Source organism: Diospyros lotus, chromosome 15 (genome assembly GCF_014633365.1).
Source record: "Diospyros lotus cultivar Yz01 chromosome 15, ASM1463336v1, whole genome shotgun sequence".
NCBI lineage: Eukaryota > Viridiplantae > Streptophyta > Magnoliopsida > Ericales > Ebenaceae > Diospyros > Diospyros lotus.
This window is the reverse complement of record NC_068352.1, coordinates 28,714,668-28,834,654: the sequence shown is the minus strand read 5'-3', so window position 1 is coordinate 28,834,654 and position 119,987 is coordinate 28,714,668. Positions and strand designations below refer to the sequence as shown.

General features: G+C 35.2%; 10 protein-coding genes across 17 annotated transcripts; 8 read left to right on the top strand and 2 right to left on the bottom strand.

Annotated features, from left to right (window-relative positions):
* The first annotated feature begins 8,458 nt into the window (after nt 1-8,458).
* LOC127792565 (chromatin remodeling protein EBS-like) lies at nt 8,459-15,156 on the top strand. Of its 2 annotated transcripts, XM_052323096.1 has the most exons (6): nt 8,459-8,775; nt 8,854-9,196; nt 9,526-9,594; nt 11,158-11,296; nt 13,929-13,983; nt 14,638-15,156. In XM_052323096.1, the coding sequence occupies exons 1-5, from the start codon at nt 8,703-8,705 to the stop codon at nt 13,953-13,955; spliced, it is 651 nt and encodes a 216-aa protein (XP_052179056.1). In that variant the 5' UTR covers nt 8,459-8,702; the 3' UTR covers nt 13,956-13,983; nt 14,638-15,156. The 2 variants fall into 2 exon arrangements, with proteins under 2 accessions (XP_052179056.1, XP_052179055.1); XM_052323095.1 differs by lacking the exon at nt 14,638-15,156 and having other exon boundaries at nt 13,929-14,294.
* An 808-nt stretch (nt 15,157-15,964) lies between these two features.
* Nucleotides 15,965-25,456, top strand: LOC127792562 (serine/threonine protein phosphatase 2A 59 kDa regulatory subunit B' gamma isoform). Its single transcript, XM_052323092.1, has 3 exons — nt 15,965-16,327; nt 16,469-17,773; nt 24,759-25,456. The coding sequence occupies exons 2-3, from the start codon at nt 16,547-16,549 to the stop codon at nt 25,146-25,148; spliced, it is 1,617 nt and encodes a 538-aa protein (XP_052179052.1). The 5' UTR covers nt 15,965-16,327; nt 16,469-16,546; the 3' UTR covers nt 25,149-25,456.
* A 374-nt stretch (nt 25,457-25,830) lies between these two features.
* LOC127792566 (uncharacterized) lies at nt 25,831-28,180 on the bottom strand. 3 transcript variants are annotated; one of them, XM_052323099.1, is made up of 3 exons: nt 27,967-28,180; nt 27,028-27,301; nt 25,831-26,573 (listed from the first exon to the last, which is right to left on the bottom strand). In XM_052323099.1, exon 3 carries the CDS (start codon nt 26,558-26,560, stop codon nt 26,126-26,128), a length of 435 nt encoding a protein of 144 aa, XP_052179059.1. In that variant the 5' UTR covers nt 26,561-26,573; nt 27,028-27,301; nt 27,967-28,180; the 3' UTR covers nt 25,831-26,125. The 3 variants fall into 3 exon arrangements, with proteins under 3 accessions (XP_052179059.1, XP_052179058.1, XP_052179057.1); XM_052323098.1 differs by lacking the exon at nt 27,028-27,301 and having other exon boundaries at nt 25,831-26,567; XM_052323097.1 differs by lacking the exon at nt 27,028-27,301 and having other exon boundaries at nt 27,967-28,179.
* Nucleotides 28,181-28,309: 129 nt separating this feature from the next.
* On the top strand, nt 28,310-37,709 carry LOC127792561 (uncharacterized). 2 transcript variants are annotated; one of them, XM_052323090.1, is made up of 18 exons: nt 28,311-28,574; nt 28,910-29,027; nt 29,118-29,305; nt 29,405-29,512; nt 30,392-30,456; nt 31,729-31,834; nt 33,318-33,401; nt 34,046-34,192; nt 34,302-34,430; nt 35,542-35,609; nt 35,804-35,837; nt 35,922-36,006; nt 36,225-36,292; nt 36,367-36,480; nt 36,584-36,619; nt 36,723-36,809; nt 37,075-37,166; nt 37,310-37,709. In XM_052323090.1, exons 1-18 carry the CDS (start codon nt 28,437-28,439, stop codon nt 37,485-37,487), a joined length of 1,845 nt encoding a protein of 614 aa, XP_052179050.1. In that variant the 5' UTR covers nt 28,311-28,436; the 3' UTR covers nt 37,488-37,709. The 2 variants fall into 2 exon arrangements, with proteins under 2 accessions (XP_052179051.1, XP_052179050.1); XM_052323091.1 differs by lacking the exon at nt 36,584-36,619 and having other exon boundaries at nt 28,310-28,574.
* A 553-nt stretch (nt 37,710-38,262) lies between these two features.
* Nucleotides 38,263-42,284, bottom strand: LOC127792563 (uncharacterized). The gene is made up of 5 exons (XM_052323094.1): nt 41,800-42,284; nt 40,435-40,556; nt 38,970-39,061; nt 38,764-38,850; nt 38,263-38,633 (listed from the first exon to the last, which is right to left on the bottom strand). Exons 1-5 carry the CDS (start codon nt 42,156-42,158, stop codon nt 38,526-38,528), a joined length of 768 nt encoding a protein of 255 aa, XP_052179054.1. The 5' UTR covers nt 42,159-42,284; the 3' UTR covers nt 38,263-38,525.
* A 24,535-nt stretch (nt 42,285-66,819) lies between these two features.
* On the top strand, nt 66,820-68,477 carry LOC127791852 (lysM domain receptor-like kinase 3). Its single transcript, XM_052321988.1, has 2 exons — nt 66,820-67,675; nt 68,360-68,477. Exons 1-2 carry the CDS (start codon nt 67,033-67,035, stop codon nt 68,362-68,364), a joined length of 648 nt encoding a protein of 215 aa, XP_052177948.1. The 5' UTR covers nt 66,820-67,032; the 3' UTR covers nt 68,365-68,477.
* Nucleotides 68,478-68,576: 99 nt separating this feature from the next.
* LOC127791853 (lysM domain receptor-like kinase 3) lies at nt 68,577-78,331 on the top strand. The gene is made up of 12 exons (XM_052321990.1): nt 68,577-69,542; nt 70,507-70,540; nt 70,658-70,662; nt 70,789-70,959; nt 71,625-71,803; nt 73,004-73,093; nt 74,976-75,069; nt 75,156-75,307; nt 75,392-75,483; nt 77,392-77,530; nt 77,661-77,759; nt 77,894-78,331. Exons 1-12 carry the CDS (start codon nt 68,930-68,932, stop codon nt 78,056-78,058), a joined length of 1,833 nt encoding a protein of 610 aa, XP_052177950.1. The 5' UTR covers nt 68,577-68,929; the 3' UTR covers nt 78,059-78,331.
* A 1,005-nt stretch (nt 78,332-79,336) lies between these two features.
* On the top strand, nt 79,337-85,748 carry LOC127791851 (ribonuclease 3-like protein 3). 2 transcript variants are annotated; one of them, XM_052321986.1, is made up of 4 exons: nt 79,337-79,500; nt 80,537-80,955; nt 84,289-84,435; nt 85,197-85,748. In XM_052321986.1, the coding sequence occupies exons 1-4, from the start codon at nt 79,425-79,427 to the stop codon at nt 85,476-85,478; spliced, it is 924 nt and encodes a 307-aa protein (XP_052177946.1). In that variant the 5' UTR covers nt 79,337-79,424; the 3' UTR covers nt 85,479-85,748. The 2 variants fall into 2 exon arrangements, with proteins under 2 accessions (XP_052177946.1, XP_052177947.1); XM_052321987.1 differs by lacking the exon at nt 79,337-79,500 and adding an exon at nt 79,518-79,635.
* A 6,238-nt stretch (nt 85,749-91,986) lies between these two features.
* On the top strand, nt 91,987-96,792 carry LOC127792567 (uncharacterized). The gene is made up of 3 exons (XM_052323100.1): nt 91,987-92,363; nt 94,487-95,785; nt 96,297-96,792. The coding sequence occupies exons 1-3, from the start codon at nt 92,181-92,183 to the stop codon at nt 96,522-96,524; spliced, it is 1,710 nt and encodes a 569-aa protein (XP_052179060.1). The 5' UTR covers nt 91,987-92,180; the 3' UTR covers nt 96,525-96,792.
* A 1,713-nt stretch (nt 96,793-98,505) lies between these two features.
* On the top strand, nt 98,506-118,727 carry LOC127792120 (CSC1-like protein At3g21620). 3 transcript variants are annotated; one of them, XM_052322484.1, is made up of 13 exons: nt 98,506-98,969; nt 99,801-99,877; nt 100,071-100,414; nt 101,515-101,661; nt 109,658-109,793; nt 110,955-111,056; nt 112,578-112,697; nt 112,823-112,903; nt 113,712-114,052; nt 115,658-115,903; nt 116,964-117,288; nt 117,444-117,677; nt 118,066-118,727. In XM_052322484.1, exons 3-13 carry the CDS (start codon nt 100,101-100,103, stop codon nt 118,321-118,323), a joined length of 2,304 nt encoding a protein of 767 aa, XP_052178444.1. In that variant the 5' UTR covers nt 98,506-98,969; nt 99,801-99,877; nt 100,071-100,100; the 3' UTR covers nt 118,324-118,727. The 3 variants fall into 3 exon arrangements, with proteins under 3 accessions (XP_052178444.1, XP_052178443.1, XP_052178445.1); XM_052322483.1 differs by lacking the exon at nt 99,801-99,877; XM_052322485.1 differs by lacking the exons at nt 99,801-99,877; nt 100,071-100,414 and having other exon boundaries at nt 98,507-98,969.
* Nucleotides 118,728-119,987: the final 1,260 nt, after the last annotated feature.

Below are 119,987 nucleotides of genomic sequence, written 5' to 3'. Positions count from 1 at the left end.
TTTTAGTGTTTTTAATAAATTTTTAATTTTTAATAATAATAATAATTAATATTTATTTAAAATGAATTATTATGTTGCCACGTCACAGAATTTGAAAACGTAGGGAGTTATTATTGCAGTTGATAGGGCTGTTGTAGTTGAAATAGGGACGTGAAAGAAGAAGATGTGATGATTTGAACAAGTCTTTGACAGGTTCTTGACTAATGCATGCTTGCTTACATTGTCAAAGATGGCCCCAGGAATCCAAGAAAAGGTAGGGCCTTTTATATTAGCCTAAAGGGCCGCCCTTCATGGTGAAAGGTTAACAAACATAATGGTTGTGGAAGCTTAGACTGAAAGTGCATTAGATTAACTATGGGGGCTTGACTTTACTGCACTGCCACTCTTTTTAATTGGTCCCCTCTGCATCATCTCATTCAATCCTATTCATTGAGGTGGTGGTGTTAACAAATCAGTGTAATCGTCTCTCGCATGACACGTCCTTTCACATTTAACCTGTAGTTATCTCAGACAATGTTAATTTATTTGACGTAAATTAAATTCAGGAATGGGAAAATTGGTTTAGGATTTATCTTATTTGATTCAATAAGTTTTTTTTGTTAATTATTAATTATTTAATGTAATTTTTTTTCTTTTATTTAAACTTAAGATCGATTGTAAATAGGAATTTATAGACAGAGAGTTCGGACTCTAAAAATAGTAGGGGTGTGCAAAATTTTTGTTTAGTCAAAATAATCGAATCGAACTGAACCAACTGAAATTGTCGATTCAATTTGGTTTTTGATAAAGTTTAATTTTAATTTTTGGTAATTTTGGTTTAGCTTGGTTTTTGTGTTGTAAAAATTAAAATAACCGAATCAATCAAAATTTCAAAACTATGTCGTTTTTAACTCATATTGTCACATTGAAGAAGAAATGAAGAACTAATCTTTCCACTTCGTCTTCAGTAGTCATTTTTGTTCCTATCTCTTGTGAACCTAAATGGAAGAATTGAGTCTCCCATTGATCGTTGCCATTTTGATCGATCACGACCTTTTCTTTTTGTTTTGATCAATAACCCACAAGTTATAACCAACCCACCTTTCCCTTTCTTTGACTATTAACTCTTGACTCACCTACCTTTCTCCTTCCTCTTTGCCTCAAGGGACCCTCAACCGACCCACTCTTCCTCTCCTCTTTGCCACACCCACAAATGTGAGTTTTAAAGTTTGTAATTCTTTGTAATGTTAATTTTTAATGATTCAAATTAGAGTTTTCACTTTTCAATTGTTCAATTTTTCGGTTTGTTTAGTTTTTTTTTTTTTATTAGTTTGATGTTTTTAGGTTTTTATTTTTATTTTTTCAATCAATTCTTTTTTTTTTTTGTATTTGTTTGATTTTTTTGATTTTTAAATTTATTTAATTAGTTTAGTTTGATTTTTTGTAAACTTCAATTTATTAGATTTTAGCATTTTGTTCAATGGATGGTAAAGGGAAAGGACTAAGGGAGGGCACAAAAGAAAATAAAAACAAAAATAAAATATTTTTTTTATGGGTGAAATGGAAATTTTGAGAATATATTTTTGTTGTTTCTAAGTTACTTTTCTTTTATAAAAAAAGTTTTTAAATTTTCTAAAGACAAAACCATTAATCAAATGTAATTACGTGTTTGTTTCTGAAAAACATAAAAAAAATATACAAACTAAAAATAGAAGTCCTAATTTCTTTTCTGTGAGCGGTATTTCTCCAAATTTTTATAGAAAACTATAGTATAGTGTAAATTAAATTATTAGTTCTTAAGTATTGTAAATTATTTAAAAATAAAATATATTTATTACACTTTAATTATTGCCCTTAAAATAATGTGAAAAGTACAGAAGGTGCAATCCTTGCATCCCAGGGGGCAGTGCCTTTTCTAACATTATGCACTTAATGCGACGACATTAAGGTGTGTCCTAGTCATCATTCATCGCCACAAGTCAGCTTCGCTCCACCGATTCTTCTTCGAAAAGGATGTCTACATTTGGTTTGTTGTCCTACTAGCTACCTTTGCCTTCTAAAACCACCATTATTATTATTATTATTATGTCAGGCTATAATTGCCAAAAGGGCACCCTTATGTGTCTTAATTCAAAATTTCTATTGTTGATGTATATTAATATTAGTGATTGATAACGATATAACACCATATTTTAAACTCTCGTATTTCAATATCTTACTTCATATCTTGTCGAATCGAATTAGATTGGGACATCTTGAACTTGATCCCCATAAACTAAAAGTGTTATGGACAACAGGGCAATATGAGTTTTTCGGTCTTCAAACCCTAATATTTTGCCCCATAATTCATCCCATGAGATTCTGGGTACCCCAAACCTAATTTCCCAAAAATGAAAATATGATCAAGTTAATTGTGTTTCAATATTTCTTACTTCAAAAGTCATTGCAATATAACATAGTTAGATATTCAATAATTTATAAAAAAAAAAAAAACTTAAGCAAATGTTAACTTTTAAGCACTCATAAGTCCAAAGTACTAGCATGATAGCATCAAATTAAAACAAAGTAAAAGCATAACATTATTACGCATTCAATATTCATCAAAAGTTCTATATTTATATATTTTTTATGTTTAATAGAATAAATAATATATTTATCTATATAAATTAGATTTGATCTATTATGCGACCTTAACGTAACACCATCATGTTAAGGCAACAGTCGAGGGGAGGGGAGAGATCCAATTACCCCACCCCTCATTTCGTCCACCCCTTATTGTTGCCTTGATATGATACTGCCACTTCAACGTTAGATATTCCATATATAAAGGTGAGATTGGGCTAGACAAGAATACTAGATTTGATCTAACTTTGAACCAAACAATTTTTGACTTTAATTTGAGGCTAATTTAGTCCATGTAGGTTGAAGTAATTTGCAAACACTAATTAGTAACATTATAATCAAATCTCTAACAAAACTGAAGTTTTTGTAATCAATGGTGAAGCTAGAACCTATGCTCAATTGAAACAAATTTTTAATTTTTCCTAGTTTAATATTATACATTTAATTAGAAATTACTTGAAAATTTGAATATTTTTTTATTATCTTAATTATCACATTGTTGAATTACTTTAACTTCTTTTCTCTTCTTTTTCAATTAGCCCACATTATATAGATTTAATATGACAAGTTTGGAGAAAGAAATAAATTATATGCTATTATTATTAAAATACAACAATAAATTTGTAATTGTGAGAGATTCTTCAAGTTTTGAGAGACTCTAGATCCTCGAGAGATTACAAGACAAATAATAATTTGGGGTATGGGGTGTATTTTGCATAATCTCTTTGATCTTTAAGTTAGTCTCAGTCGAAAGATAGAAAAATATTCAAATTATTTGTGTAGAAGTTTTTGCATAGCTCAATCGGAACAATGACTTTCTATTTATAAAGATTGAATGCTGACAAATGGAATAACAATTCCATCTTTCAGAATTGTTCATTTTAAATTTTTAGGTGAAGAATTTAGGGGTAAGCCATAATCTGAAAGGTCTCTTAGATACTGTATCTCTAAGGGAAGGTCTTCCAAGAGTATCCAATAAAAGCTTGCTAGAGGGTCTTTCGGGACTGCTCCATTGAAAAGGTATCAAAGCCCTTTTCATTGAGCTTCTTTCTTTTAGACCTATCTTAAATTTGGACCCAATTATTTGGATGCATCGCATACCTATATATAGCTTTTAAAAAAGTTAAAAGCTGATAAATAGAAACAATTTTGAAAAATAAAATAAATTTCATAATAAATATTACAAAATATTTAGTTAAGAAATATTTTGAAAATATTACAAAATATTGAATGGTATATTAAGTTAAATGTTATATTTTATTTTTGAAGTCTTATATGAAATTAAATGTTGAATTGGGTGTCATTTAATTTATTTTATGGAGTTAGATGTTAAGTAACCTAACTTAGAGTGTTGCATTACGTTGATTGTTGATTTTTTTTAAAAATGCTTTTTAAGAATTTTTTTTGAATGATATATATAAATATATATGCATATTTTTTAAAATTTTATATTCAAAAATTAAAAATAAGAAAATATGTGTTGACGTTCAATTTTTGCTGATCGTGATTCGTTAGGCCCGTACTGAATGAATAAGTCCAAGATACAAAGATGAAGAACCAAATGGAAAGAATGCAAAGAGGTTTTAATATTGTTTGGCTAGAACGATACTTACTCTACGATTGTACTCTGATTATTCTTGTTATTTTTTCTCATTGTATTTTTTACCCTTATTTATCATGAGGGGCCTTTACAATTTGCATAAGATATAAAAATATAAAGATAATACAATAGGGGACAAACAATCCTTATCATCTGCATAAAATTAAGAGTGAGATCCCCATTATGAAGAATATGGCTCGCCTGTGATGAAGTGAGTCGGTCCCATGCCCCCGGCTATCCAATAGCTTTGTTGACTATGCGAGCTGAAGGATTTAGACTAGCGAGCTAAAAGCATTGTTAGAAACTCGTTGGATATTTTGCTGGGAGCTCGTTGGAAATCTTGCTGGGAGCTTGCTAGGAGTTCGTTTGGTTCTGCGATATGAGCTCAGATTTCAGCGATATGTGAGTTTGCTCTGAAGAACTCGCTCAGTTCTTTCAGATTTTAGGCGATTGGGTAGACCTAGGTCTTAATCTATAAGAAGTGGTGTGAAAAATACATATAATAATATATATATATATATATTGGACCAATAAAAATAAATCTAATTTGGTTTAGTTTTGAGTCTCATCTAACTCAGTCTAGTTAAATTGAATGAATATTTTTATATTTTTAATTTTTTTAAACAATCTCTTAAAATAACCCGCTTTGCGTGGCTATTCTTAATATTTTTTTAAAAAAAATTGTCACTTAGAAATGACTTTTATTCTATGACTTCAAATTCAAGGTGGATTTTAATCTGAATTTAAAATCATAAAAAAATTTATACTTTCATATTGGTTTATTTATTTGTAATTTATAATTTATAATTCTATGATTTTTAATTCTAGACTTTATTTTAATTCAATTGTATTAAATTATTCATATACTTAATTGACGGTAGTGTATTTTATATGCATAAAAAAACGAAAATATTATTTGGACATTTAAGAATGAGATGTGATGTGACATTACAATATTGTTATATTGTACACTTGTATTAATTTCACATATTATATAATATATTTATTATTATCAAGATACAATAATAAATTTATTTATAATAAAAAATTGTCTCAAAGTGTAGTCTCTAAAAGACTTGTAGAGAAATAAATCGGTTAGGGCGTTGATAACCTCTTAAATAGAACTTCTATTGTTTAAGTCAGTTTTTGAATGGGAGTGTAAAATACAGAAAGATTAGGATACATAAAAATAGAAACGAAAAATGAATATAATATGAAAAAGAAAGATGTAAATGTCATTTAAAAAAAAAAAAAACTGAAAACGCTTAAATAAAAAATGTCTTTTTATAAATATAATTTTTAATATATAAAATTATAAAAATAGTTATTCAACTTAAATATAAACATAAATTTCATAAAACATTCAAACAAATTTTGAAAATAAATTATAAAAAAATTTAAAATTTTTGAGGTAAAGATGGAAAACATTTAATCTTTATTCATGGATGGAAATACGTTTTTAAATCGTAAATGCGTGTTTGATATTTTTACAATATTATGAAATGGCCACAAAAAGTTTGTGAAATTACAAAAATAGCTTGTAAATATTTCCTAGTGTTTTAGAAATGGAAATATTTTGGAACCATTGAAACGGATCCATTGAGAAATTTCCATGCATCACAGCATAAAGTAAGAAAAAATTATTGTCTTTACTAGAAGAAGAGTATTATATTAATAGGGAGATGAGAGTGACAGGTGAAGAGAGAGCCACAATGATCGACAAGCATTTCAGACTCTCTTATAAATTTATAGGCAAAAATATTAGAGGCATAATTGACTTTGTTCTTCATTGTCTTGCATGAATAGTGTCTGAAGATTAGGTCTCTTAAGGTTTGTAGTTTCCCAAAAATATCTTTCACACAATTGAGAAATAAGCTTTTGGGTTTGGGTGGTTTATAAAAGTCCTTAAATAATAGCAAACGAATAATGTGTATATTTTTTAGAGGGTTTCTTGAAGGTTTTGAGAAAATCTCTTTAGTGAAGTCCTGATAAAGTCTCTCAAAGACCTTAAGATAGGTTATCGGGTAAGGTTACTTGATTATTTTTTAGTATTAGTCATTTGGTCTTGATCAGTTGGTTGTTGTTTCTCAGGTTTTTCAGTCATTCAACGACTTCATACACTCATGGCTTGTTTATGTGAATTTTTTCTTCTAATAGATTTTTGAGCATATTTCTTTGAATTTGGTCTCATTTTCTTGGACCAACAATATTAATATAATAGTGTCGCACCAAATATTATTCATTAAGTGTGAAAAGTAACATTTTTGTTAAAAAAGTAATTTAAAACTTGTTGGTAAGTTATTATAATTATCCTAAATATAATCGAACTCACGTAAGCGAAACTGACAGAAGGATAAACTACGAGGACTTAGTGAGCAATTAAAACGACTCAATAAACTTGGCTCCGATCAAGTAGATGACACCTTTCCAGAAAAATCCATCCTAAAACGTCCGGGGTCCGTAAATATTCCTTATAGCCGTTAAGAACCGGTCGGGTGGGCCCCACTCACCCGTAAAAGAGATTTGTCGGCTCGCCGACGGCCTTGATGCTGCTGGTCCATCGTCCTTCCTGCTCCTGCTCGCATCCAAACAAAACTCCCCTGTCCGTCCTCTCATCTCTCTCCCTGTAAGGCCGTGTTTGGAGCGCGGAAGAACGGCGACAAAGACTGCTGCTAGTTTTCGTCATTTAAGAACTATTATGATTATATCTAATTGAGATGATTGAATTAATTATTTTTTTTAATTAAAAAAGTAAAAAATAGAATATTTTTGCTTATTTAGTGGAAAAAAACAAATGTAAAGGCCTGTTTGATTAGTCATATTTTTCATGAAAAATAGTAAATTCTAGTTTTGGTATTGTTTGATTAGCCATATTTTCTAGGTAATTCCAATTCTCACTTTTACTCACGCCCAATTCTTAATTTTGGTGGAAAATCAATTCTTATGGGGGGTTTGGAAAAGAAATTTCAAGAAAGAAGAAAAAAAAGAAGAAAAACAAAAGCACGAAGGAGAAGCCACAATTAGTGAAAATCGGCCATTGGCAGTTGCAACGGCCATCGACAATGGGCAATGAAGATGGCATCAACGATGATGGCCGCTGCAACTTGCGATGGGGGAGGTAGGGAAAAGAAATAGGTTTGAGAGAGAGAGAAAGATGGGTAACTTACCACAAAAGATTTGAAAATGAGTTGGTCTTTCCATGAAGGCACCTCATTGGAGTTGAAAATCCGGTCAACAGATGCCTCATCTTCTTCCTCTGACGCTTTCTTATTCTCTAGGTCCTGATGGGAGAAGGCAATGATGGTGACGATGCTTTCTCCAGCGATGGCGGTAATGGGATAAGGCAGGGCAGTATGGTCTCGTGCTGCTAGATCTCTCAATTCTCTAGCGATGACAGCAATGGAGAATGGTAGGGCCAAGAACTAGATTTGGGAGACAGGGTGAGAGAGAGAGATAAGAGAAGGCATGGAGAAGATAAGGTGACTTTGGGGAGAAAATTACATAAAAAGTAAAATTTAATCAAATACTTTTAATTGATAATTTTTATGTAAATAAATTATAGGTAATTAAATTGTCTAGAACTTATTTTCTTTCTACGTAATTGCTTTGCTTGCAATTAAACAGATCTTAAAATACAAAGGTTGCGACCAAAATGATTCCATTTTTTATTTTATTTTGTGGGACTCAAATTGGGCAATCTTAAATGTCCAATAAGGACCAAAGAAAAGCACCCAAAGTCCCATCCACTAAAGAAAAGCTACTGTTTGATGGAAACACTTCAAAACTCTCATCAGATGGAAAAGGAGAAAGGTTGAAAAATACTATTGATATATTGATAACATCTATTATATGATATATTGATAACATTTATTTTATATAAAATTAACTGAATATGCGACTTAATAAACAAAATTAATAGAGGTTTCTTTCTTTTATTAACAACAACTTTATATATAATAATAATTTAGTAAATAATCGATTCAAAATAAGTGTCTCGTGCACAAAACCTAATGTCGATCGATGGGCCACATGTCTATGTAGCTCGATACAATTTAATTAGATGGCCCGTCATAATTTTAAATTTGGTGATACATGACATTAAATAACAAATAAAATAAAAATAAATAATACAGTCTTTTCAGCATAAAAATATGGAGATGGCTTTTCAACACGGTGAAATTCCCAAAATCACCCTGTCTTCCTTTATTTATCCACCTTTCCTTTTTATATTTTCTTTGCAAAAACGAAAAGGGTAAAATCAATATATTTTCCTTCCAAACGCGGCCTAACACTCACTCTTCCCAGTCCCTTCTTCCGATAGACTAGGGTTCGAGCTCGTCCGTTCTCCGAACAGCCATTTCAGCTCAAAATCGGCTTCAATCCAGCAAGAATCTCCTCTTTTTTTGTGTCTCTCTCCCACTCTCACCATCTTTCTCTCTCTATAAATATATTATATACACATATATATATCTGGAACCATAGCATTGAAGCTCAGTCGTTGATGGCGAAGACCAAACCAGGCAAGAAAGACTTGGACTCCTACTCCATCAAAGGAACCAACAAAGTTGTCCGTCGTAAGTACTCCTGCATTCTCTCTCTCTGAAATTAGTCTCCGTTTTGGTTTTGATTTGTTTTTGTTTTCAATTGCGTAGCTGGAGACTGTGTGTTGATGCGGCCGTCGGACTCCGACAAGCCGCCGTACGTGGCGCGGGTGGAGAAGATCGAGGCAGATCACCGGAACAACGTGAAGGTTCGGGTGCGGTGGTACTACCGCCCCGAGGAGTCGATCGGAGGCCGGAGGCAGTTCCACGGAGCCAAGGAATTGTTTCTGTCCGACCACTACGATGTGCAGAGTGCTCACACCATAGAAGGGAAGTGCACTGTTCACTCCTTCAAGAACTATACTAAGCTTGAGAATGTCGGCGCTGAGGATTACTTTTGCCGGTTCGAGTACAAGGCCGCTACTGGAGGGTTCACTCCAGACCGCGTGGCTGTGTGAGTTCCATTAGTTTCTTCTAGAAACTAGGATCTTCCGGGGATAAGAAAATGAAATCACAAAGATGAGAAAAACGAATACATTGTCTTAATTTGATTGGGTTAGAAAATGGATACGTATGTGCCGCGTAATGTCTTTTTGCTTGGTTTATGGGGGAAAAAAAAAAGACAGGAAAGTAGTTGTACGACTTATGTTACGTGTACAAAAAATTTATGTTTTCCTTTGCCCTTATCAATCCTCGCTTTTAACATGTGTCCCTGCACTGTATGTAATTGCTTTTTTCTAGTCTATTAACGTTTTTCCTTCTGTCATTTGAATTCATTTGAAGGTATTGCAAGTGTGAGATGCCTTATAATCCAGATGACCTAATGGTGCAATGTGAGGGATGTAAGGATTGGTATGTTTTATTCACCTTTGTGTTCGAATATTTGTACCTGTGTTTTGTTAAAGTTGATGATGGTTTGAAAGAATAGTCCAATGGGATTCCATGGAACCATAATTTGGTTATGACTTATAGATTTAGTTTCGTTAGGCATAGATATCATTTTATGTTTACCATTTCACTACACACAGGCTTTCTAGGTGAATAATACAGCTTTAATAAGTTTATTTATTGGGTTCTTAAGTGTTATGCTTGCCTTTTTTGGGATAATCAGTATGGACATTGATTAGCTTTTCATTTTGGATTTGTCCGGGGAAGAAAATGTAAGGAAAAGGAAAAGGAAAAGGAAAAGAAATGTAAAGTAAAATGAGAAAATCATACTAACTTTGTTTGGTTAGATTGGGAAATTGAAACTAAATGAATAGACATTCACTTACAAGTCCAGTTTTTGTTGTTTATCTATCAGAAAAAAAATGAATAGGCATGAGTAAATTTATTACCCTATTCTCATTCTACATTAGCTACTTTGTGCTGGCATGCATGTATTCTATCTGTGATTTTTTACATATTTGTTGCTTGCTTTCCTATGACTATTTTAATATTATGGATTGCTTTTTAGATTTTGTTTTATTTGCTGGCTTTCACTAGCATAACAATGCCTTAGAGGAGCTAAAGAAAAATTTACATGCTAATCTGCAAGTCTTCACAATCTTGTTTTAAGCCATGGAGTATATATTGGCTCAACTTCTGTGTCCCAAAGTGTCTTTTTGGCTTATCTTTTTCTCCTCTTTTTTTTTTTTTTTTTGGGGGGGGGGGGGGGGGGGGGGGGGTGGGGGGGGTGTGTGTGTGATGTTTTGTTACAGAGCTATTCTGAGGATATTTGTATTTCTCCATTGCGTTTGCCTATACCTCACCTTTCTAGATATAGTTTCCCATGTTGGGGATCATGGTCTTTTATTTTTCATCTCGCTTTTTCCTGGATTTTACCCTTATCAAGTTTAGGTCACTGGTATTTTGATTCTAGCCCAAGGGTCAAATTTGTCTTGGAAAGCACTGATATCTATGTTCTAATTTATAAGATTCACATTTGTCAAACCAAAGGCATTATGAAGATAAACTCTTCAACTGGCCTTTGTGTTCAAACATTTTCTGTTTAAGAAGATAAAAGTCTGGAAATATGTTATTTCCTGTGTAAAGTTGAAACCATAGATGCGAACTCTTTGGCTGATATCTGTACAAGGAGGTAGGAATCTGAAATATTTCGTCTTTCTTGTGTTCTCTAAAAATGTTGATGTGAACCTTTCACTGGTGTTTGAGTTGAAATTCCCTTTTGTAGGTAGTTATATGGAATGTGTTGTTTGCCTTACTGACTTATTACTTGTTTTCACATGATGAGAAATATTACATGTATGCATTTTACTTTTTGTAATGCGGAGTAGCTCTTATTAATTTATTGGTTATTATTTGGGCATTGAGCCTTAGTGATATCCATCTTCAGTCTGTTTGCATGTGTACCCATGCATGATAATAACCATTACTGGATAAATTTTCCTTAATTCATATATTGATATCTTGCAGGTTTCATCCTTCTTGTATGGGTATGACTATTGAAGAAGCAAAGAAATTGGATCACTTTTTGTGTTCTGAGTGTTCTTCTGATGATGATGCGAAAAGATCATTAAACTCATTTCCAGTGTCACCATCTATTGAGTCTAAGGTGAGATTGTTTCTAGTGCTAGTTTAGGATGACAACATTTTTTATTTATTGTCATTCTGTAATATAATGTAGATAGCTATGCCTCATTGGCAAATGCAACATGGTTTCTCTGTTTGTTCTATAATGAACATTTCAATCTGGTATGTCATAAGATGAATAAAGTATTTCAGGTGTTAACATTGGATGAATACTTTTCAACGAGCTTGTGTTTGGTCAAGGATTATGTTGCCCATGTAGGCATGTCTTTTCCAAGACAGTTCCCAGTAGGGTTCACAAAAAAAAAAAAAAAAAAAAAAGCTCTTACTGATTTAGACATTTCAGATGCTGCCTTGTTATATATTCCCTTGTCATATTTATATTTCTTACACTTTTCTTCATATCAAGTTTTATTTTTCTTCCACAATGTTCCAAACACGGTTTTTATCTACTCATCCTTGGCTTTGCTGCTCCCAGTATTTGTTTTCTGTTGAATATTTCTCATTGTATATGTCATGCAGTGTGAGGAAGTCATGGCTTGACAGTTTTATTTTATTTTTGTGTAAATTGACGTAAGCACATGGAGCCAAAAAGTTAAAATAAAATTAATATGATACTCAAGTTCTTTATGGATGTTGATATGTATAAGGCGTCTTATTGCTGGCATGTCAGCAAACAATTGTTACTTTTTTTTTTTGGGGGTAGTTTTTCTGAATACAGGTTTCTTTTTTTACCTTGGGAAACATGGGTTTCCATTCAATAACATAGTCAGTGATTCTTTAACTCTATTGGGTAGGTAGTGTGTCTACTTTATTGTGTTTGCTAATATTCATGAAAGCTTAGCAATGACACTGCTGATTTCTGTCTTTTTGGGAGCTCATTAAAAAATAAATAAATAAGAAGGGAGAGCTTTCAAACTGAACTCTCTGTTACAGAACTCCTGTGACTGGCTGTTCTATTAGAAAATTGATTTGTTTTCTTTTTCTTTTTTTGCTTGCACACTATTTGTGGCTAGAGGACTAGAATTCATGTAGCCGACTCCAATTAGCTGGTTTAAGGCTTGTGATTGTCATTGTTGTCGCTTATGAAATGATTCATTATCTATTTCACAACTTTTCTCAATATTTTAAGAAGCAGCTCATAGGTTTTATATAAAGTTAGAAATAGATGACATTGAGGTGGTCATGTGGAGGGTTTGGGAATTAAGGGACTTTTGGTAAGATATACTGCATGCTTAAGACCATTTGAAAAGGCACTAATCATTCTGAGAAGGGGCAATAAGTAAGCCATATGATGATTGATTTTTCCAACAACATATCTACTATGTGGGGTCAATTGCAAGAATTCTAGCTTGTTCGTCATTTCCATCTATGACTTTATCTTTTGTAAGACTTATAACTCATATAATACCTACGTGTTTCCCATAAAAATTTACCTAGTACTCCTCTACTTTGTTTGCTAGATATTTGTTCCATTTCATCCCATCTCTTTACAGGAGTCTCTATTGGTCTTTTTCTTACATGACCAAACTATCTTAATCACGTGTCACATTTTATCTTCAATAGGAGTTGCTTCAATGTAGTTTTCTTTTCAAGAAAAATTCCATTGTGCCTTAAATGTTTTTCCACTGGTTTTGCATCAACTTTGCAAGCATACCAAGATAATAGAAGTTTTAAAGCCACTTTAGTCTTTTAGAGGTTTTAGGTTAAGTAGTATTGAGAGGGAATGCATTTCTAACTTAGAAATCTAGGATGTATGACATAAAGCAACAACCAAGCGAAAACTTGGAGTGATCATTCCCCATTATGGACTGATCATTCATAAGGAGGAATTGGAGGGAAAAACACATTCTTTAGGTTAGAAGCCAGTATGTATTTATATGATTGGTCTTGTGGTTTTTGTTGGGAGAAGACTGAAGGTGATGTGGATGAGATGCTTTTGAGTTCTCTTGCTCTAGCGTGCAATAATTGGTAAAGGAAAGATGAGGATATGCGTGTTGTCTAGATAACAAACATCATTCATTCTGTCGGTGAGTTGGATCTTTCTGGTCCTATCAATAATAATATGTAGAACAAAGTCTATGTTGGCCAGTAATCACATAATATCATTCTGAAGTACATCAAGTTATATTGTGCAGCCACCACACCAAAAAAACATATAATACTAATTGAACAGAGAAAAGTTCATAACATTTTTATTAGTCATTAGTTGTACTTCTTGCACCTTCAGTCCCTGAAAAGGTTTTGTTCTTACTCTTCTTTAGTGGTCCAATATTATCATCTCTTCTTTACCACACAATACCTTAGAGGTTCTGGTGCATGATTGTGCAATGCCTATCAGTTTTAATTTTTTCATTATTCTTGTTGAGGTGATTTTTGGGTTTCTTTATTTGTTATTACTGAATGCTGCTTTCAGGCAATTTGATACAAAATTTTGAGCATTTTTTCTATGTTTGGAACTAGGATTTATGATTTGTGGTTGGAAAAGAAAATGAAAGAAATAATATCCTTATATACATGTTAAAATATGTGAATAAGGAGTGCCATTTTTTTATTTTTCTTGAAATCTGGTTAATCGTTGATGGACCCATTTTCAATCTGTTTTTACTGATCGATCTGCTTTTCTAATGGTGGCTTTTCTTTAATTTCAATTCTAGGTGGAGCCGAAGCGCAGGAAGAGATGACTGATTGATTATAATACATGTCATGGAGGTACTCATTTTCTTGCGCATTAGCTGCAGTATGTGTTGTGGAATTGTACAGTGCAGAGGAGATACTGTGCTTGATCAAACCCGAGGCTTTCTTAATTTACTGTGTTGAACCTCATTATCTACAACTGTTTATTATGTTTGGGTTTGGGAGGCAACTTTGTGATCTGTCATGTCTCCATGTGACTGCTATTTATGCTCAAAAGACTGAAAATGCTAAAGTCAGGAAAGAAACATGGCAGTGACTCATTGAACTCCAAGCCATTAGAACACATCAGACTAAACTATTTAGAGTCAAATTTACATCTGTTGTGATATGCTGCTTATTGCTGGTATTTTCGTGCATATAAATCGCCCTCTTTCCCCTTCTCTCCCAACCGTCAATTGCCTGCCCTCCCCCCCCCCCCCCCTCTCTCTTTTGAGAGGAAATGAAAGGGGGGTAGATCAAAACTTTGATGTGATCTAGGGACTTCTGCATGTTAATCACGGGGGAGTGACAAGATACTGATGCAGGTTGCAGCCTGCTACCCCCCTTCTTCTACTTGTTAATTAGCCACCTTATCTGTTATTCAGCGAGGTTTTATCAGTTTTCTTGGTGTCTACAAGGTTTATAAGTTGAACCAATTGCTGATTTTATGAAATTGCTCTGCTTGGTTAGTTTCTGCTGGCGAACCTGTTTATCTGCTGGCATCGATGAATTCACATTGGCTCACTTTCTGAGCTGTGCCCAAATTGAATCAGATCTATATTTCAGATGTTGTGCTCTCTCTCTCTCTCTCTCTCTCTCTGTAATGTTCTATGATTCCTCTTGTTTTCGACTTTGCTGTAAACACAAATTCTAAGTTATGCAAATTTTGGCACAAAACAACCCGTATTACAACCAAGCAGATGAAGAAAACAACAAAGCCAAACCAGCCTGTGTGTGTACTTGTGTTTGTATCATTGATTATTAGCATATTGTTTTAATGGAGTTGCCTGCGTTGAAAGGGTCAGCAACACAAGGAGGGCTCCTCGGAATCAAGAAATTTCTTCAGTTGACATAAGTAGGGTTTGTAGAGTTGTTGGTGTAGCTAAGAATTTGCAAGTTTTATTAACTAATCTTGGTTTGTTTAATTATTTCTCTTATACATTCAAGAGAGGAAACGTGTAAATGAAAGGTGGAATTTTTCCTGTGGTAGTTTTGGTTTTTGTCATTTCAAAAATAAATTAATCCGTTATGTCTTAATATATATATTTTTTGAATAAATTGGCCGTGCATCTCTTAAACTTTGGCTCTTTGATTCGAATATTACTTTAATTTCAACGTTCACTTGAATCAATTCTTAATTTTTTTAAAATCCGTTACGATACCTTCTCAAATGGGTGAAAGTTTAAGAATTGTTCTGAGTAATAATTCAGAGGGCAACCAAGTCAAGTGACTAAAGTTTTAAGTTTATAGTGTTTGATTTATTTATTTTTTTGAATTGTTTTTAGGGTTACTGACTGACTGTGTCTACACCCGAGTATTAAAAAAACAAATCGAATAGATTAACCGCTGTGGGGATGGAGTTTTCATCACGTTGCTCATTCCATTTAGCGATTAGCGATTAGTGAAAAAATAAATTTTAATTGAAACCATCACAAATTGTCATATATTTGACAAAATAAATTTATAAAGAAAAGCCGAAACTTTAGACAACAAATTAAAAAAGAATTAAAATTATAAATTAGGCAAAAGAGCGGCCAGATTGAATTTTGAATGTCGACAATTCATTTGTTGAATTTTGGAAAATTTTATGATATAATAGTAATAATAATAAGAAAATATTTATCTATAATTCATAATGTTTGATAAATAAAAATTATTAATCTACATTTAGAACTAATATTTTTTAACCAAAATAAAACATAATATTTTACACACACACATATATATATATGATATTGTTAAAACATTTAATATTGTTTTTTTTCCTTTTTTCATAAAATAGGCCACTTTTTGTTCTTTCCGTTCACCCTGTCAACGACGTTCAAAATATCGGAAAAAGTCTCTCTCTCTCTCTCTCTCTCATCGTAGAATTGAGAGAGAGAAAGTAATATTAGGGTTTCAATTTCAGTTTTCCAGTCGAATCCCTGAGCTCTATTTCCGAGGGCGTGGTTTCTTCTTCTTCTTCCGCAGATCTTCAATCGTGGCATCAATGCAAGTTCTCTTGTCGCTCTTCACTTTCTTCATCCCTCGGTCTACCTCACCAATTCTAATTCGCAATCACCCGATTCTAAGGTCGGTCGCTCCCTTAATTCCAACTTCGCATTAGAACCCCTGTTGCGAATACAATACCAGCGCTCGATGCTGTGATTTTTGGCCCCAGGTACAAACTCTTGTGATTAGGGCTTTTCTCCCCTCTTCCTTTTTATTTATTTTTCATTTTCTCCTGTTGTATACTCGTGTTTATATTTTATGTCTTTCATCTCCCAATCTTGAAAATGTATGTGTTTTGAAACATTTCAAGGTGAATTTTTGGTGGTGGTGGTGGTGGTGGTTTTTTAGAAGGAATTGTACCTGGGCCTAGAGTTAGGGTTTTGTGGATATGATTAAGCAGATTTTGGGTAAGCTTCCGCGGAAGCCTTCATCGAAATCGGCGCACGGTGATACGAACACTGATGGAACTATGAATTCCTCCAACTTGAGCTCGAAAAGCAATTCAACTTCTGGGAAAGGTTCAAACTTGGGTTCTGGTGCTACTCGATCTAGTAATGGGACATATGCTGCACAGCCATTGGGTGCTCTTAAATCGAATCAAGGGAAGAAATCTGGTCCCTTGGCTGCCCAAGTGGGTCCAGTGACAAGCTCTGGGACGTATGAAGCCTTGCCAAGTTTTCGCGACGTGCCGAATTCGGAGAAAGTTAGTCTTTTCCTTAGAAAGTTGAGAATGTGTTCTGTTGTATTTGATTTCAGTGATCCATCCAAGAATCTGAAAGAGAAGGATATAAAGCGGCAGACATTGCTTGAGCTTGTTGACTATATGTCCTCTGCACCTTCCAAGTTCAATGAGGTCACCATGCAGGAAATGACAAAAATGGTAGCTTCCAACATATTCAGAACTTTGCCATCTTCTAATCATGAAAACAAGTTGCCTGATATTTATGACGCGGAAGAGGAGGAACCGGCAATGGATCCATCATGGCCTCATCTCCAGATTGTGTACGAATTTCTACTTAGATTTGTGGCTTCCTCGGAGACAGATGCCAAACTTGCCAAAAGATACATAGACCACTCATTTGTACTGAGATTGCTAGACTTGTTTGACTCCGAGGATCAAAGGGAGAGGGAGTACTTGAAGACAATCCTTCACCGCATTTATGGGAAGTTTATGGTGCATCGACCATTCATTAGGAAAGCCATCAACAATATCTTCTATCATTTTATCTTTGAGACAGAGAGGCACAATGGGATAGCGGAATTACTTGAGATCTTGGGCAGTATAATTAATGGGTTTGCCCTGCCTTTAAAGGAAGAGCACAAACTTTTCCTTGTCCGTGCTTTGATTCCACTTCACAAGCCCAAGTGTGTTGCCATGTACCACCAGCAGCTCTCATATTGCATCACGCAGTTTGTGGAAAAAGACTTCAAGCTATCTGACACAGTAATTCGGGGTCTATTGAAGTATTGGCCTATTACTAATAGTTCAAAGGAGGTGATGTTCCTTGGTGAGCTAGAGGAAGTTCTAGAAGCCACCCAGGCTGCAGAATTTCAGCGCTGCATGGTTCCTCTTTTCCGTCAAATTGGACGATGCCTCAATAGCTCACATTTCCAGGTATTGCATTGGGATTATTGACCCTTGGAGAATGCTTTCTGAATTTGCATTTTTAATTGTCGTTGTTCTCTTTTGAGGGTAAGCCTGGGTAGTACTGGTATGGTTGCTCCTTTGTGATTGGAAGATTCACAAGTTTCAATTGTAGAAATAGCCTCTATGAAAAAGGGTAAGATTGCATATAAAGAAGATTTTCCTCTTGGCTCTTACAAAGCGGAGAGTAGGGATGGCAATTTAACCCAAATCTATTAGGGCCCTACCCTGCACTTTGACCAGGTTCAGCAGAGGGATTGGGGATTCCTTGACTTAGTTTAACCAAGGGATGTTGTGGGGATTGTATTTATATACCCTGCCCTGCCTATTTAATATTTAAATCAATTTGTCTTAAATATATGTGAATATATATAAATATATACGTAACCATTGAAGCCAGGGTTGTGGTACCACCCTTGGTATTGCTAATTGGGATGAACACCCCAATTTTTGGATTGAAATGACCCAGATTGGTCTGGGTCACAAACTGGATTGCCCTTTTTCATCATGATTTCGGAGAGGTTTTAGGCTTTTAGCATGATTGGTCATAGAAGATTCTCTTTTTTTGTCAATATGAAATCATATTTGCATAGATTGGACAGAGGCAAGCCAATCAGTGGTGTCTGGAGGTCTGTTGGACATGTCACGAGCTGTGAGTTACTGCATGTGAAGCTCATGCACCAGCATCATCGTTGCACGTGCAGGCATGTGGATCTTACCTCTGACAACTTGCTTTAACCAATGGTGCTGCTGGAGGCAGGCGGGCAGTCCTAACCCCGATACCCAATTACCTATAGCCCATTTTCAATTTTAGGCCCATTACTTAAACCCAACCCAAACCTACCCAACCCAACCCAATTCAATTGAACCCAACCCACTTGAAGAATATGTTTGCCATGTAAACAGAGAGCCAGATAACAATTTTTCTCTCTATCACTGTGAGAAAAAAGTGATGCAGCTTCCATTTTAGAAATATATTAATCCAAAATTTGCAGCTTTACAAAAATGATATGAATTGATCAACAAGAGGTGCTCATAATTAAGAAACAGAAACCAAATCCAGCTGCTTCATTAATATGTACACTTTTACACAAACATCTTCAATAATTTGAACTCCAACATGCTCCTTTTAAGATGGAAATACCAAAATCTGCCATATGTGCTTTGCCTGATATAACAGCAGAAAGAATGTGCACGCTAGAAACCCAAAAAGGGAAAAAAAAAAAAAAAAAAACTCTGCTCATGGTGAGCAAAGAACAAATTATTGTGATGATTTATTACTTTTGTTTATTATTCTTGTAATCTGAGAGCAATATTTTATGTACTATTTTTATAATTTGAGACCAAGTTTTGTTTATTATTGTTGCAAAGTTGCATTATAAATTGTAAACCTAATTCCCTCTTCAATCACTCACTATTCAACCCTCAAGAAAGACAAAATTCCCTCACACGTAAAAGATGAACACCAGAACAAGAATAAAAGAATAGAAACAAGATCACACACTCACAAAGGGACACTGGGATTTATCGTGGTTCGGAACTCCTTAAAGGAGAACCTATGTCCAGATTGTATGGGGCTTTCTTTCACTATCTTGAATAAGAAAACAATTACACCTGTACCGCAGTCACAGCTCTACGAATTGAGCTATCCTCGCGGAGATTACAAAGTATTTTGACTTTTCTCTCTAGCAGTACAAAATCGCTCAAGATACATAATGAAAGACATCATAAGAAAGAAACTCCCTCGGTCCTCTATTTATATAAACCATAGGGGCGAGAATTACATTGTAACTTCCTAACTAACCCAACTGGTAGTTACCGTTATATTAACAGCTTTTAAGACAACCCTTGTAAAGCTCCTTTCTCAACCTCTTTCTTATATCCGAATCTTAAGTCTAATCTCTAGGCAAAACTTTAACATAAATTGTTTTGTTTATTATTGTTCGAGTGATGGAGTGGGTTCAGGATCCCTGTTCCCTGTTGGGTGAGTGCTGGGTGGGGTATAGAGTTTTAGATTTATACCCCGCTGAAGCACAGTGCGGGGCATGGGAGTATTGCGGTTGGGGACGGTGAGAGACCTGGCCTCACCCTGCCTGTTACCATTCCTAGTGGGTGCCTCATGTCCCAGGGACACCCTTATTGTTATTGTCTCTTTTCTTTCCCTGTTATTGATAGATATAATATATCTTGTTAAATATTACTCTGCTTTAGGTGTATACATCATCTTTGACAATGTTAACTTGTTCATCTTTTATGTCCTGTCTGCCAAACTTTCTTTCAATATGGTATCCATCCTTTTTTGGCCTTTTTTTCCCCCTATGTGTCTTGGATGCGTTATTCATACTGGAAGTGGAACTACTATTCTTTCACTGTTTTCTTTAAACTTTCATATGGTATACCTCAATTTGTATGAGCTATAGATTTTGGTTATATGGTTTTTCTAAGAATTTTGGATATATGATCTTTGGATGACCCCTAATGATTCAGAGGGATGCCATTAAACAAGGAATTTATGAATAGGCAACCATGTTTAGTTTTCAAGTCGAGCAGTCCATATTAATGGTTTTTATCTTGTATATTGTGGTGTGGTTTAATGGTGCTTGTGCTACTTATCACAATAAAATGTTTAGGGGAATAAATCCATTTTGGAAACTTAGCTGGTATTTCAATTATTTTTTCTTTTTTTTTTTTGCCAATTTGTCCTTCCAAAAAAGGTAAAGGACATTTACCTTATGAGTCTTTAATTCAAATATAAACCTACATATTACATGCTCTGTAGATTTTGTTGAACTAACGTTTCAGTAGGTTTAGCATACTAGATAAACATATTTTGGCAGCATGATAACTGCATTTCATGTGCATCTCCTGGTTACTAATTGACAATTTTTCCAACACATTCATTTTGGGCCTTGAATATGATTTGTTGTGCTTGGATTTTTTTGACTAATATGCCTTGTAGATCTCATATTACCATTATTATTGTCTTTGCAATGCATTTTCCATGCACGATTGTCACAAAAGTTATTAGCAACTGATATGTTGAGTTGTTTTAATTGGAAATCTCTTGGACTGACATTGTGGTTTTAAGCTGGGAGTCTCTCATCTTGGTGAAAGAAGTCTGATGTGCTAATTAATACCATGTAGTAGGATGAGTTTTAGACAATACTTCTATTCTTGTTATGGGCTTTTATGAGCTCCTCGCCATTACCCTGAATTGGGTTCCATACTGGAAGAAATCTGGTACAACATATGAATGTTTAGTTTTGGTTTAGATACCTGCTATTGTTGGCTGTACTGGATGGTACCACATTGGTACTGATGTACCACCAGTACACCAATACCACTGAAAGTAGGAGAGGTGAGAGAGGGAGCCTATGTTCTCCGGGTTTGATGCAGAGACACGTCTCTGCATCTACATCCCAGAAACAGAACTTGGGGAGCTGTGTTGGAAGCAGCTGTTGCAAGATTACAGGTACTCAATTTAACAGTTTGCAGAAATGGGAATTGATGTTTACCTTTGTGATTCAAATGAACTAGAGTAAGTTTCCATAATTGGTAGTCCTGTGGCTCCTTGGTCCCATACCTGTTGCATACTATCAATATTCTGATTTTTTTTTTTTTTTGTAGCATTATTTTGATTTTTAATCCTGTATTTCCTCCAAGGACATTGATAGGCATTTTTATTTTGGAGAATCTTTTGAACCATTAAGCTCACCTTGTTGCCTCTATCCTAAATTCTAGCTTGCTATTTATATGATGTTGATTTGGTGGTATTATACTGTCATTATATTGTTATGTTGAATTATTTGTTTAAGATATAATTTTGACAATGCTGATAGTTTTATATACTTTTATAATGTCATGATGTATAAAAATTTGAATATAATTGTACATTTTATATAATATAAATTGTCAATTTATTAGATTGATAATCAAAAGAGCATCTTGTATCATCCGATATTGATATTACCGTACAAGTGACGCATCCAGTACCTTATCTGGTATGGTATTGATAGCTATGCTCATGCCTCAAATTTCTATTAGTAGAAAGGGAAAAAATAAAGATATAAATGTTTTGTCAAAGAGAAAAAACAGTAGATGATGGAAAAGATATCTGGAAGTGTTTTGTCATATTTTAGGTCCATTTCATGATAGAACTTCCTCGACTTATCTCCCCAAGAGAACAAAAAATAAGTAATAATTTGTAAGGCTCAGTCTTGCCCCACCATATCTGAACTCAACCCCGTGCGACCTCCTATTGAATAACGAAGAGCAAGCAATAAGTGATTCTGTGAACAGACAGTGTTCTAAAAGGCGTTAGGCGCCAGACCAGGGCCTAGGCGGAGACTAGGAAAACTGCTGTTTTCAGCATATAAACCTGCATTATTTTGTAACATTTGTTGCTTCCTTGCATTATTTTGTGCTTTCATCTAATAGTAAATCACACACAAATTAAATTATTGTATTAACAATAATTTAACCCATATACTGTATTTTTCTTGACTTTTCTTTCCCACAAATTTCTCCCAAGTTTCCTAGCTGTTGCCCATTCAACATGTGCTTTTTGACCACTGCTGTGGTTTACTTTGGTGTTTGGTCTCTCTCCCCCCCCCCCCCCCCCCCTTCCTAAATTTCTCTCATCTTCCAGACGAGTTCCATACTTCCATCTACTTCAGAATTTTTTCTCCCTATGCAACCTCCTATTGAATAAAGGTGAACAATGGGTAAAATGAAGAGTGAGCATAAGTGATTCTGTGAACAGAAATTTTTGGATCTCTGATCAACATAAGAACATTGTTGCAGTTGGATCATGTGTCATCATTTGCCAAGTTGATACTCTTGATACTTTCTCATAGTAATGGACTTACTTTTTCATGTAAGAATACATGCAGAGCACCAAAGAGAGTTATTCATGTTCATCCTCAAATGTTATTTGTCCCCCTTAACATGTGTGAATGTGTACAAATGTTACAGGCATATATAACCATGGAATACACATATTATATTTTTACATGACAGATTTGGTATAGATATATCATATAAATATCTCATCATCCTTATGTTGGTAGTCTTTGTCTTCTTATCATTTTGAATATGTTGGTCTCTCTTGACATGGTGAAATATATGTGAATGTCATAGGTTTTGCTATGGAAATATACATTCATTGTGTTCTGTGTATGCATGATGGATAATACATACATACATATATATATATATACCATTTTATGATTATAAAAATCATATAATGCATCTTCATCAAAGAAAGGACATGCATAAAGCCATCACTGGTTATGGCACAGTGATGTGGCATCAATTGGAATGATGTAGGTATGGAGTTGGTTGCTGCAAATAGGGAAGGGATAATATTACTTTTCTTCCTAGCATCTCCAAAATGAATTCCATATTGGTGCCATTTATGAAAAACCATTATTAGTAGATCTTTTTTGATAAATATTAGTAACTAATCAGGTTTGGATTTGATATGTTGGATCTTTTGAACACACAATTGTCTTGTTCAAGCCTCTAAACCCGTTTCAATAGGACCAAGGCAGTCTGCAGACCCAGCAGTTGAGCTTATTTTGAAAACCCTTGCTTTGTTTATTACATATGTACTCCAATATGGTGCTATATATTTTGACAATTGTGACCTAATATAGCACCTTCTCAAAGTATATAGGTAATGGCAAATCATCCAACAAAAAAACAAATCATAATGTAGTCCTTACAGGTGTCAATCCTATGTGGCAAAAAAACAAAGTGGAAATAATGTAGTCCTTACAGGCAAAAAACTGAAGTCTCAGCATCTTGGAAAGCTCTCCTATTTCTTTTCTGTGAAATGCACCACTAGACATGGATCTTTGATAACTTGGCAGGCAGCTGCTGCTTCAAGAGTGTAAGAAACTAGACAGTGAGGTTGGCATGATTTGTTACACTCTAGAATAGAGAACATAAGATCTCTGTGTTCCCTGCACATAAAACACCAGTCGTATAGAACTTGCCTATGCCTTTTTAGATTATCAATAGTGAAAATGGCTCAAAGAGAAAAGGCAACCCTAGGAGGAACACTGTTTTCTCACATTGCTTCTGAAGTAGACTGTACAGTTAACTAAGAAAAGAATGAATGATAAAGGTCTCCCTCGTGTTGGGTTCCATACCCATCTGGTCAACTTGCTGATTTGTAAAATAGCTTTGGATGTTAATAAAGCCGGTACCAAGTTATTTTCTTGTGAAATTTAGCAGTACCATGCATGGGATGACTACTATTACCCTTGCCACTTCAACTGAGGCCATATCAGACCACTCTTGACTGTTATGTATTGATGGCATAAGAGTAGTTGGCTGCTTTCTCCTCTTGCAGCATAAATGAGATTCTTCTTTTGAAGAGCTTTATTTCATTTGGTTTCATATGAAAATCACCTAATGTGCTTTATTATTATTATTTCTGTGAATTTATTTTTGTATGTGAATTTTGATTAAGGTGATAGATCATTAAGAAAGTGGCCCTGTTTGTATTCAGTTAGTTAAATTGTAGAACATTCAAACTATTATGCTTTTGCAGTACGCATTAAATTTGTTGATGGGAGATGACTTGCTTTTATGATGGGATACTAGAATAGAGGTAAAACTGTGATTTGTGTGACATACTAAATAAGGTGGCCTAAGTAGAAGGCTTTTGATGATTGATTTATATAATTGGCATGGGAGAGAGTCCAACCCGAAGCAATTCAAAGTAATGGACCTGCAAACCTGAATTGAAGCCTCGGTTCTGCATTGCTGTGTATATACCCTGACTATGATAGATTCTACTCTGTTTCCTATAACAAAAGCTATTTGAAATAAAGATCGCACAAATTCAATTAAATCCTTGGGTTTTTGTTGTTCTTCCGTATTTGTTCCAACTATGATTTTTCATATGTTGTTATCCTTAAAATTAGTTTATTTTGTCATTTGGTAGGTGGCTGAGCGGGCGCTGTTTCTCTGGAACAATGATCACATTAGGAATCTGATCACGCAGAATCGTAAAGTGATATTACCCATAATTTTCCCAGCATTAGAAAGAAATATGCGAAGTCATTGGAACCAAGCTGTGCAAAGTCTAACACTAAATGTGAGGAAGATATTTTCAGATGCTGATCAAGCCCTTTTTGATGAATGCCTGTTTAAATTTCAAGAAGATGAAGCTAAGGAGAAGGTGGCTCTAGAGAAGCGGGAATTAACCTGGAAGCGCTTGGAAGACCTGGCTGCTTCAAAGGCTGTAAGCAATGAGGCTGTGCTCGTCTCTAAATTCAACTCTTCTGTTGTCATTGCTAGCAGCACAAGTCCCCGTACTACTGTGGGTAGTTGAGACCTGCCAGAAATGCAAATTCCAGCTATTCCTCTTGGTGCCTATCCGCAAAACCATGGCCATAGTTTAGGGATCAACCAATACCCCAAATGAAGTTTAGGGATTGGTACGCCACTTCTCTACTGTTTATTAACTATAAGATTGCAAGTTAATTGTGAAGTTAGGACTCTGTGCATATCGAGGTGGGTTCATTTACCATTTTCCTCTTGGGGTTTCTGGTTTATTCCTGTTTCTCTTGTTTAGCCATGGAGGTGCAAGTGTGTGTATCATATAAGGAATCTGTTTTATAGAGTTAGCATTTTGCCGGATTTCTTGCCTGATATTATTTGTTTATTATTATTATTGTTATTTTTCCCTGGGGGTGGGTGGGTAATGAAGCAGAGACTGCTTCCTTCTTCTTCTAATATTTGCCATTTCCTTGCATTTATTTTTCATTGTTTTGTTACAATAAGCTAAACCTAATCCTTTTAGAGGCCATGATAAATGGATTCGGTGGTGGTGCTTAGAGTTGAGAAATTGGTGCGTCAAGCAAACTGTTTGCAGCCAAGTTACATGCAAAGAACACAATTGAAGAGCTTTACATGGCCATTCTCCTTATAGAGCTGATTTTCATGACTCAATTTGAACATATTCCTATGTTAAAAAACCATTATGATTGAACCATTATCACATTATCGTAGCTAACGTATGAAGTAAAATCTTCGTTAAATTGAACATTTTCTGAGGTAATATCATCACATCACCTACCCCATTCTTGTTTGGGAAAGTTTTCATGTTACTACAAAACGAATGAAAAAAAAGAAGGGGGAAACGAGCACATGGGATTGACAGTATGACAGAGGAGAGTATAAATCGTCCATTGACGCGCCATACCATTTCTATAAGAATCTCAAGCCACAAGCTTAAAGCACAAGCATTTTAGGATCAAAGTGGCAAGAAGAATATAACGCATCAACAACATCAACATAAAGCATTCGCTAGTCATCATCGCTATATGCGCGGAAACTGTAACGTTCCTGATAGAAGCCATTGAAGAAGAGGTCAGCCTCGAACCATTTGGGGTACCGAACAAGGTCGCCCGCAACAAACCGCATGAAGCGCTCACTCCCTTCGGGCACAACCCTCACCTCCCCTTCTTCGATGTAAACTAACTGGTCCACATGCCAATCCCACGGCAACTTGCACTTGCCGGTTTTCCATATCGACCATCGTGCAACCCCCAGCTCGGCTAGTCGCTCCGGTGATACTCTCCTCTCCACCCTCACACTGTACAGTTCCTCCAAGGGTTTCTCCATCTTCATTGCCTTTATACCATGGCACATTCCACCTCTTCTATATGACTTTTTACAATCTTTGCTTCTATTTTTGGTTGCAAAAGAACTAAACGTTGGAGCCATTATTAGACTTGCCATGACTGGTCTGTTGCTGCACCATTACACAAACATTACTTGCTTAGATTGGACTCTTAAAGAAATCAACGGTGTCAAATATAGAATCGATCATTTAGACGAACAGTTTCTATTAACGTTATTAGATTTCTCCCATTCAGGTTTGTATAAGGGTGCGTTTGATTGGAGGGTGGAAAGTGGAATGAAATTTCAATTCTCACCCCATCCCTGGGAATTCTAATTTCATGATTTCAAGAAAAATCTCCACTTTTTTAACTAAAATGGAATTCGAATTCCATGAAAAAAAAAAAGTTGTTTGATAGAATTTTCTGGAATTTGGGTGGAAAATGAATTCCACCCTCATTTTCCACCCCTGTCAAACGCACCCTAACATTTTTCATCGAAATCAGTATTACTTCTTTATGACAGTAAAATGAAATAAAAAGTAAGAAACATTAGGAATAATGCTAAACTGAAAAAGGTAAAACTACCTAACTGCTAGCTCTTGCAAGTCATTTTTCTGCAAGGTTAACTTTTATGCAGACAGACAGCACACAAGCTTCAGCCGAATTCATTCTTCAGGGTCCATGCAGCAGCCATCTCAAGAGCAGATATTAATAGCTTGCCTAGCAATGGACCCTCATTCCATGATGGACTAAAAGCAAGAACTTTTCCTTAAAAACTTGTCACAGTTACCCCAACCGACGGTTGGTCTAGTGGTAAAAGACCACGGTAGTCTCCTCTCCAACCATAGTTCATACCTCTCTGGGGAAAAATCGATAGACAAATTTTGGAGTGCTTACTTAGTACGCATGCCCAGCGAGTTTACACAGTACACACTTAAGGGTAGTAAAAATGAGTTCTTATCAATAGTGAAAAAAAATAAACGTCGCGCAGTTTAATTCTAGGAAGAACCATGCATAGTTCCTCAAACCCAAATTAGTATTCAATTGGATAATGGGTGTGTGCAGATCTACTTGGACCCAACTAAACGGTCCCTCCCCTCCAGTCAACATGCAGAACTATATGCTGGGCAAGATTACCCCAGAATAATGGGTGTGTGCAGATCTTCTGGCCATGCCATTAGTTTTCCCATTGAAGGATAGCCACTTGAAGTATCACCATTTCATTCCAGGAAAACACATAGATTTTGCTGAATACATCCAGAATTTCAAGCATGTTTCAAACTCAAGTTGGTAATGAGAGTAGGTCCCCTCACAGATTTGCTTCAATACCACTATTTAACTTACCTTATTTTACTTTCCCCCCTCCTTTTCAATGGCCGAGGACACCCTAAGTCGACAACCATTAATTACTTTTGAACAAAAGAAAATGGATTCTCAAAGAGACTTCATCCAATATCCCACAAATTCAAATAAAAAAAAAAAAAAATATCCCACAAATAGGAGTTCGAGGAAAAGAAAACTCACCGATGGTTGGCTACAAATACAGCACAAGAATACTCGAACAGTGAGTAAGAAGTGCGTCCCTGGTGTTTCTTGCTTGGATTCTTTTGATGGCTTCACTGTGCCAAACCCAGAAAGAAAACTCTGAGAAATGTTCTAAAACCCTAAGAAAGAGACAGGTTTATCATCACTCTATCCAGATTGAACAACAGAAAATGGCAAATCAACAGGGTTTTTTCTTCATCCCTGTATATATCTTTCGGCGAAATAACAAAATGGCCCCTACTATTTTGTGTAATTACCAAAGTACCTCAAAGTTCCATCTTTTTCCCACTAATTGCCCTTGAAAAATAAGGATAAGGACATCAAAAAACGTGTCCAAGACCTGAACTCATGTTTCCGTTCTCCAACAGCATCGCTTATCATAAGACGAGAAATATCAGAGGTTGTTTCGTGTAGGAATTGCCCAGAAAGAACCCACTTTATGCAGAATCATGGCTGTGATTCAGCTTCATCTCCAACAACACCCACCATTTAACAATGGCATTTCTCATTGCCCTTATGTATGTCCACCAACTGGCAGAGGAAGGAACTTTTCCTTCCAATTGCAGGCCCTTCCTTCCAGAACCCAGGTACCCATTTCTTGGAAGACCCCCCTTTTTACATATTTTATATGTTCAAACATGAATATGAATGTGTATTTATACCGTGTGTTAGAAGAAACAGGGGCTCAAAACAATGAATATTGTATTCATTTGTATGAAGTATGTGGCTTTCTTAGGGAGTTATTTATAGAGAGTTGTATACAAGAAATAAAGATATGCCTAAGATATAATCAACAATTGCACTAAAAACTTGCAGTTTTAATATGAAGCCATAAATCTTGCGTGGATTCAAATTTGCAGAGTTGTTTTCAATTGGCTGTAGTTGTTTCATGTTGCTTATAATGCTTAGCTCGTTTTTGTAGAGGATAATGGAGGGTATTTCGGTAAGTGGGGAAGTGGGTGGTGCTGGAGGGGCATACTCATATGATGCTTTGAAGAGGTTGGACAAATTATGGTTGAATATATGCTCTGCTCGGACAGGTAAACATGCCTTAGTTATCTCTTTATGAGATATAGTGGTTTTGTGAGGTTGTAAAACATATTGTGTGAGTTTCTGAATTTATGTTGCAGTTGTTCAAGAACCCCAGAAAGTAGTTTCAAGTCTTCCAGGTTTGTTTAGCCAATCTGATCTGGCTGGTAAAGCGGTAGAAAAGTTTGATGTTATTGTTTGTGGAGGTACCTTAGGTATCTTCATTGCCACGGCTTTGAGTTGCAAAGGTCTTCGAGTGGGCATTGTGGAGAGGAATATACTAAAAGGGGTGTGTGCAATATGGAATCTGTTCTCTAAGATAATTTGAGGAGAATGCATAACTATTAGCTGCACTAAGAGATGAATTATTTTGATTATTAATTATCAGAGGGAGCAAGAATGGAACATATCAAGAAAAGAGCTCTTGGAACTTGTTGAAGTTGGAATTTTAGCAGAGGATGATATTGATCAAGCTATAGCGGCAACATTCAACCCCGTATGTTTCATAACTTTTAAATTGATGAAAAGGCTTTTTAGCTTCCGTGAAGCTAGATCTTGTGTTGACTTATTTTTGCAGCACCAACAACATAGTTTTGCTGGAAATTTGACCAATCCCAACAACATAGTTTTGTAATGCCAATAAATCATCATCAAACCCATGGCATATTGATGTGAAATCCTTCCCCAGATTTCTCTTCCCTGATTTTCTCTTCTCTTCTCTTCCAATTTCTGTAATCTTTCTGCTGTCCTGGATCACATATGCGAGCCTATATTAAAATTGAGTTTCACACAGAATGGCAAGTACGAGCAAAGCATGGTTATTATAGATGCCCATGAAACTTATCTAGAAAGAGGAAAGAAAAATGAAAAACTTATACATGACCATGCAACATTCATGTGTCTTACAAGTATGATGGTAGATGGTTATACATTGCAGAAAAATAGGTTTTCTGCACTATAAACCATTTTATCAAAGTCCATCCAACCCCACCTAGTGGTACTAAGGCATGAAATTATTGTTGTTATTGTAGGGTGTTTTGAGGTTCAAATATCTTCCCCCTCTTTCTCTCTCTCTCTCTCTATATACATATATATATTGAGGACAACCTTCAAGGTAGGAGGAATATGTTGAACCCATCCTTGAACAGTAAACCCCATATAAACAATCAGCTGCAAGTTATTGGGTCTTAATTAAGTCTCAGTGACATATGGCTCATCCCAAGATCTTCTCCCATTCTATAAAAACGGGAGTTCTCCTTGCATGGGGTTCAAATGTCCTTTTCACCAGTAGGAAGCTCTGATCTGCATATGTCTTCCCTTTCCTTGATGATTTATGCTTCTTTATATTTTCTTTTGTTGTTTATGATCTTTCCAGAACAGATGTTCATTTGAAGGCAAGGGAGAGATTTGGGTTGAAGATATTCTCAATCTTGGTGTATCGTGAGTATTTATATAGCCGTTTTCATATTTGTCAAAATATACTGCTGGAGATTATAGAACCTATTCTTTTATGTTTTTTTTTTCTCATAATGTAATGACAGTTCAGGAGCTTTTTCCCCTAATGCATATGAATAATAACTTTACCAACTCCAAATAGGAGACTGCACCAAATATAGGAAAAACATCTTTGCTGCCCTTCATGCTTTCTGCCTACAGGATTTCCCACTTTGCTAAATGTGTTGGTGCATGAATATGTATAAACTTGATTTAATAATGGCATAGAATGTACAGATGATGATTTATAGTAGCAGACATAATTAAACCTCATCATCAAATTGAGACTTTATATTCAGTTATTTTTTGTGCAGAAATGCTAATCGCACAAATTCTATCTTGAATATACTTTTTTATTTTATGTGAATATATAGGAATGAATTATCAAGTTAAATTGGCTATATGTATTTGAAAAAAAAGGGGCTATTTCTACAACTTCAACCCATGGCCTTTCTGTCACAAATGAGCAACCTTATCATTGCTTTTTTTATTGATTAACAGAGCATTTGAATGGGTGCATTATGTCATCACTTGATTTTCCTATTGACTCTGGTGGTTAAGCTATTAGCTAAAGGTATTAGAAGTTGCTTAATGAAATTCTCTTGGGAAACAAAATTTCTGATAATCCAGGGACATACTCTGCAATGCAGACCTAGGCTTTCACTGCTCTTTCAAAAAGTTGCATCCAATTTTATGACCTGATTAGAGCTTTCTACTTCCTGTACTAATAAGCTCTGAATATTCAGCTATTTCATATGGTTGAAACCACATTATATGTAGTGTGGCTGCGGGACCTCTTGCTTCTAGGTGAATGGTTATCCCATGCAGCTGCACTTGGTTATTATTCTTTCTCACAGTAAAGAGTAAACAACAGCGACACCTTACTATTTGTGATGATTCTATACAAATCACCAAAAATTGGTGAGAGTAGCAATAAGAATCAGCTGTCTTCATGATATAGGATAAATTCTTTCTTGAACTTTTTCCATCAAGTGTCCTCTTACTATTTGTGTATTCTAAGGATTTTCTTCATTTGCCATCTGATATACTGTCACATGATGCTCAATGCACTCACCTTTTGTTCTCAATCAGGTTTGACCACAGAGCTTAGTAGCATACAAATAGCAGATGTTCCTCGCCACACCTTTTCTTTTCTCTGCTTTCTATCTTTAGAACTCAATGCGTTTCTTTGATTTTTTCCCTTCTTTGTCATTACAGGCCCGCAAAGCTTATAGAGATTATGAGAAAACGTTTTGATTCCCTCAGTGGAATCATCTTCGAGGATTCCAGTGTTTCTAGCATCTCCATATACAAGGATGCAGCTGTAAGATTGCTAAAGCTGAGGAAGTAGAATTGTGGTGTTTGACTTTTGTTAATTTCCGTGGAAATATATTAGCTCAAGAAAGGTTCCAAAAGATAGCAATTGCGTGAGAAGTTTGGTTTTGGAGATAGAAAATTTTTATTAAAAAAATTATTTCTTTGATTTCTTTTTAAAAAAGAAAAACTATAGATTTCTTTGGAGTAATAAGACCATTCCCATTACAATACTTGTGGAGAAAGAATTATAATAGATGCAAAAGGGGACATACTTTTACCCAATAACAATAGAATGACTGATAAATAAATAAAAAAATTGAGGAAATCATGAAAAAGGAAAGAGACCTTCTATCTAAGTACTCGCCTAAGTTAGTTTACGTTTTTGTAAGTGCAGCTGGATTGCCTCCTTTTCAGTAGAAGAGCTGTTGCTTGTATGCTTCTTGGCCGAGGATACACACTTGTGCGAGTACTAAGTAGGAAACAAAAAATTAAATAAAAAATATAGTGTTGGCTCAGTAATAAGACCATTCCCATTACAATAATATAGAATTAATATCTAAATCTGGTGCCAACATTTTTGAGAAACTGGAAAAAGGGTTGTTCATAAGAACCATGTAGCAAAGATGATTCCCCCATATATAAATGGAATAAGTTGGAAGGATAAAGTAGAAAATATCAAAGAATCTTAAGACTAGTGTTATGGGACTAAGTACCAATTGAAATGTCGAACATGGGTTAAGTGAAGATAAAGCTGATTCTAGGGTAACATCTGAGGAAGACGCTTATAACAATTTAAAGCTGTTAAAACCACATGGATATTATCAATCATCATTCATACCACCATTCTTTAAGTAAAGACACGGGTTCTAATGAGCAGAGATTGAATCCTGTTATTGGTCTGTAACACTTGGTGAAGAACTACCCTCAAGCGAAATGTATTAGGGGTATAAACGAACCAATACGTTTGATGAACAATATGAATGAGCTCAGCTTTAGCTCATTAATGTTCGTTTGTTAGTTAATGGAACAAAATGGACCCAGATTTTGAAGCCCGATTAATAAACGAGCTGAGCTCAAACCTAGTAGACTTGGTTCATTTATTTCATGAACAAGCTCGCTTATATTGAAGAACCAACTCCTTTACATTTTGTTTAATGCTCTTTTATTGTTCGTTATTGTTTGATTAATATAATATATATAAATTTATATTTATATTGTATTATATATTTATATTATATTATATATAATATATATTTTAGCATAAACGAACAATAATGAACTTTAAATAAAAGGTAAATGAGCTTGTTCATGAACATAAACTAATAGAGCTTTAACACCGTTTACAAAGCTCAGCTGGTTTACACCCGTAAATGTACTGAATATGATTTTAAGAGATAAAAGACATTGTAGATGCTGCTCATATTCGTTCAAAAATATTTATTTTACACTCATGTATTATCAAATCCATTTCTTACCCTTTTTTTCTATAGGTTTTGCAACTGGAGGAAGGGAAGATTTTATCATCAAGACTCATTATTGATGCAATGGGAAATTTTTCCCCAGTGGTAAAACAGGTAATATTCTATCTGGTTTTGCATAAGTACTACAGTCATACTTCTCAATCTTGCAATAGATTCTGAGGTTGGATTATATTGCCTCTAGGTGCGAGATGCATGAATAAGATAAATATAATGCTCCTCAATGTTTGGTTAATAATTAATGAAAGACTGGGGAAAGTTTTCTCAGAAACAGTAGTTTCTGATTACATTGTTTAGAACATTGAAAGAGGATGCAGCACTACATTGTATGATATCTCAGTAGAATCATTTAAGAATTAGCTTTGACAGAATGTTAAGAGAAGGCCTTTAACCTACCAAGACATGGCCCGTTTCTACATCTTGAATAAGGAAAATTGTAAAGCTAAGTCTCATATTCTGTTTCACCGTTCATTTTGTCACAATATAGTATAGCTGTAATAGGTAGTGATACATTCCAAGGACCAATATTCCTGCAATGGCTAGAGCTCAGATGTCAAGCCTCAGATCTCAGATTTGGTGGGTGACAGCAGCCAGTCTTTACTGATGATTGCAAGAGAGAGTTTTAATTCTATCTATGCTCCTAGCATCCTGTATAGGCAAGATAATCACTTAGTAGCATTCATTTTACGTAATTTCTGTATGCCTATGGAACTGCTTCTGATGCAATGTGATTTACATAGGTAAGAGGTGGAAGGAAGCCAGATGGTGTTTGCCTTGTTGTTGGCTCTTGTTGTCGTGGATTCACCGATAACTCTATAAGCGATGTCATATTTAGTAGTTCTGCAGTGAAGAAAGTTGGGAACTCACAAGTACAATATTTTTGGGAGGTGATTGATTATCTACTGCAATCTTGTTTCTTTGAAGTATTTGCATAATATTTTTTCCATTTATGGAATATTTTTCTTTGAAGTTGGTCTGTCTCTGAATCTTTTACAGGCCTTCCCTGCTGGCTCAGGTTCTATGGATCGAACAACTTACATGTTTACTTATGTTGATCCTCAACCAGGATGCCCAAAATTGGAAGAATTACTAGAAGACTACTGGGACCTGATGCCTAATTATCAGGTTGTATATTGGTAGTTTAGTCTGCATTTAAAGATGTCATGATTCTACTTGGTCAAAAGTATCTCTGTGAAGTTTCACACCCAAATGAGCTTCTTTTTTTGTTCTTACATTTTTATTTCTGTAACCTATAAAAAAATTGTTTTTCATTACACAATTTTCTGAATATGCTCTCTACTGTTTGTCATTTTTAAAGAACATTCATTCTGGTACTTCATAATTTATTCATGAAATTAAAGTTCAACTATTTCTTTGAAGAAGGAAGCATCAGTATACATGAAAGCCGAGGGAAGTGAATGTTATATAAATATCTGTGTTGGTCAGTGGATTATATTCTCATGGATAAATATGATGTTGAATCTCTCTTTTTAATTGCTCTAATGTTTAGATAGAATTGGCCATTTTGGACCAAACCATTCCCAGCCAAAAATAATATTTGCTAGTAACAAGGGGACTAAAAGTCAGAGGATGCCTAGATGAATGTTTAATGAATCTAAAATTGTAGCACGACATAGGAATATATTGACGATCGAGATTTATACCCAAGCTTAGGCTAAAACTCTGCCAGCCCAGTGGAGTATTGGACAGATACACCGTACACTGCTATCTTACCTGGTTGTTGGTTAGTCCGACCAATAGAAATGTGAGATTCTCTTTGTAATGCTCAGATCAAAGAAGCATTACCTTACTTGACAAAGGCATTGCTACAACAACAACTAAGACTAGATTTTTTTGTTGTGAATTTAGGTGCCTATTTAATCCATTTTCTACTGCAATATACATTAGTAGTTTGGGGCACAAGGCACTATTTAAAATTGTGGCCGTTTGCTATCTTAGCAGTGGATCTCCGTTTTCAGCTGAAATGTAATTCGTAGCTTCAAGTCTGGACTACTATCTTTTGCATATAGAAAAACTTCTCACTGGAATTATTTAAATTTTCTAAAAAACACTTTTACCTTCACTTCATTTCAATCTGTTTTTTCTTCCTGCAACGAGATAATATTGAGCTATTATTACTGCAACTGTATCCAGAATAAGGTCCAATATCACCTCCCCCACCGTGCCGAGTAAATTCACATTGATGTTGAAAGTATGGTGTTCTTAAAATTCACAGGGAGTCCCTCTTGACGATCTGGAGATCTTGAGAGTTATATTTGGAATTTTCCCCACATACCGTAACAGGTAAAATATGCCACTCACAAGCTTCATCGCATGCATTTAGTTGTAAAATTTTGAGGCATGGGTTGGCCGTAGTATATCAATTACACATGCAAGTGTCTCCTTGTACTTAAACCACTTTAACAGAAATTTTAGGCATATATACCCATTTAATATGATTCCTTTCTCTTCTTAATTGGGAGGTTTTGACTTCACAGTCCATTGCCTGCAGCTTTTGATCGTGTTCTTCAGGTGTTCTGCAAACCCTCTTAAAGATTCAGTTATTTGCTCTTATACTAATCATATGTACAAGTCTTATGATGTTTCGCGTTGCAGTTTGGCGATGCTAGTGGCATACAGTCACCAGTATCATTTGGTGGTTTTGGCAGCTTGACTAGACACTTGGGGAGATTGTCAACTGGTATGCTCACTTGCCTTTTATCTTCTACAGTGTTGAATTATGACAAAAATAACACGAATCTGGTGTATTTCCAGAACACTTAAATTCATCTTTGATCTTATTACTTAAATTCATCTTTGATCTTATTGCTTCAAATGATCCTTACTGTATTGCACATATATGGGTTCACTTTCTCATGATTTCATCGTAATTCATCTTCATTTTCGATGGGGGTCAAGGAATACAAGAAGCACTACGAGGAGATTTACTGGACTCTGACAACTTGTCCCTGCTGAATCCCTACATGGTTAGTTTTTCCTGGATATCTAACAATTATGTGGCTTCTCCTATTATCGGCTAATGAAAAAAGCATATTTGCAGCCGAATTTAAGTGCATCATGGTTGTTTCAAAGAGCAATGTCGGCAAAGCAACAACCCGTTGTTGCTCCAGACTTCATCAGTGAACTTCTTTATCTCAATTTCCGGAGTATGCAGGTATGTTTGTATTGCTTTAAAATAGAGCTCCCACTAGAAATGCCGGAAGGCCCTTTTCTGCTGAAATGCTTACGGTTCACCCCTTTTTGTTTCGCTTCACCAGAGGCTGGGTGATCCGGTGCTAAGACCGTTTCTTCAGGTCACTTCCATTTTTAGTTTTTAACCTGTCTTTAAACATTTCCTACAAGAAGAAGTTCACAAGGGAATACAGATTATTTTGTGATCTCTCTTTGCCAATACAGGATGTTATACAGTTTGGGCCTCTTGTGAAGACATTAGGCCTGGTGATGATAACTAAACCTGAAATCATTCCCTCAATATTCAAGCAGGTAAGTGTGTGTAAACGGTGTCTTCTTTCTTTTCCCACAACGTTTCTTCAATGTGTCTTCTTGCTCTGCCAGGCTGTTTTCACAACTTGAACTCGTGACCTTGTTGTTGCTACTGAGACTGGCCCTCTTAGCAGATTTAATTGAGAGCTCGACTAGGAATTATATCTGGCATCTCCTTATGGCAACTGAAAAGCCGAACTAAGAGTCAAAATTGACTAATTCATGTTCTTGTGGGGCGATCATTTATGTTGGTTGCATTTTTCAGGTTGGCATTCCAGTGCTCCTTGACTGGTCAGGACACTTCCTCATGCTGGGTTACTATACATTTCTTTCAACCTTTCTCGACCCTGTAATTAGGTAACAATTTCATCAGCTACATCTCTTTTTCGGTTTTATTCTAAACACAAACGGAAAGGTTCGTTCCATTTACAGTTTCATCAGCATGTTTTCATTAATTTTCCCATTTTCTGGGCTGCTAACAAGTTTGGAAATTTTGGAAGGCCATTGATAGATTCATTTCCACTTGAGATGAAATACAAATGGAAGAGACAACTGGAGGCTTGGAAATATGGTGCTGGTCTAGACTACAAAATGAGTCAGCCAAACATGCCTTTGGCGGAGAGATCAGGAATGCTTGCTGGTTGGAAAACTAGGGCTGAGAGTAAGAGTGTTTCGTGAACTTTCACATTAAGAACTAATTCCAGCTTCTATTGCAATGGTGGCCAGATTCTTCATTTGGTAGCCTTGTGGAGATGAGATCCTTCTTGTCCATGTATCAGAAGCCCGTTAATCATTGCTAGTCCATTTCGCTATTTGAACCTCAAAATAGAGGTGGTTACAAACTTCTACAAGATTTCAGCCCGAGGAGAAAAATATCATTGTAATTATTAAGGATGTCAATTTTTTTTCCCAACCCAACAAGTATCCAACAAATTTGGTCTATTTTAAGAGAGTATAGACTTAAAATTTTGCCTGACAGGAAGGATGTAAACGGGAAAAACATGCCCAAAAGATATAGGGAGGATGGGTACAAAATCCCTAAACCCAAACTTGATCAACATTATAAATCTCTCTCCTCTCCCTCTCTCTCTCTCTCTCTCACGCGCACACACACATTTTTGTTTAACATAATAGAATGGGGATTTTGAATAATATATACAAAACCAAGCTCAAGCAACCTACCCAAACTAATGTTAGTTATTGGCTGCCGATTAAGTCCACACCTACTTTTGCTACCTAAGCCAATGTTAGTTATTTACTACGTCCACACTTACTTTTGTTTGACAGCTCGTAATTGAAATTTAACTTAGTCAAATTAAAAACTAATATTCAACAACCACCCTAATCTAAAACACAATATTTTCAAGTACGATTTGTTACGTAATAAGGGAAAATACGGAAGACAATATATTATTCAATGAATAGAGTATTAGAGATAGGATACGGGTAAATATTGACAGGAAGAAATTAAGATACTCTTTATGCATTGCCATTCCTAACCGTATTGCATAACATTTGGTGCAAGCTCTCAACTGCACAGATCCTTAAAACAACTGGAGAAAGTGGAAGCAATTTATTCACACATCTGTTCACACTTCACACCACAAAAACAAACATTATTTCAATTTTGATTTCCTTTCACTTGAAGCTTTGCAGCAAAACCTATAGATAACTACACCTTTTACACATCCATTCTCATATTTAAAGTTCAAAGCATCAATTGGGTGTCCTTGTGCCCAATATTCTAGAAAGTTCCTTTATCATAGGCTTCTCTTTGATATTCTCCTCTCTTTCCAAATGCCATTTCTTTGACATGTCTTCAGCCTAAAATTAGGAAAAATGGGTTAATTTGCTTTGCGCGCAAACCAAGCAGCTAGCAGAACTAAGCAAAACAAGAAGAAGAAGAACAGAATTCTTCAAACCTATCCTGTTCAGATTTCCAGAAGTGACATACCCAGATTTTTAAGGGGATAAGTTGCTCCCTTAACATCTCAAACTTTGGCTGAACCAGGTCCTTTCCTTTAGTCTTGATGTCATCGCTCTATCAAATATGTAATAGACAGAATCTTTAGTATTGTTGCCACTAAATTGTGACATGAAACAAGAAAACCCATTTATAGAAAAATTTTAAGAGGAAAGGAAATAAAGATCTATACTTACACTGTGCAGCTCGAGTTTGGAGGCTGCCAGTCCAAACATTAAGGCCGCACCACCAAAGACAGCAGCAGTAGCAACAGCAAATGCCTTTGCAACTATGTTTACAAGAAAAGAACACCAGTTATAGGATGCTCTAACTCGATCAGATTCAGAGCAATAACTCGTATGCTTTTCATAAAATTCAATTCATTGAATTGGGTTCATCCACTGATAAATTGGAACTTCGAAAGTAACCTACAAATAAAATTTTCCTTCACCAACTTCTTCCTTATCATTATCAGTCAAACAAGAGGTGATGCTTAACAGGGTGTGAAATCTGCAACTAGCTGCAAAAAGTTGGAAAATCACGTCCTCCCAAAATGATAGTCTATGGCTCTATTTTTGGATAGCTTGGTAATATAAATGTCTATATTAGGAAGTTTTGTCTTTTCCTTCATAACATTCAGTAACATGTAGTACACCAAATGTGGCTTTCACTAACATTGGCACCATGAAGTAGAACATAAACAGTAAACCTCATAAGATTAAATTCATCCACTATCTTGTGACAACATCTATCAATAAGAACAATCAGAAGCCTTAATCCCACTAGGTGGGGTCAGCTACACAAATTCTAGACCTCCAGCTATCTTGAGAAGAATGTAGGAGAAAACAAGAAGATTAAGATAGACATCATGCAATTGGTGCTCACGTGTTTGAGAGTACTGATGAGACACTGTGTCATGATCTAAGATCATATGCAAGTGCAATTTGTTTTAAACTTAAAGTTGATTCATTAGCCACACAGCCTCAAGGTTCACCTCAAGGCTTTATTAATGAGATCACCATACAAGTTTCACAGGGTTGCAGATCAAATACGTTCTCAGGACCAGTGAATGCCTAATAAAAGCATAACATAGCATCCAGTTCAACTACGAAATTTGTCTTGTACAAGCATGCCCTGTTGAACTCATCTCACCTCTTTACCTATCATTTTATTACTTTGTTTCCTAACACAGTAACATCTCTTCACCTATGACAGATGACATACATTTTTACCTTTTCTGGAGTAATGATAGGGACAGAGATTCATCTAAAAGAGGAAACAGAAGCACATTATCCACTGTTGGTCCCAATCAAGGGTAGTAGGAACAGAAAAAGTAAAAACAAATCTAACTTTTGTCATCATCTACACAGTGTTTATCATGTCTGAGAATCAGATCTGCATTCTCAGATTTTATGGTTAGAGGTATTAATATTTCACAACCGTGCTACTCCATGGAAAAATTAAAATGAAGAAAAAAAAAATATATTACACCCGAGAGCTGTTGCCCTAGTGAAATTCAAAAGTAGCACCACCCAAAATTTAGTTCATTAACAATGATTATCAGAATAAAGCCAAATGCAATAAGACATCCAGAAAGAAAACAGACAGAACTGAAGCTCACACATGCCACACGAACAGTATTGAGAGAAGGGGCATACTTACTTTGAGATAGCCCAGCAGCTGCAGCCTTCAACTTCTCAGGATTAACAGGGGTGTATCTGTCTTGGCGCAGTTCATTGGCAGTTGATGCTAAAACAGAGTTATCTGCACTGGGCAACTGCCACCTGCAAGTAAAAAGTGGGCAATTCAACAATAGCGCAACATCAATATGAACTACTTACAAAATTTTGTTTCTTCAATCAAATCCACTGAAAACTCTTTGTCCATTTCAGTATGAGCTGTGCAGTGTCCACAGAACTCTATTAGAAAATTTTCAAGAGAGGCTATCAGTAAGCTTATTCAAAATATGCCTCCTACATTCGGTGTGCTCCTTAAACTACCCAACTGAAAAAAAGAGGTGAAAAGTGGTGCGTTCCAGTTTCAACATTTGCCTGAAAATCAGCAAAGAACCAAATTCTTTTATATTTAGACAATAGAAAAGGAAATCCCTCTCACAACAACATATCAAGCCTTAATCACACTATTTGTGCCTAGCTACATGAATTTTAGCTCATCAGCCATGTCTATCCATGGCCTTCTCTTCCTAGAACCCAGTTACTTATGCCCACGTCACTCAAGAAAGGAACTAAATGTTTGCAGTACAAAAAGTTCTTGGCAGAGTGGTAGTATAACCGCAACCCTCATGGTTATCCATCCTCAAACTGTAATAGACAAAGTTACAAGGACCTAAAATGCAACCAGCGGGAATTGGAAATTTTTAACCTCACATGTTTCCTCCGCTACCAGCCTACCGCAGATAGTTCACCTCGACTAAGTCCAATACTTGACTCGTAAACTACTGAAGTTTACACAAAGCCTACTTAAGTCTTAAACTACTGAAGTTCATTCTCCACATTCCCTCGGTCGCCAAACAGACTACTCAGATCAACTGAATAAACTACTGAAGTTTGCACAAAACATTAGAATCCAAAAAGAGAAATCAATTTTCTTTGATTTCCAACACTTGTTAGTCAGCGAGGAACAGAATGCTCATCTCATAAAGCCTACTTAAGTTAGGCACAAAAGTCTTAAGAGTCGAACAATCTCAAGTTTGATAAGCAACTTTCATGCAACAAGAATGTTCTCGAGTTTTTCCTCTCTCCCCACATTTCTTAGCTACCAAACACAAGAATCAGCCCACAGCTAACCCAAATACCTTTTTCAATAAAAATTTGCACACTCATTCCAACATCTTAAGTAATGCCAAACCCCCTAAAATTCGCAACTTTGATCTCCATTTCTCTCGACGAGTTTATCACCAAATAAATAGATCACCTCAATTAAGCAAAAACCCTCGAATTGGGCTCAAATTCTCAAGAACCCGAAGTCTAAAAACAAGCAAAAAGCAAAAGGAAGAGAAATCGCCACCTTTTGAGGCCGAATGTGACCCGAGGCAGAGAAACATAAGCCCGGAGAGGATTCAAAGCGTCGGGCGAGACCGAGGAGACGGTGTTGGAATGAGGCTGAAGAACCCACTTGGAAGCTGCTGAGAAAGACGAAGCGGAGGGCGATTGAAAGACCTTCGACGGCAAAGAGTGGCGCAGAACCTCCGAAAGAACATCGGCTTGAGCTCCGTTTTCAACCGGAGAAGCAGGCGAAGAAGAAGAAGGTGAAAGGGGTGGTTTTGTTGGTTTGGTCTTCTCGACCAGACGGCTGACGGCGTGCTTGGATTCTTGCAGGAAGTAGGCGCCCTCTGTGGCCGCCAATCTCCCCGCAAGAAAGCTCATTTTATCGCTATCCAAACGTCAATCTCTCCCTAGACTTTGGGTAATTGGCGAGGGAGGTTTGGAGCGAGAGCGGTTGATGTGTATGTGTTTATATACGTTCAGTTTGTGCGGGTGTTAGGCAGTTAAGAATGATAATATATCGAGGATACGGGGTGTGGGTGCGTTTCTCTTCTATGACTATGAGTTTAGCCTCAAATATCAGATTAACATCTTTAATCTTTAGGGATTACTGTTCTTACATAATTTTTTATTATGTTCTTGATTTTGATAAAAAGGTAAATGACAGATGGACTATTAACTCTTGTTTAAGTCGAGTATTAAATTCGTAATTTATTAATAATATTAATATATCATTTAACTGTCACTTAACTTATACCCAAAAACAATTAACATCTTTAACCTCACTCATCCATTAGACAGCTGATGTCTATTTTCTTCAGTAATAAAACAAAAGAATATGTCGTATTTCATGAAAAAGAATATATATTATTCTAACTCATTCAAAACAATCAGGGATCCGGGCAGGTTGAGTCATCAATAGAATGACGTGGTCCATGACCATCTTCCTCCTATTCATTCATTTGAAAATTATTTGTTAAATTAATGTAATAGTAACATATATTAAGAATATTGTTTTTGGAAAAAGGCGAGCAGCGAGGCCCAGCCTCCCCTTCCCTCGTCAAACATCCTTGGAGGGCAAGTTCGATAGCTTTACTTTACTCCGAACAAATAAAATAAAATAAAATAAAATTAGGCCACTGTTAATTCATTTTTTATTAATATTTAAGGTGTACTGAATGTATTTTACTTTTAAGTTAGGTATATTATTGTATTTTATTTTAATATTTAAGTAATTTAATTAGTTTATTCCATGTTTTAAAGTACGATCTATTTTTTTTATCAACTATTCAAATTGTATAAGTACCGAAAATAATGTGCAATGAGACTCCGTTTATATTTAAGATATGTAAGTAATTATTTTATTTATATAAAAAATAATAAATTGTTTTTATTTTTAGAAAACATAAATTACACTAAAAATTCATAAACTTTGTAACTGCATAATAAATTAGTCGTTATATTGTAGTTTTTGTTTATCATTGATTAGTGGTTAATTTTGTAAAAATTTTGTTATAATTATACCCTTCTTTCGATCTTAAATACGGTTTAAATTAGATATTAATATATATTTTATGGTTATATGCAAGTTTAAATTGAAAGATAAATGAAATGAAGTTCTAAAGTAAATAATAATAATATATAAAATTATATATAATACATATACATCATTATATGCATGCATGTACTATATATATAATATAATCTAATATATATGTGTGCTATGTGTAATACATATATATAATATATAATTTATTAATAATATTAAATTATTTTTTTTATTTTTAGCCATGAAGCATTCAAGCCCATGAAGAATTCAAGCCCATGAAGAAATCAAATCCATGAAGAATTCAAATCCATGAAGAAATCAAACCCATGAAGAAATCAAGCCCATGAAAAATTAAAGTCCATGAAGAATTCAAATCCATGAAGAATTCAAGCCCATGAAGAATTAAGGCCCAATTTGAGCAACCCATGGAGAATATTATTTGGAGAAGGCCCAAGGATTATTTTTAATCCTAATGAAGATTAAAAACCAATTTATAGAAATCTATTTTTATTTTGTATGTGAGAGCTTTATTAGGTGTGTTTTTTAGCTAAAATCCATTTAACTATTAGGTGGATATTATAGCTAAAATCCATTTAACTTTATGAGTGCTTTATTAGGTATGTATTTTAGCTAAAATCCATTTAATATTAGGTGTGTATTATAGCTAAAATCCATTTAACTTTAAGTGTGTGAGTGCCCATTAGATATAATTATGTCTAGTTAAATAATTGAAATTGTGTGGTTTGTATTCCATCTTGTGGCCTATAAATAGATCACTTGATTGCATTTGTAAGTGTGATTATTATTCTTGAATAAAAGTTTAGTTATTTCCTTAGAATTCTCTCTTTGAGAATTGCTTTTGTTCTCTCTCATTTTCTTTAGTATTTTCTCTTGTGATCTTACTTCATTCCTTTCTTCTTTTAAATTCTTATGTCATTTATTATTACTTTATTATTCACCGCCTAAATGGACGGTTAGTTTATGCCTTTAAATTCTTGCAATTTTCATTCTTGTATTTTAATTGTTCACCGCCTAAATGGACGGTTAGTTTATGCCTTTAAATTCTTGCAATTTTAATTCTTGTATTTTAATTATCTACCGCCTAAATGGCCGGTTAGTTTCTTCTATTTTAATTCCTGTCATTTAAATTCTGTTATTTAAATTATGTCATTTAAATTCCTGTCAATTAATTTAATGGAGATGAGTAGCTAAATCTAATCTTGGGTTAAGGCAAGGACAGTGTCCAACGCCAATGATTCCCAAAGAAAGCTGCGTTTTAAATAAGTAACCTTAATTTAAATTTCAGTATGAGTGTGTATTAATTATTAAAAAATCACTAGGTTTGGATTGGAGCGTAAGCCTAACTTAGAGCTTTCATGCCATGTATGAGAGTTACTAGAACTGGAAACGCTATCATACCCAAACCCGGATGATTAATTTAGTTGTTTTGTATATTAATTGTAATTGGATTTATGGTAGTTGCTTAAATTAGAATCCCGCATATCATGTATGGGGATTGCTTAACCTAGAACTATCATCATCTCTAATTGCATTTAATAACAAACCCTCATATCTGAAATTAAATTAATGTTGCTAATCTTTTATGCTAAACTTTGGGAATCAACGGGTTGGTACTGAAATTGTCTTAACTCAAGCACTATCCAAATTCATATTTTTACGTTTAATGTTTATTTCAATTTTTGCCTTACTTTATTTTCTAGTATCTGTTGTCTAAAAACAAAACCATAAAAAAATCTTGTTGTCAATTTGTCCAAATGCGTGTGCGTGTGTGTGACATTCTTTTTCTTTTGCCATAAATAAATCTCTCAGTGGACGACCTGGATTCATCCAGAAAATATAAATTTAAATTTGGACTACAACTGCACTCGTACACTGGCGAGTATAAACCTCTCACTAAAATAAAAAAAATATAAAAGTTTTATTATGATTTGTTTTTATTGTGTTTTAATTGCAGGGTGAGAGTGCAGTCAAATTTTGGCGCCGTTGCCGGGGAGATTAAGGCAAAAACAAAAAGAAAAAAATAAAAAAAAATAAAAAAAAATAAAAGAATAAGCATCTCTTGATAAAATCGGTAACTCTATTTCTCTTTTACTTTATTTTTGTTTGTGCATTGTATATGAGACTGAGATCAGGTAGAATTTTGAAACAGTATTTTCATATCATTCTGAGTCTTTACCTGCAATTGGATTGTCAACTTTACACTCATGTCTCAAAATTACTACAATCTGTCTGCACAAGATACTTATCATGATGAAAATTATCATTTTGAATCTGATTTGTCTAGACCTCTTAAGGATTATCTATACCCTCTTAGGCAAACCACTTTTGATTTGCAATCAGACACTACCCATTTGTTACCCACTTACCATGAAATTGAGGTTTGGTGTGCTGTGTGTGAGACTTCAGCTCATTTAACGGATGACTGCCCTATAATACCTGCTTTTAAGGAGGTATTGTATGGTCAATCCAATTACACACACACACACAACTATGAGAGAATGTATTACCAGAACCATGAGGAAAACTACCATTCGGACTTTGATGCATATCACCTTAATTCACACTTTCATCCAAATTTCTCATGGGAAAATGATTTTGTAGCCCAACCACATGAGCACTTCCTTTCCCAGCCTCAATCATTTCAAACGAATGAAGGGTCTACATTCGATGCATATCAACCCCCTCATGGGAGTTCTTTAGAAGATACCTTCAATCTATTTATGCAAGGCCAAATAGAAATTTTTGCACAAATGTCCAAATGTCAAGAACACACCATTAGAGTTACAGAGGACATTAGGAACCAATTGACACAGCTAACACAGACTTTGAGCATGTCAGAGCCTGTCCATCCCAACTCACTCCAAATCCCATTAATAAAACCCATCATCAAAAGTGAAAGTCAGGAGCAGGACATAGGAGTAACTGTCTTAAGGAATGGAGAAATAATTGAGAAACTTGATGCCCCTAGGACAGTACACCCTTTGGTGCAAGAAGAGAGAGTGGTTGATCACAGTGAGGTAGATGTCAATGAAGCCTTGGAGGAAGAAAAAGACCAAAATGATGTAAGAAAAGAAGAAACCTGGGAGGAAGAAGAGGATAAAATTCGAGAGCCAAAATGTGAAAAAATCATAAATTTATCCACATTTACCCCTCAATTTCTATCTTTTAGGTTAGTCGATATTATTGAGGATCAAATTAAACCAAACACGTGTGAGATGTTTGTGCAAATTAATGTGCCATACGCGGATATAATAAAACCAACACCTCCGGACGATATATTTTCAAAATATATATGTGCATTCATGAGAAAAATCAATTTATATAATTTTGAAAATAACTTTAAAAGTGGTGTAGTGAATGGGAGATATTATACGATTAGGTGGGCAATCACTCATTTGATCCTTAATTGGAAGAAAAGAAAAAAAAATTCTAAAAAAAAAATAAAAATAAAAATATAATAAAATAATTTTATATATATATATAAGTTGTTACTTTTCTGCATTACTTAACTAGTGTTTCTCTATGTGCAGTCTAAATAAAATTTCTCCATACAAGTTTATGTATTGAAGACCGCCAGGTATGCCTATCTTCTATCCTTTTATTGTCAATTGAGGACAATGCGCAATTTAAGTTGGGGGTAAGGTGTCTACAAAATTTTTACCTAAAAAAAAAAAAAACAAAAATTAAAACAAAATTAATTAAAAACAAAAATTGAATTGAGAGAGACAGAATTGACGCTGGTGGTAGCCATCTTTTCTTGGGCAGTGCAATCACACTGCCCTATAAAGAAAGAAGGCACACTGCCAAATGTTGAAAACAGAGGCGCCGAGCGTTGAAAAAAAAAAAAAGGCACACTGCCAAATGTTGAAAAATGAGACGCTAAACGACGTCAAGTCTGACGGTGCAATTATGGCATGCCTCGAGTCGAGTGTAGAATAGTGATGCCCATTGCTCTATAAGAGACTCCATATCTGTATGAGGCAAGTCACCCCTCTTGAGCTCAATCTTCTCTCCTGTGTGTTATTCTCCGATCAGGTACTCTCATCCCTTTTGTAAAGTTTATAGTTCTTTACTTTCTTCTTAGTATAGTTAAAAAAAAAAAAAAATGGATCTTTATCTCTCAAAAATTCACAAGTACTATCCATCTCTCCCGCAGAATGATTTAAAAAAAATTTATGCTGCTAGGTGTGAAAGACTTTGGCTGTTGATGCTTAATAACATCCCTGAAGATATTCGTTGGCTGATTGAAGCAAAAGTTCGATTAGCTGGTGAAACTTCACCTAGTTTTAAGCATTTTCCAGGTTTAGGGAAGAGTAGTTTTGCGAAGAAAAGAAGAGCGAAAAGAGTGAATGGTTGTTACAAATGTGCTCGATGGACCTGTAACACACGATGCAAATCTGTGGGGTTTACGTCCATAAATCGAGAAGATAAAATTAGTTTCATAAAGGATGGACTGAGTAAGGAGTCTCTGGATGATATCCGATTGACTCTTGAGACGCATCCATGTGGAATAGTGCAAAGAGAACTTCTTGCTTTATGGACCCAGTTCAGAAGTGACCACCAACGCTATAGTCTTGGGAATCTGACTAAAAATGACCCTGTTTGCCAATCTATAAGAAAATTGGATGGGAAGCTTATCCCCGCTTCATAGAAAGTGTTTAAGCCGTTTCTGGACGTAAAACCAGAGGAAGATGTGAGCCACAATCACAACTACTTATACATACGCATGATTTTTGTTTGTATTTATTTCTTGTTGAATTGTTGTATAGCTACTTTTGATCGCCAAACTTCTTTTCAGGACATACAAAAGGAACAAACATGGAAGGCCAGTTAGTTCGTCGAATCAATACCATATGTGTACTTTGTGGCTCTCAACTTGGGAGCGATATTTGTTACGCACTTGCAGCGAGCGAACTTGGTAAAAAATTAGGAGAGAAAAAAATTAATTTGGTATATGGGGGGGGGAGTCGTGGATTGAATGGTTATGTTTCACAAGCTGTACATCTTGGAAATTCATCTGTGGTAGGTGTAATGCCAATCCCTTTAGCTGAACCACATATTTCCGGGATTACACGCGGTCAACTTATAGAAACGACTTCTATGTCTGAGCGCATGGCTTGTAAGATTTATCAGTCAGATGCCTTCATTGCTTTACCAGGAGGTTTTGGAACACTTGAAGAAATCTTTTGTATAATCTCCTGGGCCAAGAGTAATCTCCATACCAAACCCATTGGACTTTTAAATGTTAACCATTTTTTCGATGGGTTACTCTCTTTTCTTGATCAGGCTGTGGACCAACAGTTCATTTCTCGTTCAGCAAGAAAGATTCTCATTTCTGCATCCACCATTGATAAGCTGCTAGAGAAATTACATGCTTATGTTCCACAGTACGATCCTCATGAGCCTCGGATAGACTGGTCTAAGGCAATTAGTAACAAGCGCCAAAGGGGTCCGATTAATTTAGATTTATCACTGTGAGAAATGCTCTTTATTAAGATGGCTGAGTAAGGAGTACTTTTTGTACTCTTGAGACGCATCTAGTTATTGTACACCTTGCAGGATTTTTCTTAGTTGTTTCCTTAAAAAAAAAAAAAAAAAACAAAAAAAAACAAAACAAAACTGTGGAATGTTGTTAGCAAAGTCTTTGATAAGGTGGCTGAGTAAGGAGTACTTTTTGTACTCTTGAGACGCATTTTGCTTATCTTATGACTTGCATGGAATTTTTATTTTGGTGTGAAAATATAAATATATATATATGGTGTGCTCATTTGTTGTTTAAGTTTTAGCAGTTCACAGCAAAATGAACTTGTGGAGTTACAGGTATTCCTAACAACCCTAATTTATTACTGCAATTCAAGTTGGGGGGTGTAAGGTCTAATTATGAATCATCTGGTTTATATTTAACTGTGAGTTTGCTATTGTTAGTTTGTAGTCTTGTGTGACTTGATTATCTTTATCTGCTCTTATTAAAAAAAAAAAAAAATTATGTGTTTTAAATAATGCTATTCCTAAAGTTTTGAAGTTATGCACTGATAGCCGGCTAAGTTTGCAATACGAAACATGGATGCATTGATTTCTTATTTGAAAACGTATGTGCATTAGAATAAGTAATTTGCATTCATCGGGGATTCAAAATTTAAAAATTGGTTATCGGTCATAAAGTCAAAGGTAGCAGTAATTAGCTGATTAGTACATTGTATGATCCCTCAACAGAAGTGGAGACTATTACCCAAGTAAGTGTTTGAGCCTAATAACCATTAATTCTGAGTGAAATAACACTTACTCTAAATATGTTTTATTGTTTATCTTATCTTTTCAATGGCTTCAAAATATCAATTCGTTTTGAATGTCTAGTATGATAATGGATAAGTTTGACTGGTTTCAAACTCTGAATTAGATGACTGAGTATCATCGTTTTGTAGAAACAGATAGAGGGATCAATTTCTTTCATTTTGAGCTTATTAAACATTTTTCTTTCTTTAAATTAACCTCATTTGCTATCCCATTTGAGCCATTTGTAGTACAATTTCTTTCGTTACCCTCGTTTGGTGTGATTTTGGGAATTAGTCTGTTTATTTATTTTCATATTTAAAGAGAAAAAAAAAAGAAAAAAAAGAAAAAAAGAAAAAAAAAAGAAGAAAAAAAAATGAAAAAAGGGGGAAAATTCTCTTAGCTATTCAGCATAACTGTTTCAAAAGAAATGGTAAAAAAAAAAAAAAAAAAAAAAAAAAAAAAAATCCTGACACACCCTTTGCACACTCTACCTTTTCTTTGACAACCCGTATTAACCTTATAGCCCCATTACAACCCATTCTGGTCCCTTTTTGATGCTATAAATCATGTGATCTCAGAATTCGAGTTTGGAGTAGGGAATCATGTTTAAATTCAGAAGTTACTCATCTAGAGCATTATTCCAATCATGAAGCTATGTCAATTTCCTTGTTCTTTCATGAAAATATGTTCCTTGTATTTGGGATGGCACCGAGTTTTGAACTTGTTCTGCATTTACTCTTATAACGGTGCACCCCCTTGTGTGTACACCTGAGGAATCCTTTTTATTGGAGAGAATATTCATAGTGAGATTTGAAGTCAAAACTTTGAGGGAGTAAGTCTGTGTGTTAGTTATCCTAATTTCTATTCCTGAGATTGTATGACCTTTAACCAAAAATCTGATTTAGAATGCTAAATTACTTATTCGATTTTATGCATTTTGGTTTCGAATTTGAAATTTTTACATTCATATAGTTATTGTGAATAAAGTTTGGCAGGTGTATAGTCTGATTGCTAAGGGACTAGCAATGTTTAAGTTGGGGGGTATGATTAGTGGTTAATTTTGTAAAAATTTTGTTATAATTATACCCTTCTTTCGATCTTAAATACGGTTTAAATTAGATATTAATATATATTTTATGGTTATATGCAAGTTTAAATTGAAAGATAAATGAAATGAAGTTCTAAAGTAAATAATAATAATATATAAAATTATATATAATACATATACATCATTATATGCATGCATGTACTATATATATAATATAATCTAATATATATGTGTGCTATGTGTAATACATATATATAATATATAATTTATTAATAATATTAAATTATTTTTTTTATTTTTAGCCATGAAGCATTCAAGCCCATGAAGAATTCAAGCCCATGAAGAAATCAAATCCATGAAGAATTCAAATCCATGAAGAAATCAAACCCATGAAGAAATCAAGCCCATGAAAAATTAAAGTCCATGAAGAATTCAAATCCATGAAGAATTCAAGCCCATGAAGAATTAAGGCCCAATTTGAGCAACCCATGGAGAATATTATTTGGAGAAGGCCCAAGGATTATTTTTAATCCTAATGAAGATTAAAAACCAATTTATAGAAATCTATTTTTATTTTGTATGTGAGAGCTTTATTAGGTGTGTTTTTTAGCTAAAATCCATTTAACTATTAGGTGGATATTATAGCTAAAATCCATTTAACTTTATGAGTGCTTTATTAGGTATGTATTTTAGCTAAAATCCATTTAATATTAGGTGTGTATTATAGCTAAAATCCATTTAACTTTAAGTGTGTGAGTGCCCATTAGATATAATTATGTCTAGTTAAATAATTGAAATTGTGTGGTTTGTATTCCATCTTGTGGCCTATAAATAGATCACTTGATTGCATTTGTAAGTGTGATTATTATTCTTGAATAAAAGTTTAGTTATTTCCTTAGAATTCTCTCTTTGAGAATTGCTTTTGTTCTCTCTCATTTTCTTTAGTATTTTCTCTTGTGATCTTACTTCATTCCTTTCTTCTTTTAAATTCTTATGTCATTTATTATTACTTTATTATTCACCGCCTAAATGGACGGTTAGTTTATGCCTTTAAATTCTTGCAATTTTCATTCTTGTATTTTAATTGTTCACCGCCTAAATGGACGGTTAGTTTATGCCTTTAAATTCTTGCAATTTTAATTCTTGTATTTTAATTATCTACCGCCTAAATGGCCGGTTAGTTTCTTCTATTTTAATTCCTGTCATTTAAATTCTGTTATTTAAATTATGTCATTTAAATTCCTGTCAATTAATTTAATGGAGATGAGTAGCTAAATCTAATCTTGGGTTAAGGCAAGGACAGTGTCCAACGCCAATGATTCCCAAAGAAAGCTGCGTTTTAAATAAGTAACCTTAATTTAAATTTCAGTATGAGTGTGTATTAATTATTAAAAAATCACTAGGTTTGGATTGGAGCGTAAGCCTAACTTAGAGCTTTCATGCCATGTATGAGAGTTACTAGAACTGGAAACGCTATCATACCCAAACCCGGATGATTAATTTAGTTGTTTTGTATATTAATTGTAATTGGATTTATGGTAGTTGCTTAAATTAGAATCCCGCATATCATGTATGGGGATTGCTTAACCTAGAACTATCATCATCTCTAATTGCATTTAATAACAAACCCTCATATCTGAAATTAAATTAATGTTGCTAATCTTTTATGCTAAACTTTGGGAATCAACGGGTTGGTACTGAAATTGTCTTAACTCAAGCACTATCCAAATTCATATTTTTACGTTTAATGTTTATTTCAATTTTTGCCTTACTTTATTTTCTAGTATCTGTTGTCTAAAAACAAAACCATAAAAAAATCTTGTTGTCAATTTGTCCAAATGCGTGTGCGTGTGTGTGACATTCTTTTTCTTTTGCCATAAATAAATCTCTCAGTGGACGACCTGGATTCATCCAGAAAATATAAATTTAAATTTGGACTACAACTGCACTCGTACACTGGCGAGTATAAACCTCTCACTAAAATAAAAAAAATATAAAAGTTTTATTATGATTTGTTTTTATTGTGTTTTAATTGCAGGGTGAGAGTGCAGTCAATCATCATGAACACTAAAGTTTTAATTAAAAATAGAAGCTAAATTATAACGATTAAACCAACGTTAGTTTGAATTTTCATTTTTCTATTAACCGTAGTTGTAATTTTATGAAATAATAAAACCAGTATTTTATCCGCATAATAATAGACGCAATTGGGTTTACAGAGACGAGGCAGCCAGCGGGGAGGAGAAGAGGGGGGGGGTGGCCCTGCAGCGCACTGTGAATGGAGCGTGCGTGGGGTGGGCTGGTAAAGATATAATTGGGAAGGCATATGTCTTTCAACTTCATAATCATTATATATACGCTCATTTATTACTAAGTTCTGCCACTGCTTCTTCTGTGAATTCTCTCTCTCTCTCTCTCTTCTCCGTTTGGCAATGCAATTAATGCGTGTCGCTTCCACGAAATCCATTCCTTTCCTCCTCCTGTGACATGAATCTGATCAGATCGGTACTCGGTTCCGCCATGCCAGGCAGGAGCCACTTCTTCCGGATTAGCATTTGATTAGTTAAAACTAATTTGATTCCAAAAATTAAATTAGTTAAATTTATATGTAACCAAACTAAATTAATTTGAATGAAATTTTGAAAAACTACATAACAATATGGAGAAAGTTTAAGCTATTTCAGTAACTGTAGCTGGTGTTATAAATATCAATTTATATTTATTTAATGATAATTTTCTAAATAGTACAAATTTATTGGTATCTTTTAAAAGTAATAATAATTTTTTATTATTGTTTCAGTCTTATTCAATTAAAACTTGAATTATATAATCTTCAAAATCGAATTGGAAATCAAGATTTCTGAAAATTCGAAATCAAATAGAATTAACCAAGAAAACCAAATCAGATTAACTAAATTTTTCGGATCGAATAATGTTGGCTGCTACTTCCTGCTCTGCATTTAATTTTGGGAGACAGCCAAACGCGCCTTTAGTTTAGCCCCAAAGGGCAATTATTTGTGCTTGGTTGTTGTATGAAATAATGGGTATTTACACCGCCTTATTTAAATTTGGGTCCATGAGTTATCATGGTGAGTCGACTCGGCCTTAGCTCGGGCTGAATCACTCTTGGTTGCGTTTTTCTATTGACACACAATTGATCATGGATTTGCCATCATGTTATCAGATAATGCTGAGAGCAGGAAGAGAAATCTTCCCTCAATGTTCTCGCCAACCAAACAGTGACTGTCGATGAGAATTCAGCAGTAAATTGTGAAAACTGGGGAACAAGAAAAAAAAAAAGGAAACGGAAATTGTCTTCCATTGACAGAAAACTGATCACGGATTTGGAGAAACATTCAAGCTGAGATTGACAGAGCATTAGATATCCTTAAAACGATCGATCAGATCATAAATTTACTTCACTACGATAATGCTGAGAACAATAAGGAACTCCAAATTGTAAACGCAACCAATCCATATCCTTGAACTCTGACGCATTTCCTGAATTTTCTTAGCAACCAAACAGTAATTCAACATATCAAGTAAACTAGTTTCTTTAATTTCATCATCTTCTCTATATATAATTATATATATATATATATCAACCAATACTCTAAAAGCTACAAACTCTACAGGAATCAAACTGAGACAAATGACGCCATTGAAGTCCTACTCGGGACTTCAATTATCCGTCACAATCTTCTCCTCTATACGTCCTGTACAAAATCTCTCGGTGATTCAGAATTTATTTCGAGAGAAATAAATTCTGAATCACCAATCTTCTAAATTCAAAAGCCATATATAACTTACTAATCTCCGCTGTATAAGAACAGACCGTAAATCTCCGGCTTATCATCACCGCCTGTTGTGCAGCGGATTCGATCCGGTCGGCACCTTCCTCTTCTCGTACTCGAAGCCCGCGTCTGCCGGCGAGCCGAACGACGAATGGAAGACTTGTTGCTTCCCTGCGGAGGGGGCTGAGACGTGCCGCCGGGCGGCGAGAGTGGCCGGAGAAAGGAATAGGAGAGAGATAACAAAGAGGAAGAGGTGAAAGCGACTCATATTTGGAGAATTAATTCGGACTTATTCGGAGAGAGAGAGAGAGAGAGAAAGAGAGAGAGATATAGAGAATGAAAGGCGAGGTGGTGGCATTATTATATATATGGACGTGGCTGGCCCATGGCCTCTGTTGTGAAATAACTCGGATGTGTGTACTGGCTTGGAGTACTTACAGCCGTAGAAGTCGGCGTGATGATGCCGGGCGGTGATGTCTGCGCCGTCCGATTGGATCGGACGGTGATGTATTTGTGCTGCGCACTGTTGGATCCCCCCGAGTCAACCACGGGATCATAAGGTGGAATGAAGGGTTTGGTGGGTGGGGATGGAGGTTACGCTTCATTAGGGGTAGAGACCCCAGGGATTGGGAACCAAAATGTCCATAGTAGGGTTATGTTATGCAATTTACGAATTTAATTTTAAAATTATATGCATAGACGAAAAGTCAAAGTTTGACTATTTTTTAGTATTTATTAAACGAAAGGATGGTTTGACTGATTTTTATATATATTGTACTGTATATTTTGATTCAGAAATATACTTAATTTGAGAAAGTATTATTTATTTTGGCATAAAATAGTATAAATATAAGAGACATGACATAACTATATCCTAAAAAGATTTTTATAGAGAAAAACGAACAATCTATTAAATATAAAATAAATAATAAATTACATCCCTATCCTCACATCGATCCCTCAAGAGTGTTGGTACCCGAGCTGAGAGAGATATTGTTGTAGACCCCACATGTATTTTTATCAAATTTCATTATTTTTTAAACTCCCCAAACACGCTCTTATGAAAACAAGGGAGGGTTACACGGGTGTGAATACATGGAAGGACGAAGATGCCCTCGGGGTGTTGAACTAGGAGGACAAGATTTGACCTTATAACAGGGGTGGGTTGAAAATGGAGGAGGTGTCGGGGGTTCGGAACGGGAGGGCATTTTGGTCCGAGAAAAGTCAAAGTTGTATGCCGACGCACTCGATTGGGGTGGGAGAAAGTAGAAGGCTTAATTGAATGAATTATTGTAACCATAAAGAAATGGATAAATTAATTAAGCACGAGAGGTAAGGTGGACGGGGCATTCGTCAACCCGTATTAAAAAGTGTACATCTGGCCCGTAAGAGCGGAGAAAACAGCTTCGGTTCTGGACTTTTGGGGTACCCTCTTCTTCCGTGCAATCTTTTCCTAGATCCCGTTGGCAGCTGGTCAACCGGGTTATCATGTGCCTTTAAGTTAATCTTAAATTAAAAAAATTAAGAATTGAAAATAAAATGTTCACACTCATACTAAAATTATTAGATATAAACATTGTCAGTCTCACGTCTCATTTCTAATAAGTAATTATTTAAATATAATTACTTTTGTAAGTTTTGTATTTTCTAAATGTGTAATTTGTGACTTAAATTAGGATTTGTTAGCATGATTTAAAGGAAAGGTTAACTTAAATTTATAGAACTCTTTGAGGTAAGCATAGATGATTTACCACAAGTATTCAATAATTTGGGTATTTGTAAAATTATGAGTTTAAATTTGTCTTTCTTACGGGATTGAGCAATTACTTATGTTTATTTAAAGGGTTAATCCCTCGGATTTTAATCCATAACCTATTCGTTCACCCAATACACTAGAATAGGCGAATCATAAATTTTTTAGAGTTGGAGATAAATCCTCCTTAAAATTCACTATTTTTTGATAAAAAATATATGAGGCTATTTTCTTCATATTTTAATTTTTAGTTTTGAATTTTGAATTCATTTTCAGTTTTGTATTTTGAGTGTCTGTTTTGAGATTGCTAAAACGAGTTTTTTTTTTTTTCTGTAGCGTTTTTCGCATTTTAAAAATTTTAAACATGTTTGTGATGAAAATAATCAAAATAATTTTTTATTATTTTGAGTTTTATTTATAATTTTTTTTTTTACTTTCGAAATTAGGTTTTTGAAAATATGAAAATAAATATGTTTTTATTATTTTAAAAATTCAAAAGTTGAAGAGGACGTGAAAACAACAAAGAAAACATGCTTAAAGTGTTTCATTTTTAATCTCCATTCGTATTTTAGAAGGATAAAAGTTCAAAAAATATAATAAATTCCTCAAAACCAAATAAATTTTAACAAAAAATAATATTTAATATTTTCTGCATCAATTAAAATGTGACAATAAAGTATTAAAAAACGATCAATTAAATGGTAGATAAATTTAAAAACTCAACAAAATTCCCAAAGCATTATCCATATTGGGATCCAATTCAAGGACCTTCACAATCTACATCTTGTCAACCTCTCTGCCCAAGAGACAGAGAGAATGAATGATCACACGTATCTAAATTTGGAAAAGCAAACCCCCATCCTTCCTTGCTTCCAGATCGCAAGAAATCAAAGAGACAAAAGTGGCTTTACAAAATTTTCCGGGAAAGTAGAACATAGAAGGCGAGAAAATGTTTTCTATCTGAGTGAAAGGGGAGGGGGAATGGTCAACGGTCACCACTATGATTTGGATTTTGGTGTACGACACCATTGGCATACACATATGGGTTTGAATTGAATGGCCATTTTTCTAATCCAATTGTAACAAAAATTTGTGGGTCTTATTGGCTCTGCCCTTTGTGCCGCCCTATACGTTCATATGTGCTAATCATACTGCCGCCAACTCCCGCAAAAAGGGTTTGTATTATTGCTCAAAAGTCACAACATTTATGCAATGAACCATATATTAGACATAATTACGTATTAGTTTGATGTGATTTGTCCAAATCTAGATTTGGAAATGACTAAAACACCGGAGTACAGTTAATGTATAATTATGTCTCCTATAAAATATTATTCACACTTTGGGTTAAATACTCATGAATGTGAAAATATGACTTGGGCACTTTTGGAAAATAAAAGGGGGGCTTATAACTATAAGGAAAAGCTTACTAAAATTTCACTAGTCTTGATCATATGAACGGCTAGGAATATATATGAATGGATATTTCATCTTAATCTCTCTTTCATACATTTAATTTGAAGGGTACTTCACTTTCAAGTGAAAGCATAAATTGGCCAACTGTGCCATTAATAATGAAGATTAGAATATATTGATGCCAAATGATCTCAAAACAGTTTGCCAATTAGGTAACAATAACAATGCCCTGAAAGTTGTCTTAGATCTTAATATTACACATTAAAATATTAATGGGTTAGTACATTTCAAGGTATGTGTCACAATCATATGGGGTTTTGCCGGCAATGTAATATAATCCAATGGACATCATTGATTTTAAGCCCATAGATGGGGCATGCAGTACCCATTAATGTCACTTTGTACCATACCCTAAATCAAGTTGGCACTTGTCATTTCTTCAAAATTTAATCATCATCTTCACTATACTAGAATACCCTCATTTATTTATGTTTTTATTAGTTGTACCAAGAATTAATCTGTATAATTATATTTAATTTCATGAAAATTGAGTTGGTTACCAAATTGGTCTACAATTGGTCACCCCGGTGGTTACAAAAAGTTACAATAATTTTCTCTATGACTAGAGATTGAATCTCTCTAAATGGGAGTTAACATGTAAATTATAATCAAAGGATGATGAATGAATGAATGAATGAATGAAGGGGGAGAAAGAATTGGGCCACCTGACATGCAATGTAATGTAAGGTGGGGCACCAGCAATCTCCCTGCCAAGATCCTAACATCAAAGCTTTGACATTCCTTCCACTGATGTAACCCACCAAACCAACATTTGCTCTTCCACTTCTGCTCCATCCTCTCCGGGTTGGGTTGTGCAGTAGATGAGACAACTCCCTAGCCTCCTCAATGGATCGCCAAACCAACGCCAGTCTTCATCGCTTTTCGCACCTGTTCGATGTCTTCTGTGCAGGGCTGGTCCTGAAAATTTGGGATTCTAAATAAGTTTATAAATCAAAATTTTATTAGGGTCTTAGATTTTTAAGACTTTAAATCAAATATGATATTAACGGTTGATATAAATAATTTCTAAATTTAAAAAAATTAATTAAAAATTTTAAAGATCTAATAACTAAAGCATTAATTTTTTTTATAAAATTTTGATACAAAAATTATGTTTAAAAAATATTAAAATATAAAAAATTTCACCAAAGTATTAATTTTCCTTACAAAATTTGTGAGATTTATATTTATTGTTTAAAAACATTAAAATGTAAAACAATTCAAACGTGTTGATGGAGTGAATTGAACCAGTGACCTAAGAAATTTTTTATTTATAACTCACCACTTTATCAACTAAACTCAAATAAAATTGATGTAAATTATGTATTTTAATACATATTTATTATATATTTAAAGTATATATTCAAAATCTGAACTAAATTTGTTAAGGTCCTTCTATGGTTAGAGGGCCCTAGGCGACCAGGGCAGTCGCCTACCCTCGGGGTCTGCCCTGCCTGTAAGGTGTGTATGGTCTATGAATGGTAAGTACTATTAAGGCTCCATTTGTTTGTATGGAAGGGAAAATAATTTATTCAAAAAATAGTTTTTTGAAATGTATTTTTGGTTATTTGGCTATGACTTAAAAATGCTGCTGGAAAATATTTTTTAGTGTTTGTTGGCACTTTAGAAAAACACAATATTTTTGTTTTTTTATCATCAAATTTATGACATAAAAATAAAAAATTATAATAAACACATAATAGTAATAAAGATTACAGAAAAAGAGAGAGAAAGTGCCGAACAAGGGGCAAACAATGATGAGGACGAGGACGACAATAGCAATAGTGATACAGGTAGACAGGACGAAAGCGATGATGACCTAGGTGGAGAAGGGGATACAAAGAGGATGATCTGGATATATGAGGACATAAATGACTATGTAGAGAGCCAAATTTGGCCATAGACAATAACACCACTAGCAATTTAAGTAGAACTTGACGGACACATGTGGAGAAGGATGAAGACAACGACGACGAATTTAGTCGAAGATGAAGTTAATAGATAAGGACAACAACGACATAGAGGACTCAATAAACATTGATAACACATGAAGAGTCGAAGGACACAGGCAATGACATAGTTGGAGTTGACAAACGACAGTAGTGACAACACTGATGAAGCTTAACGAAGGTGCATAAATTGTCGTGACATCTATAAAAGAGAAGACGTTGGATTATGTTTATGGAAAGTGAACTCTTGATTTTGATGGAGGAATTCACTTTCTCATTTTTCTTGTATAATATATATATAGGAAATCACTTTTCATTGATCAAAAAGTGATTTTCTTTGATCTTGAGTTGGGATTTAAGTTTTAATAATTGTGGTACTATGTGACGATTATTGGGTGTGGCATCAATTCTATCATTAAGATATGAAACGCATCTTTTACCCTTTATTGGGTGTGGGGGTGGTTATTTAGTATTAGGCTACTCAAGTGTGATGTTGAACACAGGCTAATGGCATGTCACCTTGAAACAACGCCCTGTGGGGCTTATTTATTGTTGTAACTTAAATGATTTTGCTCATCCACATGCCCTTTGCATCTAGAACTCCTCTCTCCCTCTCAATTTTCTTTTCTGTATTACATCAAGCCAAAGGGGACAATTATGATATCTCTTTGTTTTAGATTTGAATAATTTTCTTCTTTCATCATAGTTTTTTATAATTAAATAATGAGGAAAGTTGGGGTTCTTGGGAATTTTTTTTTAATGATTGGTTTAAAATTTTTAAAGTATTATTGACAGACTCTTCTATATAAAATGAGGTTTAATCAATCCTTACTCCATCCATAAATTTATGAGACAGATTTAAAACGTTATTATAAATCATTTCTAATAAATTACTAATAATAATATTTTTTTAATATCTCCGCCTCTATTTAAATACATATACTATGTTGCATGAAAACGCCTAATTGGAGCCGTTTCTCCATTTTCAAAATGTTTTTTATTCTTATTTCAAACCCTATTTATGTTTATTTTTTTAAAAAAATATCCCTTTCCACGTTTCCGTTTCTTATCGAAAATGTTTCCGTTTCTATTTTCATGCAACATGTATAGTATATAACGACTTTCGTTATTATAAACTAGACACTCAAACTTGAGATAATTTTAGCATTAAAACCCTATTAGCATTGTCCTATTAAAGTGATTTACCTTGGGGCGAATGCAAGATGGAAGGTTGGGAGGATAAAAATTTTACCATCAGAACAATTATGCCTTAAATAGTATCTTAATGTGCCTAGATGTAAAATCTCTTTAAGTTTATAGAATTTTGACTTTTGGGTGGCAATAAAAATAGTAATATTTTTCATTTTATTATATATTAAAATGGGTTTTTAAAAAATCTTGGAGACCAATAATGGCAAAACGAATATTTTAATATTTAAAGCTTATACTAATTTTTTTTTCAAAAATATACGGGCTACTAATAGTAAATTTTGTTAAGATTTTATTTTCAATATATACTAAAAAAATTCAAAAAATCTAAATGCAGTAACATAGCTCCGCCTGTTGTTTATTTAAGTAGTTTTTGTTAACTAAGATATAGATCGAATAAAATAAGATATAGAAAGCATTTTAATTTTGTCATTTTTAATATATTTGTTAAATTTATCTAACGATCATTGAAAAATAAATTATGTGATTTCTTATCTGATATTTTTCAAATATGTTTATCTCTCACCCCCTCTAAATAAACATATCTTAAAACTCATAGATAAGAAAAAATTATACATATATCCTCCAATGCAATTCAAAAAATTTAACAAACAGTTTGATAAAAATCTTGTAATGTTTTCTAATTTTATCTTGATTATTTTATATTTTAGTCTAGAAAATATTTTAACCTTATCTTAATATAACTTTATCTTACTTATTTTACCAAAGGCTCCTAAAAAGTTAAATGTAGTGATCGAGTATAATGGTCATTAACAAAGACTTTTAATGCAATATTAATTTTTATCCCTAAGTAATATGATTGGTCGATAATATGTGAATTCTTAGTGTTAATATTGTGATTCAAAATAGATTGATATGTTATATGTTATTTGATTAATTCATGTATGTAACATATGGCACATGGTATTATATTTTGATATTAAATATATTAACAAAGTATATATCAATTTTATCATATGTTGTTATTTGGGTTATATATAAAGAAGTTAGATTGGGTCATTGGTGTTTGCAACCCAACAAGCTCAAGCCCAAGCCCAAGCTTATTGTGTCAAACCCATTTATCCCATTCATATCCTTGGCCCCCATATATATGGATGAGATTGGAGAAATCAGTTGAAGACACTTCTCTCGCACACCCAACGCACGAATAGAAGCCCTAATCGGGCAAGAAGAAAAGCAGTGCACGCTAAGAGCTAGATTAGAGGAAGGCGCTCGACGATCAGAACAGATGAAGACCACAAGGCATTTTCGATCTCATCTCACGGTAAATGTGTATCACTTGGGGTGTTTCTTTGTGGGAGAGATTGAAGGTAAAGTGTTGGGATTGTTCCGGGATTTTGAGCGTTGTACTCTGTATAGTTTTCTTGATTTTGGTTTGGTTTCTGATTTATGAGTTATCATGAAGATCTTATGCGTATATTGTTGTAAATCCCTTTATTATATATTACTAGTGGATTGATTAAGGGCAAAACCCTTACCGTGAGTAAGATCTTTTGATCTGAACACGTACATGCGATGTTCTTTAATTATATTTCCGTTGTATTATGTATGTTGCGTTCATTTTCATTTTGTTCGAATTTTTTAGATCGTTGGTATTTGTAGCATCCCAAAAAATTTGGAGACAAGTAAATAATTAATTTGGGTGTTTGAGGATATTTTTGAATATTTGGAGATTTTTAAGAAAATACTTATTTATGATATTTTGAAAAAATAGGAAATTAAGGTGATTAATTAAATTAATTAAAAATATTTATGAAAATAATAAAATAACATATAACAACAACAACAATAATAATAATAATAATAAAAAAATATTTAATCAAATTAAATTAGTTAATTAATTAATATATATATATATATATTTGTAAGTGTGTATGCATGGCGTGGCCCATCCTTGGCCATTTCAATTTGTGGCTTAAAAACCACTTAAGTTGATATATATCAGGGGAGGTTTGGGCAACAAGCATGGGGGGCCTTTAAAGGCCTTAAACGAGAACGCTTTGGGGTCATTTTGCAGGCAAAACAGAGAGGAAAAGAGGGAGAGAAAGAGAGAAATTGATGGAGAAGAGCAGCAAGCGCACGGCGGCTAAAAATGGACGGAAAAGTGAGAAAAATTAAGGGATTTTGAAGATTAATCAATGTTTAAAATATCCAAGTAAGTGGGTAAAATTAATATAAGTGTTATATGTTGAAATCATGGATTTTATACGGTTATATTTAATTAATTTAAGTCGCGATTCTATTAAACGCAGCAAAACGTTTTAATTCGCATCAGGAGCACAAGAGAGGCTGAAAGCAGTTGATTCCAAGCAAGCTCCTAACCCTCTTCTCGCGTTATTTATTTTCCGTGAAAGTCTTCGAGGTTTCTTATACTCTAAACCCTTCCTCACCTTGACTCGGTTCCACGCATCAATAACAATAATTCGCGTGGTAACCACTTAATGACTTTTATTTTATTAATGGATTTATTGTTAATAGAATGAGCTAAGCAATGGCGTCATGGTGTCTTTCTTTTCAACCGTCACGGAGTTTCGTATCGTTCCGCTTTCTTTGAGAATGATGCCGTACCCATTGGGCTAGGTTATTAGAAAAGTTATTTATTGTTTAACGAGGTTTTATTAATAATTTATTATGTATGTTGAGATGGCTTTATGTGAATGAAAAGTAATGAGAATGGTATTGCGATGTTATGCGGTTATGTACATGAAAGGTTATGAGTTATGGAGAAATATTATGTAAAGTTAAGCTGGGAAGATATAAAGTTAATAGTGTCAGTAAATGTGTCTAAGGGTATGGGTACAAAGCCACTGACTGTCGACCGTGGGTCGTGGCAGTTGATGGCTGGATGTATAGGCGTCAGTCATCGGTTGTTACGATAAGCGCTAGACAGCTAGAAGAGCTAGTACTCCAGATTCCCACATTGATTTTGTGCATTTCATGATGTGTGTGCTACAAGGGGCTGGGTTGCATTCACGTGGGGACATGCTTTGTGTGTGATGGGATGTATGAGCATTTGCATGACACGGTTGGTCTAAGAGCCAATTTGGGTAGCCTATGTGAGCATATGCATTTAAAGCATGCTGCATGTGTGTATTCCTATGTGAGGCATAATAGGGCCTGATGCTTGGTTTATGGGGGCCTTGTCATCACGTTTATGCTACAAAGGTTATTGCATTTCTTATGTGTTGCATTACATGATTTTATTGTTACTGTTATTTTGGACGGGAGTACCATGCCAGGTGTCGGGAGTACCAACTCATGTGAGCTTCGGCTCGGCTTAGATATTAGCTCGGGGTTGGCCCGAGGGAAGACCAAGATCGCAGAAGTATATGATTATGTGATGTATAACATGAAGAACACATGAGAATATGATGGGTATTAGGAAAAGTATGTAACGAGTATCAGGAAAAGGCAAATGTTGAATGTCAGGAAAAGTCGACCATGTTAGGAAAAGGTTGGTCTAAGATAATGATGAAATGGTAGCTTATGTTAGGTTGCAACAGGTTTGTATGCGGAACCTAGGTGCCAATGTGTGACTTATGTGGGCCCTTGGTCCCTTATGTGCAGTTAATTTTATGCTATGCATGTAGAAGTAAGGTACGTATGGATCATGACATGGCGTGATTGCATTGGCATGAATTGCATGGGGTGTTATGGGAAGAGTCCTACCCTAAACCCTCAGCCTTCCTTCCATGAGCTTGCTGAGTCTCGCGACTCATGTTTATTTTACATCATTCCAGGTCAGCATATCTTGAGATCGCAGGTGTGTTCAACGGGGTTTGGGTCCAGGTCGTCGTGTCATGGTAGCAAGTGCAGAGCTCTCCCAAATCTAGATCCTGGGTGTCGCTGTGCGTATGTTAAGATTAATGTTTGCGTTTTGAGATTGTTGTATGTTATGTAAGTTCAGGTGGGCCCAAGTGATGAATGGTTTTGTAAAAATGATTATGAGATGTGAAATGATAAAAAGAATATGATTTTAATAAGAATTTTATATGAGTTGCAGTTGTGTATTGTTTAGTATCATTTTAGTAATGACCCTCTCACGAATCCCCTTAATACACGAAGATTTTGGAAGGCCGACCGTTATAGTATTACCGTGATTATTTGGTCATATGATTTATTTCACAAGAAATTTCTCAACACTTAAAAGAATATACATATTCAAATAAGAACGTACAAACTTTTTAGCTATCGATAATGACGCGAATATGTCGAATCACTCATTCCAAAATTCACTATGGTGTGACATTGTTCCTCATCTATGATTCCATCTATATAAAGCCAAATTTTCTATATTAAAGTTTCTATGATATTTGCTGTGCTGCCCACTAAGCGACATCGTGCCCAATTATTAGTTGCATAACATATAAACTATGTTTATTTCAATGTTTAGATGGGCGCAAGTTTTATAATAAAAGAAGGCGGCAGGTGATACTCTCTCTCTTCTTTTTTTTTATCCCTATTTTACTTACACTCCCATTTAGTGTAAATAGGGAAAACGAAAATACATTTATAAATATAATTATTAATTTTATACTCATTTATTTTAAAAATAAAGGAGTAAAATTGTAACTTTATTTTTTTTAATCATTTCACTCTATTCAATTTTTTATCTAAATAAAGTAAAATTATATTACGGTTCGTTATTCCCAAGCAAGAGAAAGGTTATAAACCTTATTTTCTATTATATTATATATCATTTTATTTCAACCTCATCTCGTTCTCAAACATAACATTAGGGGTGTTGATTGGAATTCCTAAGATTTCCAAACTAGAGACCGAAGTTTTAAGAATTTAAATTGAAATTTGAAAGTTAAAAGGGTCTATACTAACAAAAGAATTGTAATATGTAAATTAGGGTATGCACAATTAAGATCACCACATTCATCAAAAATTAGAATTGCAAAAGTTAAAATTAAAATAATATTTTAATATATTTTGAGTTTTAAAAATGTAATAACTCACTTTATGAGTTAAAACACAAATGATAATTCGAAATTTGAATAGAATAATGCTCGAAGTCATAACGGTGTCATTAATCATGTGAGGCCTCCTAATTGAAGAAGGGTAAAGAGATAATGTGTTATTGTCTTCTCTACCTATTATTTTCATGTGTCATTGTCTCTTATACCTATCATTCCTTCAATAAAGAATCTCCAACTCCTAACATTACTCATTTGAATATATAAATAACATATATAATATATTTCAAACGTTTTTTTTAATCAAACCCAAGATCTGGACATAGTCGTGAGACGACCCACTGGGGCGGGTATAAATTGAACCGATCAAAAAACGCACAAATTCCTTTTGGTCACATGCCGATCCACAACAAAGAACTACCATGGGAGCAACTTTCGAGTAACTGCTCTAACACTGTTCTGATCAAACACCACAAAGCATTTCTTCAAGAACAATGCTTCTTGTACATCGAGGGTTACACCTTAGACTAAACCTAGGCACACAAATGACCAAAATGCCCTCATAAAATTGTAAATTTGCTTCTCATTCCCTTGATTGCTTATTCTCTCATCTCTCTCTTTCTCTTTCTTTTCACGGTTGCCTACTACAATTGTCTATCAGTACCTTCACCTCGCTGCCTTGCGTTGTCTCGCACTAACTATTATATTGCCTTGCCTTTTCTCGTGCAGATCGTCGTGAATCCTCCTCCTTCACAATGGGGGCGCGAGACAAGGCCAGGGAACGGTCAATGCAAAGCGAGGCAACACAACGAACGGTGTGAGGCAAGGTTGGAGGTGAAGATGGCAAGAGAAAGGCACCGATCAATGATTGCAGCAGGCAGTTATGAGAAGAAGGGGAGAAAGAGGAATCAGTCAATGGCAGAAAAGTAAATTTATAATTTTTGTGGGAGTGTTTTGATTATTTGTGGGCCTAAATATAGCCTAAGGTATAGGCCTCAGTCTACCAGTAGCATGGTGATTTCTTCATTTTTCTATTTCCCTGCTAAACTCCAAACTGCCGCGCAATCAATCAGAAAATTTAATTTATCATTTTCTCACCAGCCAATCACTCGAAACTTTCAAGGATTGTACTGAGTCAACGGTCCAAAACTCGCCCATCTTCATTGCACCCTCAAAGTCAAAACTTCAATTCAAGTTGTTCAGCCCCTGTTTCAGGCGAATTCTAGGGTTTCATGTAACTATGTTACGGTTACGGTTACGGTTACGGTTACGGTTAGGGTTAGGGTTAGGGTTTTTGGCGGTCGTTTCAGTTTGCGTTGTGACAGTGGAATCCAGGTGTTCCGGAGGCTGTGATTTGGCCCTGGGCTCGTACTACGTCTGGGGTGATTCGAACCTCAGCTTCATCGGCGAGGTGATGGCCGTGCGGGTCGCTGAAATCGTCAGCTACAACCCCGACGAGATTCCCAACCAAGATTACGTTCAGACGGATGTGAGGATCAACATCCCGTTCCGCTGCGACTGCATCAACAACGAGTTCTTGGGCCGCGTGTTTCGCTACTCCGTCCGCTCCGGCGACACGTATGAGAGGATCGCGACATTGTACTACTCCAACCTGACCACGGCGGCGTGGGTGCAGAAGTTCAATAGCTACGGTGCGAGTTCGATTCCGGACAATGCGACAGTCAACGTGACGGTGAATTGCTCGTGCGGAGATAGCACCGTGTCGGAGAATTATGGGTTGTTCATCACGTACCCGCTCCGGACGGGCGACACTTTGGAATCGGTTGCTTCGGCGGCTAATTTGTCTACAGATTTGGTAAGGAGCTACAACCGAAATGCGAATTTCAGTGCGGGGAGTGGCCTGGTATACATCCCGGGCAAAGGTGAGTCTGTATTCCTGAAAATTGAATAATTTAATTAGACGGGAAACACGACTGATCTTAAAGCTGTGTACTGCAATTTAAGGGCTTAATATTTGCAATTTTACTATGGATTAGAGCTTCAGTGACAATTCATTTGGATGAATAGTTGATTGTGGTCCAATTTAGTATGAAAATTGAGTCTAAATGTTACGGATTAGCAATAGTGTTGGTATTGTCCTAAATGGTAGCTTTCCACAAAAGAATATGCAGTCTTTTACTTGGAGGGAGGGAGGGAGGGCTGTTAATCTTGAGAATTCCAAATTAGACCAACTTCTTTGGGTGTTGTTCCTACGTTTTTGAAACGTTTTTATTTTTAAAATACTAAAAAAAGTTTGAAGACCACTTTTATAATTTTAAAATTTTTTTATAGTCAAATTGATCGATATTAAGAAAATATCGATTATATAAAAAAAAAATTCGTATCTAATTTAAAAAAAATTTAGAATTTGTTTTTAAAATTTATTTAAATATATTATGAAATTTGTATTTATTTTTAGATTAAAAAATTATTTTTTATAATTATTTATATTAAAAATTATATTTATTTTATTTACACATTTTTTTCGAATTTGGTTTTTTATTTTTTTTAAATGATGTTTTCTTATTTTTATTTTATTTCGTATATATTTTTTAATTTTATTTTAGTGTAACTAGTGGGAGATGACCCACTGTGGCGGAGTGCGATTTTGTTCACCCCTTTTAACGGATTGACCATCACCCTCAGTACTTTAAGAATAAAAAATAACGAAACGATAGTCAAATATTATCTTTCATGCAACTATTATTTTGTTATTTTTTATCCTCAACGTACTGGGGATGATGGTGTCCCGTTCAAAAGGGGTGAACAAAATCGCACTCCCTGTGGCGGGTATAAATTGAACCGGTCAAAAAGCGCGTGAATGCCCTTTCGTCAGACGCCGGTCCACAGCAAAGAACTACCATGGCGGCAACTTTCGGTTAGCTGCTCCAACACTGCTCTAATCAGACGCCACAAAGCATGTCTTCAATTTTCTATTTCCCAACTAAACTCCAAACTGCCGAACAATCAATCAGAAATTTTAATTTATCATTTTCTCACCAACCAATCACCCGAAACTTTCAAAGATTGTGCTGAGTCAACGGTCCAAAACTCGACCATCTCCATTCCCATCCTCAAAACTCCATTTCAAGTTGTTCAGCCCCTGTTTCAGGCGAATTCTGGGGTTTCATGTAACTATGTTACGGTTAGGGTTAGGGCTTTTGGCGGTCGTTTCGGTTTGCGTTGTGACAGTGGAATCCAGGTGTTCCAGAGGCTGTGATTTGGCCCTGGCCTCGTACTACGTCTGGGATGGTTCGAACGTCAGCTTCATCGGTGAGGTGATGAACGCCACGTTCGCTGAAATCGCCAGCTACAACCCCAAGGATGTTCCCAACCAAAATTACGTTCAGGCGGGTGTGAGGATCAACGTCCCGTTCCGCTGCGACTGCATCAACAACGAGTTCTTGGGCCGCATGGTTAGCTACTCCGTCCGCTCCGGCGACACGTATGAGAGGATCGCGACGTTGTACTACTCCAACCTGACCACGGCGGCGTGGGTGCAGAAGTTCAATAGCTACGGTGCGAGTTCGATTCCGGATAATGCGAGACTCAACGTGACGGTGAACTGTTCGTGCGGAAATAGCACGGTGTCGGAGGATTATGGGTTGTTCATCACGTACCCGCTCCGGACGGGCGAGACTTTGGAGTCGGTTGCTTCGGCGGCTAATTTGTCTACAGATTTGGTAAGGAGCTACAACCGAAATGCGAATTCCAGTGCGGGGAGTGGTCTGGTATACATCCCGGGCAAAGGTGAGTCTTAGCTTTTGGTTAGCCAGCAGTATTCTGAAAATTGAAGAATTCATACGGGAAACACGACTGATCTTAAAGCTTTGTATTGCAATTTAAGGACTTAATATTTGCAATTTTACTATGGATTAGCGTTTCAGTGACAATTCATTTGGATCAATAGTTGATTGTAGTCCAATTTAGTATGAAAATTGAGTCTAAATGTTACGGATTAGCAATAGTGTTGGTATTGTCCTAAATAGTAGCTTTCCACAAAAGAATATGCAGTCTGTTACTTGGAGGGCTGTTAAACAATTTGTCATACACTAGCTTGGTCATGAAACTGAGAACTGAAGAATAGGATTGTACTGTTGTGCTGTGAGCTTCCTTTTCCTTTTTATCTTTTGAATGCAGAGCGTTTTTAGGTTGTCTACCTTGTTTTCTGGAGCTTTTTGTATGTTATTTATGGTTTCCATTGCAGAATGTGGAATACGTCTTGGGTTCCAATACATTGGGAGGAGGGCTTTAGGTACTTTAGGTAGGGGAGCCGTGAGTCTACTCTAGGGGGCCAGGTTAGGAAACTTGATAACAATTTTTACCTTTTGTTCTTCCCTCCACAATACACTGCCATGACTGGATAAGTAATCAAGACCTTATCTTTTAATTAGTATCAATTCTCTGCTGTTGTAATTTTTTGCTGATTTTAGTTCTCACTCATACGAGCATGACAATACAGTTTTTTTTTGTGTGTGTGTGTGTGTGTGTTTGGGCAGGGGGGAGGTCCCCTCTTTGGCTCCTGAGCCTCCTTCATAAGGCCGTTTCTTTTCTGCATATTTGCTTATAAGCTTGACAAGTCCTTGTAGAGAATATGAATGAATAAATTTCTTGTTCTTAGATGCACCACAAGAATAAATACATCATCATGACATGCTTTTTTTTTTCTCCATAAAACTTTGTCTTACCATGGATGTTCCAATTCTTTTTGCAGATAAAAATGGAAATTATCCTTCCCTGAAATCTAGGTAACTTCTTTTTGACCTTGATGTATCAACATACTGAATTGAGGTTACTTCTTCCCATTTTTGTGGTATTTTATGAATCTCCATTCTCTAATATCTGTATCATTTCCTCTCCTGCAGCACAGGTGTTTGGCCTTCTTTGCTATTGGCTCAGTGTTGAGTATTAATTTCGCTACTCAAACTCAAACGCAAGATGATAGATATGAAAATTTGCACCTTCAAGCTTATTGTTTTTCCATCCATATAAGCAGGATTATCAGGTGGAGTCATAGCCGGTATATCCATAGCAGGAGTTGCAGGAGCATTGATATTGGCAGTTTGTATATACTTTGGAATTTACAAGAAGAAGAAAGGGGAGGACAAATTATTGCCATCTGCAACTGAAGATCATTTGCTTCAAGGTGCAGGAGGTACTTCTCCCTGTTTCCTTTCTTTATTTCCCTTACATCCATGCTTGAAATGGTGATCCAGGATATTCTCCATGGATATTGCCCTTGAAACTCATTTTATTTCTTGGACAAGGCTGAGGTCCAATTTCAAGAAACTGGGAAACCATATTCACACTTATTACCTTCTGGAAATTTAAAGATTACGTGGTTTCTTATTAAGCTTCTTTTAACATAATAGAGATTCACTTTAAATAGAAAACTAAAAATAAAAGTAGGAAGTTGCTTTTTTGTCAACCAAAAAGAATGCAATGATATTTGATCTAATGGAATTTGGTTGGCCTAAGTTTTTAAGGAGAATCTTCAAATTTCATGTATGTGGAAAGTCATTGCTGCTGTTTAAAACTGTTTTTTCCTCTATTATAACATCAGATTTTAATTGGTATACCTGTTTATTTTATTAGTCTGATGCTTGGATGTTAGTTGGGGTCACTGAATCATTTACGTGAGAGGACAATGCCTTTTGATTTCCTAAATGATTTTCCTCTGACATTCTTACATATCTTGGAGCATTTTCCTGATGGGTTTTCATATTTACTCCAAATCTTGTGTGCTAAAGAGAGACTGAACCAAGTAACCGTGACTCTGATATATCTTTCCCATGCTTGTGATTCTGGCTCCTGGAAATGCTTTGGACAAAGCTACAGACTCCACAGGCATTCCTCCTGGTGCTTCTCCAGGCATTACAGGCTTAACAGTGGACAAATCTTTGGAGTTTTCCTATGAAGAGCTTTCATTGGCAACTGATAACTTCAATATTGCGAATAAGATTGGTCAAGGTGGCTTTGGCTCTGTTTACTATGCTGAGCTACGAGGCGAGGTTTGTAACTGTTATTCCTATCATTTAGAATGATAGAAGGGTCCTGATTGAAAATGGCATGCTTTTCTGTGGTTGACTTAGGTAGCTTTGTTTCTTGACTGGTTTCTTACACATAATTAAGCAATTAACATGTTTGTAACTTTGCTGTGTGAGTTTGAACATCATTATACTTTACGTACTTGAAGTAGTAATATTGGAGCTGAAGATAAACATACCATGCAATACTCATGGAGGAACATAGAGTGGAGATTTCTACATGATTTTTGCCTTTTGAATCTGCACATATTAACACAACATCCTTATCTGTAATTCCAGACATTAAGGACTTTGGAATTACCTGGTGTATATTGTGTGAAGGCCGTTTAGATTTTATGGACTTTAGATGCATGCACAAAGTGAATTAGGATTCTGAAGTCAACCTTAGAATGTTGAGATGAGATTTTGAACATAGCTGGGGCCTCAAAGCAATATGAGGATGGAATAATGAGTTCAAATGAGCCATTTTATTCGAGATTGGCTTGTTAATAGCTCACTTGACGTAGCTCTTAATGTGGATGAGCCCTAATGTGATTGTACCATGAAGCCTGTTAAACTATTGAGCTCAGCTACACTCAATGCCAGTAAGATGTATATATATTAACTGGGAGATTATATCAATGACAAGATACTTGAGCTTATTGAAAACTGAAACTGGCTTAATGCTCACTTGAGATCTTTTGCAATGAAATAAGCATATATGTTATGCTTGGAGGATTTTGGGCTACAAGTTGACAGCCAATGCTCAGCTTATTTGCAGTCTTAAATCTAGTGGGAGACTTAAAAAGAAAAAAAAAAACAAAAACAAACAAAGATGACAACTACAACAACAAGAGGATGGATGAGTCTGTTAGCAATTTTGCTTTAATTTGGTTAGAAGTGCACCAGGTGGCAGGAACTGTTAATATTGATGTACCAGACCTTGGTCCTGGTGTTGTCCAATAGTTCTCTGTTAGCATATCTCGTTTTGCTACTGGATTTTGTTTGCCTTCTATTATGACTATAACTTTACGTGTTCATAGTGAGCTCTGAATGTGTTACTAGTTTTTGCTAAGATATGGATGTCACGTGCAAGTCTATGCTCTTCAATAATGTTGTATTAACTTCTGATGCTAAAATTTCAATTTTGTCTTTCCTAATTCTTCCTGAGGAATTTTTTTGCAGAAAGCTGCAATCAAGAAAATGGATATGCAAGCTTCAAAAGAATTCCTTGCTGAATTGAAGGTTTTAACACATGTTCACCACCTAAACTTGGTAATATTCTGAGTTTCTGGCAAATCATTGTTTCTTTGTAGGTGGCGTGTCTATTCTTTGCATTGGCATGTACCACCAGAAGTTAATAGTCTTATTGATTAATAGTTTCACTAGTCTCCATTATCTTATCAAAGAACTCAACTTTTCTTTTGAAGTGTTGTATCATTCATCCTTTTGCAATGACAATCTCGAAACTATCTTGTCTTTTGTTTTATCATGGATACCCTTGGTTTGAGTGAGACAAGCTTTGGTAGCAACAATAAGGCCGCTCTTTTGTGATTGAGAGGTCACGGGTTTGAGTTGTGGAAACAGTCTCTCTACAAAGCAAGGGTAAGGCTGTGTATAAAAACAACCTTCTCCTCATGTAGTAAGGATGCCCTTACCTTGTTTTAAGCAAGGTGTTACTCTCTCTTAGTCAAAAACCAACCATCAGCAAATCATGTCTAGGCCATAGTTTGACCAAGTTGTTCTTATATATTAGTCAAAAATCAATGTAATTATGAAAAAAAAAAAGTCAACTGAACTGATATGACTATTATTTGACTTATATGATGCTGGGTAGTATAAAGGATATATTATTCATCTTTCTAACAGTTTAAGCTTTTAGATGCATTGCCATATACCACTAGAAGGTAATAGGTTTAACTAATAGTTTCATGAGGTTGTCCATTACCCTATATAAAATGTTCAAAACAATTCATTTTTTAAGTGTTCCTGTGTTATTCATCCTTTTTCGCTGACAATAATCCCCTGAAAACTATCATGTCTATTAATTTATCTTGACTACTTTGGTTGAGCTAGGTGTTACCATCTATTTGTCAAAAACCTACCTTCAAAGAATCATATCAATACCTTAGTTTGTGTGAGTTGATCTTATATGTCACTTGAAAACCAATGGTCTTATCAAAAAACAAAAAGAAAATTCAGAAAACCTATGTGAATATGTAATTTGACTTACATGATGTTGAGAGTATAAGAATAGTATAAAAGATAAATTGGCTCCTCACTTTAATAGTGTTTTTAGATGAGATGGTAATCAATAATTATATCATGGCATTACCACTGCTAAAGATTGTAAGTTTGATTCTCACTGCAAATCTAATATTTAAACAGTCGTGCATGTTTGGCCCAATTGTGAAGGAAAGTGTGGCCACCTGAGAGGGAGTTATTTAAGAGTATAAATAAAAATACAAAGACAAAAAGTACTCCTCAACATAATAACTTTAGTTTTTAGATGAGATAGTGTCAATAATTTACCATATGGCAATACAAATTTTTATATGGAGGTGAATTTGATGGAAAAGATTTCTCTTAAGAGGCATATCATCACACTTGATAAAAATTGTGGTTTATGCACTTTTAGTTAGTTTGATGTGTGGACTGATATGACTTTCAAAAGCTAGAGTAATAAAAATTAAATAAGGCTTAAATTCATGCAGCTAACCCTACATAATGGGATTAATATAAAGGTTTAGTCCTAGTATCTATGGTAAGGCCGTTCTTTTGTGACTGGAAGGTCATGAGGTTGAATTATGGAAATGGCCTCTTTGTGAGCACAGTAAGGCTACATACAAAGATGACCCTTGCAAAGCAAGGAGTCTCTTATGCACTGGGGGTGTCCTTTTTATAGTCTTCTAATATAAATGACTGAAAATATTATTCAGATTAAGATGTAAACTTCCTGCAATGCTATAGTAGGAGATAAGTATTTAAAATGTGTACCATATGGCTTTTTAAGTTGGTATGGTTTCATATTACAAATATATTGCTGTTACAAATGTTTGAGGGTTCAGCTGTTTATTGTCTATTATTCATTGGTTGTTGAATGTGAAGATTTATTTTTTATTAAGCATCACAATTAACTAATGGGTGTCAAATGCAGGTGCGCTTGATAGGATATTGTGTAGAGGGATCTCTTTGCCTAGTCTATGAGTATATTGAGAATGGTAATTTAAGCCAACATTTACGTGGATCAGGTGAGATAACACGTGCATGCAAAGAATTTATCTGGTGGTAGTGCTCTACTAGTACAATGGTAATGATAACATTTACTTGTTTCCAGGGAGGGAAGCCCTGCCTTGGTCAACCAGGGTGCAAATTGCACTTGATTCAGCCAGAGGGCTTGAATATATACATGAGCATACTGTTCCTGTCTATATCCATCGTGATATTAAACCAGCGAATATACTGATAGACAAAAACTTTCATGGGAAGGTTGATACCCTTTTCTATGAAGTCTATTGCCTCGTGGATCATGCCAAATTTTGCTATCACTTTGTATTAATATTTCTCTTGCAGGTTGCAGATTTTGGTTTGACAAAACTGACTGATATTGGGAGTACATCCCTGCCTACACGTCTAGTGGGTACATTTGGATACATGTCACCTGAGTAAGATGGATTCTTTTCTCTCTTTTTTTTTAAGGAAAATCAATATCAGCTTCTAGCTACATATTGGGGGTGTTTTGTGGAAGTGTACTGTAATGGACTGAGTAAATTTGATGATGGCACAATCTGATTTTATTTCCCGCAACCCATCCCTGAGAGAGCCTGGAGTTTTCTTGCATCGTTCAATTAACAGTAGTGTCTAATTTTAAACACATGGCTCCTAGGGATGATTGGGCTTGTACTAGAACCTGATAAGGAAATTACAAACAGCATCTGGGAAGTTGATATTGAAAAATGTTTCCATGTACTGTTTCTGTCACAGCTCTTATTTCACATTGGTAGTCTGTTGGGGAGGTCTTGAATATATTATTTGGTTCCACGAACTCAATAGCTAGTATTTCTGGGTGAAAACCTGTGGTCTACAGTATTTCAGAATCTTTTGGCTGAAATACCTCAGGATAGATAAATGGCCTATTTTTAATTATTGTACCACCTTTAGTTGTGACTTGAAATTTAATGTAGGTCTGGGAGGAAAGACTGGCCAATGTGATTCACAGCCAGTCCATATAATAACACTAACTACACACCTAGCTTTATCCCACTAGTTGGGGATTCAAAGCCAGTATAAATAAAGGAAATGGTTCAATAGAGTGAAAATAATTTGCAGGGATAAAATTAAGGTCTGAGTAAATAAAGACTAGGGACCAAAGAGGGGAAAAGTTCCAAAAGACATGATTTCCCTAGTCCAATTTCTTTCTTTCTTTTTATGTTCCATGGGTATAAGCTCATTAAACAATATTTCTTGCTCCACAGTGTAAGCTGATTAAACAATCTTAGAATTGGTGCCCTAAAGTTGCCAAATCTTATTAACTCAGGCAGCTTATGTGCAACGGTCTCCCAATGTGACTACGTAAAGGGTTTAGCATGATGACGGTTTGTGTTTATGGAGTAATCTCAGCTTTATATTAACTCTTGTTCCATGTGGTGGTAGCATTAAAAATCTATTACTGCAATCTTCCATACAAGCCATTTTATTTCCAATCTAGGGTCAATTTAAACATTAAGCTTTATCTGAGGTAATACCTCTCCTTCCTATCTCAACCAATGTTATGTTTAGTTATCCTGTTGGGTCTAAGATCCTGAAAGCATATCCCATCTCACCTATGTTGCTAGTGATTCTGGCTTCACTAGACCGCTAGTTTTTCTCTCCCTAGTTGGATGACACATTTTTGGTCCTGAATCTCATTCAATGAATCATTGCTTTCATCAAAGGGCAAAAGCCTCTGTATCTGTCAGCAGCGGCTAAAATTTATGCAGTCTCCTGGTGTGACATTGTAATGTGTTTTGTATGGTAATATAGCTTCTTCTTTTCAATTGGGATTCATTTTTTAGGTAGGGTTTTATTTTTTTTACCATTCAGCTTTATATAGCGTAATACCTCTCTTTTCTTTCTTGACTAAATGTTATATTTAGTTATCCTCTTGGCTCCAAGTTCCTGAAATCATATCCTTCCTTGCTTATTCTGCCGGTGATCCGGGTTTCACACTACCACTATTTATTTCTGGGTCTCTAGCTAGATGACAATTTCTTTTCCCTCAGTCTCATTGAATGGACCATTCCTTTCATCAATAGCAAAAGCCTCTATACCCATCAGCAAATGCCAAAACTCTCGGGTCCTCCATCCCCCCTCCCCCAAAAAAAAATATATATATATATATATATATACAGTAAATTTAATTTGCAAGGGCAATGAATTTCATCATTATTTGACATGCTAAAGGTTGCATGCATAACAGTAATAGATGCTCCCAAAAAGGTGTTGCACAAGAAGTTGATAAAATGCAAGTCTAGCTTTTGGCTTTACTTTTCTCCAAAAGAACATGGATCACTTCCTGCTGTGCTTGTTTGCAGATATGCGCAGTATGGTGATGTTTCTCCTAAACTTGATGTCTATGCTTTTGGGGTCGTCCTCTATGAACTTATTTCAGCCAAGGAAGCCATAGTCAAGCCAACTGATTCTATGGCTGACTCAAAGGGCCTCGTTGGTTTGGTAAGTTTAGTTCATCCATGTATTTTTGCTTAAGCTCTCATGATTCCCGAAGCATCATTTGGTGCCAGCTGTAAAATGCTCCAATATACGCCAATGAGCTGACTGTAACCGTGCCTCTGATGCTTTACAGTTTGAGGAAGTTCTTAGTCAGCCTGATCCAATAGAAGACCTGACCAAGCTGATTGACCCTAGGCTTGGCGATGGCTACCCCCTCGATTCAGTTCTGAAGGTGATCCATTCCCTCTTCCACACCCCTCCCTCTTTTTGGTGTTGCTTCTTCTTTTGGCTTTGGTAAAACCATATCGCATTCTTTGTAGCTTTGCATTTATCCTTACGAAACTTTGTTGGTAATTTTGGCCGCAGATGGCTCAGCTTGCTAAAGCTTGCACGCAGGAGAACCCTCAAATACGGCCCAGCATGAGATCTATTGTGGTGGCCCTGATGACCCTTTCATCCTCGACAGACCTTTGGGATGTCGACTCCTTCTATAAGAACCAAGCTCTAGTCAATCTAATGTCTGGGAGGTAGGTAGTACCACTCGGGGAGTGGCCCAAATACGGGCCTTTGTGCACTCATGAGCAGAGAAGCATGTGAATAATCCCCAGATTTAGCTGTTGAAGATTTCAGAGATACATTTGTTTTGTAAATGTGCGAATTTTGCTTGTATATATTCCTTTTGTTACACAAAAATGCATGCAAGAAAACCATCACGTGTCATGTTTTTATGTTCAAAAAAGCTATTATTACTGGGCTTATAGTTTTAATGAGCAATCTGCAATTCTTACGTGTGGTTTGGTTGAACTTCTTTAGTACCACATGGTTACGTACTTGCTTGCTGCAGGGAGAGTTATCATTTTTTTTTTTTTGGGTTCTTAACAACGCCATTTGGACCATTTGCGCCTTTCATTATCATTATAGTTATATGGTTTGCATGTTTTTCTTAGATTTAGCAAATGTACAAGGTGTATCCGTGTGATGGGGCGAAATTGTTCCTATCTCATTCCTATCTTCAAAAGGTGTTTATGAGTTTAAGAATTTGAAGTGTTAACTTATATGAATTTCATTTTGCTTTATGATTTAAGTCAGTTTTGAGTTTGAATTTTATATTTAATCATGATTGAGTTGGTTTTAAATCTAATTTTTATATTTAATGATGATTAATTTGAGTCAATAATTCAAATTTCTTCGGTTCAAAGTGTTCCTCTTATATAATATATATAATTTTTAGGGATAAAGGTCACAAAAGTAGATTGATGGCCCATGATAATAGCAATTAGGCCCTGACATTTACTTAGGAACAAAAATTAATTTGAATAACATAGGTTTATCTTGTTTAAACCATCTAGATAACGTTTGTTAAAATAGTAAGATAAGTTTGTGTCAAGATAAGGTTAAAATGATTTTCAAATCAATATATAAGATGGTTGGTAGGAAGTATTTCAAGATTTTTATTAAATTATTTATTAAATTTTTTATAATGCACTTGTAGACATATGCATAATTTTTTTCTTATTTATAAGATTCACGATATATTTATCTAAAATGGTGAAATAAACATATTTAAAAATATTAAATAAAAATTCATGTGACTTTTTTTTTAAAATATTATCAAATAAATTTAACAAATACACTAGAAAACACAAAAATTTAAAATACTTTTTATATATTTTTTTTCGACCTATATCAAACACTAGTTAAAAGATTATTTATAAAATAAAATAAAATAATAAAATAGCTACAATTTAGAAAAAAGAAAATGAAGGAAAGGAAATAAACGTCACATATCAGAGTTAGTTTATGTTCATAGTCGTTTTATTTTTTTGTATTTCGATTTCATAGTCGTCTTTCTTTTCTTGGTCCGAAACCAAGAGACTTGCAGAGCACCTGGGCTAAAATGGCAGGGTCATCTTGGATGAGGTCACTCGTAATTCGACCAATCAAAGCCCTCGCCGGACGCCTCCGCGACTACGGTTAGTCTCGTGCCTACCTTTTCTCCAAACTTTCCGCTCTTTGTTTGTTTCTTGATTTTATGTGTCTGTGTATAGATCTTCTTGTATCTTTGACATTTGAACTGTTTCTGGCGAATTCGATTTCGAGCCTTTCCGGTTTTACACTAAACTTTACTCTCTTTGTTTGTTTCTTGATTTTGTGTGTCTGTGTCTAGATCTTCTTGTATCCTCGACATTTTAACTGTTTTTGGCGAATTCGTTTTCGAGCCTTTCCGGTTGTACGCTAATCTTTACTGGTGTTGATTTGCAGTTTTCTGTTTTCTAATTGAGCAAATGGAATTAGGATTTACGGATGCAGAACAAATGCAAAGGAAATTGAAAGGATTCAACCTAAATTACTCTCTCACAGACTTAGTCACCCGGTTGGTTCAAAAAAATGGGGAGAAAATACGCATGTATTTTGTCAAAATGGTATATTTAAAAAAAAAAAAAAACTTTTATAATTCTTAGTTATTCATGGACTGAAGAGCAAGTTTCACGGTTGTTAGCATTCCTTCATGAACTTTGTTGATGAATCCTGGATGCATGTGAAAAAACTAGCTGGGTCTGTCTCATTTCCATGTCCAACCTTAAAGATTGGTTTAATAACCTTGATAGGTTTTTACTGTAGTTTTACTGAGACACTGCCAAACCTCTAGTTGTGCGGTAGGCAATAGAGTGTAGCTGTGCTAAATTTCTAGTAGTTTCTAAACCACTCCTTACATGAGGTGGCTTTTTCAAATCTGAACTGGACTTATTCTTTCTTACTCAACACTGTATGTGCATGCATATTTTTGAACTTTTTCTCCACTGGGAGGTGATCAGTACTTTTAATAGAATTGCACAAGAATTTCAGTGTTCAAAGTTTGGATCCCAATCACTCATACGTATTAATATTGTAGTTGTTGTGTTTTTGGCAGATATGAGCATGTACAGAAATAATCATATGGAAACATTGAGAAATCTATTATTGCCCTAAATGCACAACTTATAGGAAAAGGTTCATGTTGTTTTACAGGCTTTGCTTGGGATGGTCTACTAAAGGCAAGGGAAGTAGAGGAACATTCAAATGAGTTGTTGAATGAGATCTATTTACAAGAAGAGAACAATATGAGGATGAAATCATTTCCGAGTCTCGAAGAAGTGGAACAGATCATAGGGTATAATTTTAACGATCGAGACTTATTAGAGGAGGCCTTTACACATCCTACCTACAAAGGGAGCTGTTTTTCGTACCGGCGACTTGAGTATGTGGGTGACTCAGTGTTGAATCTTTTGATCACAAAAGAGCAATTTTTCTTGTATCCAGATTTTTCCCCAGGGTTGCTGTCTCCTCTTCGTGCTGCCAATGTGGATACAGAGAAGCTTGCACGTGTTGCTGTCCAACATAAGTTGCATAGGTATCTACGGCATAGACATCCTGTGCTTATCAATCAAGTAAGGGACAGAGATTTGTTCATTCACAAGTTCTAGAGCCAATTTTTTATTCATTTGTTATAGGCACATAAAATTATGCAAATAACCATTTTTTTCATATGGATGCGTATAAATTGGAGCTATCCAACTTCTGTTTTGTTTGATGTTTTTGAGGAAACATGATGGAGAGGTTGTCAAGACATCTAATCTTCTTAGATTGAAGCTATCCTCTTTGTAAGTGTAGGCTCATTGAGTTGTTGGGTTTCATTTAATATGCTGGTGTAATTTATCACTGCAGAATGTAGCTGCCTTTTGCCAATGTTTATTTCCTAAACTGAAGAGTCGAACTTCTAGCACCAAATTTCTGGATAAAGTTATAAATTTTTCTCTTTTATAATTTCAAGATAAATACATGTCTAGAAATGACAAAACTGCCTTCCGATGAGCATATTTAGCATTAGAGAACCAGAAGTTAATTCTATGTTGGGTTAATTCTCAGACTTGAGTTGATGGTAACTATGCATTATTGAGCACATTTGTTAAGCACCCAACTATGAGAAGATAAGGCCATAGTGTCATGAACCTAAGTTTATCCTAGGGTTTTAGGAGGAAATTTGGAAGAAATTGAGGGAGATAGAATTAGAATTGGAGGGAGAAATCAGAAGAAATAACGGGGAAATGCAGACATAACAGAGAGAGAGAGAATCAGACGGAAACGAGAGAGAGATCAGAGAAGTTGAGAGAGAAACAGATTTCGATTATTGTTCAACTATCTCTAATCCTCTAGGTTTTAGCCTATTTATAGGCTTTCAGTTATTAGAACAACTGAAAGGTGCAACAGCTACAATACAGCAAGGTACAACCTACTACAATACATCTAATACATAATTACTAATATATATATCCTTGGGGTGGTGACAATTCCTCTTCCTTGAGAGATTTCTTGTCCCCAATAAATTATAGCAACAATCACTGTTTTCTTCATCCAATTCCTGCCTTCACAGTCTGGTTATCCTTCTTCTCTTTTTTCCTTTATTTCCTTCTCCTTCTAAGCCTTTTCCTCTTTCTCTTACGTTCTTTTCCTTTTGCTTTTCCTGCAAATATAAAATGTAGACCTCAAAGATCTCCATGCCAAGGCTCTCTTCTCCATTTGATTTGTAAATTCCAGTAATTTCCATGACCGTTATACAGAAATTATGCACTGTCGCAATAAGAATTCCAGCAGCAACTTTCTCTGCCATCATCTTCAAAACCATATGACAGTCTTCTGTTCCGTCCGCTTCAATTGTTCCTTCTCTGCCAAAACCAGTATCAGAAACTGGTCTACACCATTTGAATGACAGCAAGACTGTCATATTGTTCAAGATCAAAAACATTCAAAACAGCAGACAGATATTCTTCTGCTGGAATTATCTTAACCTGTTTGATGCCTGCTTTAACTCAAGCTATGGACTCCTCAGCCTTCTCCAGAGCCACAGACAAAGGAACAATATTCTTAGGACCTTCATCTGTGATTTCTGTGATCTTCATGCAGTCATTACGCCTTTCTTCAGTCTCCAGCTTCTTTTTCTGGTCCAGGTACTCGTTAAATGCCTGTTTATGTTCACCAAAAGTTCTTAAAGTATCATACCTCTTGTCATTGATGATTGCTCACATTGTCTGCTGCCATGTTCAACTGGACTCAACCTTTACAGACTCCAACAGTGCTTTAAAAGCATCTGTTGCTTCCTGCTTGCTAGCGTGCACCAAAGGTTCATTTTCAACAAATTTCTCCTCCAATGGTGTCACAGTTGAACCAATATAAGATTATTCTGGTCCGAATTGCTCAATCCGAACTTCTTTATCTGTCTGTGGAGCATCAAAAACTTGATCCGGGCTAGAATAGACGTCACAGGTATTCCTCTCATCAGCTGCATGAAAGCTCTCTGCATCACAACTCTCATCTCCGACCTGATTTGTAGCCGACATATCAATTGAATCAATGTTTTGTTCCAATGCTACTGCATCAGCTTCCTGCAAACTGGAAGCATTAGGTTGGATTTCAGTGCCTACTCACATTGATTCTACAGTGGGATTTGAAAGAAATTCCACTGGTAAACTGATCTGAAATCTCTGTGAAATCAAAATCATTAAATTGTCAATTTTGTCCAGCTTTTGATTGATTTTAGCAAAACCTTCCTTGAGTATTTTCTCTAATAACTGTACACTTTCACGAAGCCCTTCGGCCATCTCCACAGTTCAATTCCTTTAAAAATCACCTCTGAAACAGCTTATTGATAGTCACCTCTTGTTCAGCTTCCAAGGACCGCCTCTGAAATTGCTTCTAGGAGTCACCTAAATCTGATTCAGGATGGCCTCCACAGTTCAATTCCTTTAAAAATCACCTCTGAAACAGCTTCTTGATAGTCTCCTCTTGTTCAGCTTCCAAGGACCGCCTCTGAAATTGCTTCTAGGAGTCACCTAAATCTGAATTAGCCTCCTGAATCAATTGATCTGATCTGCCTTCAAATTCTAATCAAAATTAACTGCTAAGTGATATATCTGAATCAGGCTCCTGAATCACCTAAGTCGCAATGCAGTAGCCGAGGACCGCCGGTTCTGCTCAGTTACAATCTGTCTTTGATCCCTTCAAAATTGGATCAGAAACAACTGCTAGTAATCGCCTATCAACAGCCAAGACTAATTGTTATGTCCTGAGATTTCTTCTATTGGCTGTTGTAGCTAAGAGAATTCACCGGAATCACAGCCAGAAATTGCTTGACTCTGCTTTGCCTTCAAAATCTGGACCTTAATCAACTGCTAAAAATTCCCAGATTCTCAGCCAATAATTGTTGGCTCTGATACCATTTGTCATGAACCTAGGTTTAACCTAGGGTTTTAGGAGGAAATTTGGAAGAAATCGAGGGAGATAGAATCAGAATTGGAGGAGAGAGAAATCAGAAGAAATAAGGGGGAAATGCAAACAGAACAGAGAAAGAGAGAGAATCAGAGGGAAACAAGAGACAGATCAGAGAAGTTGAGAGAGACAGATTTCAGTTATTGTTCAACTGTCTCTAATCCTCTAGATTTTAGCCTATTTATAGGCTTTCTAGGCTTTCAGTTATTAGAACAACTGAAATGTACAACAGCTACAAAACAGCAGGGTACAACCTACCACGATACATCTAATACATAATTACTAATATATCCTTGTATATTCATGGGGTCATGACACATACAAAGAGATTATTGGCTAGTTAAAATTTTTGTTGCCAACCCCACCTAGTGAGATTAAAGGCTTGATATGTTGTTGTTAACCACCGAATGTATTCAATTTTGAACAATATGGGACCTAAATTTATTGTGCCTTTGCAGATTCAAGAATTCATTGCTGTTCTTCCACGGCATCCTTTGCATTCTAATGGACTGATCAATGCTCCAAAGTTTCTTGCTGATATTGTTGAATCCACAATAGGGGCCACATTCGTTGACAGTAATTCTTCAATTGACACCACTTGGAAGGTCTGCCCCTTGAACATCTTGTGTAGTCTTTTTCTGGATAATTTTTAGAATCATTATTCCAGAGGCATACATGTCAGTGCCCTTTATAATTGATTATAACTCGTAATTGCTACTAACTAATGGAAAAACACTTGGTAATGGCGTTATGCTTTTGGAATACGAGGATTGTTGCGCATGGCATGCCTTTTCCAAAACAAACCTTTAATTTCTTTTTGGGAGAATTGACAACAACCATAAAAGAGAAAAGGTGTAAGCAAATAGACCAGAGGGAGAGATAGTTGAAGTCATCATTCTAAGTTTACACAGTTTCTAAATTATCATTGGATCCCAGTTTCCTGGACACTTGAGTTTACAAAGGTTTTGAATTGTTACTGGATCCTAATTTTCTCGACTCTTCCTGCATGTTGGGCCACTATTTTGGCTTGCTTTGGTAGCCTCTTACCATGACTATGAATAGTGAAAACTATAGTGGATAAGGTATTGAATTTGTTATTTGTATGGCATCGGGGCAGAACACGGATAGTTTTGTACTGATTTTCTTCTAGTATGGAACGGATTTGACAACTTTGCTTCTAACAGTTATTGATGCTTACTGCTACTTTTCTCTACCTTGAACCATGAATGCAGCACGCTTCTCCTCCTATGGAGCACATTTTTGCCTTTCTAAAATGTACCATTTTTTTCTTTTTTGAGTTTGTTTATACATCATCGCCTTCAAACTGGTATGACATTGAACGAAGTCAGATCATACTTTATGATAGGTAGCTAAAGGCCTGTTGCAGCCGCTTATTACTCCAGAATTGCTTGGAGCGCATCCTGTAAAGAAGCTTTACGAGACATGCCAGAAGAACGGCCTGAAGGTTCGAGTAGTTGATCGATGGTTGAAAGAAGGCGCCTACGAAATCATCGTGGGCAATAGACTGAAGGGAAGAGGCAGCTGCCGCAGCAAGAAGGAAATCGCTCTAAACAGAGCGGCGAATAACGCATACGAGGAATTGGTGAGAGAACTGGGGTTAAAAGACAGTGTCGGTGGTTATGGCTGACGGCTTATGCAATGCAGGAACCGGATCAACATATTTGCTGTATGCAGATCACCATCTTCGAATCTGACTCTCAAGAGACCAATGATCTCGCAAGAGATGGATTGGACACGTCCCCATATTGACAATGAAGGACATTGAAGGTCTTCTAGAAGATAAAACCGTAGATGGAAATGTCTAACAAGTTAATGTAAGTTGCAATAATATTGTATGACATACATAATATACAATTAATCATAAAACTCATATAAATTATATAATACTTTAATTGAATGCGCACTTGAATCCATAACAAATTATACCGTAATGAGAAATATTAACTGAAGACGAAATGTCGAAATCTGATTTTTCTCCTTTAATTTCAACCGTAATGATGGAATAATACAACTGTAATTGTCTTTGATTGTGTTGGGTAGGGAGAGAATCAAACCCCTTATTTATAATAATAGAAGTAGTCTTTTATCAAGATTCTTAAGAGTTATCATCATTATCTTGTAAATCAAATAAAATTTAAGTAATCGTTATCTTATTAAATCTATTAATTTATCTTATCATATTAACATAATTATATCTTATATAAGACTTGATTATTTCATCAAATAAATATTATAATATCTGTTGAGATATTTATATTAATTATCATGTGGGTCATAAAATAATTCTTACAATTAAAATTTAGGTAACTCATTTAGGATAAATGTTTGATATATTGTCGTCGGTGTATTTTGTTTTGGTTTCGACTTTATTGTGTTCAATTTTCATTTTTCTGTTAACAAAATAAACAGTGAATATGTTGTTCCTTTTGAAAATGAGTTTCAATGTAGTGACAGAGTTTATATCAGATTTATTATACTTTGAAGATCAAGTTCAAGTCTTGACACATCAACTCTATACTCTCAATTCCTCTTTTTTGTGTTTTAAGAATGACAGAAACTTGAAGAACATCGATGTTTTCACTTAATCTTATAAAATTAGTTTAGAAAATTAGAGAAACAGTGGCTTGAGATATAAGTATATTTATGCAACTTAAGTGATTATTTTTGTGAGTAGCTTAGAGTTGGTAGTACAATTATTAATATTTGATGACCAAATTTAGCATGATCTTTAGGATAATCATTTTATCTAAATATGTTTAGAGGGTAACGTTAATGATAATTTTTCTTGACAGATGTATATTTCTTTTGATGTCAGAAGAATTATACACTTATATATTTGTATATTTTTATTAGTTCTTTAGATCTTTTAGTATAATTTTTGGTTGAGACTCGGGAGACCACCTAACCTAAAGTTGTAGGTGCTTTTAGTAATTCTCAATAAAAATTTTATTTACAAAAAAAAATCAAAGAAAGTGAAAGTATGGATGTTCTCTATTGTTTGTATTTCTCTAAACTTATGGAATTAAAAATAAAAATTGTATTAGTTCACAAACTGACCTATTCTCTCTCTTTTTACTAAACATGTTTTCAATAATTTCAAATAAGAAGACAGACAATACAAACAAAAAAAAAACCACATCTTTTTCAAGCAAAATCTATAGAAAATGAAAGGGAAACTGCCAAGAAAGTTGTCTGATTTTAAGGGTTTTTTTGGAGAGATTTTGCTTATTTATGTTAAAATAATTTAAGTTTTTGAATGTTTTAATATAATTATAGAATACTCGTCACAATATTTGAATTAGATTTTTAGTCATATAAATATTATATTTTATAATATAATTTTATATATCTCCAGCTAATTTCCCCTCTTCATTGCTTTTTTTTAGTTTTATGTTCACGCATCATTGATATTTTTATAAACAATGATATATGAATCCTTTGAAAAAAATTTAAAATATAGGGTTTAAGATTTAAGTTTTATTTATTTATTGCTTTTTAGCCTTTGCATCAAGGATAAAATGGGCAAAAAGAACTTTCACTCTCCCCAACTTGGTAGATAAGTGTTTTAAGTAGGATTATAATCAAGTCGAGCTTTGCTAAGCTCAAGTGAGGTGAGGCTCGATAAGTAACTGTGTGGGCTCAAACTCGTCTCGTCAAAAAGTTCAGCAAGGGCTCGAAGTTGCAGGCGAAGTGATCGCAAATGGAAAATGAGTTGATGTTGTAGGCTACTAGCAATTGGAGAAGGCCACGAATCGATAAGAGGTCACACATTACTTGGTCGAAGAAAAGGGACAACAAACTGTGTCAATCATCACACAACTAGTGAGAAAGAAGAGAAGTTGTCATCGTCAATGGTCTTAGGTTGAAAGAAGAAAAAAAAGAAACATGCGAATGTTGTCTACTACACCTACTGAAGAAAGAAGAATAAGAGATGGAGATAGAAGAATAAGAGATGGAGATGAGAGGAAAACAAAAGAAAGAAAATAGGTTTCTTGGGGACCACCCCCACTAAATCAATCATCTATATTTCTATATATATAGATATCATGATGATATGTGATGATATGTACATGTAATTATGTTAAATGATATATTTAAAAATATGTATCTAATATATATATTATACATATATTATTTAATTATAAAATAAAATATTTATAAATGAACGTATTTTCATGAATTAATCACAAATTTTTAATAAAGATTGATCGTGAGCCTCTAATCGAGATAGTTTTCAAAATTAAACTCAAGTTCTGTTTATTTATCTTAATGAACGAGTTCAAATGAATTTTTATCAAATCGAATACTAAGTCATTCACAAATAACTCGATTTATTTGTGATCTTAATTTTAAGGATAAAAATGAAAAATTGCATATCATATATGATAAATAAAATATATATTATAAATGATACGCGCGGGCGTGGTAATATATCATGCAATGCAACACATAGAAGGTAGACTTCAGTGAATTGGGCCTTGAGGGACCGTAACAGCATTGCGGCCCGTAGGCTGGAAGAACAGCCCAGATCCTTCGAGAAGCGTAAGCGATAAGCCAGCGTTGGATGGAACGGCGCAGAATTTAGGGGATTGCACAGTGAATAATTTAGGAGTCGAGTATAATCGAATTCAATGGATCAAAAATTATTAATCAAAACTAAATTGAATCAAGATATATAATCAAATCAAATCAATCGAATCATTTAAATTAATTAAATTTTAAATTATTACAATCGAACTGAAATTCTTATTAAAAAAAATTGAAGTGACCCTAATAACCAAACTAAACCTAATAAAAGAGGGTTAGATCGTCGGTTTGATTCGTTTTTTGATTAATAATATTAAAAAAAATTAAATTAAATAATTAAAATTTAAAAAAAAATAATCAAACCGAATGGCTACTAATAAAAATTGAACCAAAGTGACAAATTCAATGAATGCAGTTAAATTAGTCTTACTCTCCCCTATCGTAGATAGTGAAAGCAGCTACTGTGAATAGCAATAGGCAAAAGTTCATCAATTCGCAGCAAACAATCAAATGGTGTATAATAATTCATGCTAAAATTTATTAAATTCTCTTAAAATTTTTAATTTGGGATATCTAAACACTATATCTGAATTTCAAATTTTAAAAGTTAAAAATTATTTTACTAAATTGAAGATTAATTTATTTTTGTGATTTAAAGGCCAAATGGATTTTGCTTAGATTATGGATTGATTAGTTTTTGTAATTTTTTTGAAAATAAATTAAGGTTTTGTTTGGTTTTAAAGATTGATTAGACTTAATGGTTATAATTTTTTTTTACATGTTTTCTTTATTTTTCCTTTCAAATCATCAATTGGCATCGCTTCCTCCATTTAAGAGTAAGTTTCGTAATTAAGGAAAACTCAACCTGATATCCGGTTTAATATAATGGTGCAATTTCTCTTTCATCATTAATTAATTTTGTTAAATATTTTAAAATGATAAAACAACTTTATATTTTAATATTTTTTTATTTACATTCCTCTCGTTCTTCTCAAATCATTTATTTGTTTATTTTTTTCTTCAAATAACTGACAATAACGGTAATGATAAGTCTCTATCTTTTTTTTTTTTTTTTTATTTCTTAGATTCCATCTCTCTATTTTCTAAAATTAATGGATCCTAAATCTAGGTTCCATCAAATCTTCTTTCTCATATTGTTATTTATTTATCAAATGCTAGATTTTTTTATTTATTTTTTTTTTACAATTTTACCAAACTTCAAGGCATTTTTGTTACATTTATTTTATTTTTGGCATGTAAAATATAATTTATTGTCAAAAAATATTATTAAAGAAAGTTATCGGTCAAAAATAAATCTATGAAAATATTAAACATTATAAATTATATACCTTAAAAGGATTTAGTTTCATTTTTAAAATAAAACGAAAACTTTGAAACATATTATTTGATAAAAATTAAATACAACATTCATTATTTACAAATTTATTTATTTTATTCAGTAAGCAATCACATGTTTATGTAATGATTGGGTAACACTAATTATTGTTCCCTGACACTATGTGGTGTAATTATGTTAACGAGTTAATACCCTAACTTAGTACTATATACAATTATGTTTATTAAATATGGGCCTGCTATGTTACTCACTGGCGGGCAACATAGCATGGCTCCAAGTGCATGGGTCCGCGCCCCCCTTACTGGCAAGCACTTGTTATGTTGTTCGTCAGTGGACAACATAACATGCCTCTTATTAAATATACCCAACCCATTCTTCATTCAATTTTTTTTTTCTTTTTGCTTTAGTCCATACCCAGCCCCTTGAGAAAAATTTTAAAGATTCATATTTATTTTAAAAGGGATCAAATTTATCAAATACCTCCCTAACACAAACAAGATTAATGTAATCAGAGGAATGAAAGAAGTTTTATTTTTATGGGAATTTATACTCTTCACGAAGCAACTAATTGTGTCTTATATATATATATATATATAGAAGATAAATGTTATACAAAAATATTATTTGGACATTTCAGTTTGACATTATTATTGACGTTTTATATTAATATATTATATATTTATATTGATAGAACACATAATATAAAACGATATTATAAAGTGACACATCTAATATTAAACTAGACTAGTCTAATTGCATCTTTTAATATTATGTTCACCAATGATGTCACTCTCTATTGTGTTGTGTAAACTATTAATTGTTTAGTTTGGATCATTACTCATGAATTTTAAAGCTTTATATATATTAAAAATATTATTTAAATATTTAATTATGATATTTTTAATAATCTTTGTGTATCGATGTGTTGTACAAGTGCCAAGGTTGAATATTTTAATAAAAATTTTAGATTGCGTTCTCTTTACTTTTTTTCAAGTTATTTTTAGTTTTCGATTTTTTAAAATAATGAAAATGCGTTCTGTTTGCTGTTTTTAAAAATGTATTTTTGAAAACAAAAAAAAAATATAAAGAAAACTCAAAATAATAAAAGTTATTTTGAGTGTTTTTATTCAAAACAAACTCAAAACTCAAAACACATTTATTTATTTATTTATTTATATTTTATTATTATAATGAAAAAAATATTACAAAATTCATTAATTTTAAAATGTATATATTTTTAATAATATATTAACATTAAATATTTTTAATTTACTGAATAAAATATTATTAAAAAATTATTTTCAAAATTTCAAAGAGAATGTGTTTTCTAATTTTCTGTTTTAAGAAATAGATTTTTAAAATAACAAATAGAATACGTTTTTAATTTTTTTAAAATAGATTATTAAAATTTAAAATAAATTTAAAATTTAAAACTAAAAATTAAAAAATAAAGAGAACAGAGACTTAATATTTTAAAGAAAGAAAGGATAAATTTTGAAAAATTACAGCAAAAATTGGATAAATTACAAACAAATTGAACCAAACCGATTTAATTTCATTAGAGGAAATGATCAAAATTAATTGAAAGTTAAGAAACTTTACAAAAACTTTTAAGATATCTCAATGAGTGCAATTTAAGTACTCACTGAAAGAATGACACATGTCATATTCATGGAAATAAATAAGTAATTTTAAATAAAGGTTCATCTGATAATACTCGACAGCTACAATTTATTTTATATTTTTTATGTAAAGTTTTAATCAAATTAAATTTTGATATTGTGATAAAATTATTGGCAATTTAGTTGTTATCTAAATCGTAAGTTTAAATATTGTTTATAAAATTATTTTTTTATTTTTTGAACAAAAATATTTTAAAAAACATTTATTAACAAAACTTTATAAAGAAGGTATTAACTTATATAATAATATAGATATAATTTAATATCTAATTCAATGGGTTGATATACATCTAATCTAATAGATTGGTCGAATTTGATCCATAAAATCAAATTTACATGAAATTAGTGGATTGGGTTTCATTGATCAAATTTCTTAGTAAATTATGTAACGCTCCAATGTCCAAAAGTAGATTTTGAGTTTCAATTTTATATTTAATCATGATTGAGTTAGTTTGAGTTTAAATTTAAGGAATTGGGCCTGAGGGCCCATAATAACAGCAATACAGCCCGTGGGTTGAAGAAGAGCCCAGAACATTCGAGAAGGGAAAAACCGCGTCCGATTGAACAGTTGAAATCCGGAAAGGCGACGTCCGAAGGTTCATATTCATAACCCAAGCAAACGATTATCGGAACGCATCAAATTGCAGAAACTACGCCTAATCGGATCAAATCCTCTTTCGATTGGATACGTTAATTGCACACCAGCAAAAACTCTAGATAAACAGATATACGCAGAGATCGTTTAGAGAGAGGAAAGGAAGTGATGGATTTCGAGCTGAGAAGAGCGAGAGAGAAGCTGGAGGGGGAACAGAAGGAGAGGAAGGAGAGGGCCAGATTGAAGCAGCAAAGGGAGAGGAAAGCCAGAGAAGAGGCCGCTAAGCAACGCGACGCCATTGAAGCCGCCCAGCGATCTCGCAGGCTCGATGCCGCCGAAGCGCAACTCAAGGTCCGATTATTTCGCTTCCCTCCTGTCTCTTGAACTTTTCCATCGACTGAGTAGCAAGTAATGATCCGTGCTTAGTTTTGATCTAATTCAGTCGACTATTGCGGATTTCTTAGGGAAAAAGAAAACCCTTATTTTTTTAAATTAAGGATTTGGCATGTGATGTAATATGTCATAACCTCGTTCTATTCTCGATGCATCTACGTGTGATTCTGAATGTCTTGTTTTCCATTTCGGGTTGTGGCATGGAAAGTAAAATTATTGGGAGGATGGATTCCTTATGTTTTTAGTTGTGAGTGGGTCTGAAAATTTAATTTGATTTGGATAATCAATTAAACATATCAACCCAAACCCGATAATGTGATTGAAATTACTTGCCAATAGACGAAGTAAGCCAAAGGTGTGTCTTTGATAGAGGGCCAAGGCAGGCAATCACGCATGTAAGAATTTCTGATGAAGTCTTGTGCAAGGTAATGTAGCATTTCACAAGTTTTGGGAGGGCCAATTTAACATTCCGTATTGAGTAATCGGAATGACCGGAACAACTTACCCTTATAGGCTTACGTGAACTTCCCATGGGGTCACCCATTCTTGAGTTTTCCTATCTCAAACACGCTTAATCCCGGAATTTTTTGCCTACATTCAGTCCAAATGATATTCAGCTGGTGTTGTTTCCTTTCTTACTTATCCTCGATTATACTATCCTTCTTTGGGCTCTCGATATATTACATTCTCCCCCCCTTGAGCACATGACGTCCTCGTCATGCGACCTTACAACTGGTTCTAGCTCTCCTTTTTGGGAGCTGCCATCCTATAAGTCTGCTAGAAGCCGCTCCTTATACAGCCCTTAGAGCCCTGGCGCCACTCCCCTCCCTCATTGGATCGCCTTCACCAAGGGTCCCAGCTCTCCCATTTAGGGGCTGCCATCCTAGAAGTCTATCATAAATCGCTCCTTGTACAGACCTTAGAGCCTCGGCGCTACTCCCTGCCCTTATTGGACTGCCTTCACCAAGGTTCGGCTTTGATACCATTTGTAACATCTTATATCGAGCGATAGAAAAGATCAAAACAACTTACCCTGATAGGCCTACATGAACTTCCCAGGGAGTCACCCATTCTTGAACTTTCCCAGCTCAAGCATGCTTAACACCGGAGTTCTTTGCCTACATTTAGCCCAAAAGGTATCCTCGATATATACTACCATTCTCTGGGCTCTCGGGGTATTACAGCCAACATACTGTTTTCAATAATCATAAATACACTATAATATGGAGTCTCAGCGGGAACTTTGTTTGGGGGTGTGGGCCCCAATCTGCCATCGATCTGTTACTTCTTATAGGTGAAATTGCAATAACTGATCTAAAAAAAAATGTTTGGCTAAATTGTTGTTGGGTGATGACTGATGAATCATGTTGCTGTTAAGATTTAAGGTAAATTACCCTGCCTGGGAGTATTCTAATGTTCAAATGGTTTAAATTGAGAAAAATCTTAATGAATTAGTTCCTTTATGATAAAAGAGATTTCCAATACTGTTGATAGAATCTTCCATGCAAAATGCGATTCTAAGAAAGGGTTAAAATTGCAACAGAGGGGTGCATCTGGGACCTGCATTCACTTATGGACTAGTGATTTAGAAACTTTTCCCATTTCATATTCTGTGGCATTTAAAAGATCAAGTTTTAGATGTCTTCAAGAATCGGATATAGATCTCAAGATGTTTGATTTCAAACTCAGCATTGCTTGTCTATGTTGGAATCTTCTTCTTCTTTTCTTTTCGCGTGGGGGGTTGTTTGGACTTTGGATTGGTGTTGATACTTGCATAAACTGTATGTCATCTGCAAAGAGTTGAACGTTGAGTTGGAATTTGAACTGTCAACTGGCTAAAGGTGCCACCACAAAGGGAGGGTGGACAAATTGTTTCAAAAATGGTAGTGCACATTTTTGGTTTCAATTATTACATTCTCTATTTTTTGGAGGTGAAACAATTTTGTGTATCTATGATTCAATGCTGCTCTTTCTTTTTTCACCATTTTCCCTTGGCTTATTCCTCCATGTCTTGGATCATTGACTCTTTGGTTGGGCTTGACTGTGAGTTCTTTTTTCCATATGCTTTTTACATTGTACAGGCTGATCAGCAAATGGAGGAAAGTTTACTTGCTGGAAGAGGAGTGATGTTTTATCGTGTCTTGGAAGCCGTGCCTTACCAGGGGATTGGAGATAAAATTAAATTGCCTCCATCATGCTTCACTGAGTTGTCTGAACAAGGTGCTTTTGACAAAGGACCCCTGCATTTCCGGTTGTCAGTTATTGATCAAGCGGCTGCTTCAGATGGTAAGGATGATGGAAAAAATCATAGAACAACACATGCTGGTGTCCTTGAATTCACTGCCGAGGAAGGTTCTGTTGGACTTCCTTCTCATGTGTGGAATAACTTATTCCATTCTGATGCTCTGACAACTTCATTGATTGAAGTTCATTATGTTTGGCTTCCGAAAGGAACTTATGCAAAACTTAAACCAGATGAACTGGGCTTTTCAGATATACCCAATCACAAGGCTGTACTTGAAACAAGCCTTCGCCAGCATGCAACTCTTTCACAGCATGATGTGCTTAAAGTCAACTATGGTACACTGACATACCATTTACGTGTTCTCGAGTTAAAGCCATCTTCAAGTGTATCAGTCTTAGAAACAGATATAGAAGTGGATATTGTGGGTCCTGATTCTGCTTCAGAGGGAAATAATCAACATGTCCTGAAACCACTTGTATTTGGAATCTCAGAATCTGGAACCGTTGAGGAAGGGAACTATGTGTATTACAAGTTCTCAATAGATGAAGAAACATGGAGGATGATTTCCTCTGGGGATGCCAACATTGAAGTAAAGATAGAATCAGGCACAGATGGTGGGGATACTGATCTTTACATCGCTCGACATCCTCTCTTGTTCCCATCCCAACACCAGCATGGATGGTCTTCCCATGATGTGGGTTCAAAGTCTTTGATCCTTGGTTCCAAGGACCAGAACTTGGGAACAGGTACTTACAGCATTGGTATATATGGTTTCAAGGGGACAACAAAGTACTGGATAACAGTATCTATTCAAGATAACCATGACCGTAAGGTGGGTCAACATGCTGTTTCTTCTTCATCAGCTATGGAAATGGATACTGTTGAGTGCAGGAATTGCAGGCGTTATATCCCTGCTCGGACTATAGCCCTGCATGAGGCATATTGTAGCAGACATAATGTTGCGTGTCAGCATGCTGGTTGTGGGGTTGTTCTCAGGGTTGAAGAGGCCAAAAATCATATTCACTGTGACAGATGTGGGCAAGCTTTCCAGCAAGGAGAGATTGAGAAGCACATGAAGGTTTTTCATGAGCCACTTCACTGCCCCTGTGGAGCTGTACTTGAGAAGGAAAAAATGGTAAATGACGTTCTTCCTGCTTTTGGATTTATACTCAATTTGAATTCTTATTTTCTGGTAACTACTAAACTATATGCTCTCTAACCATTATTATCAGAATGGGTTCTTGGCCATCAATCTGTGAGCTGACTCATTGGTTGCAAAATGGCTATTACTCTTTTTTTAGGAATGAAAAATGTTATTTTAAATTTTTATAGATTTTCAAAAATGTCAGTTTTCATGAATCCGATTTGCAAGATTTTCAATCAAGGGGCATTAATTTCAGTCTTTATGGCTAGATTTTGAGATGATGTACAGGAGTAAGTACATGAACTAACAGCAGATTTGACTTTAGCTCCTTTGCCAAGCATTATAAGCTTGTAACACCAATTGCTAAAGTTGCCAATGGTTATTGAAGAGAAACTTAAGTAATATGGCAAAGACATGATTTGCAAAATGAAATTCTCAAACTCAATAGCATGGTGTATACTTGTTCTTACGGTTGCCTCACTTTTTCTCTCTTGTTGATCAGGTGCAACACCAGAACTCAGATTGTCCGTTGCGCCTAATCACATGCAGGTTTTGTGGAGATACGGTTCCAGCTGGAACTACTGCTGCAGATGTACGAGATCGATTGAGAGGGCTGTCAGAGCACGAGAGTCTCTGTGGGTCCAGAACTGCCCCATGCGATTCGTGCGGCCGATCAGTTATGCTCAAGGACATGGACATTCACCAAATTGCTGTTCATCAGAAGAACTAACCCAGAATTTGCTTCTCTTTCCCTTCATTGTGAATGAGTATGCCACTTCTCTACAAAGATTCTTCGCTGCGATCTACTGCTGGAGATGCCATCAGTACTGCTTCTGTTGCATGTAGGGCTATCCCATTGTACCTGTAGGTTGTATCATTTCATTGATGTAGTGCATATTGTCCTGGAACTTGTATCCAATGAATTCACCTTCTTGTTGCAATCAAGTAAATAACTCCTTGAAGAAATACTCTTATTTATGTATGAGGTTGTTTTCTCATCTCTAGAGGTGTTGTCCAGATTTCTGTGACATGAAAACTGCTCAAACTTCAGGGGTATATTGTTATTCCTCTTGACTTTGAGCTGTCCAATTGCTGACATGCCACGAACTTTATTGTTTGGATCTTATTGTTATATATTCACACGCCTATGGAACTAACTGAAAAGACCTGTCAAGATTATTGTACTGGCAAGGATACCCATTAGTTTTTCGATTGGCTGTTTAAAACAAGCTCCCATTTGGGTTCTGACACGTTGGGTTGACAATATTGTTTCCCATCATTTTGGTTATTTTATGTATGATCGATGCTGCTTTTAATAAGTATTGTTTTGCGGGGATCATGTGCCGACACAGCACTCCAAGATAGGATGAATATACTATTAATATATATCTATCTATATATATATATATATTTGCATGATTCATGCACTTCTGGTCACAGATGGGGCATAGGTGTCCAATTGAGGTCACTGTAGGGTACATCTATATTAAAAATAATGAAAATCAGACCTAAATGGTGATGTAATTTCAAACATGCTGGACCCATCAAATTGAAGGTAGTTTATTGAATGGATATGGTTACTAAAAGTAGAAAATTATTAATTTCATATTAACAATAACAACTGGCATTCATCTTACGAATTGAGGGTGGATATATGAATTCAAGTCTTTAATTAATTTTATCTGTAATCATATTATAAAGTTATTTTATCCTATCTTATTCAATAATTAAAAAAAATCACTAAATTATCCTTTTTAGTATCTTTATCTTTTTACTTTTTGATACCAACTTTCACCATTCTATACTATACACTCGCCTGTTTCCATGTCCATTGATTTGCCTTTTGCATGTTTAAAACATTTTAATTATTGCATCTTATGCTTGACAAGTTCTGTTCAACCCTTCATCACTAATATTTTTTATTAGTTCTTACATTTATTTATAATTAATGCAAGGCAAGAGCTCATGGCACAAGTTTTGATGTTTGTCCCTTGTCTATATTTAATTTATTTTCCCCTTAAATTGTTGCCTGCAAGAAGCTGCTGTGATATGAATAGGACCCAACCCTTTGCTTTTTTTTTTTTTTGTCCTTAATGAATTGGATCAAATCCTTTACCCACATTAAAGAATTTATAAACTCACTCACACAATAACAAATTTCAAATTTAATATAATATTCACTGAAGAGGTTATAAATCAAATCTTACTCTCATCTACTCTAATATCAGAACATACAGAATACACTAGATTATAGCACCATAGGTCAACAAATTAATTTATTTTAATAGCATGAGAAAACTCATTTAGAACTATTTTTTAAATGTATATATATTACTACTAATTACAATTTTTAAATAAATTTTGTCGTCCCACTATTCATATAATTGTAACGTTACTTAAATATGTAAGAATATAATGATAAAAAAAATATTTTTTGTTAAAAATAATATTATTTTCAAACAAATTCTCAAAATACTATTAACCCCAAACTATTATTCGAAATACTATTCTGGGAATTTTTCTAGATATGTTATTTTAAAAAAAATCGATAAAAAATGGAAAAGAGAGAAATTTGAAAGCAAAATATATTCTGAAATAAAGAGTCATTAAAAGTAGCCGTTACACACAGCAGCAGGCACTTTATTGCGGACAACAATCGCCGACTAAAAAGCGAAGATTCAAAGTCCAACGCTTCATGCGATTACGCGCGCCCACACTCACACACACACCGACCCTGCTGTTTCTGTGTCCCTTTTTGAGCGTTTAATCCTAATTCAATATTCAACCCGTCGTCGTCGTCATTTTCGCTGTCTACGGGGCCCTGTTTTTCTTCATACACCTAATATTTTTCTGTTATTTTCTATCGCTTTCTTTCCCTTTTAAGAGGGGAAGAGAGAGAGAGAGTGGAAAACAAACAAAAAAGAAAGTCGCCTTCTCCAAGAGATCTGACTCCCACCTGACTGAGAGAAGGAGAAATGTGTTGCCCATAAGGTTGTTTATGTCGTTTTAGTTATGGGAATGGAACTTTGTCTTTTCATGTCCTGATCCCTCTCTCTCGGAAGACCAATACTCGGATCAACGAGGAAGAGTCCAGCATCAGGGTCTCGCTCAGTGCTGAAAAGGGTTTTCTTTGATTTGCCAAGCACTGTGCAGACTTCAAGTTCTGATATTGACAGTATGAATCTTTAAACCCTATATATATATATATATATATTTGTTTATATGTAATTTAGCATGAAATGGGGGTCAAAGGCGTGAAGAATGAAGCCCAACAAGTTGGGGGTTTTGAGGTTAATGTTGGGTAGAGTTTGTAATTACACACATATAAATTGTGTAAATTGAAGGGGGGGGGGGGGGAGGGGGGGTTGCTTGTTTTTTGGAATTTTATGTTACTTTTTGGGTGCACTAAGTAAACTCACGGATACGCCCAATAGCTCACAAACCAAGCACACTAAGCAAACACAGAGAAATTTTTGTATGGGCTTTGCTCCCATGGAGTTTTGAACCCTAGTATCAAAAGGAGGCAACCATAGCTTCTTATCGCTAGGCCAATCCTTGGGAATGTATCATTTGCTTTTTGATTGATAGTATTTTGTGTTTGCTCAATTCAATTCGTGGGCAAGAAGTCCTGAAGGTTCAACTTGAAGGCTGGAACTGAAATATAGAAAGAGTGAGAAATGATTGCCAGAAGAATGTATGAGGAACATATAAAGTTTACCATGGTCATTCAATTTATTGGTGAAACTTGGGATTGGTTGATGTTTTTCATCTGATGAAGGGTGCAAGAAAATGTATGTATTGAATTATTTCATTTACGTCAAAAAGTTAATAATTAATAGTAAATGGAAAGGAAGGAAAAAAAATAATGAAATGAATCAGAAGATAAATATTGTTGTTACTTGACATAACAAGTAAGGGTTGCTGCTACGGTACTTCACTGTATAGGTATTCATGAATTTCTGCTTAGCTGTTGCTGCACTGCTAAATAGTCGTGTCTACTTTCTAGGTTTTAATAAATTGCCTGCTGAACCTGTTTTAGCAGTCCTTTTCTCTCAGTAAAGCAAGAGGAAAGTTTTGTACAAGGTATGACCTTCCCCCGACCCTTGCAAAGCAAGGGTCATGCACCAGGGATGCCTTTTAGGAGAGCCTTTTTTCCAACTTCCTTTCCCACTAATTTTTCTGTAACTCGCTGCATTCAAATCAGTCATCATGTTTGTTGAGTTTTCTTCAAATGTTACATTACATGAGACATAACAAATTTTCTCTATGCGTACAGGAAAGTCTACATCCTTTTTGGAGAGGATTTATGGCTACAATTAGTGATATAATGGTTGCAGCAGCTATCAACATCCTCACTGCATTTGCTTTCTTTGTGGCATTTGCGGTGCTTCGCATCCAGCCTATTAATGATAGGGTTTACTTTCCAAAATGGTATTTAAAAGGTTTAAGAAGCAGTCCAACGCACACAGGTGCATTTGTGCAAAAACTCGTCAATTTGGACTTCCGGTCATATGTGAGGTTTTTGAGTTGGATGCCTGCTGCATTACAAATGCCCGAGCCTGAGCTTATTGACCATGCAGGATTGGATTCTGCTGCTTACTTGAGGATTTACCTGATAGGGTGTGTGGTAGTAGCTTTCAATTCCCTTGATTCTCATCTCCTCGTCATTTGTGAAATTGGACCTATTTAGGATGAATGATATGCGGCAATTTTACCAGATATTTGTTCTTCTATGAATGATTTTAGAAGGCATTGGTAATAAGTTATCAAATTTATTATTTGAATGATTGAAAGCTGAATTTTACATGGTTTTCCTATTGTGATCAGCATGGGTGCCTACTGATTAAGTACTATACTTAAAAGATTTAACATGTGACATGAGGGCTTTTTAATTGTTAAACTACATTTCAGTAATGCATTGTAAGAGCCACTACTAATCCTTGAGATGGTGATGATGTTTACTTATCCCTGTATGTAAGGTCATGATAATTTAGAACACATTATGACTCTCATGAACAACTGAGGACGAGCCTTGGTAGTAACAGTAAGGCTGTTCTTTTGTGACCACAAGGTTACAGGTTCAAGTCATGCAAACAACCTCTTGGCAAAAAAGCAAGGGGAAGACCAAGTACAAATCTGACCCTCCCCTGACCCTAGCAAAGGGAAGACCGAGTACTAGTTTTCTCTTTTCTTGTATGACTGCATCCATCTTAACATCTTCATCTCCTTCAAGCTCATATTTTTGCACATGCTTGTTTTTTTAAATCATGGCCAAAAAATTGATCAACCTATGCAAATGCCTAGAAGGAATTGCATCAGTTTGTTTCCCAATTATGAAGTGTTGGAATAGGATGCCCAAAAATCAAGTTTGTAGAAACAAGATATATTCTGATGCAAAATCATTCAGGATTATGTATCATTGCAAGAAATGGTAATTTATGCTTTTGAGTTTACATGGTCATCATATACTTAAATAGCAAAAAAAATGGCTCGTTTGGATAATTAGTTCATTCTTTATGTAGGACATATATGCAAACTCTATACATACTGTATATGTCCATTTCTTGTGTTCACCTATGTGCTTTTATTATTTTTTGGCTTTGTGACAAGTAGCCTAACCTTGTGATATTAATTGTATAATAATATGATTTGCTTTCACTTTTTTGTTCTGATCTTATTCCTCCTCCTTTTTCTTTTCTTTTTTAAATTTTTAAATGCAGGCTTAAAATTTTTGTTCCAATTTCATTTCTTGCTTTCACAGTCATGGTGCCAGTTAATATTACCAATGGTACTTTAGAGCATTCTAATTTAACTTACAGCAACATAGACAAACTTTCAATCTCAAACATTCCAACTGGATCACATAGGTAAGCGCTATTTCTTTGCTAAATTTTGCTATTATTTAATTTACTTTTCTGCCTCATTATTTTCAACCCCATGGAATTTACATTCATAGCTTTTGTATATATTTCAAAAGATGTGCATTTGACACTTATTCTCACTCCACAAATTTTCTAAATCTTCTTCTATTGCTTGCATGAGAGCTAAGCAACAAGTAAATTTTGTACAACAACAACAATCACAAGCCTTAATTCCACTAGTTGGGTCGGATTCTTGAATTGTAGACCTCCAGCCATCTCTATCCGTGACTATATCTTATTAAGGCCGATATATCTTGTGTCATTTTTAAGGGCTTCCACCAAGTTTTACTTGTCTTTCTCATCCCTCTTTTTTTCTTCAAAACTCCCCTATTTCATCCACTCCCTCATATGTGCATTCGTTGGTGTTCTTCTCACATGTTCAAACCATCTTAGTTGCATCTGTTTCATCCTATCTTCAATAGGTACCACTCCAATCCTATTATGTATAATCTCATTCCTTATTTTGCCTCTTCTTGTATGGCCATACATGCGATGTAATTTCCTTATTTGAGTTGCACTTATATTTTACACATATTGACACTTAACTACCCGATATTTTGAGTTATACAACAATGATGGTCTTATTGTAATCCAAAAAAAGAAAAAAGAACTTCTCTTTTAGCTTTAAGAGAATTTTGTGATTTCATAAAATGGGACTACACTTCTCTAATTTAACCATCCCCCTTTGATTCTGTGAGTAACATCCTCCATAATATCCTTTTCTTTTTGAACAATTGATCCAAGATTCCATAATGGATCTTTTTTAGGGTTAGAATGTGAGTGGACATTGTAATTCACCATAATTCAACTTCCTATACAAGTTCATTTGTATTTCTAACAATACTTGATCATTATTTTTCTTTAAACTTGTTTTCTCTACGAGTATTACAACTTATAATAGCCTATGGCACTATGTAATTTGAAAAAAAAAATTAATTTTCATATAATTGTTTAAATCTAGTAAAAAGGGTTGAGGGTGACCAAAGAAAACTTAGTGGAAACCCTTATATATGACATGAGATATAACGGCCTTATATAACATATGACCATGGATAGAGATAATTGGATAGGTAGAATTCATTTAGCGTACCCTACCTTACCTCTTTTTCTTGTTTTTTTCTTGTTTATGGCACTAGGTATTTGCAAGTTGCTTTGGATTAAGATAATACTAGAAGATCTCAGGATTAAGTGGGAAGGTCCTATGAAATTGTATTGTGACAACAAATCGACCATTAGCATTGCTCACAATCCTATTCAACATGATTAGACTAAACATGTGGAAGTAGATCGGCACTCTATAAAAGAAAAGCTCGACGATAGAATAATTTTGCACACCGTATGTAAGCGCCCCGAACTAGGGACCCACAACAAGATGACATAAATGCTAAAACTCATTAAAAACATTACACATTCTCCTTGATATTGACAACGGAAGCCACACTCATACATTCTTACTCATAGACAAACACAATAGTGTCCACTTGCTCACGTAAACAAGAGTAACTCAATATTAAACACCACATCAGGGTCCATAAACCCACCATATCCCCTCAGGGGTATGATCTAAAACATAAACAAGCATAACTTAATATTACACACCACAAAACACCCCCCCCCCCCAAGGACCTTTGATTGAGACGGCTTTGTACACACTTATACCCAAGGCTCTAGATCCACTTGACTCGCCCTCTTCTTTAGTCTTACCTTTACCTGAAATGATGCAAGCAAATATGAGCCATAAGACCCAGCAAGTATAACTGGAAGAAAGCAAGCATAAGAGTCGTGAAGCAAAAGAGTTATGAATGCCATTTAAGGTACTTTCACATGATAAAATGATGAAACATGCATCCATGCTCATATGCAATCTTTTAAAATCATAAACTTGGGACCAAAGCAGTGTTCGAAAATTCGGCCTAGGCGGCCGCCTAGGCGCCACCTAGGCGCTGAGCGGCAACCGGCCGCAGCGATTTAGGGCTACTCGGTAGCCCTATGCGCCATGGCTGACTAATCGGTCTGCGGCGCCGCCTAGGCGGACCAGGCGGCGCCTAACCGCCTGGGCGGCCGCCTGGGTCGCGCACGACCTGGGCCACCTAGGTCGTGCGCGTCTTGGGCCAACCTTTTTTCCCCCTCCCTTTCTCTATTTCCCGATCCCCTTTCCCTTTCTCTCTCTGGTTGTGTTCATCGCGGCTCCTCTCTCTCTCTCTCGCCTTCGATCTCCTCTTGGTTGTTCGCCACCGCCATTGATCTCTTCTCTTGGTCTTGCTCTCTCGTTGCTGCCGACCTCACCTGTTGCCTGTTGGTCGTTCTCTCTCGTCGCCGTTCGCGTCTTGCTGCGGTATGTATCCAACCATCCATCTTCCTCCGCCAACGCAAGCTTGCCTTTCTGCAGCAACTCAGCAGCAAGCAGCAACGCAAAGCTGCTCATGGCTCGCTTGCGTATTGCTTGCTTGCTGCTTCAACGAGCAGCAAGCAGCAGCAACTTGCTACTTGCTTGCTGCTCGTTGAAGCAGCAAGCAAGCAATACGCAAGCTTGCTGCGTCAGCTTGCTACTTCAAGCAGCAGCTGATTTCATTTCATTAGATGAGTTTTAGTTAAATTTTAATGTATATTATTGAAATTATTCAATACTCAGGGAAAAACAGGAGTCAGGAAGTGAAATGAATGATTCGGATAGGACTGGAAGTACGGGAGCATCGTCCGAGGCCTCCTCAATTCTTAAAAGGAAGTCAAATGATGTCGGATGGGAGTATGGAATGTTAATTGATCCAAAAAATATGGATAAAATTAAATGTAAGTTGTGTGGTAAAATTATGTCTGGAGGTGTTTACAGAGTAAAAGAACACATTGGCCACATTTCTGGAAATGTTTCTGCATGTCCAAAATCTTCTCCAACTGATCAAGCCAAATGTAAGAATGCTATTGCCGAGGCAAAGAATAAGAGGAAAAATAAGAAGAAGGAGGAAGATTTGATGAGATCAACTGTTAATATCTCTGAAAGAGTGGAAGGGGATGATGAAGATGAATTGCAAGAGTTAGGTAGCAGAAAAATGTCCCGTACTCTTGGCCCTATCGATAAGTTTGCAAGCTCCATCAGCCCTGAAACTTGTTTGAGTGCGAGAATGAGCCAAAGGCAACAAACTATTAGTGAAGCACTATTTAAAGAGAGAACACAGTATGTTCGTGAATATTGTGCTAGATGGGTGTATGAAGCTGGTATACCTTTCAATGCAATTGACAATAATAGCTTCAAATTGTTTGTTGAGGCGGTTGGTCAATTTGGGCCGGGCTTCAAACCTCCCAGTCAATACCAATTGAAGGAACCACTATTAAAGGGGGAAGTTGACAGAATAAAAGAGTTATTGAAGAAGCATGAAGAAGAGTGGGCACGAACTGGGTGCTCCATTATGACAGATGCTTGGACAGATAGAAAAAGGAGGAGCATCATGAATCTATGTGTTAATTCTAATGCAGGTACTGCTTTCCTTTCTTCTAGAGAGTCTTCAGATGAAGCACATACAAGTGAACTTATCTTTGAGTATGTGGATAAATGCATTGAGCAAGTTGGGCCACAAAACGTCATCCAAGTAGTAACCGACAATGCTGCCAATAATATGGGAGCGGCAAAATTATTGAAGGTGAAGAGGCCAAATATCTTTTGGACCTCATGTGCTACTCACACCATCAATTTGATGCTTGAAAGTATTGGAAAACTACCGAAGTATAAGAAAGTCATTGATCAGGCCAAGAGTTTCACAATCTTCATTTATGCACACCATAAAACCTTGTCCTTAATGAGGTCATTTACGAAGAAGAGGGATATAGTGAGACCAGGAGTCACTAGATTCGCTTCTGCTTTCTTGACTTTACAGAGTTTGATGGAGAAAAAGGCCCAATTGAGGGCAATGTTTACCAACTCTGAATGGGAGGAGTGCAAATGGTCAAAGATTGTTAAAGGGAAAGTAGCCTATGCTACTGTGATGAGCATTGCTTTTTGGAATGGTGTGACTATATGCCTTAAAGTTTTTGCACCTTTGGTGAAGGGGCTTCGAATTGTTGATGCGGATAGAAAGCCTTCTATGGGCTTTTTATGTGGAGAGATTAAGCAAGCAAAGGAAGATATTAAGGAGGCCTTAAATAATCTTGAAAAGAACTATAAGCCTATTATGGAGATTATTGAAGCAAGGGTAAAAGATATGCTAGATAGATAGTCCACTACATTTTGCAGCTTACCTTTTGAATCCCTACTACTTTTTCAAGGATATGGATATACAACTTGATAATGAAGTGATGGATGGGCTTTTTAACTGTGTGGAGATGTTTTATCATTATGATGGTGAATTGCAAGGCCATGTTATAAATGTTGAGTTGCCAAAGTATACTCGTTAAGATGGAGCTTTTGGAAAATCGTGGGCAACTCAAGGGTGTGCGAAAAATGATGACAATTATAATCCAGGTATAAAATTCTTTTAATCCTTTCTATTGTGTATTAGTGTATAAATTAAATTTTTTTACTTTATACTTGTTTGACCTATGTAGTTACATGGTGGATGACTTATGGAAATCAAACTCCAAACTTGCAACGAATGGCGAGAAAGATTCTCTCGTTAACCACTAGTTCTTCCGGTTGTGAAAGAAATTGGAGCACTTTTGAAGGGGTTAGTGTATATATGAATTATATTTATTTACTATCAATTAGTTATCCTTATTCAGTTATCATTTATATTGATATTGCTTTTATTTTATTTATGTAGATACATACGAAGAAAAGAAATAGACTAGACGTGAATCGATTGAACAATCTAGTCTATGTTCAATTTAATGCGAAATTGATGAACAAGCACAAAAGGGAGAAGGAAAGGAATGTTGATGTGCTACTTGCTAGTGATGCTAGTAATGCACAAGGATGGATCGTTGATGGAGAAGATGATGAAGAAGTTGATCCTGGTACGGGGCTCACTTGGGAAGTGGTTGGTGAAGCATCGGGAGCAGACGAGATGCTTCAAGCTCGAAGAAGTTCTAGAATGAGAGAGCTTCATGAAGATGATTTTCAATCAGAAGAAGAAGATGAGCAAGAAATCAATGAATTTGATTTTGAGTCCGATGAAGATCGTGTATTGGAAGAATATGGAGAGGAAGAAGACCAATTAGATAGTTAGACTTAGATTCTTCGGATATGGTTTATGTTGTATTATTGCTACTTCTACCTTCTTGAACTTATAACTAATATAATAGTTTATTTTCTGAGTCTTAATTCCATTATTTCACTTGTCTTTTCAACTTTGATTTACCTGAAAATAATATCAAATTACATCAAAAGGTTTTTAGAAAAAAAAAAAATCATTTTTCCTAGTCGCCGCCTAGACCCTGCCTAGGCGCCCTAAGCGTAGGCCCCAGCCTGGCGCCCGACTAGCGCCTAGCGCGTTTTTGAACACTGGACCAAAGTCCATATCATAAACTTGGGATCGAAGTCCATATTATGAACTTGGGACCAAAGTCTATATCATAAACTTGGGACCAAAGTCTATATCATAAACTTGAGACCAAAGTTCAACTTTGAGCTCAACGCTTTCTCTGCAGATATATCCTGCGGACTCTTCCGCTGTGCGCATCATGAGGCCTTTACACATTTTTAAAAATCATTTTCATGCACATGCTTTATGCATCCTCATAACATGCATATTTACAATAACTTCTCATATATAACTAACATGCAATTAACGAAGCAATATGCATGATAGGGAAATATTCATGCAAGACAACATTAAATCATTGCATATCCACAATAAAGCATCATTCCCAAGGAAAGATAGGGTGATACAAAACCCTATTTGAGATTCAATAGGTATAAATGTAAATCATGGAATAATTTACTAGCAAAGGGAAATAACTTGTAAAATAGGAAAATAACATGCAATTTAGAAAATTAAGAGGTAGGATCTTGCAATAACAAGAGATAGAGAATAGAACCTGTAATTTAAAACATAACTTGAGAAAAGAGGAACTAAACTTGTAAAATAGGAGAAGAACTTGCACTAACAAGGATGGAGATTGGAACTTGCATATTAATAAGAAAACTAAGATCTTGCCTCTTAAATGAAACAAAGAGGAAGAAGAACTTGCAAATTAAAAACATGAACTTGAGAAGAGGGAGAAACTGAACTTGCCAAATTAGGAATAAGAACTTGCCTTAATATGACCGATTTTCTTCTTTATCGCACTCTTACTCAAACTGCCGATAACTCGATGACTTAACGTCGACACACTCAAAATTCCCTTACTGCCAAAATTCCTTCTCAAGTTCACAACCACTGCTTCACTTCATACCCACCATTGCACACCCATATCCCCTATTTATACTCCAATTGTTACCCTCATTTCAATGGAACTCCACTGAATTATTCTCTGCAAAATTCACCACTGAATTCTCTGCAAAGCCCGTCAATTTATTCTCTGCTAGGCCTATTATTAGAGAACATCATCATTAGTTTTAGTCCCCCAAGTTCCCATAAAATTGCATTAAAATTTGAGATGATAGTGGCTGTGGCGGACAAGAGCAGAGGGCAGCCCAACGGCTGCCACCTGGCCATTCGGCAGCACTCATGGCGTGTGCGCGGCATGGCCGCCCGCGCCTGCGTGCATGGGCGCCATGCGGCGCCTCGAAATGGCGCCAATTGCTGGGAACAAAATCCCATCCTATTTTCCTTTCCCCCCTCCCCAGCGGGACTCGAACCCGCGCCCTTTGCTCGGAAGCCCTCACACACGACCGCTGGGCTGGCTGCCACCCTTGCTTAATACAACAACAACAACAACAATTGGGGGTTACATCCCAACAGATAGTTTGTCTAGAATTCATATTTGGATCCGACTAGATTTTACGCTGGCTGTAAGCTACCTAACTCAACCCTCCTCCTTTATCCGGGCTTGGGACCGGCAGTGGATAATATCCCCTGGCGGAGTAATAATGAAATGAAATTTCAACACCATTTTCATATGGAGAAGTTTCATGAGATGGTGGTGAATGAAGATAATTGATATAGTTGTGTTCCATCACTTAGTTGATATGGTGAAACCAACTGTTTAATATACTACCTAATTTATTCTTAAGGTGATTTTCTTTCCTCCAGATTCCATTATTTCACTTACACCCCAATTGTTCCAAAATCCACTAATTTAATTCATTTCATTACTTAATTAATTGTTTCCAATTAATTTAATTAATTGACTTAATTCCTCATTTCCTCAAAACATCATAAATAACTATCTTCTCTAAAATCTCCAAATATTCAATAGTAACCTCAAATACCATAAATAATTATTTTCTCTGAAATTTTCAAATAATAACCTCAAATAATCATAAATACATTATTTAAATTTAATATAAACTTCACATAACTCAATAAACCACCCTAAAACCCATGAATTAAATATTTTTCTTAAATCCTCAAATATTCAATAATCACCTCAAATGCCGAAATTAAAAATTGCTAATTATTTCAAATTTCGGGATGTTACACCGTATATCTCATCCAAGGATCAGCTTGCTGATGTTCTCACTAAGGAGTTATCCAATCAAACATTCTAGAAGATTGTTGGCAAGCTAGGAATGGTAAACCTATATTCCCCAGCTTGAGGTGTCAAGATCCTATATCCTCCTATTTTAGGCAATGTATAGCTAGGAGAATATACAGCTTTCAAATCTCGTTGATTATTCCTTTGATTAGGGTGATTGCAAATTTAGGAATTTCTAGGTTTAGCAATGTAACCTCTCTATTACAATCAATAGAGAGATTACATTCGTCACACATACCACTATTGGGTAGAGCATTTAAATTTATATTTTTGAGTCTATGTAATAAGGAAAAATGAACTCAGGCTTGGAAAGATGTTCCGTATAATATCTCACCTTTTGGTGCATTGAACTTTGCTGTGTTATGAATTGCAGATTTTGGACCCATTTAGTAATGGCTTATGCCTTTACCTTCTGGACATGTTATGTGCTGAAAAAGGAGTATGAGATAATAGCTTCCATGAGGCTGCATTTCCTTGCATCAGAACACCGGCGCCCAGATCAGTTCACAGTATGTTGATTCTATCTCATTTAGCATGCTGCGTACTTATTATTGTTCGGCCCATTTCGTTACAATTTAAACTTTTAGATGATTTCATAGTTGACAATTTAGCTATGATAAACTTATTAACAATGACGAAATTATAGTTTAGCAATTGATACTAATTGTTAACTTATGAACAATTCTGATTTCTTTATGTATTTTTATCAAGACGTATGATTGAGATAAGTTTGGTTCATCTATAAAAAAATGTGAACTGCTTCTTATCTGATCAAGGCTTGAAATCTTATGTGGAAGTAGGAATTAATAAAATATTGGAAGTTTCCATCTTTACTTGGACTATTTGCATAGATAAATCTCTATGCTGAATTTGATGTCACATTGAAATTGTCTATTATGTTCTAATTTTTCATTTGTTCTCTTTCTTTTTCTCATCTGAGCATGTTTATTTAAACCCATTAGCCTCATGGGTCACTGTTTATAAGATTCTGGCCAAAGTTGTGGGTTCAATACTAAAGTAGATGCTTAACATGGAAATTAAGTATAAGTAAAATTCAAGCAACCTTTTACCAATATGAGGTTCCTAGTTCATGCAGTGAATGGATGTTATTCATTTTACTTGATTCAGAAATGTATCATGGAAAATTTTCTCAGTGATTGTTTCCATGTATTTTCTTCTGTGTTTTCAAATAAACTGCTAGGCATGTTGCAGATTTCAGTTAATAGGTATGTTGCAGATTTCATTTTCTCAAGAGCAAGAATTAAGTCACAATGTTTCATCTCAAGATGGTCACAGTTCAATTTATCAAAATAAAATAACCATATAATCACCGTTTTGGTAAAGTATAAGAGGGTATTAAAAGCTTGAGGTTAGGAATCATATCTGTAGACTGCCAGACTTGCAATTTTGTGTTACCGATGGCCTTAGTGAGCTTCAAATGTCAATTGCCATAATCTTTTTGTCTTGTGTCAGATAATAAGTTTTCTCATTTTCTTCTCATGCTCATATAGACTTATTGGTCTGGTCTGCCCCATATTATGCTTAGGCATAATCACATGTAAAATTGTATACAATTACTCTTAATTTGAGTCTACCTGTGTTTCTGAATTGATACAATCATAAACTTTATGTTCCATTACTAAATTGTGAACTTGCATATTTTTATGTAGGTACTTGTCAGAAATGTGCCACCAGACCCTGATGAATCAGTTAGTGAGCTTGTGGAGCATTTTTTTCTGGTCAACCATCCAGATCATTATCTCACTCATCAGGTCTTGTCATGCTACAACTTCGTTAGCACTTAAAACTATGTCAGAATTTTAGAATATTGGATTTCAATTATTATGCATTCATCTCCATCAGGAGATCTGGCTGCTGGAGTGGGGAAAATCTAACATGGAAAAGATATTTCTTATCCATTTTTTCAAAAGAATGGTTTCCCAACCTAGTTTACCTAGTAACAAACCCAATAACCTTATCTAGAGCTCCTTTTGAAGCGAGCTTCAGGTCTGACAATTATAATAATAGAAATACTCTGAAGTGGGATGCCAAATGCACTTCATGAGGCCCTTACAGTGACTTTGTTGCTTATAAATGGTTATGAATTCTCTCCTGCTTGGCTTGAGGAGGGGGGCAGTGAACTGCTATTTCACATGAATTTTCAATTGGAAGAAGTCCTCACCGATTATCATATGTGCCATCAACTTCAATCATCACAATCTTGCTGCATGCAATAATTGCTGATGGGTATTATTTCACTTGAGCACTGCTGACTTTAGAAATTTTAGGGGAAATGACTTGAAACCCCTTGAGGGTTAGTAATCGTTCTTATCAATTTGATTTATAAGAATTTAGCAGGAATTATTTGAAGTGAAAGAATGTCTATATTTTTCTCTAGCATTCAGGTTCAACTTTCATTCTGCTTTTTGCAGTCCCTTTTTGGTCAAAAAATTCAAACAAGCTTTTCATTTAATTTGTTGAGAAATAGGTTTCCCCTCCCAGTGGACATATATAAGAAGGCATTGCACCTGTGGCTCAGCAGTATGATAATACTTTTAAGTTGGTTACTTCATCTGTGTTTGTTTTCTTATTAAATATTTTCCTTTTCCTTTTTTTTTTTTGCAATATGCGATTACAACTTTTGATATTACCATTCTTGATTTATCTGCAATGCACTTAATTGCAGACTTCTTTCTCATGAGGGCTTCTCATCCTTTTATTTTTGGTGTTTCAACTAACTTGAGGCCAGTAAGTAGAAGGCACTTCCTGTAGTTTGCTTGACTTATAACTGTTTTCATCTTACAATTAATATGATTACCTACGAGGACTAAGCCAAACTCGAACTGAATTTTTGTTTATAGTGAAACATCTTCTAGCAAATAACTCTATGATGTGCATGATCATAGGAGCTAAAAGGCAGCCACATTGAGTTAGGATGAGGACGTTAGCCTTCAAGTCCTGCTGTTTTACAATAATGGTGGCTAGTCTGAAGCTTAACGCAATGTCCATCCCTGGTGCTTCAAAATGGCCGTCTTTAATTTCACTAGTGTGATGTTACTTTTTTAATAACTAAATTTTCGTCCCTGACCACACCCATGGTAGCTTGGCATCTACCTTGTGGCGATTGAACAACTAGTTTCTTCTGAATATTGTCTCAGGACAGTGTGCAAGTTCCTTTTTTTGGATAGAAAAGCAGAGATTTGTTCATAAATGTGCCATATGCACTTGAATAGCTGGCTATTTTGCTTTTGATGAATGTGTACTTTATGTTCTTAATTTAGATGTGCATGTAGGTTGTATATAATGCAAACAAACTCTCAGAATTAGTCGAGGAGAAAAAGAAAAATCAAAACTGGCTGGACTACTATCAGCTCAAGTCTTCCAGAAATCAATCAAGAAAACCCTCTGTGAAGGTATTGCATTACAAATGATCGTATGGCTATTTATGATTTTATAATTGGTGTTTATGTCTAGATGACGCTGTGTTTTACAAGGCATAACTAACTTCCTGTCCGTAAAATGATTTTCTATTAATCAGACTGGTTTTCTTGGCCTCTGGGGGAAGACCGTGGATGCAATTGATTTGTATATGTTGAAGATTGAGAGACTATCAAAAGAAGTAAGTAAAAAGTATTGATTTTTTCTGTGTATTGTTTGTGTACTCACAAAATCTTTTGTCTATTTTCATCCTTATTGTTAAGCTTAATAAGATATTCCTGCTAATTTCATTCTCATATACTATAGAAATTTATTATTCTTTAGTGCTGATAATAAAAAATACTTTTAATTTTCCAAAACTTCATCATTCTTTGTTTTATCCTCGTCAAGACTACTACAATGATGAGTGCAACCTGTTAATTAAATGCTTTGATTTTCCTCTTTTTATGATCTTCATTATACCTATTACTCATCTGAGCCAAAGCCGATTTCAGTCCTTTTGCTTCTTGAAGCTATCACCTATTGCTCCCAATTCTTTGGAAAATACCACATGTATCAAGAAGAAGCAAAAGATTCATTATGAAGAGAGAAGTTCAGAGTAACATTTTTTACATCATATAGTTCCTATGCTTTAAAAGACCATGCAGGTTGCACCAATATGTCAACTTTTTGCTTCAGCCAAGATAATTACAATATTTTGTTTAATTGAAAATACTATCAGTAGGTTCAGGACTCTGTTGTGGCATGTTAAAGACGCAATGCTCTAAGCAAATTTGTACCAAGTTTTAGGAGGATAATTTTTTTATGTTTGGCATGGCATTTTTTTTTCAGTTTTAAACATCAATTAATTATTTGGAAAACCTCTTTTTGAATGGCAAGATTGAGTCTTATATGACTTAAGAATTGATTTAATTGTGGTGCTTCTTTCTTTAATTACAATTGCACATCTCTTCATTATGCATCTGATTCTTTTAATCCCTAATTGTCAGATATCAGCTGAGAGAGAGAAGACTGCTAAAAATCATAAATCAGCTGTTCCAGCAGCATTTGTTTCCTTCAGAACCCGTTGGGGAGCTGCTGTTTGTGCTCAAACTCAACAAACCAGAAACCCAACTGTGTGGTTAACTGAATGGGCTCCAGAGCCCCGTGATGTATATTGGCATAACTTGGCAATTCCATATGTCTCACTTGCAATTAGGAGGCTTATTATTGCTGTTGCATTCTTCTTCCTGACATTCTTCTTCATGATTCCCATAGCATTTGTACAATCCCTTGCTAACATTGAAGGAATAGAGAAGGCAGTTCCATTCCTTAAAGCCTTAATTGAAATGTGAGTCTCTCTCTCTCTCCACAATCATGATTACTGTCATAACCTTTTTGATTGGGTGGTCTTATATCTGAAATATTTGAAGTATTAACTTTGTTTCTGTTCACTGAATTGTCTCAAATCTACCACAGTTCTATAAAGTCAAAAAACATAATAACATATATTCAAAGGCTTGTTGAATGCATATGTTCAGCACAGCGCCATCTTGCAGGTGCCTGTGCTTCCTATGTTGAAGATCACTTCTGACATGAAGTAGCTTTTATCAGACTCTTCATTCCTGACTGGTGTATGTCAGTTCATATTTATGTGTGGATTGCTGGTCCATTCTTCTTGCTGTTCAGAGTTTGAAAGACTCTCCATGCAGAATCATAATGAACCAACCCTAAGGGAAACAAAAGAGCTATTTCTGATATTTTGCTTATTAAAGTGTCATTCTACATAGATGCCCATATTTATTTAAGTTTGTTTCTTTCTAAGGTCATGTAATTAGGTCCCTGACTATCATGCTTCATTTTCTGTTTAACTTCATATTTGACAAGCTCCGGTTTTGCTTGTTGCTGGGACTTAGGCCTTCATGCTTTTTTTGCTTCAACTAATTCTGGATAAGCATTGATCTTAAATTTTAACTAATTAATTTTATTGTACCTATTGGTGATGTTGGGTCGAGACAAGTCTCGGCCACCTCTAACACTTAGAGCCAAAACAGAACATCAAATAAACAGAACAATCGATAGATGAATACTTGCGCATAAACAAAAATAAAGCAGTAAGAATGCGAAAAAGAACACAAAGCAATTTACCGTGGTTCACCCGTTAAAGAGGGCTACATCCACATTGAGCTTCGACGAGGAGAGCTCACTACACTATCGGAAAAAATGATTACAACCTCTATGTACATCTCTCTCTTTTACTCACTGTACAAACAAAAGATCTCTTAACAAAAATGCCCCATAATCACCATAACTACAGCTTAGAGGCAAAACCCTAAGAGAACGGAGAGGAGAATAAACTGTACAGTGAGATATCGTAAACTTGAGGAGAATGAAAAACCCTAATGGGGTATAAACAATCGGAGGCTGTGTTGCACCCATCTCAAGGAGATGAACGGATATTAATAGGCAAAAGCAGCGGTGAGGATTTGATCTAGTAAGGGGAATCGACACTCGAAAGAGCAGGCAGGCTAAGTGACAAGGAAGTACGGGAGAATCAACGAGCCATAAAACAACGCGGGGGGTTGTCGTTTGGCCCTCCGTTCTTTGTTGCTCCAAAATGGCAGCGTTTTGGAGCAACCGCTGAGCGATTGCCAGGTGGGCATCCACCCCTTGTCCAAAACGGTAGCGTTTGATGAAGCTTCACCACATTTCAATAGGTGATTTGTTGGTTTCCTTTGAAATATATAACTTATAGAACATATTTCTTCTTCAGCTATAAGTTGTAATGCTTTAGCCTGATATTAGTTGCTCAAAAAGATGTCTTTCAAGCAGCTCCTTTCTTGTGCTGTTACCCATGGTTGTGTTCTGTCCTACGCAGCCCTCTTTATATCTCTCACAAGTTAAAATTTATTGAGAGTTTCTTTTTCACTGTCTTTTTTTATTTTGCTCCATGCAGGAAGGTTGTCAAGTCATTCATCCAAGGATTTCTTCCTGGAATTGCTTTGAAGATTTTTCTCCTGTTTCTACCCACAATATTGATGCTAATGTCTAAGTTCGAGGGATTAAGTTCCATATCAGGCCTAGAGAGGAGATCTGCAACTAGATATTATATTTTCCAGTTTATTAATGTATTTCTTGGAAGCATTATCACTGGCACTGCATTTCAGCAACTGGACAATTTTATACACCAGTCTGCAAACGAGTATGCCCTCTTAAATGTTTATTACTCCGTTAATATATCATAAGTTTTTACAACAATAATGTCTTATTTTATTTATGAATTTGTTCAAGGTATTTTATGTGAATGCAAGTCTTTGCTCGTACAAATTCTCTCTTTGATGGGATGAAGGGAAAAAAGGAGGAAAGGGGGGAAGTGAGGATGGAAAAAAAGGTTATTTCCCAAGTTGTTTCGCTTAGTAAAGAGAGGGCCAATCTTGTGTTTCAGTTACTATGGGACTACTTGGTTATTATTAGGCCACTCTTTGGAGCTCCCAGCAGCTCCAGCATGTTGAAAATTGTACAGGCACTATATTTGGGCAGATAAGAATTTTGTTCTCTAGGAGTATTTGTATCTGTCCCGTTGTGGATGTAGGCAAATTTTCAGAACTTCTTCATGTGTACTTTGCTTTGTACCTTTTTTTCTTTTTTTTTTATTGTGGTGGTGGTGGGGGGGGGGGGGGGGGGGGGGGAGTGTACACACAATACTCAGAAACATGCTGGAATGTATTGCAACTAGGAAGATCAATCAGATCTGTTTTTATCAGCGGAGAGCTAGAATTCGTATAGCTGACTCCACCTAATAAGATACAGTCTTGTGATTGTTGTTGGATCTATATCTATTAACCTCTGATCCTTTGGAAAATTCAAAGTCCTTAACTTGTTTATGAAGACATTCTGAAACAGATTTAAAAGCTTTTGTTTGCAGTTCTTTTCCAGTGTGTAGAAAGCAATCTTCTACTGTTGTGATATCAATAAGTGCAATTCTAATGTTAAAATTATTGTTTTCACATGCAATGAAAGGGTATATGTATCTAATTACATGTTTCTGTGTCTCACATATTGATCCTTCTATAATTACATGTCAATTTCTCCTCATCACATTGAACCCATTGCCATTTTTATTTTGCATTCCAATTGTGAGTTATCTCTGTCATCTTGTATTGTAGAATTACAATACCCGAAGGTTCATTTGCTTCGTGTATGGCATTGCTTATTTCATGTCATTTAAGAAACAAACACATCCTGAGTTGCTGTTTTTGTAGAATCCCAAAAACAATTGGTGTCTCAATCCCAATGAAAGCAACCTTCTTCATAACTTACATAATGGTTGACGGATGGGCTGGAGTTGCGGGGGAGATTCTACGGTTGAAGCCTTTGATTATTTATCACTTGAAAAATTTCTTCCTTGTGAAGACTGAAAAGGACCGGGAAGAGGCAATGGATCCAGGAAGCCTGGGCTTCAACACCGGCGAACCTCAGATACAACTTTATTTCTTGCTTGGCCTTGTTTATGCCGTAGTGACCCCAATTCTACTTCCTTTCATCATTATATTCTTTGGCCTTGCCTATATTGTATACCGTCATCAGGTAAATGATTTTTCCTTTTTTTGCCAAAAAGGTTTTTTTTTTTCTTCAGTTGGAATGTATACTGTTACTTGGCACATGCTTAGTTTGTTTTATTCACTCCAAACATGTCTGGTAAAAAGCTGATTTTCCCCCCTTTTTAATTTTATGATTTGTAGATTATAAATGTCTACAATCAGGAGTACGAGAGTGCTGCAGCATTTTGGCCTGATGTCCATGGGCGCATCATAACGGCATTAGTTGTTTCCCAGTTACTTCTAATGGGATTACTAAGTACAAAACAAGCTGCCCAGTCAACACCATTGCTCATTACACTCCCAGTTTTGACCATATGGTTTCATAGGTTCTGCAAAGGTCGTTATGAACCGGCATTTGTCAGGTACCCCCTGCAGGTTAGTAAGCTGTCGCAATCGTAATGCACATTGGTCCTTCATTTGTCATAATACTGTTGGTTGACTTTGATTTTTCGTGTCAATAAACGACATCTAATCTGTTTTTCTCTCCTTATATTTATCTTCAACCAATTTTTACGTGATTTCAATTGGGTTTCTGAGAATCCGATGATTATTTTCTTCTTGGTAACTGGAAGAACTATGATACTGACTCAGATCTTGTCTCACTTCCGAGAAAAATCTTCATTAGGGACTGGAATCAGAAGAACCATTTAACATGAGGAGATTAGTTTTTACCCTCTCTCTTTGGCTGGTGATTCTTGTAACTACTTTCATAGGACTTCTGCGTTCATGGGTTGGGTTTTCTTTAATCTGGCTGATTTTGCAGGAAGCAATGATGAAAGATACATTGGAACGCACTAAAGAGCCGAACCTGAACTTGAAAGATTACCTTCAAAATGCTTACATCCACCCAGTCTTCAAGGGCGAGGATGATAGCGAGAGCGATGCGGCTAGTCTAGACTTTGATGAGGAGCCTGTGCTCGTCCCCACAAAGCGCCAATCTCAGAGATCTACGCCGTTTCCAAGCATACGCAGCGGGTCTTCTCAATCCTTGCTCTCAGTTCATCTACATTCACAGCCATAACAATTGCCATTGTGTAGGAGAAAATGAGTCATAAGAGTGGTTTGCTCTTTACTTTCTGCTTTGCGGCTCCAAAACCAACTGGTACCAGTCTAGAATTTTTGGAACATGATGTATATAACTTACTAGGTTGAGGTTGTTTCAACTTTCAACTCGGCATTTATAAAAATATTGGTTGGATGTCGGTCGGAGTTTCTTCAAGACGTAACCGAAGGATAGTGATAGCAAATTCTCAACGAAACAAAAGAAAAACACAGTAAGAAGTGCTCCATGCAGTGTTGAACTAACCATGCTTGCAGCAACATCAGTGATATGATAAAGTCTTAGCTCTAGTATTCTGTTGCTTGCATCCGGTTGCTTGATTTGTGTCACTTAGCTTTAGTATTCTGTTGATTGGTGAAATTGGATTGGATGTTTATGTGATTGCAAGTTGAGTTGCACCATTCACCTCCTCAACAATAGAAAACAACTCCCCTGGGGTAGTACGGACAGTTCGCTACACACACTTTGGGAATTGGAATACCATAAAATAATAAATTTAATTTTATTCCTGTGCAGAATTACATAATTATGGTTAAGTTCTTGAGATTCAACTTGCGACGAAATGGAACATTCACCTAGGATCGTGGAGCAAGTGGGTCATGATTTTTAGAGAAAGTGGGACGGTCTAGGTCAAATGCTATTTGTGAGCGAAGATCTCTCTAAGTGTCCCAAGTTATTAAAAAAAAAAATCAATTAAAAATATCATTTTGCTATTTTTTGTTATATATTTAATTATTTATTTTTAATGTTTGATTAACATTAGATTGATTTAGTATCCTGTAGCTTTTGAAATAAGATAAGATTGGAAAAAGAGGTCAAATAATTCCTAAATAAGCTCCACATTTATTTTTAAAAAAATAGATAAAATAAAAAAAATCAACATCATCTCCCTAAAAGACTCCAATGTGTAGAAAATTTATAACATTATTATTATTTGAGATTTTATTTGACTGACATAAAATATTAAACGATGTATTCACTTCAATTAATATTTGTCTGTATCATTTTTATTATATACATCATGTCATCCATTGGATTTATGTTTTCTCCCTTGAATTTTTTCATTTATTAAGAAATAAAAAATGCATGCTAATGATTCATTTTTGCAAAACCATCACAATTTTATCTTTTTTATGATTTTATATAAAGCATATAATAAAAAGCTATTGCTCTTACCAAAAAAAAATTAAGATTTTTAAACGTTGCTTGGTATTATTAAGAAAAATTCCCTATAAACTTGAAATTATGTCATTTTGTTGTGTTCAAGTAAGAAAAAGTTAAATTAAAAATAAAATTATTTGTAATAAGATTGAATGGTACGGAGCAAGTATTTAATAGAAAAAAATTAATAACCAGATAACATACGATGGAAGGCTTTTATATATAATATAATTTAAAAAGGACTTTACAAAATATAAGATCAAAATTTAATATATCATTGAACAAATAAAAAATCACTATAAAATTAGAGATAAGCTCAAAGTTAAATATATTAAAGAAAAATTAAAATAAAATCAAGAATCCTATATTTTTTCAATAATTTATGTAACTTATTTGAAATATGTCTCCAACATGTTACGTAAGATTTCAAATGTGAACAATATAATCAGCATAATAATAACGAA

Excerpts from the sequence above, each read along its gene's own strand:
- LOC127792561 (XM_052323090.1), top strand. The coding sequence starts at position 28,437 with ATGGCTGTGATTCAGCTTCATCTCCAACAACACCCACCATTTAACAAT. Across the intron at positions 29,028-29,117 it reads TATATGCTCTGCTCGGACAG|TTGTTCAAGAACCCCAGAAA; the intron begins GTAAACATGCCT and ends TTTATGTTGCAG. Across the intron at positions 37,167-37,309 it reads TTTCTCGACCCTGTAATTAG|GCCATTGATAGATTCATTTC; the intron begins GTAACAATTTCA and ends AAATTTTGGAAG.
- LOC127792563 (XM_052323094.1), bottom strand. The coding sequence starts at position 42,158 with ATGAGCTTTCTTGCGGGGAGATTGGCGGCCACAGAGGGCGCCTACTTC. Across the intron at positions 40,557-41,799 it reads GTCACATTCGGCCTCAAAAG|GTGGCAGTTGCCCAGTGCAG; the intron begins GTGGCGATTTCT and ends TTTTACTTGCAG. Across the intron at positions 39,062-40,434 it reads AGCTGCTGGGCTATCTCAAA|TTGCAAAGGCATTTGCTGTT; the intron begins GTAAGTATGCCC and ends TTGTAAACATAG.
- LOC127791853 (XM_052321990.1), top strand. The coding sequence starts at position 68,930 with ATGTTACGGTTAGGGTTAGGGCTTTTGGCGGTCGTTTCGGTTTGCGTT. Across the intron at positions 77,531-77,660 it reads CAAAGGGCCTCGTTGGTTTG|TTTGAGGAAGTTCTTAGTCA; the intron begins GTAAGTTTAGTT and ends GATGCTTTACAG. Across the intron at positions 77,760-77,893 it reads CCCTCGATTCAGTTCTGAAG|ATGGCTCAGCTTGCTAAAGC; the intron begins GTGATCCATTCC and ends TTTTGGCCGCAG.
- LOC127791852 (XM_052321988.1), top strand. The coding sequence starts at position 67,033 with ATGTTACGGTTACGGTTACGGTTACGGTTACGGTTAGGGTTAGGGTTA.
- LOC127792562 (XM_052323092.1), top strand. The coding sequence starts at position 16,547 with ATGATTAAGCAGATTTTGGGTAAGCTTCCGCGGAAGCCTTCATCGAAA. Across the intron at positions 17,774-24,758 it reads TCAATAGCTCACATTTCCAG|GTGGCTGAGCGGGCGCTGTT; the intron begins GTATTGCATTGG and ends GTCATTTGGTAG.
- LOC127791851 (XM_052321986.1), top strand. The coding sequence starts at position 79,425 with ATGGCAGGGTCATCTTGGATGAGGTCACTCGTAATTCGACCAATCAAA. Across the intron at positions 79,501-80,536 it reads CGGACGCCTCCGCGACTACG|GCTTTGCTTGGGATGGTCTA; the intron begins GTTAGTCTCGTG and ends GTTGTTTTACAG. Across the intron at positions 84,436-85,196 it reads CAATTGACACCACTTGGAAG|GTAGCTAAAGGCCTGTTGCA; the intron begins GTCTGCCCCTTG and ends ACTTTATGATAG.
- LOC127792567 (XM_052323100.1), top strand. The coding sequence starts at position 92,181 with ATGGATTTCGAGCTGAGAAGAGCGAGAGAGAAGCTGGAGGGGGAACAG. Across the intron at positions 92,364-94,486 it reads CCGCCGAAGCGCAACTCAAG|GCTGATCAGCAAATGGAGGA; the intron begins GTCCGATTATTT and ends TACATTGTACAG. Across the intron at positions 95,786-96,296 it reads TACTTGAGAAGGAAAAAATG|GTGCAACACCAGAACTCAGA; the intron begins GTAAATGACGTT and ends CTTGTTGATCAG.
- LOC127792120 (XM_052322483.1), top strand. The coding sequence starts at position 100,101 with ATGGCTACAATTAGTGATATAATGGTTGCAGCAGCTATCAACATCCTC. Across the intron at positions 100,415-101,514 it reads TTGAGGATTTACCTGATAGG|GCTTAAAATTTTTGTTCCAA; the intron begins GTGTGTGGTAGT and ends TTTTAAATGCAG. Across the intron at positions 111,057-112,577 it reads ATCATTATCTCACTCATCAG|GTTGTATATAATGCAAACAA; the intron begins GTCTTGTCATGC and ends ATGTGCATGTAG.
- LOC127792565 (XM_052323096.1), top strand. The coding sequence starts at position 8,703 with ATGGCGAAGACCAAACCAGGCAAGAAAGACTTGGACTCCTACTCCATC. Across the intron at positions 8,776-8,853 it reads AACCAACAAAGTTGTCCGTC|CTGGAGACTGTGTGTTGATG; the intron begins GTAAGTACTCCT and ends TCAATTGCGTAG. Across the intron at positions 9,197-9,525 it reads ACTCCAGACCGCGTGGCTGT|GTATTGCAAGTGTGAGATGC; the intron begins GTGAGTTCCATT and ends ATTCATTTGAAG.
- LOC127792566 (XM_052323099.1), bottom strand. The coding sequence starts at position 26,560 with ATGGCAAGTCTAATAATGGCTCCAACGTTTAGTTCTTTTGCAACCAAA.